Consider the following 144,179-nt stretch of genomic DNA (forward strand, 5'->3'; position numbering starts at 1 on the left):
GGGTCCTCAGGTAGTACTATGTCCAATTTTCTGAGGAACTGCCAGACTGATTTCCAGAGTGATTGTACCAGTTTGCAGTCCCACCAACAATGGAGGAGTGTTCCTCTTTCTCCACATCCTCTCCTGCATCTGCTGTCACCCGAGTTTTTTATCTTAGCCATTTTGACTGGTGTGAGGTGGAATCTCATGGTTGTTTTGATTTGCATTTCCCTGATGACTAAGGGTGGTGAACATTTCTTTAGGTGCTTCTCAGACATTAGGTTTATCAGTTGAGAACTCTTTGTTTAGCTCTGTACCCCACTTTTAAGAGGATTATTTGATTCTCTGAAGTCTAACTTCTTGAGTTCTTTGTATATAGTAGATATTAGCCCTCCAGTTGAACCAGCACCATTTGTTGAAAATGCTGCCTTTTTTCCGTTAGATAGTTTTAGCTCCTTTGTCAAAGATCAAGTGAACAAAGGTGTATGGGTTCATTTCTGGGTCTTCAATTCTATTCCATTGATCTACCTGCCTGTCTCTGTACCAATTCCATGCAGTATTTTTAATCATAATTGCTCTGTAACACAGCTTGAGGTCAGGGATGATAATTCCCCCAGAAGTTCTTTTATTGTTGAGAATTGTTTTGGCTATCCTGTGTTTTATGTTATTTCAAATGAATTTGAAAATTGCTCTTTCTAATTCTATGAAGAATTCAGTTGGAATTTTGATGGGGATTGCATTGAATCTGTAGATTGCTTTCAGCAAGATGGCCAGTTTAGCTATATTAATCATACCAATACATGAGCATGGGAGATCTTTCCATCTTCTGAGATCATCTTCGATTTCTTTCTTCAGAGATTTGAAGTTCTTGTCATACAGATCTTTCACTTGCTTGGTTAGAGTCATACCAAGGTATTCTATATTATTTGTGGCTATTGTGAAGGGTGTCATTTCCCTAATTTCTTTCTGTCTGTTTATCCTTTGAGTAGAGGAAGGCTATTGATTTGTTTGAGTTAATTTTATATCCAGCCACTTTGCTGGAGTTTTTTTTTTTTTTAATCAGCTGTAGGACTTCTCCGGTGGAATTTTTTGGGGTCACTTAAGTACACTATCATATCATCAGCAATAGTAATATTTTGACTTCTTCCTTTCCAATTTGTATCCCTTTGACATCTTTTTGTTGTGTAATTGCTCTGGCTAGGACTTTAATTACTCTATTAAATAGGTAGGGAGAGAGTGGGCAGCCTTGTCTAGTCCCTGATTTTAGTGGAATTGCTTCCAGTTTCTCTCTTTTCAGCTTGATGTTGGCTACTGGTTTGCTGTTTATTGCTTTTACTATGTTTAGGTATGGGCCTTGAATTCCTGATCTTTCCAAGACTTTTATCATGAAGGAGTGTTGAATTTTGTCAAATGCTTTCTTAGTATCTCCTGCAATGATCATGTGTTTTTTGACTTTGAGTTTGTTTATATAGTGGATTATGGTAATGGATTTCTGTATATTGAACCGTCCTTGCATCCCTGGGATGAAACCTTCTTTTTTTTTTTTTTAAACAAATTTATTTTATCTATATTAGTATACTGTAGCTGTTTTCAGACACACCAGAAGAGGGCATCGGATCCCATTACAGATGGTTGTGAGCCACCATGTGGTTGCTGGGAATTGAACTCAGGACCTCTGGAAGAGCAGTCAGTGCTCTTAACCGCTGAGCCATCTCTCCAGCCCGGGATGAAACCTTCTTGATGGTGCTGAATGATCATTTTGATGTATTCTTGGATTTGGTTTTTGAGAATTTTATTGAGTATTTTAACGCTGATATTCATGAGGGACATTGATCTGAAGTTCTCTTTCTTTGTAGGGTCTTTTTGTAGTTTAGGTATAAATGTAATTGTGGCTTCAAAGAACAACTTGGATAGTGTTCCTACTGTTTCTACTTTGTGGAATAGTTTGAAGAGTATTGGCATTAGGTCTTCTTTGAAGGTCTGATAGTATTCTGCACTAAACCCATCTGGTCCTGGGCTGTTTTTGGTTCAGAGACATTTAATGACTGCTTCTATTTCTTTAGTGGTTAAGGGACTGTTTAGATGGTTTATCTGATCCTGATTTAACTTTGGTACCTGATATCTGTCTAGAAAAGTGTCCATTTCATCCAGATGTTCCAGTTTTGTTGAGTATAGGCTTTTGTAATAGGATCAGATAATTTTTTTTAGGTCCCTCAGTTTCTGTTGTTATGTCTCTCTTTTCATTTTTGATTTTGTTAATTTGGATTCTGTCTCTGTGCCCTCTGGTTAGTCTGGCTAAAGGATTATCATGTTGATTTTCTCAAAGAACCAGCTCCTGGTTTTGTTGATTCTTTGTATAGTTCTTTTTGTTTCTACTTGGTTGATTTCAGCTTGGAGTTTGATTATTTCCTGCCTTCTACTCCTCTTGGGTGTGTTTGCTTCTTTTTGTTCTAGAGCTTTCAGGTGTGCTGTCAAGCTGTTAGTGTATGCTCTCTCTAGCTTGGTTTTGGAGGCACTCAGAGCTATGAGTTTTCATCTTAGCACTGCTTTCATTGTATCCCATATGTTTGGGTATGTTGTTTGTACCTTCACTTTCATTAAATTCTAAAAAATCTTTATTTCTTTATTTCTTCCTTGGCCAAGTTATCATTGAGTAGAGCGTTGTTCAGCTTCCATGTATTTGTGGGCTTTCTGTCGCTTTTGTTGTTATTGAAGACCAGCCTTAGTCCATGGTGAGCTGATGGGATGCATGGAATTATTTCAATCTTCTTGTATCTATTGAGGCCTGTTTTGTGACCAATTATATGGTCAATTTTGGGGAAGGTACTATGAGGTGCTGAGAAGAAGGTATATTCTTTTGTTTTAGGACAAAATGTTCTATAGATATCTGTTAAATCCATTTGGTTCATAACTTCTGTTAGTTTCTCTATGTCTCTGTTTAGTGTCTCTTTCCATGATCTGCCCATTGATGAGAGTGAGGTATTGAAGTCTCCCACTATTATTGTGTGAGGCGCTATGTGTGCTTTGAGCTTAAGTAAAGTTTCTTTTATGAATGTGGGTGCCCTTGCATTTGGAGCATAGGTATTCAGAATTGAGAGTACATCTTGGTGGATTTTTCCTTTGATGAAGATCAAGCATCCTTCCTTATCTTTTTTGATAACTTTTGGTTGAAAGTTGATTTTATTCAATGTTAGAATGGCCACTCTAGCTTGTTTCTTGGGACCATTTGCTTGGAAATTTTTTTCCCCAGCCTTTTACTCTTAGGTAGTGTCTGTCTTTGTCACTGAGGTGAGTTTCCTGTATGTAGTAAAATGTTGGGTTCTGTTTCTGTATCTAGTCTGTTAGTCTGTACCTAATTTGTATTGGGGAATTGAGTTCATTGATATTAAGGGATATTAAGGAATAGTGATTGTTGTATCATGTTATTTTTGTTGTTAGAGGTGGAATTATGTTTGTGTGACTATCTTCTTTTGGGTTTGTTTCAAGAAGATTACTTTCTTGCTTTTTCTACTGTATAGTTTCCCTCCTTGTGTTAGAGTTTTCTATCTATCATCATTTGTCGGGCTGGATTTGTGGAAAGATATTGTGTGAATTTGGTTTTGTCATGGAATATCTTGGTTTCTCAATCTATGGTAATTGAGAGTTTCGCTGAATATAGTAGCCTGTGCTGGCATTTGTGTTCTCTTAGTGTCTGTATGACATCTGTCCAGGATCTTCTAGCTTTCATAGTCTCTGTTGAGAAGTCTGGTGTAATTCTGCAGTCAAATGCTCTACCACTGAACTATACCCCCTCTGTCTGGTGTAATTCTGATAGGTCTGCCTTTGTATGTTACTTGACTTTTCCCCTTACTGCTTTTAATATTCTTTGGTTTTTGTATTTGGTGTTTTGACCTTATGTGATGGGAGGAATTTCTTTTCTGGTCCAATCTGTTTTGAGTTTGTATGCTTCTTGTATTTTCATGAGCATCTCTTTCTTTAGGTTAGGGAAGTTTTCTTCTATAATTTTGTTGAAGATATTTACTGGCCCTTTAAGTTGGGAATCTTCACTATCTTCTATACCTTTTATCCTTAGGTTTAGTCTTCTCATTGTGTCCTAGATTTCCTGGATGTTTTGGGTTAGGAGCTTTTTGCATTTTCTTTGGCTATTTTGTCAATGTTTTCTATGGTATCTTCTCCTCTTGAGATTCTCCTCAATCCCTTATATTCTGTTGGTGGCTTACATCTATGACTCCTGATCTCTTTCCTAGGTTTTCTCTCTCCAGAGTTGTCTTCCTTTGTGATTACTTTATTGTTTCCATTTCCATTTTTAGACACTGGATTGTTTTGTTCAATCTGTTCACCTGTTTGGTTGTATTTTCCTGTAATTCTTTAAGGGATTTTTGTGTCTCCTCTTAAAGAGCTTCTACTTATTTACCTCTGTTGTTCTGTATTTCTTTAAGGGAGTTATTTATGTCCTTCTTAAAGTCATCTATTATCATCATGAGATGTGATTTTAAATTCAAATCTTGCTTTTTTTGGTGTGTTAGGATATTTAGTATTTGCTGTGGTGGGAGAACTGGGTTCTGATGCTGTCAAGTAGTCTTGGTTTCTGTTGTTTAGGCTCTTGCGCTTGTCTCTTGCCATCTGGTTATCTCTGACATTAGTTGGTCTTCTGTCTTTGACTGGAGCTTGTCCCTCCTGTGGGCCTGTGAGCCTTTGAACTTGTGGTCTTAGGAGTGAGAGTGCTCCTGGGAGACCATATCTCTCAACCATGTTTTGGTTCTGGAGGGTTGTGAGACAGCCTTAGCTCTGGGTGCAGATGGAGACTGGAAGGGTCCTGTTTAGGTATCCCAGAGGGATCCAAGGCCTATGTGTTCCTGGTGGGTCTCTCTTTGGATTGTCAATGGAGAGAAAGTGGGGTCCCACCTGTGGGCTGTGGGCTTAGGAGGAAAAGTGCTCCTGGCAGACCAGCACTCTGAGGGCAGGTTTTGTGTTTAAGGGCTGTGAGACAGCTCCAACTCTGGGTGCAGATGGAGACTGGTTCCCAGGCCGCCCTCTACAGAAGGAACTTAATGTTACCTTTGGAGGATTTTGCCTCACAATGCTATGTTAGAGCATATTTATTTATTTATTTATTTATTTATTTATTTATTTATTGTTGGTGCAGCAACCTTTATTGATGGTATTCAAGAGAGTAGGGAGGGCTCCCTAAAGCCTTCTATTATTTATTATGGGGATCTGGTTTGGAAATTGAGGGAGATGCTCAGTGTTGGGTGCTGAGTGAGACAGGGACTCCTCAGCAACCAAGGGCCTCTCTCTTGTTCCCAGTGTCCTCGTTGGGGTGAGTGGTCTAGGGTTTCGTATTCCTTGTAGGCCATGAGGTCCACTACTCTTACTGTCACTGTATTCACTGTCATATCATGAAATGAGCTTTACAAAGTTGTCATTGAGAGCATTGCCAGCCCTAGCATCAAAGGTGGAAGAGTGGGAGTTGCTGTTGAAGTGTTGAAGTCGCAGGAGACAACCTGGTCCTCAGTGTAGCTCAGGATGCCCTTTAGTGGGCCCTCAGACACCTGCTTCATGACCTTCTTGATGTCGTCATACTTGGCAAGTTTTTCAAGGCAGCATGTTGGATCCACAACAGATACATTAGGGGTAGGCCATGCCAGTGAGCTGGCCAGAGGGTCAGCTCTGGATGACCTTGCCCACAGCTTTGGCAGCACCAGTGGATGCAGGGATGTTCTGGGCAGTCCCATGGCCATCACGTCACATCTTCCAGAGAGGCCATCCACAGTCTTGTGAGTGACTGTGATGGCATGGACCATGGTCAAGAGCCCTTCTACAATGCCAAAGTTGTCATGGATGACCTTGACCAGGGGAGCTAAGCAGATGGTGGTTCAGGATGTACTGCTGACAATCTTGAGTTGTCATATTTCTCGTGGTTCATACCCATCACAAACATGGGGGCATTGACTGAAGGGGCAGAGATGATAACCTTTTTGGCCCCACCCTTTAAGTGGGCCCTGGCCTTCTCCACGGTGGTAAAGACTCCAGTAGACTCCTCCAGTAGTGGTACTCAGCACCACCGCTGTTAGCGGTGTTAGCTGTTGCTCCTGGAAGATGGTGATGGGCTTCCCGTTGATGACAAGCTTCTGGTCCTCAATCTTGACTGTGCCATTGAATTTGCCATGGGTGGAGTCACACTGGAACACGTAGATCATGTAGTTGATGTCAACGAAAGGGTCGTTGATGGCAACAATCTCCACTTTGCTAATTGCAGAGCAGGAGGCCGCCCTGGTAAATCCGTTCACACCAACTTTCACCATCTTGTCTACCAGACGAGGCTGACACTGCACGAGAAAATGCGGCTGTCTCTGGAACAGGGAGGAGCAGAAAGCCCATTTTTCTTTACCTTATAGTCCCTTATTCATATATTATGGCTTCTGCCCTTGTGTTTTGTGAATTGTGTCTCTGTATCTATCTGTGTTTACTGTGCTTTTTCTTTGGCTTTCTTTTCTTCAGTTTGTGTTGTCCTATTCTGATGTTTGTTTTTATTATTATTCTGTAGATGCCTGCTTTGTTTTCTGGTGGGAGACAGAGAGGGTGTAGATCCAGATGGGAGGGGAGAGAGGAAGAACTCAGAGTTGGGGGAGAGAAACCAGTAATTAGGATATGTTGTATGAAAAGTCTATTTTCAGTAAAAGAAAATGTTGCTTACCTTTTATTACTATTGTTTATTTTTGAGGCATGGTCTTCTGCAGCCTAGGCTGCTCTTGAACTTGGTGTGTAAGAACAGCCTTGAATTTCTGATCCTGTCACTCATACCTCCCAAGTATTGACAGCACGGTGTGTGCAGTCATGCCCTGTAGCATGTGTCCTTGGAACTGAACACAGGGCCTCTTTCATGCCAGGCAAAGACTCTACCTCACCAAGGCAATCTAAGCCCCTTTATTTATTTTAGCACTGCTGGGTTATCTCACCCAGGGCTCTCTGCATACCAGGCAAGCTCTGGACCATCTTCACCAGACCTTAAATATCACACACACATATACCATGCTCACATGGTAATTATCAGAGATGATGGTGAATGGGTTAATCAGTTTGAACTAATTTCACAATATATCTGTATTTCTACATATCACATTCTAAATATCGTTCTTGTTGCTAGAGGTTGAAGATGCTAGACAAGAACGCTCTAGCACTGAGCTAATGTCTCGTTTCTGTCAATTATACCTCTATAAAAGTACAAATTAGTTCCACTACTAGAACACATTTGTTAAAAAAAAATTGAAATACAGGTTTGTGGGACAGCTCAGTGCAGAAAGTGGCTGCCAAGGAGATGGACCACAGTTCAGCCTAGGACCCAAATGACAGGAGAGAACCAACTCTCCAAGTTTATCCTCTGATCTCTACACATGCAGTGATGTATGCATACCTCCCTACCGCATATACACACAAATGTCATAAAAGAAAATGCTGACCAGGCTTAGAATACATATACAGTCCACAGTCAATTTTTAATAATTCCACAAATACATGTTTGTTTGAACACATTTTTGAAGTGCAAAAAAATTTCAGAGTGTTTCATAATCAACATACTTTTATGTTAATGTTGCTGACTGTTACTATTTCATTTTATAGGTGTACAATATGTTCAATTTTAGCCCTTTACTAGCTTTTTGCCACTATGAAGACTATGATGAATTACTGTATTTAACCACACATATATGTAAGCATTAGATCCTTGAAATATTTTTCTTTACTAATTTTTAAAAACAGATTTTGCTGGGCGGTGGTGGCACAGGGTACGCCTTTAATCCTAGCACTTGAGAGGCAGGTGGATATCTTCAATCCAGGCCAGCCTGGTCTACAGAGTGAGTCCAGGATGGTCAGAGTTTCTCTGTCCCACCTCCCCAAATTTTTAATTATGCATATGTGTGTGAGGGTGTTGAATCCCCTGGAATTAGACTTATAGTTGTGAATTGACATATGGGTGCTGGGAATTGAGCCAGTGCTCTTAACCTCTGAGCCATCTGTTCCAGCTCCTTATTAGTTTTTGGAGAAAAGATCACCTAGTAGCCAAGGATGACCTTGAACGCTGGATCCTCCTGCCTACACTTCCCTAAATGCGGGGATTTTGGGCATGAATCACCGCATCAAGATTAAATGGTGCTAGGACTCAAAGCCAGGATTTCACGCACGCTCCCCCAAGCAGTCTACCTAAAGAGCTACAACCACAGTATGTTAAAGGAGATCGTTTTCAGATCTCAATTCTGGTTAAAGATTATTCGACTGGTTCGAACATTTAAACTTATATATGAATATTATCTATTCCAAGAAGTTTGAAATTAGGTCTGGAAAAGAGTTTTATTCAATATAGGTGGGGACGAAATAACGAGCGGGATTAAGATGACAAATATCTTTTGTGCATGGGAGTAGGTGTTTAGATTCTGTAGGATAGGACGAAAGACCTCAGTAGCTTCCATGACAGCCTGAGGCAGGATAAAGAAGCAACAAGAACAACGAACACTTTTCTCTTTGTAGCCCTGGCTGATCTGGAACTCGCTCTGTAGATCAGGCGGCCTTGAACTCAGAGATCTGCTTGCCTTTGCCTCCCCAGTGCTGGGATTAAAGGCGTGCATCACCACGCCTAGTAAACACTTCTGGAGACAAACGTGCATTTTTGTTTGATGTAAAAAACACGCTCTCATTTGTCTTCATCTGTTGCCATTCGTGTTCTCACAGGGCAGCGCGTCTTCTGGCCTAACCTGAAGTTCACAAACGCCGAGATAGACCGAACTCTCTAAGGGGAGCTGACCGATGCAGCGAACACAGAGTTTAATTCTGAGGAGATTTTTCTTCTCAGGCGTCCAACGTCACTTAACGTCACGCTAGTGAGCGAAGGCGGTAGGACGACGAAGGCCAGCCCAGGCCTCTGCTCCACGCCTAACAGTCGCCAGGCAGTCGCGCCGTTCCCAAGCGGGCCTCTCTAGCCGGCGGGAGACAGCGAGCGGAGCCGTTACGGGAGCGCCGAAGAGCCAGCTCGCGTCACACGAAGGAGCGAACGCGCAAACCTCCGCCGACGCGCCTCCTCGAGGCCCCGCCCACTCGCCTTCCACAACCCGCTGGCGGCCCGGAGGAGGCGGAGTCTAGGAGGAACAGGCGCATGCGCCCTCGCAACCCGGCCCTCGAAGGGGGAACTAGCGATCTCGCGAGGGTTGAGAGCGGGTGGCGTAGGTCGCTGTCTGGTTGGTTGGAGAAGATAATCTACTCCGGTAGAGGAGAAGGCGCCGGGAGACCTCTGAGTACCTTTCGCTTTCCTTTCCCTTTCCCTCGGCCCTCCGCCTCCTCACAGTCAGCCCGCCCTCCCTGACCTCCTTGACCCCGCTGGCCCCGCCCACCCTCGTCGACGTGATTCCCGCCGTGAGGTAAACGCCAGTGGAGCGGAGTCCCGCGGAAGAGGAGGACTAGGCGAGCGTCGCGGCTGGGCCGGCTCTGGTCGGTGGCGGAGCCCCTGCGCGTGAGAGCTTCCGGGCGGGTCTCGCTCCTCCGGCGGCCCGGACGCTAGAGCCGCGCAGGCCCAGGCCGCTTTCCTCGGCGCCGCGCCTGCCCGTGGCCGCGGCGGGTGACGCAGCCGGAACATGTCGTCCACGGCTGAGCCTCCGCCGCCCCCGCCTCCCGAGAGCGCGCCTTCCAAGCCCTCGGCGGCGGGCGCCGGCGGGAGCAGCAGCGGCAACAAAGGCGGCCCGGAGGGCGGCGCGGCGCCGGCGGCTCCGAGCGCCACAGGCGCGGGTCCCGCGGACACCGAGATGGAGGTGAGCGCGGCCGGGGCGTGGGGTAGGGAGATGGATGCTCTGCTGGCGCGTCTCCCGCACTTCACCTTTACGTTTTCCCCCTCGGTGTAGCTAGCCTAGCCAGATCGCGGATCGCTCTTACGAAACACATGTTCCTGATTACTGTGGCCGAAGGGACCCGTTTCCTCTATCGCTAGGCTCCCCCAGAACTCGCTCGGGTTCCTCCGATTTAGGTTTTAGTTTGCACTAAACTTTGAGGAGGGCGAGGGAAATGCCCCTCCGGAGTGGGATTCCCGGGGCGAGGGCGACGTTTCCCAGCGTCGCAGCTGAGGACTTGCGCCTCCAGTGCCTCATCCCGTGCTGGCGGGGGCGGCATCAGTCTGTTCTGGGCAGAAACAATGGCGAGAACTGGAGGGCCGAATGCGCAGTGGGGATAAGCGGGGCGCAGCTGCTTCTGTGCAGCGAGGGGAGGCCCCTCCTGGGCCCTGCTCCACTGGGAGGAGAGCGAGCATGACAGCCGCAGCACCTGTCTTGGTTCCCCATCCAATTAGGGGTGTATGCGTGGAAAACTGAATGAATGGGAGCATCGGGGGAGGGTGATGGGCTCCTAGCCCAGTACGTTGCTTCCTTTTGAAGCCATTTGGAGGAATCGCTGTTGAACCACCTTCTCAGGGCTCTAGTGGGCCAGATGATGGTGACAATACTGGAGGAAGCAGGGAAAGGGTGGAAAATGGGGGAGCTGCCAGGCAGGTCTCTTGGATATGCTCCCAGGCTTTGAGTTGCCTGGAAACCAAGTTATTGCTCCCAATTTTTATTCTTGGCCTTGGTCTTGTTTTGAGGTGTTATTATTATTTGAGGTTCCAGTCTGAAGATTCCTGGGAATTTAATCCTCAGATTGGAAGTAATACAATAAAAATGAACCTTAGCATAGAATTTACACTCTAAGGAGATGATGGTGCAGTGTGCTTACTTTTATTGGGCAGCTTGGGTGAAATATTGTTAATCTTCGAAACAACTTTTCCTGGGGAAGGTAGGTGCTGGTGTAGTGCACCAATTTGAAGTGAATGCAATTTCAGTTTAAAAATGTATTTGATGCTCCCCCTATGGTTTTAAATGGTTTTTAGAGTTTCTAGGGTTGTTTAACTTGGATTCTTATATTTCTGTTCCATGAAATAAAGGAATCTGGTGGCTCAGGCCTTTTAATCCCAGAACTTGAGGCAGAGGCAGAGGTATCTCGTGAGTTTGAGGCCAGCCTTGTGTACAGAGCTAATTCCAGGACAGCCAGGGCTACACAGAGAAATCCTGTCTCAAAAAACCAAAACAATAAGAATAAACAAGTAGGAACTATGACATAAACAGAAAAGGAGTGAAGAATAAGATTGAGAAAAAATAGAAACTATTGGTATTTCTATACTGAGAAGACCCAGTTTACTCGTCTGGTTAATGGAAATACCACTTATTTGGGCTTTTCACATTTATGTTCATATTTACATTTTAATTGAAAAACAGCAACTCAAGAATTAAAGAATTTCATTGGGGTTTAAATTCTCCTGGTTATTTTATTCCCTCTTAAGACAGTTACCTTCAGACTGCTTTTCATTGTCTTAACTGAATTTAGAATCAGAACTAGGTTTGAGTTGAGTATGTCTAATGTATTTGAGGACCTTAGGTATGTTTTACAGTTGGAAAAAAAGACTGAATTATAGACGTAACATCTGCAGTTGGAAAACACACATTATTATTGTAAGGTGTACTTTTCCTTGAATGTGTGCTACAAGAATTTTTCTATAAGTTAGAGCTGGAGGTTTTGTCATTTTGCTTGTGGCATTTGAATGTCAAGATGCTTTTTAAGAATAGAATATTATTAACTGGGAGTCAGACTAAGGGTATGCTATGTAAGCTCCTTTTTTGGGTAATGTCCTAGATAGTGGAAATTAGGATCTAATGCTTCCTTCTATGTATACATTTGTATAAAATAACACAGTAGATAGATGGAGTTTTATGATATAAAGAGAACTTTGTTCACATTCATGTTACCTAATTTGTATTTATAATTTTATTTGAAAAGATACAGATTTGCCCGTATGGCTTGTATAAAAAGTAATTTTGTTTTAGGGTGTTATTGATACTAATTTTATCATAGCAGATCTTAATACAGTTTATAATTGGGAAAAGTGATTATCCCCATAGTATTTTATTTTCATCCATATTAAGTTTCATTCCAGGTTATCTGATAGCCAGTAAATATCTAGGGAGTTTGGAGCAAGAGTATATTATTTAGAATGATTTTTTTTTTTGAAAGAAATGAGTGTATGATAGTGAGTAGACAATCCTTAAACAATTTGATGAATTTCCTTTCCTACCAGGAAGTATTTGATGATGGATCACCTGGAAAGCAAAAAGAAATCCAAGAACCTGATCCTACATATGAAGAAAAAATGGTATGTTCTAGACATGTGAATGGTTTTAATGAACTTTTTTCTCAGGATAATTAAATCTACTAAACATCTGTATTTACTTAGATGCTTTTAGAATGTCAACAAAACAGCTTTTTTTTTTTTGTAATTATAGAGTGGTATTCTGTTGACAGAACAATTATCCTTGTATAAGCTGCAACAGAGACAAAACTGAAAACCCAAAAAACTACCAGTCCACATATATAACTAATTTGTGCTATGTATCAGATACAAGAGCCTGTTTTAAATTTCCATGCCACTTTATAATCCCCAGGCTGTTCCAGGCAAGGTTAGTGGCTATTGAAAACACTACAGGACAAGGCTGTCTAAAGACACCTTTGGTAGTGTGGTAACTGTACAGGGCACTGTGCTGTTTAAAAACAAATCTGACACAGCCCTACATTGCAGTTTTTTTCTTTAAAAGGAGTGAGTTGTATATGGGGGCGTTAAATGTTTTATAGACAAGGAAAAAAAACCTTGGAGAACCAACTTCCTCCTCACCCTTTTATCCTCTTCCTCAGCTTCCTCCTTTTTCTTGCTTTTTCAATCTTTACCACCCCCCCCCCCCCTTTTTGGCCTTTAGTTCTGTAGGCAACACTGTCCTTTTCGTACTTTTCCTTCAGCTTGGCAGCCTTTTGTCACAGGGCTGCTTGTCACCTGCTGCAATGTTCCACATCTCTCCTAGTTTCTTTGCAGCAGAGGACCAGCCAGGATGCTCTCATTTGGTTTTTGGGCAATACTCAAAACAGAGTGACAGGAGGAGGCCTCGGGAACTTTGTGTTCCTTGAACTTCATTTTGGTCTCCCCTTTGCATGTGGGTGATGTCAGACTTAGGAGAGTCTTCAAATTTCCCCTTTTCTTTAGCAGCAGACATTGTCATCTGCACTCTCTGAGAACCTGAGGAGCTGACAGAAGCATCCAGGTGCTGCTTCTTGTGCTCTTCCCAAAAGTTTGCACAAAGAATGCATATAGAAGACATTTTGCTTTTTGGCTTCTTACAGTCTCCTTTGCTTGCCCATGTTTAGTTGGTTTTCTTCTGTAAGGCACAGTCGCACAGTATCTGGCTTTTGCTTGCTCTGTGGAGCTCAATGTACTGTAATCTTATATTAATTCTTATAAGTAGAGCAGAGGTATCTAACTGAAATATGTGTAACATGGGGTATTGTTTTCCTATATAAACCTAACAGGTATTTTAGGAAGGCTACATAGTATGATGTAATTACCCACTTGCATTAAAAATACCTTTAAAGATTTTAGCATCGAAAATGATTTAAAAAAAAATTGAGCAAATTGTTGTATGTATGTCTAGTGTTGTTCCTTACTATTTTGAAGGACTGATACGTGCAATTTGGTCTCAGCATTCTTACAGTGTGAGTGGGTCTGTGCTTTTCTTGTGCTGAGGAGCAAACCTTGTGCATATGTTCTACTGCTGAGCCACAGTTCCAGCCTCTCGAATAGATCCTTACTTTATCAAAGGAAGCTTGATACTTTACTGTTTACAGAGCCAGTTTACATCATGTACTTCCCTCAACCTAGGACCTAAAAAGAGCTTTATGTCTAAATTCAGTTAAATGATAATGGCCAACAGTGAATGCTTATTATGGCCCTGTTCTGAGTGCCTTGTACATATCTAAACTCAAGAACATTAAACTCTTAAGAAGTAAAACTGTACAAATTAGTAATATAACTCATAATGTATTCCTTAAAGATATGAACATTGTTTCCATCTTTTGTTCACCACCTAGTTGTTTGGTACAGGATAAGCTTTTTGTTGTTGTTGTTATTTGTTTTGCTCTTTTTTTTTTTTTTTGGTTTTTTTTTTTTTTTTTTTTTTTTTTTGGAAACAGGGTCTTACTATGTAGACTAGGCTGACTTTGAACTCAGTTCTACCAAGTGCCGGGAGTAAAGGAATGTGCCATAGAACTTTTTAAATATTTTTTCAAAATTTGCTTTTTCTTCACCTTCAAATATTAGAGAATACTTAAAAATATATTAAAAAGCTTCAAGCTACTAATGTTATGGTATATGTACAGAATTAGCAATAATATGCAAGCAAAATATGAATTATAAAGATTTTAGTAGGCATTGGAGAAATGGCTCAGTGGTTAAGAGCACTTGTTGATCTTCCAGAGGACCCAGGTTTAATTCCCAGCACCCACATGGCAGCTTACACTGTCTGTAACTCTAGTCACAGGGGATATGAAAACTTCTTCTGACCTCTCCAGGCATGCATGTGGCATACAGACTATCGTCAACTTATTAAATGATAATGCCCATATACTTTTAGTTTTCGAAATATATGAATTCCTTTAAGCATTATTGTACGCATGATGTAGGATATTTTTTGTCATATATCCCTTTGCAATAAATTCTTCCTGCCTATTACCTCTCTCATCTTTAAACCACTAACTAGCACTTCATGTATTCATCTCTGTTCAAACCTGTGCTTGTCTTGGTTATGCTTTGGAAAGTCTCCGATGTTGCATGTTTCAGGAGTTCACTTTGATTCTTGAGTTTGTTGTGTAGGCATGTTGAAACTGATTCTTAAAGTTTGATAAAATGTGTCTTAAATTTTGCAGCAAACTGACCGAGCAAATAGATTTGAGTATTTATTAAAGCAGACAGAGCTGTTCGCACATTTCATTCAGCCTGCTGCTCAGAAGACTCCAACCTCACCCTTGAAGATGAAACCAGGGCGCCCACGGGTAAAAAAGGATGAAAAACAGAATTTGCTTTCGGTTGGAGAGTGAGTAATAGTTTATATTTGATACGTTAAACCAAATGTGCTTTTTAAACTCTATTTTTTTAAGGTTTTAAATCTATTTTCTGTGTTACAGATGAGGCCATCAATGTTTATATATCTAAAAATAGACACAATGACTTAGTTTTATACCATTTGAACTTTGTTGACTGAACTATTTATCTAGTTCCTAAAATAATTTTTGGGAGTTAATCTAATGCATTACTTAGTCACTACACCTGAACCTTTTTTAAGTGCTTACTTCTTAGTTTTTAGTCATAACAATTTGTTTTTCTTCTTGATTTCAAGGCAGGGTTTCTCTGTGTAGCTCTGGCTATCCTGGGACTCGTATTGTAGACCAGGTTGGACCAAGCTCAGAGATCTGCCTGCCTTTTCATTTATTTTATTCATAATTTAGTTAATCACATAAACATATCAGGTTTATATTTACTAGTAATTTCTACTCTTCACTTTTTTAGACTTACTCTGCTTCTTAGTTTTTTGTTTTTTGTTTTTTTTTTAATTTAATTTTATTGATGCATGGGATCTAATTCAGGACTTATGCTCTACCTCTGAGATACTCTGTATCCTTGGCTTAACTTAGATGCCTGTTAAGATTATTGTGATATCATCATTTGGCTACTGTGTTCAAATAAAACTCATTATAAATTGATTTTTGTTTTCATTTTGACAGCTACCGACATCGTAGAACAGAGCAAGAGGAGGATGAAGAGCTATTAACAGAAAGTTCCAAAGCAACCAATGTTTGTACTCGATTTGAAGATTCTCCATCATGTAAGTTAAATTCTTTGAATCATTTGATTTTTTCCAAAGGAGCCTCCTTTGAAAATCCCTTAGTTATTGTTTGAATTTACTTTTCCTATAATTTATATAGAAATTTTTAGTAATCGTGGATAGTTACTGGCTTTGAATAAATATTAAGTGTATTTTTTTAATCTGAGATGTTAATATATTGGTTGGAGTTATATAGCTATAGAGTGCTGATAGCATGTGGATAGCTCTGACTTTGATCCCTAGAGTTGAGAGACAATAGTATGGTACATTTCAGAAGTATATGAAGATGCCATTCAGCTTATTAGGGTTCTAAAATCCATGTAAAATGGAATGACTTTTGCCATACACTTTTCCCAAATTAGGAAATGTTATAAAAGGGGAAAAATCATGAAAAATAATTGCTTTTATTGATGATGGATATTTTTGTGAAATGTATTAGTGCTTTTCTATATGAAAACAGCTTAGTTTTACTTATAAATAATCTTGATTTGTGATAGGGTTATTAGAAGCTTCTATAATCTTCACGGAAGCCTAGTTTTACTGCAACTCCTGTTATTTGATGAGTAATTACTGTGGACAACTAATGGTTTTAGTTGGAGTCCTGCTTAGCTAGACTATTGAACAGTTTACTCACCCACTGGACCACTTTTAACACACACTTTCCTTTCCCCCGGCCTTTTCTTTTCAAATCAAGCTAGAGGCCAGAGCTACATGTATAACAAGCTGGAAAGGAAATTCAGGTTATTTCTGTCTCCAGTTGTAACTCGTGTGCCCAGTCCTGATGAGCTTTTCATTCTTAGGCAGCGATTTATCCCGGGAAGTACAAGTAATGTCTGTGTACTGAAGGACATGGGTCCTTATGTGCCATCTATCAGAGAACGGACTTAAGGAATAGAAAGGGTGGACTTGGAAAGAATTTCTTGTCTTTATTTCCACTCTCAATGGGGAGAAAGGAAAATCTTCAGAGAACTACTATCTGATCTTTATGAAGATGAAACCACTCGGTTAAAAGTGTGCTAACAAAAAAGAGAGGGAAAGAGGCCAGAGATACTCTGAAGACCAATGTGGTTTAACATTGGATTGAGTGATTTCGATGAGTTACTCTGATGCTAGTAGTTAGAGTTCCTCATCTGATAGCTTCACTATCAGTTACTTGTATCAATTACCCCTTCTTCAGTCCAGATTTCATTACCTATTTTTAATGACTTTCACCTTGCAGAAACCCCATAATATATGTATCCTCTAGAAAGGAGAAGTAGACACCTATAGGTTCCAGTTAAACCTCTGAATATCAGATAAAAGACAGCCCTATCTTATATTTCTTGTCCTTAAAATGAGCATTGTGTGTTGTTACTTTTTAGATGTAAAATGGGGTAAACTGAGAGATTATCAGGTCCGAGGATTGAATTGGCTCATCTCTCTGTATGAGAATGGCATCAATGGTATCCTTGCAGATGAGATGGTATGTATTTGCTAATCTCAAAGCTTGAAGATGTTTGTGTTCTTGTTGTTGTAACTTAAGATAGTTTGACTAAATCTGTAGCAGAAGAGAGATGGATAGTTTGGCTTGATTATAACTATTTTTTCCTTAAAGCACTATAATCCACTGTTTTAGTTGCGTAAGTGACGTCTTCACGTGTGAAGAGTTAACCATCTCTGCACTAGAGTAAATTTTAAAATAATGCATTTTGATAACTTTCTTGTTTTTGCAGTATTTGACTGTTTCTTTCCATTTATTAAAAGTCAGCTCACAGGGTTTAGTTTCACAGAACACCGTATCTTCTGTTCATGACTTACTAGTTATTTAGTGAAGACTTTAATCCTTCCAAAAGTAGTGCTTAAACAATTGGTTGGGGTAAGTATGCAGTCAGATATATCTCGCTCCTGCCTCTGATTGGTTACTTGGGGATGTCGCGTTTTCTGAGTCTTGAGGTGATGTTGATACCTTCCTTATAGACTTATGTGACGTAACTGTACACTTACACAGTAGTCAATCTCGTCATAGTTCTAAATGTTCCTAAATATGATGGGTCTATAAGTGTGGAAGGGTGTTTTTAATTGTTTAATTTTTAATTTGACTAGTGCAATTAAATTCTTTAATGTTGAATTATGAATTTTTTAGGGTTTGGGAAAGACTCTGCAAACAATTTCTCTTCTTGGGTACATGAAACACTATAGAAATATTCCTGGTCCTCATATGGTTTTGGTTCCCAAGTCTACATTGCACAACTGGATGAGTGAATTCAAGAGATGGGTGCCAACACTTAGGTCTGTTTGCTTGATAGGAGATAAAGAGCAAAGAGTAAGTATTTATACTATTAATATTTAATGGAATTTAAATTTAGACTTAAGATGAAATAACTGGAGAAGGGATTAAAAAGGATTGTTAGTAATTTATGACTATACACTACTTGTGGTTATTCAAGAATCTTACTGAGAACGCTTTAAAGACTAAAAAGCTAAATGAATTTCTTAATTTTATTTTCAGTTTGTTTCTCCCCTTGGAAGTCATTGTATAAAGTCCTAGATAATTTATTTGGAAATATTAACTTGTTTTTTTTGAATATGTTAAACCATTAGAAATTTGAGGGGCCAGATTTCTAGATTAGGGTACAGTGGTAATAGTCATAGAATAGTAATTGTTAAATATGAGTTGAGTCAATTTAGTAATTTGGTGAGCTGTTATATACAAATATGAGTTAAATTATTGACTTCCGGGCCACATCTTTTTAGGGCAAAGTCATGGCAATAACAACACTATTAAGAATAAAGAACTTAGATTTGGAAGTTGGATATAATCAAGTGTGTTCATTGATTAAATGATTATATTAAATGATTTTACACTTAATTAGTTGAGGTTAGTTTTTTTAAATATTATTTTATATTTATGGGTACTTTGCATGCATGTTGGTTTCCACTGAAGCCAGAAAAGGGAGTCAACACCTCTGGAACTAGAGTTAGGGATGGTTTTGAGCCACTGTGTGGGTGCTGAAAACTGAACCTTAGTCTTCTCTAAGAACAAGTGTTCTTAACCCCCGAGTCATCCTCCAGGAACTGTCTAGAGTTCTTTGCCCCTCAGTAGGTAGATTATGTGGGTTATTTTAAGTTACCAAGTTGCTTTTTTGTTTGAAGAAGTCAGCTACTTCTGCGTTTTAACTTCATATCCTTATCTATAAAATAAGAACAATAACAGTAATGTGTTAATATATCTACAAATCAAAAGAATGAGACCATCTATTGCCAACTGTCAGTCTTCCTTTATCTTACAAACCCTGCTTCCTAAGGATGGCAAGACCTGGTGAACTGTAGAAAGATAGTTTAAAGTTAGGCCATGGAATTTTGTGATTCCCTTCAACCTTTTGAAACTAAGTTAAACTGACTCTGTGGTGATAAGGAAGTAGTTTCAGTGGTGAGATGGTGGTGAGATGGTGGCTTTGATGTTCATTTAATGCCTGCTGTTTATTAGACTCCTTCCTTCCTTGGTTTTGATTACTTAAGTGAATTTAATGTATAATTGACTTGAGTGGTGTAATTTTTTTTTTCTTTATAGGCTGCATTTGTCAGGGATGTTCTATTACCAGGAGAGTGGGATGTATGTGTCACATCTTATGAAATGCTTATTAAAGAGAAGTCTGTGTTCAAAAAATTTAACTGGAGATACTTAGTTATAGATGAAGCTCACAGGATAAAAAATGAAAAATCTAAGGTAATTTGATACTTAATATGAACATTTTTTTGTGTCTGAGTGATTCAAAATGTTCTAATAATGGGCTCTGGTTCTTTCAGTTGTCAGAAATAGTGAGAGAATTCAAGACTACAAACCGACTGTTGCTGACAGGGACGCCTCTTCAGAACAACCTGCACGAGCTCTGGTCCCTGCTAAACTTTTTGTTACCAGATGTGTTTAATTCAGCTGATGTAAGCTCTTTTTGTGGTTAATAATATTTTGGTTAATGCCTATATTTTAATAATAGTGCTGTTTGATATGGCTATTAACTTTTTCATACATATGTAGCTAGCCTATTACTAAACCAGCATAGTATTCTGAAAATTCATTCACTTTTGAGTCTTGGCTTAGCCTTGGCTTTAAAGTCATTTCCAATCAGTTTCTTCATCTGAGTTAGCAAATTCTTCTTTTTGGCAATCAAGACTATTTAATTTTAACCTTAGGGTCTCTAGGTTAAAGTCTTGTTTTTAAGCGTTTTCAAGTATCTTTGTATATTTTATACATTGTGTTTTAACATTCAGAGATGGCCTTCAAGTGTGGAGGGATTTGTTTAACTTTTTGTTTTATTTTCTTTTTGTGTTACTGTGGCAAAATACTTTGACCAAAGCAGCTTAAGGAAGAAGGGTACTAGGGTCAGGTGCTGGCAATAGCTGATCTGGGGACTAAGTCAAGGGTACTAGGGTCAGGTGCTGGCAATAGCTGATCCTACTTTACTCACAGTCAGAAAGCAGACAGTGCGATAAGTGTATCCCACTGCTCAGTTCCCTTCTTTATTCTGAACAATCCATGATTCCCAACCCAGGGAACAGTCACACAACTTAAGACGGGTCTTACAGCACATACTGCAGTCAACATAATCACCTACTGCTGTTTTGGGGGGCCCAGCTCTGGGCTAATAGAATACTAGGATATGACGTTGACAATGAACAGTGAATATCACACCCATCTTTTATTATTGTGTAATAACCCAGTCTTTACCTCTAACAATTATTTACATAGTAGAAATGGTGACATAGTTACCTGTTTGCTGTGTGACAGAAAATAGTTTATGTATTCATAGTCTACAACTACAATTATAGTTGCCAAACTGGAGTTCAGATTTGAATGTCTGTTCCTACATCTAGAGTGGGTGGGAGACCTTTGTAGAGATCCATGTTAGTACATTTATGTAAACAAATTCTCTAAAGGTATTAATTTGGTTTGTTACATTAAGGGTTCTTTTCTTTTTCTTTATCTATTTTTTTGAGACAGAGTTTCTGTGTGTAGCCTTGGCTATCCTGCTCATTCTGCAGACAGGGTTGGCCTCAAACTCAGAGATCTGCCTGCCTCTGCCTTCCGTGTGCTGGGATGAAAGGCCAGCCAAGAGTTATTTTACAAAGAACAAAAATGTGTGTGGAAAAAGCACATTCAGTTTGAAAGTTTTATTAATTCTTTTAAATACTTTGATGTTTTACAGATAGTTTCAAGATTATTTGTTTTTCTTGCTGGGCTAACATTTATTTAATGATATCTGTTAAAACCTTCAGTTATAACAGTGATTGTAAGATGTTTATTTAACATAGCAAAATTCATAATAGATTTTTTCAGGGTACTTGATAAGGAAATTGGCTTTATGCAGTTCTCTAAATAGTAACAAAATGCTTTTTATCTCAAGTTTCACTTAGATTCATGATATGAACATTTCTCTGGAAACCTTGAGTTGTATCTTCTAATTACTTCTGTAACCTAGCTTCCAGACTCTTCACTGTGAGTTTGTGTACTTGTAAAAAATGCTTAGGGAGCCATATGATTCAGCGACTTGTTCTGGAGCGAATAGTAAACCTGAGAGTGGTACTATATTAATTTTAGAAACAATTACTACACTTGAAGTTATAGGGCATTTGTGGTTAATCTTATCCATGACCTTGAGATTTTTTTTGTTTGTTGACCTAGGACTTTGATTCCTGGTTTGATACAAATAATTGCCTTGGGGATCAAAAACTAGTTGAGAGGCTTCATATGGTAAGTATGGGTAGAACATAGTTTTCATAGGAAAGTATTTTCATTACTATTAACAGAAGTATGGTGTAGTATATATATTTGTTTAATGTAATGAAGAAAGTAATCTCTTAGTTTAAAAGGTATAGTGAAAAGGAAAAATAAAACAGTAATTAATGGCAGACTTCTTAAAGCTTAGTTTCACTTAAATTAGCAGGATCTGACAAGTTGATATCTGAAGGGACCAGTTGATACATCTGTTTCTAAATATAGTGAGTGTACATAAAGCCACTAATGCATAGCTTAGTTCTTTCTTAGAAAAGTTCATAGATAAAAGTTGGTAGGTAGATATAAGGACACTCTTGGTTGTCAAGTTCAAGCAAGACACTAACCATGCACTAGAAGTCCTTTCATGACCTAATACTAGGGCTTTTAAACATTTGTTCACAGTTTGACCTGGCTAATATATAGGGGATAGGAGGAGATAGATATTCCCTAACACCTTCTCCTAGATGCCATTTGTGACAGCAAAAATACCTGTAAACATGTTAACTCCAGTTTTAATTTTACTTTTACATAAATATGCTGGAGCCATTTGACTAATTTCACTTCTTTGTTCATTATTTTTACTATAGCTAATAGAATCTCTTCCCAGTTTTCTTTTACATAGCCTAAGACTCAGTCCTATCTATCACCTTTTTTGTTGACCATCTAGGCTGAGGTTAGCCGAGGTATTTAGTGTATTTATTCCATCTTTATGTAGTATAGTCGCTTGAGCATTCCCCCTTTTTCTTAGTGGATCATAAGCACAAAGACCGAGAACATTTATATACTTAATGCAGTGCCTGGCTCTAGTGGATGTCTCTCTTGCTTTCTCCTTTTTGATCTCTTCTGTTGATTTTCCTTTACAGCCCTGACTGGCCTTGTCCTAGGTAATCCTGCCGTAGCCTCCCAACTGCTGGGATTGCAGTGTGAGCCTTTATGCCAGCTTGGTCTTTCTTTTTAGTTCTTGTGGATTGAGACTTTTTGTTACGTATGTCTGAGAATAGTATTAGTCTCCTAGGAATTCAGATAAGTCAAGCATTTAAATATGGTTTAGGTTTTTCTTAATCAGAGGACTGAAATCTTGAAAGGTTAGAATGTTGATAAAATCTTAGTGATGAAAAATGAGGCACAGGAATTGATTCCTTTCTCACTTTCCCCTCATGTCCTTCACTTCATGGCTTTCCTTTAGATGTCTAGGTAAATGTAGGTAAAGCACGATAAAGTGCCTGTGCAGCAGGGTCGAGAGTTTTGGTATCTTTGTTAATTTTTCTCAGAGTAGTGTGAAATGCTCATCAACTTAGGGGAGAAGAGAAATGGTATTCTCTACTTTGTCCTCCTGCCCTTGCATTCTGAAATTCCCACTGTGGTCCTGTGGTGAAAGGGACATAGAGCAGTCGGCCTGGGAGGCGGGTGGCATGCGTCAGCATTACAGAAAGGTGCTTGCCTTGGAGGCTGGTGGCCCAGTTCAGTCCCTCTCTAGGGTGAGAGAATTGGTGGAGCATGGTTGGCTTCTGACTTTCAGCGTGTGTCGTAGCAGATGCTTCAAGCGCGGAGCACAGAGTCACAGTAGTGGTAAACACATTTAAACAGTACTATCTGCTATTCTTAGGAATGGTTTACTAACTACATAGTGCTGCAGAACCACTCCCCTACGTGCAACACAATTCTCTTAATCACTTACACTTTAATAGTTTCAGAGTTTGTGGGCAGTCTGTGAGGTCTTGGCTGACTTTCCCTGGGTTTATCCCGCTGTATGTTAACTGGACAGTTTTAGACGAGAGCCAAGTGGGACTGAAGGTCTTGTCTTTGCAGTGGCTGCTGTTTGGCCTAGGCTAGCTCTGTTCTGTGCTGTAATCAGACAAGAGTTAACGATGGTTTTTCTCAAATTTGTTTTGTGATATAGTCAGTATTTTTATAAGCTAGTAAAACTAGTACAAAGAAGGTATAAAAATTATTATGTTAAAATTTATATTTTATAAAAAGAACTAGTACTTTTTATTTTATTTTATTTTTTTTCTTTTGTTTCGGAGCTGGGGACCGAACCCAGGGCCTTGCGCTTGCTAGGCAAGCGCTCTATCACTGAGCTAAATCCCCAACCCTAGAACTAGTACTTTTTAAAACCTAGATACCAATCACAAACATTGAATAAAAAGGTTATGAGTGGTAATATATAGAAATAATGTGTTGTATAAAATTAAAAATGAGGTGAAACTGATCAGTGTTTAAAAAGGAAGACTATTTCTTACTGTTAGGAAAGAACTGGGAGGGACTCAAGGATTTGTAGGAGTTCTGACCTCATGGGTATGTTAATTTGCTAAAACTGAACTGAACTGGGTTTTTTATAATTGCCATATTGGTGCTTTGTAACGGGTTTAGTCATAAGCTCTTAATGTAGGCTAGCCATATCTTTTTTTTTTTTTTTTTTTTTTTTTGGTTCTTTTTTTTCGGAGCTGGGGACCGAACCCAGGGCCTTGCGCTTCCTAGGTAAGCGCTCTACCACTGAGCTAAATCCCCAGCCCCGGCTAGCCATATCTTAACCAGTGTTGTACAGTATGTATTCAAGTAACTAATTTTTAAACTAGCATGAATTAGCAATGTTGAAAATAGTTTTAAAATGTTCCATTGTTTTCTAATATTTAATGAAAATATAGCAAATATTATATAAATATCACAGAATAAATGATGAGATTGTATTGTTACCCTTCAGTGATGCAATAACAATAAATGGTGTATTTTGAACAGGAAAATATTAAAAATCGCTATTCAAACAAATTGTTTCCGTGTATTTGGTATATAATTTTAAGATTTTGAAATAATATCACTATTGCAGATAAGGTTATCTTTTTTCTTTCCTCTTTTTAAGGTTTTGCGTCCATTCCTTCTTCGTCGAATTAAAGCTGATGTTGAAAAGAGTTTGCCTCCAAAGAAAGAAGTAAAAATCTATGTGGGTCTTAGCAAAATGCAAAGGGAATGGTATGTATTCTGAGACACTTGAAAATACTGTTGTTCCCAGATTTTCATTTTATAGTCTTTTATTTACCTAATTTGTGTCTTAGAATTTCGGTGTACTTGATTAGGCTTAACCGTTGGTGCACTGCCCACTGAAAAGTAGGTGGCAGGAGGCCGTCAGCACACCAGACAGACCACACCAGACAGTGTGGTTTCTGCTGCCCAGGTGTATTCTAGTGGTCAATCTTCCTTCTGTTTATTTTGGACAAGTGATCAAAACTAGAGGTTTAGTTTAATTAACATAGAGCGATATGCTTCTATTTAATTTCACCCAAAGTTCACTCAAAACTGAGTCATAATTTCTATATTTAAAAAGTATAGCATTTCGGTGGCCAGTCATGAAGACATAATGGACATAATTAAGGTCCACGAAACATACAAACAAAAAGTGATGGCTCAGGATATAGTTCATTTGTTAGATTTTTTTTTTTTTTTTTTTTTTTAATCTAAGATGCACAAGACCTGGGTTCATTCATCACCACATAAACTGAGAAATTTTTTTTAGGCTTTTGTACAGACATGAGAAACTTTAAAAATTGTGTTGTACCTCTTTATTCCTAGATCGTTGGAAGCAAATTTTAGGCAATGATTTTTTCAAATTATTCTTAAGTATTTTGTGGTTGGGGTGGGTCAGCGGAAGTGTGCAGTGTTTCGGTCATTAAACAGTTTTTCTTTTTGGTAGGTATACTCGGATATTAATGAAAGACATAGACATACTGAACTCAGCAGGGAAGATGGACAAGATGAGACTGTTGAACATCTTGATGCAGCTGAGGAAGTGCTGTAACCACCCTTATCTCTTTGACGGGGCTGAGCCTGGGCCTCCCTACACCACAGATATGCATCTGGTTACCAACAGCGGCAAGATGGTGGTGTTGGACAAACTGCTCCCTAAATTAAAAGAACAAGGTATCTGCTACTGCCATTAGATTGAAAAGTAATGAAAACTTTAAAAATTCTAGTATAAGAGAGCGAAACATAACACTTTGAAATGTCTATTCTAACAGTTTCTAAAGTTAAAGTGTTAAATGTTTAAAGAACTAAAAATCTCAGCCAAATCCTCTCCCCCTAAATTTAGGCCTTAATTCTCATAGAAGTTGGTAAACGTGCAGAGTACCTACTGTTCAGTTTCATGTGGCTTTCCTAGAAATTTCATCTTTCATAAGATACCAGGAATGCCTTTCCTATATACACATTTCCCAGATACTTTGTTAACAGTAATGTTGTGTTCCTAGAATTTTTCTTTTGTGGTGTTTAAAATATTTACTTAAATATTATTTACATGTACTGAAAGCATTTCTATTTAAAGTATTCTGAATTTTTTTGTATGAGAATGGCTATGTCTGGGTTGTATGTATATAACTATATAGTTCTAGATGAATTGAAATGAAACATCTCATTATAGTAGTAGTTTTGTATATTAAGTAGCTTTTAACAATAAATTTCAGTCCTAAAAAAACAGATTTCTATAGTATCAAAAGTACAGTGAGCTTTCAAATTTCTTTAATTATGTTTCAAGACAAGTTATCTCTGTGTAGTCCTGGCTGTCCTAGAATTCCTTCTAGACTAGGCTGGCCTCAAACTCAGGGATCTACTTGCCTCTGCCTCCCTCTTACCAGAATTAAGGCATGTGGCACCATTGCCAGGCTTAGGTATGAGTTTTGAAGGAAAGAAGGCACAGACATCATCACCAGGTTATAAGACAACATTCAATTGGGGCTGGCTTTCAGTTCAGAGGTTCAGTCCATTATCATCAGGGTAGGAGCATAGCAGCATCCAGGCAGACATGGTGCAGGAGGAGCTGAGAGTTCTACATCTTCATCTGAAGACTGCTAAAGAAGACTTGGCTTCCAGGCAGCTAGGATGAGGCTTACAGAGACACTCTCCCAACAAGGCCACCCTTTCTAAGAGTGCCACTCCCCGAGCCAAGCATATTCAAACCACTGTAGATAGTCAGACCAATAGATGGACCTTGATGATGACAGCCCAAACATCATTATAGTAGTTAGTGAATTGGCTTACTTTTATTTTACTTTTTTTGTAACTTTTTATGGAAATAGCTGAGTAATTAAAGAACTGATTTGGTAGGTAGAAGTGTCAGGACTGTGTGGGTTGTTAAATATTAGTCAAAGTTACATTGTACTCTAATGAAATGGAGACCAGAACATCCTTACACATGTAGGTTCAAGAATGTATGCATCAGGGGTTGGGGATTTAGCTCAGTGGTAGAGCGCTTGCCTAGCAAGCACAAGGCCCTGGGTTCAGTCCCCAGCTCTGAAAAAAAAGAAAAAAGAAAAAAGAAAAAGAAAAAAGAATGGGGCTGGAGAGATGGCTTAGAGGTTAAGAGGACTGACTGCTCTTCCAAAGGTCCTGAGTTTAATTCCCAGCAACCACATGGTGACTCACAACCATCTGTAATGAGATCTGATGCCCTCTTCTGGTGTGTCTCAAAACAGCTACAGTGTAGCAACATGAAATAAATAAATCTTTAAAAAAAAAAAAAGGAATGTATGCATCAGGTTATCAACTTCACTCTTGAGTTAGGTGCGCACCATAATTAGTTATCCTCAAAACAACTTCTGTCATACATTTTACTGAGTGTTCTATAGCTGACTTGTGAGGAAAATGGTAGAATAATCTGGATTACAGCAGATAAGTGAAGGACTTCTGATAGAAGTGAGGCACACATTCATGTTAAAGTGTGTTTCCATAATTAGAATACTGGGGATTTAGTGTCAGGGAGTTTAGGCAATCATTTTAAAGAAAATATCTGCAGTGGTGGAGTACAACTTTTAAATATAAACGAGGTGACAGGCTAATGACTCATTCTCCTGAAGGAGACAGTTTACCTTAGTGTACTAGATACATGATACTCTTTTGTTATAATGGAAGGTAGGTGGAGAATGGCTGGCTTGGGTATTGATGCCATTTTTTTATCCTTTTAACCAAATAAATAATTTGGAACTCGATGGATAATTTGTTAGTCATGCTTTTGTTTAGTCTTAAATTTTTAAATAAAAATTCTGTGTTAGAAATTTCTGATAATGAGCTATTTATGTCCCTCAGGTTCAAGAGTACTAATCTTTAGTCAGATGACAAGGGTATTAGACATTTTGGAAGATTATTGCATGTGGAGAAATTATGAGTACTGCAGGTTGGATGGACAGACACCCCATGATGAGAGACAAGTAAGTACAAAAGGATGGGCAGTTAAAAGTCAGATAAAGCAACTTTATTTTTTATATTCCACTAGTGTGTACCAATTTAATATATGTTTGCATTGTGTTGCATCAGAGTATTTAATTTTTTTAAGAAAAAATTAATGTATTTTTCTTTTAAAATTAGTGTGATCTTTTGCCTGCATGTCTGTACCCTGTATGTGCCTGGTGCCCTAGGAGGCCAGAAGTAGTAATTGGAACCCTGGGGTCTGGAGTAACAGATGGAGATGGGTGCTGGAAGAGCAGCCAGTGCTCTTGCCTACCGATCCATCGCTTTAGATAGGGATTCATATTTCCAGGCTGGTCCGAAAACCGGGCTCTAGGTAAGGTAACTTCCTGAGCTAGTCAAGGTGGTATAAACCTGTAGCCATGGGGGCTGGAGAGACGGCTCAGTGGTTAAGAGCACTGACTGCTCTTCCAGAGGTCCTGAGTTCAAGTCCCAGCAACCACATGGTGGCTCACAACCATCTGTAATGGGATCCATGCCCTCTTCTGGTGTGTCTGAAGACAGCTGCAGTGTACTCATATACATAAAATAAATAAATCTTTAAAAAAAAAAAATCCTGTAGCCACAGCTGTTTGGAACTGCAGGAGGAGCAGGTACTTGAGCCGGCGTGGGCAATGTGAAAAATAATCCTACCCGTGTTAGATATGGTGGAGATTATCTTTAAACCCAGTACTCAGGAGTCAGAAGGAGGTCTACATAGTGAATTTCAGTTCAGCTACGGCTACGTAGTGAGATCATATCTTAAAAAAAATAAAAGAAAAAATCCTATTCCACAGCAAATATAACAAGTTCCTAACACTTACTATTTTATTCCCATAGGACTCCATTAATGCATACAATGAACCAAATAGCACCAAGTTTGTATTTATGCTAAGCACACGTGCTGGTGGTCTGGGCATCAACCTTGCAACTGCTGATGTAGTAATTTTATATGATTCAGATTGGAATCCTCAAGTTGATCTTCAGGCTATGGTAAGAGGTAACAAGTAAATACTGTGTGTGCTTAATAGGTGTCTTAGGCAGGGTACGTTCATTTTATAATCCTGATTTTACCTACTAGAACTTTCTTTTAATTTTAAAAAATTTAGTTGTTTAGAAATTGTGTCAACACATTTCTACCTGGTGTGTAAGTAGAGGTCAGATGACAACTTAGGGGAGTGTGTTTTTTTTCCATCATCTGATTTTTAGGAATTGAACTCAGGTCACCAGGCTTGGACAACAAGTTCTTTACCCACTTAATTATCTCCTCAGCCTACAATTTTCTTTGTTTTTACATACATACATATATATATATATATATATATATATATATATATAATTTTAAACTATTTTTGATAATATCTTAACATCTATATCTTTTACTTTGGTGATGTATACCTCCCATTGTCCCTGGTTAGATTTGTCCTAATATATCTCTCCCTTCTCAACACTCACTCACTCACTTTCTCTCTCTCTCTGAATCCAGTGATTCCAATTATTGCACCTATATATGGGGCCTTCTACTGGAGCAAGAGCAATTTTCCCAATTATATCCCCAAGATTCTCCCTGCCCCAGTAGCAGTTACCTGCCAGTAGTTCTTGGCTAGGGAAGTGGGTCTCAACAGCTGGAGTTTTGACGCTTGATTTTGTGCAGGGAGCCACAGCTGTGCTGTGGGTGATGCCTGCAATAGGGTGATAGCATTCTTCTCCGGCCTCTGGCTCTTAGATTCCTTCTCCCACCTTTTCTTTCACCTTTTGATGGGTTAGAGAACCCTTGAGTGTGGTGGGAGGCTGGTGAAGATGTCCCATTTCAAGTTGAACACTCACTGTCACTTAATAGAATTTTATTTCTTTTCACCTAATAGGTCAGCAAAAAAAATACTTTCAATACTCTGGTGAATGCGAATGTCAGTAAATGAGTATAGTTGTGCTTTAGAGAAAAGGGAAATCGGTTTGTGGGCTGGTAGTTGATCTGCCCTTCGGATGCCTAAAATATATGTTTATTTTGTGAGTTGTCTGGCCATCTGAGGAAGTTAATTTTAAGGCTGAGAAAATTCAGGATCTATAAACTAATGTGGATTGTACAAATTCTGACTGTTGTCTTAGAATATTGAGTTTGTAAGTGCAATTTTGAATTATCTGCACGAGTAACTTTTTCTTAAACTCTTTGTGAGGATAGTTAATAGAAATAATAGAAATTGATAAATTATTAGAAATAGGGTGTTTTTTTTTTTTTAAATTAATGTATGAGTTTATGCATGTATACCCACCTGCCAGAAGAGGGAATCTAATCTTCTAATAGATGGTCATGAACCACCATGTGGTTGCTGGGAACTGAACGCAGGACCTTTGGAAGAGCAGTCAGTGCTCTTTAACCACGAACTGATCTGATCAGCTCCAAAAATAAGGTGTTTTGTTGGAGGAACATGGTTTACCAAAAAATAAATAGAACTAACATTCAAATTAATTTGATTGAGTGTATTTAGCTAGTTGAGTAATATTTAAATATGATTTTTATATCATTTGTGAAGAACACTTTTCACGTTTTTAATTTTCCTAATAAGTGACATTTCATTAATTTGATGGATAAAAAGATTTTGAAACTAAATTCAAGTGAAAGAAATGATTATCAAACTGATATATTACAATTTTGTCTGTTAGATGGTATCATATTTTTTTACTCATGTGGTTGGCTTTGTTGAACAACTATAATTTTCTTTAGGAAGCTTTCCTTGTATTTAATTTGATTAAATCTGGGAATTTAAGAAGTATTTATGTAATATGAATCCATATTATAGGTGTTATATTTAATGAGTATTTTAATTTTGCTTCTCAGTGTACCTGTAAAATGACATGGTAATTTAATTCTGCTAGGACCGAGCACATAGAATTGGACAAACGAAGACTGTTCGAGTGTTCCGCTTTATAACTGATAACACTGTGGAAGAAAGAATAGTAGAACGTGCCGAGATGAAGCTCAGACTGGATTCCATCGTAATTCAACAAGGTGAGACCTAGAACTTGAGATAACTTCTTTTTTTTTTTTTTTTTTTTTGGTTCTTTTTTTCAGAGCTGGGGACCGAACTCAGGGCCTTGCGCTTCCTAGTTGAGATAACTTCTAAGTTGAATTGACAGCAGCATGTTTCAGTCTGATGCTCTAGGGGAGATTTTAAGCACCTGGAGTCCAGCTAACAGTCAAGAAAGAAGATATATATATTCCAGATATTTTAAACTTTTTAATTTTGTCATTAATGTAATGAGTTTTGAGCTTGGATAAGTTGATTTTAGTATTTACTAGCTAGCAGGTTTTCTTCTAACCTGAACTTCAAACTTCACTTAAGTAGAATAAAAAGTGATAGTTTTTAGGAATTAATGGGATACTATATAAAATACATGACATTCAGTATAGCATATATTAAGTTGAGCTGTGGTGATTTATTAGCACCAGGGATACTGAACAAAAATATGTGTTTCCTGTGTGGAACTATTTACTAGGTGACTGTCAGGCGCTGGCACTGTTCTTGCAGTAGAGACTAAAGCAACAAGTAGACCCCAGTGTTACTGTTTTCAAGGAACTTTAGAATTTAGGAGGAGGGGGACTGCACTGAAGCTGTAGGACTAAAGAGGAGTGGTATTTTATTTGGTTCAATTGAAGGGAACTTGTACCAGATCAGCTGTTAGGAAGACACACTTTGTTTATTGTAGTTGTGAAAAAAAATTAGATTGGCTAACTTCCTACCAGTTGAAGGTCTTAATTTATTATGTCAAGTTCCTTTCTGTGTTTAAACTAAATTTTCAAAAGCTTTTGAGTTTTTCATATTAGATATTTAATTTTGTTATTTTTAAAAAATTAATCAGTTAATTAATTGATTGATTAATTGAAATGGTTTCAGCTGATGTAGAATTTGCTAAGTGGACTGGGCTGGCCCTGAACTCGGAGGTTTGCTGCCTCTGCTTTTCAGAATTGGGATTAAAGCACCTGATTTAATTAAAGATCTAATATATGAAGACTTTTGTTTTAGTGTTCTTAGCAGACGCCGATTGGTTAAGATGAACAATAACATCCTTCTGATGGGAAATGCCTTTATGTTTATATGGTTTACATATATATGTCAGAATTTGTGACATTTTCTCTCAGCTTTGATTTTCTTTTTCTTTTTCTTTTTTTTTTTTTTTTTTTGGTTCTTTTTTTCGGAGCTGGGGACCGAACCCAGGGCCTTGCGCTTCCTAGGTAAGCGCTCTACCACTGAGCTAAATCCCCAGCCCCTTGATTTTCTTTTCTTTTTTGTTTTTGTTTGTTTTTGAGATGGTCTCATTGTATAGCTCTGGCTGTCCTGTAACTCACTATATACTTTGGTCTGGCCTTGAACTCACAGAAATACCTGCTTCTGTCTCCTGAGAACTGAGATTAAATGTGTATGTCACTGTACTCAGCAACTTGATTTTCAAATATCTCAAACAAAAAACATTTTATTGAGTCAATAAAGCTTATTACAGTAGGTAATATATAATATGTAAGCTTTAGAAATACTTAACAACTTAGACAGTTGAAAAATACGGCATTAAATTTAACATAGTAGTGAATTTGATCATTTGTAAATAGTAAACAAATGGATAAAATTTCTAATATTTAATTTTTTAAGTTTATAGTAAAATAAAGTCTTAATATAATACAACACAATCTCTCTCTCTCTCTCTCTCTTTTTTTTCCCCAGGGAGGCTTGTAGATCAGAACCTGAACAAAATTGGGAAAGATGAAATGCTTCAAATGATTCGACATGGTGCCACACATGTGTTTGCTTCAAAAGAAAGTGAAATCACTGATGAGGATATTGATGGTATTTTGGAAAGAGGTGCAAAGAAGGTGAGACACTAGTATATGATAGTGTTTTGTAACCAATAGTTTATGAAGAAACCCATGACCTGACTTCTCCATAAACATGAATGCGTGTATGATTTTTTTACTGCAGATAAGAGACTGAGAACAGCCAGCAGCATCTGGAGGAGTCCAGAGCAGAGAAAGTAGACTGATCACGATAGCAGCATGTGTGGCCAGCCTGGGGAAGCAGCAGAGGGTAGAGAAAGCATAGTGAAAACAGCAGGACAAAGGGAAGAATAGTGAAAATAGCCAGGCTGTAAGATAGGAAGGATGAGCAGGGGAAGCCCAAGAGCTACATGGAGTTAGGTATGGGAGGAGAGGAGAAGGGTGAAGATGTCATGGTAACAGGTCTTTATGATATAGGGGAGCTTGGAGGCCAGCATGGGCTTTGCTGTGCAGATAGGTGCCAATACTAGAGAGGCTGCCAGCGGTTAGGGAAGTGACTCCCTTTGGTGGACTTCTGGCTTGACAAGTTTCTGAGGAATACTGGCTTTATCCAGCTGCAAGAATCCTATAGTCAGGTTAATGCAGTTTCTGCATATTTGCACTGCCTTTTGAATTTGAGGAATTTGGAGTTTCCTTCGGACCTAACAGTTTAGACAAAAACTATTTGAGAAAATATTTTCTCTGTGAATCATCAACTTCTTTTTTCTACAAAAACCAAGCTTTCATATACCATAAAGGAGTCTTTTTATTTTTTTTTATTTTTTATTTTTATTTTTGTGTATGGGTGCCTGTCTGTGCATCATGAGTGTGCCTGTTGCCCAATGAGGCCAGAAGAAGGCACTGAATCCCCTGGAACTGGAGTTAGATACAGTTGTGAGCTCCCTTGCGAATTGAACCAGATTGTCTGGAAGAGCGACAAATGTTCTTAACTTTTGAGCCATCTTTCCAGTCCTGTTTTGACTACAGGTCTTAAGATTATTTTACTCTCAATTTAAGAATTTTTTTTTTTCTATGTAGACTGCAGAAATGAATGAAAAGCTCTCCAAGATGGGTGAAAGCTCACTTAGAAACTTTACGATGGATACAGAGTCCAGTGTTTATAACTTTGAAGGAGAAGACTATAGAGAAAAACAAAAGGTAATTACTTCAGAGTGAAGCTTTACTGAACACTTGAATCATGTGTTAGTTGCTCCTTCACTTCTTAGGTTTTCATGGTTCAGTGTTGTGAATGTAATCCCTGAGTTATCTGTTCCCTTGCTTATTTACTTACGGGGGTGGTGGTCTTAACACAGCCCTGGGTGGACTTCCTCAATTTCTATCTGAGACTGGCTTGAATTCTAATTCCCTGCCTCTGGGTCTGTCCTTAGTGCTGCCATTACAGATGTGTGCCTAAGTTAGTTTTGGAGTATTTTTAATTTATATGATAAGGCTCATTGCGTACTATTTCTGAAAGCATTCTTTTTTTTTTTTTTTTTTTTTTTACACTCCGAAAGCATTCTTGTATAGTGTGAGTATCCTTTGGAACATTTCAGAGTAAACTAAATGGCAATAAAAAGGCCATGGGCTATTTTTCTTAGAACTTGAATTGATAATTAAAATGATTCAGTAGATGTATCTGCTACTACAGAGAGAAATTGTCATATGCTGTATAAAAAAATACTTGTCATTTTTTTTTAACATTTAGACAAATACTGACCATAGGTTTTGTTTTTTTTTTTTTTTGTTTTTTGTTTTTCGGAGCTGGGGACCGAACCCAGGGCCTTGCGCTTGCTAGGCAAGCACTCTACCACTGAGCTAAATCCCCAACCCCAGTTTTTTTTTTTTAAAGAAAATTATGTCTAATTTTTCTACTTACTTGGGTTGTAGCATATATTCTGTAGTATTTTATAAATTCTGCTTTGTGTGTTAATGACATAGTATTAAAAATGCCATAGTCCTTACCATTGTAGAGTTTGTAGTTTAGTATTTCATCAATATATTTTTATTTATACGTCAATGTAGATAATTTATTGCTTTGTATAATAAAATTACTGATTGGAACTTTTCCCCATCCTAGATTGCATTCACAGAGTGGATTGAACCACCTAAGAGAGAAAGAAAAGCCAACTATGCTGTAGATGCGTACTTCAGGGAAGCTCTGCGTGTCAGTGAGCCTAAAGCACCCAAGGTACGGTGACAGCATGGACACACTTAAATATGCTACATTCTCTAACACTTTCACAGCAGAGTAAAATTGAGAATTATGTTTGCTATTTTTGAATTGGTTTAAATGTTGATTAATGTCAGTTCATTTCTATTTAAAGGTGAGTTTTCTTTCTTGGAGAATTGGCTTTTATGGTTTAGGAAATGACTTAATGTGAGTGAGAGTTCTGTGTATTTTTGTTTTTTAACGGACAATACTGTTTTTACTTTTCTTTAGGCGCCTCGACCTCCAAAACAACCAAATGTTCAGGATTTCCAGTTCTTTCCTCCACGTTTATTTGAATTACTGGAAAAAGAAATTCTATATTACAGGAAAACTATCGGTTACAAGGTGATTGAAATTCTTCTCTTTGCATTTTCTTCTCAGAAGCACAACGGCAAAGCTACTTACTGACTTTTTTATTTAACTAACTTGAACCTAGTAGGAAATGCTGCTGTTGCCTGCTGTGCTCTAGTATATGAACTTTCTGAGTTTTCACTAAAGAGAAAATTTCATGAGTAATACTTTTTAAAGATGTAATATACTAGAAATTAAGCAATATGGTTAATTTTATGGGTATATTAAAAATGTGTAATGTTAATTTGTCAAGAATGTATGAAGCCTCTTAAAATTAACCAATTGATGGCTTTGAAAAACCTGTGTTAGGTACCTCGGAGTCCTGATCTACCCAATGCAGCACAGGCACAGAAGGAAGAGCAGCTTAAAATCGACGAAGCAGGGCCCCTTAATGACGAGGAGTTAGAGGAAAAAGAGAAGCTTCTGACTCAGGTATAACCTTGATTAACACAAAATTAAGTTATTTTGTAAAGTACTAGAAACAGCTTTAGGTTTGTTGAGTCAAACATAAATGCACATTTCTGTATTCAAAGAGAACAACTGGGCTGACAGTGTGATCTCGTACTGGAATGCTTCCTAGCATGTGTGGTATTCTAGGTCCAATCTGTAGCACTGCAGAGAAGGAAGGGAGCACAATTCAACATGGGGAAGCTTGGACAGATGCTGCTGGATTTGATTTGCATTTCTAGTTGAGGTTGTCGGTATGTACTGGGTATTAGAACTTATTTTCAGTACTGCCAGCTTTCTGTGTCTCTTCCAGGTTATTCTAAATTACAAATTTCTATTTGGTACTTAATTTAAACCATTTAAAAATTTTTACGTGTTCATTGTACTTGGTACTTTGTTACATGAGAAATATTTTGACACCAACTATACATTGGATGTTGAGTACATTCATCCCTAGTCCCCATACTCCACCCTCCCACTCCTCCTCATTGGTTGCCTTTGTTCTTCTGTTCTCTGGCATTGGGGTGTGTGTGTGTGTGTGTGTGTGTGTGTGTGTGTGTGTGTGTGTGTGTGTGTGTGTGTAAATGCCAGCTAGCAGGAAGGAAGCGTTCAGTTGAGTTTCAGCTTGAGTCCTCTATCTGCAACCAAATAGTATGCTGTCCCCAGCAGGAAGGTTTAACATCTATTTCTGATGGGCAGCCAGGAACACTGGCAATAGATTGTGTTGTTTTAGGGTTTCTGGGGCCTTCCTGATCAAGAACTTTTATGAGGGAGGTATCCTACATCTGGCAATGCGGGTTTGTTTGATCCTCATAGCTTTCATAGTCAACCCATGCAGGATGCTGTTAAAAAAAATACACAGTTATATACTCTTGTGTTCCTGTGTGTGGATACTTGTGGGAGTCAATACTTTTTAACCATGTAGATTCTGGGGATTGAACTCAAGTTAACAGTCGTGGCTACAGGTACATGCTGTACCATCTCGCTGGCTCTTTTAAAAGTCATTTTTATGGGCTGTAGGTAGTATATAGATAGTAGGTTTCAATATGACTTCTTAGATCTTTAGTTTTGGTTAACCCTGTCACCTGTTTTCTCCTTTCTTCTGCTCCTTTTCCATTTGATCATTACCACCCTAGTATCTCCTCACTTACTTTATATGTGTTCTGTCCTTTAAGCTTGTTTTTCTTGCATTTTTCTACTTGTTCATTTTTCTGTTACTTTTATTTCCCAACTACTAATAGTGTATCAAAGCTACGAAGAGGGTCATTGAGCTTTTCAGTCAGCATTCCGATTGTCTTTCATTTAGAGTTCGTTGTTAAGGTTTCTAAGAAATTTATAATGTATTGGTAAAAGTGTGTACGTGAAAATGTAACCAAAACTCCAAGGTAAGATAAAGTAAGGATTTTTTTTTCTGTACATCAAATGTGTTTGAAAGTAGCGTTGTTGTCTTAAGTTCTGTGTGCTGTCATTAAATATTTTGCTTATTGCTGTTTAGGGGTTCACTAATTGGAATAAGAGAGATTTTAACCAGTTTATCAAGGCTAATGAAAAGTGGGGTCGCGATGATATTGAGAACATAGCCAGAGAAGTAGAAGGGAAAACTCCAGAAGAAGTCATTGAGTACTCAGGTAATACCTTTACTATATTGTCACTCTTCGAGAGTTGAATAGAAGGTTTCTGGAAGCTTCCTGTTTTATTTATATATAAACCCCCCCGCCCCTTTTACCCATTTATTCTTTTCCAGCTGTGTTCTGGGAAAGATGCAATGAGCTCCAGGACATAGAGAAGATTATGGCTCAGATTGAAAGGGGAGAGGCAAGGATTCAAAGAAGAATAAGTATCAAGAAAGCACTAGATACAAAGGTACTGTGTGCATTAAATACGGGGGCTGTGTAACTCCAGACTTTGATATGATAACTACATTATAAGAAAAGATTTCTAATTTAAAATTTCCTTAATAAAAAAAATTGTTAACTTTTGTTAACATAGTTTCCCTGAGTACTAAATTGATAGCCTGGTTTAAAGAAGACTCCACTTCTTCCTAAGTGTCAGAAAGCTTAGACCTCATTTCTGTAGTCACAACAATGGTGAAAAACTATAAAAGTACTACAGGACAAAGAGCAGGTCAGAGTCTTGAGATAGAAAATTCTGATTTGAAATGGAACATTTATGGTTGGTTATGGGAAGGCTGAAGTAAGCTTGAAGTATGGATTACATAGGACTTGTATTTCATACACTGTGTATAAATTCTAGATTGGACGGTACAAAGCACCCTTTCACCAACTAAGAATATCGTATGGTACTAACAAAGGGAAAAACTACACGGAAGAAGAGGACCGCTTTCTCATTTGTATGCTTCACAAGCTTGGCTTCGACAAGGAAAATGTTTATGATGAGTTACGACAATGCATCCGAAACTCCCCTCAGTTCAGATTTGATTGGTTTCTCAAGTCCAGAACTGCGATGGTGAGTGTCCAAGGTTTGTGTAGTGTGTCAGTTCAGAATAAGTATATTATTCAGTTATTTGTTACCTTGTTAAAAACATCCTTGAAGGAGACTTTAGTTTCAGAAATTAATTTCCTCTAGTGTTCACAGCCACAGCGTGAAAACGTTAGAGGCAATTTGAAGAGCTTGTCTCCTTTAATGTTGTGTGTTTTAACATGGCTTTATATAGTAGGGCTAATTAGGTTCTCAGTGAGGAGAAGTGTTCACCTGAACATGGTGACTTTTTTTTGCAAGTAGGCAGTTGTGTAGATGGCAGTGTTCTTCCCGCATCTGTCTGTCAGGCGGGATGCTGTAGCTGGGTTCTTTAAAGTGGCTGGTTGGCATAGAACAATATTTTCTATACTGATTTGAGACTGGGTTTTGTTTGTAGTTTTAATGTCTGGCTGTTTCTAACAAGAGATGCCCATTTCTAACATCATCAAATTAGAATTCAAGAAAGCTTACCTTTGGATTGTATCTTGCTTTCTGTATTTCAACACCTTTAACAAAAATTGAAAAGTCTTGAGTTTGAAACATACAGCAGTAAGAAAGTGTATGCATTTGAAGTATCTTGTTAATGTACAATGCCGTGGCATTTTCACATTTGATCATTGAAAAATAGCTTTCCTTTTCAGTTGGTAGTAGAACTGTAGTTTTGTGACATCTTTAGAGAAATGTAACTAGCATATGGAACCTGCCCTGAAGATACTTATATATAAGTATATGGTTAGTTGAAAGATTGAGTTGCTATAAACTTTACTGTGTTTCTTTTATATAAGGTACTATTTTTGCATAACATATAAGAAATTATTTCATAATAGTGCTAGTGAGATAGTGTCACATACCACATAAGCCAGATCTGAAAACTGCTTTCTTAGCATGTTAATATTAAGGCATACAAAATAAACATATGTAGGTCTTTATGGTAAATAAGAGGCATAGTTTTTGACCAGGAGTGCAAAGGATTCACTGTGCCAGCAGTGTGTGCTACAGTAAACGTGATAAGACATTGTGCACCACATCCTTCGTGTGTGTACTGTGCCATACTTTTGTTTTGTTTCCTTTTGAGACAAGATTTCTCTGTGTAGCCTTGTCTGTCCTGGAACTTGCTCTATAGACAGGCTGGCTTCAAACTCATAGAGTCGTTTGCTTCTGTCTCCTCAGTGCTGGGATTAAAGGTGTGCTCTACCACCTGGCTTTGCACTATACTTTTTAGAAAGGAAACAAAACTTTGGTTTTTATTGTAAGCATTACTAAGCCATGCATGGATTTTTCTATCAGGTGGTTTAGAATTATTTTACTATGGCTGCTTGCGTAGGAGTTTTACTTACATATAAGAGATTAAAAAAACAAAGACACTTTTTTCCTGTAAATAAACAAAGCAGTGATGCAAATGGATCTTTACCTCATTGCATGTTACCTGCTGACTCTCCGTTACACTTCAGATCTCTTCTGGCGGCCACATAGATTTGTAGAGAGTGGAGGCAGATAAAATACATCGTGGGTGTTAGCCTTCCTGCTTGGATGGGAGTGGGCTTTATAGCTATGTGCATAACGGCCATAAACTAAGATGATGATGCTTTTAAAGAAAATATTTTTTTTTAATCTCTTAAGTTCTGGTTAGTTTTGGTTTTGAATTATGTATGCTAATCTTTAAATATAAGTAGTCCAGAGTTCCTTGGCATAGTTATTAAATGTACGAGATGTTGTGTTAGTACCTACATGATAAACGAAGGAACAGTTTGTGAAGAATATACACTATACTTTTGTTTGCTTATTGGCATATTACCACAGAGCTACACCCCCAGCCGTGTTAGTGCAGCTTAAAAAGAATGAAGTAAAAACATTAAATCCTTGGAGTTTTTGAATCCTCATAGTGTGGTCTGTGAGAAAAAGTGAACTTCCTTTTGTTTTTTAATCTACTATGGATATTTAAGGGATTTTTGTATTTGTTAAAATACATATTTAGATAGAGAAGTCCTATCAGCATGTACTTGGAAAAAACAAGTTTATCATATATATATTTGTAATGCAGGAGCTCCAGAGGAGGTGTAATACCTTAATTACTTTGATTGAAAGGGAAAATATGGAACTAGAAGAAAAGGAGAAGGCAGAGAAAAAGAAAAGAGGACCAAAGCCTTCCGTGAGTACAGATTATGTGAATCATACAGTTTTGGGTGTTTTATGCACAGTAGTGTGTATGTGCATGTGTGTGTGTATTATCCATATATGTATGTGTAGTAATACTCACTGTGTGGGGCGCAGAGGTTGACAATCAGATGCCCCTTTATTTTTTGATTAAAGAGTCACACTGAATTTGCAGCTTGCCATTTTGCTAGGTAGGCTGTTGTAAGCAACTCTTCTTTTCCAGACCCATGCACCATCATTGGGTTTTAGGATTTTACTGGATTTGGGGATCAGAGCTCAGGCCCTTAGACTTGCATGACAAGCAGTTTACCCACCAGCCATTTGTCCCGCAAACCCACCACAACCAACTTTTAAAGTATTTGAACATTGTTTTGTTTTTCCTTTGTAAATAATACATTTGAGTTGCCTTAAAATATAAACTGGGTTTGATACACTAAATATAGAAAACCATGTTACTCTGAGGAGCTAAAAGAAACTCTTCTGATTGCCAAAAGTACTCACTTGTTCTTGAGAATGCTTGAAATTTTAGGAGACTTTTAAGGAGTATTAGAATATTGAACATGGTGGCTTGACAAGTTCTATGGCAGTCTTCTAAGTTTTTTTTTTTTAAAGGTTTATTTATTTTATATATATGAGTACACTGTAGCCGTCTTCAAACACACCAGAAGAGGACATCAGATCCCATTACAGATGGTTGTGAGCCACCATGTGGTTGCTGGAAATTGAACTCAGGACCTCTGGAAGAGCAGTCAGTGCTCTTAACCACTGAGCCATCGCTCCAGCCCCCGTCTTCTAAGCTTTGATTTAAGTTTAGTTTGATTCTAAGTTTGATTCTAAGTTTAGTACTGTGTTAGTTTGAATGTAAATATTTCAGGAGGAAATAGGCATCCTGTTAGTCAGCAGCAGTAAATTATTTGGAGATTTGATAGTAGTTTTGAAAGATTTGTTATGAAGCCCTGCAGAAGAGTCTTAGGCTGTCAGTCATATGCAGTCACTGCTACCATGCTGCATCATGTTTGAGAACTAATTGTTCTGTTTGTTTATAGACACAGAAACGTAAGATGGATGGTGCCCCTGATGGCCGAGGAAGAAAAAAGAAGCTGAAACTATGAATGCGTTTTGTCTTATAATCACTAACTAGTAGTTCTTTAATTTACGGGTCTTCATAAGATGTTCTGTACAGTGCTCAACTGTTACTGTCATTCAGAGACATGAGGTCATCTGCTTACTGAGCTAGAAACATAGTATGTAGTTTCCCTTTTTTAAATGCAACAGCTGTGCTGAAATTTTTTTTATCATTAACAATTGAAGTAATAAAACAGGCTTCATTTATTAATAAATGTTTCATTTGATTTATTTTTCTAATAGTTTCATTTGTGAGGATTGTGGCTTTTTATCAGCTACTTTAACACTTGTATGGCTTAAAAACAAGCAAACAAGTAAAAAAAAAAAATGCAAATAACATTTGATTGGTCCCTTCTACCTGGTTTGTAATTACTTCACATTCTTTGCTGATTTTTTTTTTTTTTTTTTTTTTGGTAGTACTATTGAGTCTCATCTGGAAAGATTGTGTAAATTGCATTCTTGCTTATTATAGAATGGGGGTAAGGCAAGACATATTAATTTTCTGTGCATATTTCTGTTACACTTTCTGTTTCTATGGTTCTGATGTGAATGTGCCCTATTTTGTTGGATGAATGGCCTTTTTTAGTTGTATAGCCAAAGACATTTAGTATTTTCTGGTTCTTTAAGGTAATGTATTATTTTGTAAAAGGAATTTTTTTAAGTATTTGGAAAATATTTTGACAAATGGCCTGCAGCAGCCACAACTTAGAAAGATAATGTCAGAAGTGAGGTGATTTTTTTTTTTAATTTGAATGACCAAGCCAAAATGAGGTGAGAATTTGTCATACTGTTATAATACTAATAGAATGTACCCTCTCAGTTTATAGTATTTTTTGAGTTTTTAGAGTAAATGAAAATTTTATTTTATTATATTTTACAAATAACTTCTAAGTCTTAGTAGCAAGATGGAGTATAATTCCAGTTTTTATTTTCTATGGAATAGACTGGTGAACTGGAGACCTTGAAGCAGGAATACCCAGAGGCCTTTATGTGCTACACATCATTTGTATAAAGTTTTATATGTGCAAATTGGGTACATAAGCAGTTCTCCATTTTTCTAAGGGAATGCAATAAATGTAGCATCGTGAATAAATATAACTTTTATAATCCTTAAAGTGGTCTTTTCTTTCCATTTCTTTGAACTTTTCCCCAATTTTTTTTTTTAAGATTTATTTATTTTATATATGTGAGTACACTGTCGCTGTCTTCAGACACACCAGAAGAGGGCATCAGATCTTATTACAGATGGTTGTGAGCCCCTATGTGGTTGCTGGGAATTGAACTAGGACCTCTGGAAGAGCAGTCAGTGCTCTTAACCACGGAGCCATATCTTTATCCTCCCCTCCCCATTTATTCTTTAAAGGTTTATAACTTCAATCTTTCCCTATAAGGATAGTCAGTTTTTCTTAGATCTCTCTCTGAAACTTAATTTTTGTGTGTACACGAGTCACTAAAAAGACTGCTGTGTGTACTATGACGGTCTGATGTTTTCTTAATGTAGGGTTGCTGGTGTCAGGGACATGCAAACAGTCCAGAAACTAGTAGAGCAATTTGAATTTTCATTATTCAGAGTTAGTTAATATTGATCCTTAGATGTGCCCTCATTTTGGAAGAAATAATCAAAAGCATTTTAAGATTGAAGAAAACTATATAAACAAGGTCACAAAATTGAGTTTGGAAGATGGGAGGAAATTGGGAGGTGCTGTGCGTGAAGGAAGCTGAACTGAGCATGTGTCTGTTAAGACCTGGATATTTAAAAATAGAAGTATAAGGGAAATCTTAAGTGAAAAAAATTAGCATTATGATTTGGCCAGTGCTGGACATTTGTTCTAGAGTCCATTTGCATAGCACTCCATGCTCCTCTAGAAGGAAGGAAAGAGTGCTTTAACCCTGAGCTACCCCTATCTTGAGGAGAGGTTGCTGGTGAGGATGAACTGGGAGCCACACCACAGACGAGCACAGTGGAGGCATTGCACCGAGCTGTTGAGATGTGATGCATAGAGTAGACTTAGGAAAGCAATGCTTCAAGGTATTTTGCTAAAGGAAAAGGAAATCTTAGTGGCTGTAGCAGCAGACTTCCTTACCAGTGAAAGAGTCCGCCTGTCTCCCCACACTGCGGAACCACTGAGCGGTAATGTTTCTAGGTAGCCAGCCAGTGCTTCCAGGCTGGTCCTGAACAAGTGAGCCCTCTGCTTCAGCGTTCTAGCTGTGATCCTGGGTGGAAGACAGTGCATATAATACCTAGACTGAGAAAAAGAAAAGTGGGGTTGCGGATTGTCTCCGTGGTAGAGCGCTTGCCTACCTGTGTTCAGTCATCAGCTCCAGGGGGAAAAAAGAGAAAAAAGTATATTTTTCAGGAAGAATGCTTCATTACTAATTTTTCCCATGTAATTCTCATGTACCTCCCAAGGGCTGAGATTACAGGCATGCTCTAATATACCTAGCCAGTTAGATTACTAAATGTTAGCATTTAACTCGAGTCTAACTACATTAGAACTGTGTTTCTTTAGGACGTGGCACCGGTGGTGTCGGCAGTGGCAGTCTGTGAGGAGAATCACTAGTATGGCAGGTATGCACAGGCTCTGGCGTCAGTGTCCCACAGTCCTAAAAGTAAATCACAGGTTGTGACCCAGAAGTTAACGGGCTACATACAGGCATGTTGAATTTGAGATTATGTCATTTAGAAGGCCTCAGAACATCCATGGGTTAGTGTTTCCCTTCCACTTTAATGGAATAACTGTAACAACTTAAAACAATTAACTTTTCCTGCTCTCAACTTTAATCAGTCGAATGTCTCAGACAGTAAAGGAGGTTGAACATTTGGATAAGTCTGAATAATTAAACGAAGGCTGACGTGCCAGCTAGTTTTTAGCTATCAACTTTGCATAACCTAGACTAACCTGGGAAGAGTCTTAAATTACATTTATTTAATTTGTGTGTGTTTGCGCTTGTGTGTGCGCGCGTGCATGCGTGCCGGTGTATGGACACACATGTGCCACAACACGTGTGGCAGTAATAGGGCGGCTTTTTGGATTCAGCACTGGCCTTTTGCCACATGGGTCTTGAGGATGGAACTCCGGTTGCCAGGCTTTGACCTGGGAATAGAGTCTCAGGAGTCTTCTAGACTCTGAAGCTGGCCTGTGGGGATGTTACTAAGGAGGTTGGGAGGTTGTTTTATTGCTAATTGATGTGGGAAGATCAGCATCATTGTTAGTGGCAGCTGCTAAGTTGGGTCCAAAACTAAAGAAAGCTAGGAAGCAGACAGCGTGGATGCGCTCATATTTTCTGCTCCTGATTGTGGATGTGATAGAAGCTGTTGGAAGGTCCTACCCTGCCTTACCCACAGTAACGGACTGCAACCTGCAATTTGAAGCTAAAATAAATCCCTTTCTCCTCTAAGTTAATGTTGCCTATAATGGAGAGGGTTCCCTTTTAATGCTGTGGGGTTGTGAACCCTCCGTTCACAAAGCCGCCTGTGAAGGAAGTGTGAGGAGACAGTACAACAGACTAACATGGGGAGTATTATTTGAAGTCTCTCCATGAGACAAATGTCTCAACACCCCATTCACTTGAAGCTTAATTCCTCAATTTAAGAGTAAGAGACACAAAGGATTTTCTGAAAGTCACTGAGGATGGACTTCAATCTTCAGCTTTTTCCATTCTCCCTATTGAGGCACAGAGTCTCAGTGTGAAATCCATGCTGGACAGAGTCAGAGCCTAGATGGAGCCTGGCAAGGCCAACAGCTCACAGTTCACAGTGCTCTTCCTAATATTATGGGGTACCGATGCTAGTATTATGACCTATAGAAGATTAGATCAATACTTGCTAAGTGGTTTTAAAAGATTTGGGGGACTGGAGAGATGGTTTAGCCATTAAGAGCAATGACTGCTCTTCCAGAGGTCCTGAGTTCAGTTTCCAACAACAACCACATGGTGGCTCACAGCCATCTGTAATGGGATCTGATGTAAAAATTTTTTTTAAATTGTTTTTGTTTTTTGGTGGTAGAGATGGCTCAACATATAATACTACCCACTCTTCCAGAGGACTCAGGTTTGATTCCCAGCAGCCACATTGTGACTTTGTGACTTCAATTGCAGCAAATCCAAAGCCCTCTTCTGGCCTTGTGGGCACTGCATGCATGTGGAACACAGACATATATGCGGGCAAAACACCCATATTCGTAATAAATAAATAAAAATGAAATATGATTAAAAGATTTTTTTGGGGTGGGAGATGGGTTAGCAGAGCTATGGTTTTTCTGGTGGAATGAAAACTGGAAAAGGCTTTTCTTAGAAACTGCAGGCACATGGTAGGTTTCCCTTGGACTGGGAAACCCGGACTCCAGGACAGCTGCTAAGCTTCGGCTGATGGAAATCATGCCATTACCCATCCAAATCACCTCAGTTAGGAGCCTTCTTACTCGGGGTGTGTCAAGTCGAGATTTAGGTCCCACGTAGGCTTGGAAATCAGTTTACACGTGTCTGATAGAAAACAGATATAGTGGGGCACAGAGATGTGGCTTAGAAATAACTTGGCGTGATGTATGCCTTTAATCTCAGCACTGAAGTGACAGAGACAGGTGCTTCTCTGTGAGTTCGAGACCAGTCTGGTCTGCATAGTGAGTTCCAGGACAGCCAGAGCTATAAAGAACTCTTAAAAAATGAAAAGTAATTTGGGAATTTTGATTTATGTAGCATTACTAAGGTATGGAATGATTAAATGCCAATTTAAAATTAGTTAACTTACTGGGTATTCTGGGAGCCATGCAAATCTTAAAATTTTTTTCCTTGTCTTTTCTGCTGCTCATGGTTTTCTCTTGTTACTGTTTATTGTCCTTTACATGGAAGAGTGGGAAATAGAAGATAGCTAATTGCTTTGATGAAGGCTTGTGGATAGAAGTGAAGTAGTTGGCAAGAAGGAGTTTGGTATTATCTGCAGGTTTCAGCATCAGTTAGTAAACAGAACGCTGGCTGATTTAATTGATGACCATGGGTTTTGTTGGTCTAAAAACAAGTGAAACAAAGTTTCCTTTTTTATTGGCTCAATCCTCTGTATAGATATTTCTGTGTCCATGCAGTCAGACTATTCACAAAACACCATAGGGTAATATTGTTACAGCGGAGTTACTAAGCTCTGGAATGCCGTATCTTTAGTTTGTGTTGGGAAACATCTAGGATACTGTTCCCCAATTCAAGGTCTCATTTAGTCCAAGGGACTACACACACTCCTCTTCACAGTTGGTGGTGCTGTCATCGATGGTAACAGTGGTTTTATTTGGTTCTCCAAGCACTGCACCTGTAGGCATCTGGAGAAGCAATTCAAACATCTCTGGACCCTCAAAGGCAGGCTGTGGGAGGTCATCAAGAATTGTCACTCGGAGTCTCTGCACACTCACTCCCGGGCGAAAGTGCAGATTTTGGCTGACACCAATATAGTCTGTTCCCGCTGGTGTAGGGAGGAGAGAAAAGGCAGTAGTGAGACTGGGTTTTTAATGTAACTCTTGAGGCCATGCTGTCTGTGGTTAGTATTATCAGATTCGTGATTGCAGTGGATTCCCAGAAGGGGCGGGAAATCTATGTAAACAAACGTGTAGTTCCCCATTCCATGCCCACGTACCACCCCTACCAGACAAGGCTGTCACCTTCTGCTGACTTCCACAGAGACTCCACACGTTACATGGAAGAGGCAGCTTCAGTTGGAAATAAAAACTTGCCCTTTAAACTCCGTCTTGAAGGTAACATATTTAATGAGGCTCCATGTCTCTAGTTCAGGCTTGAAAGGTCCCAGTTCACTTTTACTAAGCAGTGGAGTCCTGCCGTTCCCTGCCTTGTCTCACCAGCCATTTTGGCAGACTGGCACACCTGACCATTTAGATTCTTGGGGACTTATTTAAAGGACAGTGACAGTCTTGCTGAAGACGTGTCATTTCAGTCTCTCCATGAGGAAACCAGGCAAAGCTGAGTTGAGACATTCTGTATATTAGAAAGACTAGCTCGGCATCTTGGAAAACAGCAGGGTGACGAGCGTTAAAGGAAAAAGGTGTGGGGCTGGGGGGAGATGCTAAGGGGATGGCTCAGTCAGCAACGCGCTTGCCACTGCAGCCAGGAGAATGCTGTGGAAAGCAAACGAGAATGGTGCACTCATTTCCCCTCCCACTGCTGTGATAAAGTACCCTGAGCAAAGCACCTTAGGCTAGGAAGGTTTCATTTTAGCTCCCAATTCCAGGTTATAGTCCATCATTATAGAGATGTCAAGGAACCAAAACCTAAAAGGATAGACATCCTTGGTGAAGGGCAGAGAGGGAACAAATGCATCCTTGTTTCCCATATCCCTCTCTTCTATAGCCCAAGACCCAAATCCAGGAAATGATGCCTCTCACTTTTAGGCTGTGTCTTCCCACAGCACAACACCTGATGAATCTGGCCTCAGAAAGAAGAGTCAGAAAGGAAGCAGGAGCGATGAGGAAGAAACTTTTACATTGCTAGAAATTAAAGAGGGGCTGGAGAGATGACTTGTCAGTTAAGGACAATGGCTGATCTTTCAGGAGACCTGGGTTCCATTTCAGCAGCCACATACATGCCTGCTCACAATCCTCTTCTACTGCAGTCCCAGAGATCTGATACCCTCTTCTGGTGCCAAGCATGTGGTTCACAGATCTTCATGCAATCAAAACACACATATGTAAAACCATAAAGAAATTACCCTAGATACACAGAACACATGAAACTCAAGAAGGATGACCAAAATGCGAATGCTTCACTCCTTCTTTAAAAGGGGAATAAGAATACCCTTGGCAGGGAATAGGGAGGCAAAGTTTAGAACAGAGACAGAAGGAACACCCATTCAGAGCCTGCCCCACATGTGGCCCATACATATACAGCCACCAAACTAGATAATATGGATGAAGCAAAGAAGTGCAGACTGACAGGAACTGGATGTAGATCTCTCCTGAGAGACATCCAGAATACAGCAAATACAGAGGCGAATGCCAGCAGTAAACCACTGAAGTGAGAACGGGACCCGAGTTGAAGGAATCAGAGAAAGGACTGGAAGAGCTTGAAGGGGCTCGAGACCCCATATGAACAACAATGCTAACCAACCAGGGCTTCCAGGGACTAAGCCACTACCTAAAGACTATACATGGACTGACCCTGGACTCTGACCTCATAGGTAGCAATGAATAGCCTAGTAAGAGCACCAGTGGAAGGGGAAGCCCTTGGTCCTGTCAAGACTGGACCCCCAGTGAACGTGATTGTGGGGGGAGGGCCGTAATGGGGGGGAGGATGGAGAGGGGAAGCCCATATAGAAGGGGAGGGGGATGTTGGCCTGGAAACCGGGAAGGGGAATAACAATCAAAATGTAAATAAGAAATACTCAAGTTAATAAAGAAAAAAAAAAGAGATTAAAACAGACCAGACAACTAAACATAAGTGAGATCTTGAGTTGGGTTACTTGTGATTTGAGGCCCGTTGGCGGATTAGACTGTAGGAATGTGTCAAGTTTGTTTCCTGGTTCGATGCCGGTGTTGTAGCTGTGTGAGAGAATATTTGCTTAGCAATCACATGCTGAGTTTTTAGTGATGATTCTAGATTTACCGGCAACTTTCTCTCGATGGCTGAGGGAAAAAGTGTGTGTGACTTGTGGTACTTTTCTGTCAGTTGGAGATGGTTTCACTGAGGAGCATTAAATAAATGACGGCATTAATAGAAAATACACAACTGTGATGAAAACCTCCAAGCAGGGAGTAAGAGAGAGAGAGGACTTCGCTTCCCGTGCGTCTAAGTCACATTTTGGGTCATTCCTTTATTGCGTATTTGTCAACCTCATGTGGCCTCAGTGCCTTCAACTGCAAATGGACATAGTTACAGCTGCTCTCAAGGTCATTGCGGCCACTGGAGACAATAAGTTATGCAGTCACAGCAGCAAGCTATCTGGCAAGCATTGGGCACTGAGCATATAGAGTGAAGAGTACAGCTGTTTATCTATTTAAAAATATGTATTTAAATATTTATTTAAATAGCTTATTTAAAATTATAAATTTATTTTAAAAATACATATGCAAAATGAGTATTACCGTCTGAGCAGCTTCTATAGAGTACCTGGTCTGAGTCATTGTCTCTGTGTCTCTCCTGTTTAGACATGTGAGTCACCCACCACTCTGAAAACCATGAGTTCTGGTCCCCAAGGTAGTAGGACTTCTATGCAAAGGCTAAACCAGTTTAAATGTCTCCTCCAAATTATAAGCCAAAGGGTCCAGTGAACCAGTTTGCCTGTTCAGTTCTTCATTTCATAGACATATGTAGAGAGCAAGAAATGAACCCGTCTGCAAATTAAAGACAGGTGGACAGGTGAGATGGTTCAGTGGATGGAAACCCTTGATGAATTTGATCCCTGAAACCACAGACAGGTGGAGGGAGAGAAGTGATCCCCCAAAACCGTCCCTGGAGCTTCCTGTGTATACTGTGGCACCGTGTCCTGGCACACACATCTTGCACACGCACACACATATGCACAGGTAATTTTTGGAAATGTAATAGATGAACTAGTCAGGGTCATCATTGCTGATTTCACGTATTTCCTCTGATGTATTTAGTGACTGTTGTAATGTCAGTTTTCCGAGTCTAAGCAAACAGGCACTGATCATTTTCTTGAACTATTTCTGGGAATATCATGATACTATGTTCATATTTCATGCATTTTGCTGTGAGTATGTCTGGTTAGTTACTGCAAATGTTTAGATTGTTACTAGATTCTATTTGTTTGTTTACAGGGATTTTGCTTCAAAAGTTATTTGTTTTACGTATGAGAGTATTATCTGCACGCGGAAAGAGGGCATCAGATCCCATTATAGATGGTTGTGAGCCACTATGTGGTTGCTGGGATTTGAACTCAGGACCTCTGGAAGAGCACTCAGTGCTCTTAACCTCTGAACATCTCTCCAGCCCAAGCTTTTTCTTCTATATCAAAGTATTGCCATGTTTTTTAGATACATAGGCTGCTGGCCCTGAGGTATGCTGGCTGGGGGTGTCCTGGAACACTAAAAGATTCCAGCGGAAATGAGATGTCTATTTCTGTTGGGTCCTACTGTTTTCCCCTTTTTTGAGGCGAAGTTTCTCTGTGTAAAGCCCTGGCTATCCTTGACCTGCTTTGTAGACCTTGCTGATCTCCCAGAGATCTGACTGCCTCTGCTCCCCACCTTCCCCCGCCCCTCAGTGCTGGCATTAAAGATGTGTGCCACCATGCCCTGCATCTGGTTTTACTTTTATGATGAAGCAACCAACAGGCTTGCAGGAGGATGTGGGATTCAGAGTCTTCTACACTGGCTGCCAGGTAGACCTTCATTACCCGAATCAGGAAACACAAAGGAAGAGGGCCCGAGAACAATTACTGAAAGACAACAGAAACGCTGGACTTGGAAGTGAAACTCTTCCTTCAAAGGTGACTTAGAATCTTCCTGAAGTTGGACTTGTCCAGCTACTAAGCAGTTCTTTCACAAGACCTCAGCTATTGCTCCTTAGGAGAGAGTTTTACACGACAGGGTCTCCTACTGCCCCGGAACGTGCTGATTCGGCTACACTGCCTGGCCCCGCGCCCGAGGTCCTCCGAGGTGTTCATTGCCTTGCTTATGCGGGTGCAGGGGACTGAATCCAGGTCCTCAGGCTTGGATGGCGGGCACTTTACTGACTGAGCTGTCGCCCCTCCTTATCCCTTCTCCCGCGCCCACCTCATCTGCCCGCTCCAGCCCACATGTTGTTGCTGAGCACTGTAAGGTCTCGATAAACATCCTGAACTTTGGAAAATTTAATCTGAGTTGAGGAAAAGCATTTCGGTAACAAATCAATCATCTAGGCTGCGGTCTCAGGATGCCTTTGCATAGATAAGCTATATGTATATTCTGATAAAGGGACAGAACCAGAGCCCACCACCAACGACCTGGCATGCTGGCCCATGACAGATCAGCCCCCACCATTAACATGAATAGTGATGATATAGCCTTCCCACGCTGCTCTCACCTTCTGCTGCCTGTTGCTCTGTCCTCCTAGAGCGCAGGACAACAGAAGACGCTAGCGAAAGGTCAGTGCCTCTTCTCCAGATGGCTACCTCCACAGAGCCAGCACTTTCCTCAACGTGGTACTCGGAGTATTCAAAGTGCAGAGCGGGCTCTAGGGAGGTACAAAGGGACAAGCTAAGAAAGGATGCGATGGCCTGCCAGGTGTACTTTCTGTCTTTGCTGGCCCATGTGGGCCTAGACATTTGTCCCACCTGCCACACATGTCAGATCACACAGATCACAGGCCTCCTCCGGCAGGGGGAAAAATACCCAAGAAAACAAAAAACCCAGAACTCAAAGAACCAAGTCAGTGGACAACATGCTGTGACTCTTTGGGTTGGGGCTCCACTTCCTCTTCTGTTTAAGGGCTTCCTGTCAAGTAGTAGGGAACTCAGTCGGTCAAGCGGAATCAGGCTGCCAACTACTGTTTTGGAAATGTAGAGGTGAAATTCATGCTTTGCTTTCTCTTAAGAAACAGTTGAGCCACTGTTCCGAATTTGGGGCCAACTACTGTGTATTTTTTTTCCCGTAGTATTTGTTGACTGCAGGGACAGACGGCAATCTGGAGCTGGGACGGTGGGACTCTTGTTAGCTGAGACGCCAGAAAAGCTCCCCAGCGTGGTGGAAGTGGATTTGAGGAGGGAAGCTCAAGGAGGACAGAGCGGGCACCAGCTTCCAGGAAGCAAACATCTTCTAGAAGGAAGGGAACCTTTGATAAAGAGAATGTTAAGATTGGCCAAGTAAATATACTAGACTCACACTCTGACCTGACAACCCAACTATAGTTTATATGATGGTCAGGTCTGGCGAGTATTGTAGGTGAAGCCCCTCTCCCCACAATTAACTTTTATGGTAGAAGGAGAGAGTCGACTTCTGCAAGTGTCCTCTGAGCTGCACGGGCTGTGACACACACTCCCAACAAAATAGTTGGACGACAGATAGAAAGACAGATAGATACATAGGTAGATAAATAAATGTAATAAAATTGAGTTTTAGGAAGTTTAGCTCCTAACACCAGATATATTCTGTCCTAAACGTGTTTTTTTTAAAAGTCAGGAAGCTTCAGCATGGAGGAATAACCCTGGGGATAGAAAGACAGAAAGCCACAGGTACGGAGTCAAGGAGATGGTTCCCTTGTAAGTATACTCAGCGAGAGCGTGTGTTTTAATCCAAGTGAACAAGTGTCGGGAGAGTAGAAGTCAGACTCATTTTAGTCGAACTTAGAAGTGCGGGTAAACTTTACAGAAGGTTCTGCGTGGCATACTGGCCTCTGACCGCACAGTCCGACTTGAGTCTGGTTTTGTTCTTTTCCTCAGAAGTCACCAGAACCATGCTCCATGGAGTTCCTTGCTCCCCAGTTAGACTCAAGAGCTTGTGCTATGCTCCCCATAGCACGAGTGAGTGACTGGTGATCCTCTCTGAGCTGGGGTGAGCTATTTTGACGACTGGGTGTTCTTCAAGGCTTTGATGAAACATTACTGGGAACTGGGAACCCAGGGTTTCAGCTCTGAAAGCCATGTTGAATTTTCTCAGGAAATTGTGGATTCTGTGAGATGTGCTTCGTGGTTTATAACTGTGGGAATGGTCACTGGAAACTGACAACAGGCAGCATCCAGGGAAGGGTGTCCAGGCCACCTTCTGTTTCTGTACCCAAAATTCCAACCCCACCAACTATATAACGTGCTTTGAGCATATTCTGGCTACTCCCCCTTTTGTACTCAGCCCCCTCCCTTTAGCCCATTTTGTTCCCATAAACAGTTTCTCTCCTAGTTTTATGTCTGTACACATAAAACTTCATGGATCTGCCAGGCAGGTCTTTCTTTTTTTTTTTTTTTTTTTTTTTTTAGTTCTATTTTTCAGAGCTGGGGACCGAACCCAGGGCCTTGCGCTTCCTAGGCAAGCGCTCAGGCAGGTCTTTCTTGACAGACATCTCGTGTTGTTGGTCCTCTCTGGTCTTGGATGGATGCAAAGCCAATTTATCTGTTGTGGAAATGTGGTGGCATCTTAGGAAGCCTGTCACTCTCACATCTGGGCATCTCTTGTTTGCAGTTTCTTGATAAGGTTGAAATGTCACCATTTGAATTGCTCGCCTGTCAATCCCACCTAAACCGGAAACATTAGGGGATGCCCTCTGTTGAGAGTGTCCCAGCCTCCAGGTGGCGCACTTGGACCAGAGCAGCTGGTGCTGGCTCGGCAGCGCCTGTGGAAACCTCCCCACTCTGGATAGACTGGGAAGACAGCACAATCCCAGCAGGGTCCTCTCAGTTTTCTGTTCATAAAAGCAGCCAATAGCTTATGTCCTGGACTAGGGTCTTTCAGGCAGAGCAAGACCAACTCCAGAGAGCTGAAGCAGGGGGATTGAAGTCTATTATTATTATTATTATTATTATTATTATTATTATTATTATCATTATCATTATCATTCACTTCTCACTCTCTCTGCTTCTTTTGATTTTTTCATTTTTCCTCTTCTTCTTTTGCTTCTTCCTCTTCCTCCTTCTCTTCCTTCCCCTTCTCTTCCCCCTTGTCCCCCTTCTCCCCCTCTTCCTACTTCTAGTTTTTTTTTTTTTTTTCGGAGCTGGGGACCGAACCCAGGGCCTTGCGCTTCTTAGGCAAGCCCTCTACCGCTGAGCTAAATCCCCAACCCCTACTTCTAGTTTTTTAAGGCAAGGTTTCTCTGTGTAGCCCTGGCTGTCTTGGAACTCTCTGTAGACCAGGCTGGCCTCAAACCCAGAGATCTGCCTCTGTGTATCACCACTACTGGCTTCTCGTTTTCTTTTTTAACTTACTGATTCTTTGTGAGTTTCACATCATGCACCCCAGTCTTGCTCATCTCCCTGCCCCCTCATATCCACCCTTCGCCTTTGCATCCCCCCAAAATAAAACACACACACACACACACACACACGCACACACCCCAAACCAAAGCATAGGAAACATCTCATGGTGGAAGCTGTAATGTTGTCACAGTGTGTCCCGCAGTGTGTCCCTCTGTCCACACAGCTTCACTTGCGAATGTTCTTTGCAATGAGTCTCTGGTTCGAGATCTCTGGCTTCTGTGACACCATCAATACTGGATCCTCACCGGGGCTCCTCCCAGTTATCCTGATGTTGCCCTGTGCCATGGAGATCCTGCGGGTTTGGAACAGCAGGACTGGCCCTTTCGTGCATCCCAACCATTCTTAGATGATATAGATTTGGCGTGAGTCGATTCAGAGTCCTGGAACTGGGCCTGGGTGGTAGATGAGCTGGTCAGCCTTCCCCTATCCAGACCTGCAGGGTGAGCTCTCCAGCAGCTCTGGCTAGGCCACCAGTGCCGCCATCAGCAGGAGGGGGGCAGCTCTCCTGCTCTCTTACCCTCAGGGTCAGCTCACTCAGGAGGCAGACATAAGCAAGATCAGAAGTTCAGGGCTATCCTTGGCTATCTAGTGAGTTTGAGGCAAACCAGAGCTACACGGGACCCATCTAAAAATTGTACAATTTACATTGTAACTGTGAGAGCAAAGCTGATCACCGCTTAGAGCAGAAGGGGGACTTACCGTCCTCTCTGTCAGCCAGGATGGTTACCCTGGCAGTGGGGAATCGGGCTCCCAGCCGCCCTCCCATGGGCAGGCTCAGGGCAATGCTGAAGGACTCCTCCTCTTCGTAAAGGGAGTCGTTGATAATCAGGACCTGGCAGGTCTTCTCGCGCTCCTCCTTCTCAAAGTGGAGCCTGCTCCTATTATCTTCTGGTCTTGAGATGTAATCAGACAGAGATAGCTCCATGGAAGGAATTGTGCCAGCGGCAGAACCTGCAGGCCAACAGGGAAGGTGAGAAGGAACAATTCCTAGTGGGAATTTCTTCCGGGATCATCCGTGTGTTTATGAATAGCGGTCAGCTGAGTTACATCCCTTTCCATTCATGAGTATTAATATTGCAGTTGTCAGGCTTCCACCTGGACTACTATCTTGACATGGTGCACATCTACTGGTCTTTAAGTAGATGCCAAGTTCGAAGGTATTCCACCCCTACCCCCAATAAAAGGGCAGGCTCACCCGCTGGGCCTAAAATTGAGAATAGGCTCAGCTTAACTGGGATGATAGAAAGGCTTCTGGCTGTTAGATAATAGCCATCCCTCCTCATGTGTTGGAGGAGTGTTCTTGTACTGTGGGGAGCTATGTCTTTGTCCTTCCTTGCCGGTCTAAGGCATCTTCTGATTGGTTAAAATGAAAAGCCTATGGCCTACAGCAAAAGGTGGGATCCTAAGGTGGGACAACTGGCAGAGATAGGAACTCTGGGAAGAAGTCAAAGGCTAGAGATTTGCCACCCAGACTTGGAGGAAGTTGGAGACATGTAGAATAGTATAAATTGGTTAATATAAGTTGTTAGTAGGGAATGATGCCTAGCTATAAGGTCAATGGCATTAATTAATAAATAGAGTCTCCATGTCATTATTCAGGGACTGGGATGAGCATAGAAAAGACCCCTTTGGTTACAGTCAGGAGCTTGTGAAAGAGCCCATTCCCTTACCTCTGACAGGAGGGACATATGACGCTATTAACACATACTGTGGCTGCACTTCAAAGCCCACACTGGCCTCCAGGTTCCCTTGGTCCCTACCCACAAGTACTTGCTGTATATTCTGAAGTCCTTGCTCCCCTCCTCCCATACTAGTCGGTTCTCTTTGTAAGAGCGAGGTCGCCTTGTCCACTGTTGTCAGTGTTCTCTCTCTTACTCTCTATCTCCTGCTATTCTCTCCTTTCTCTCAGACAACCCTGCCCATGTCCGTTCTTTTTCTATTTCTCTCTGCTCTAGACTCTTCCAGATGTCTCTGAATATTTTCTCTTATGCACAATAAAAACCTTTCCTTTAACCATATCACGGAGTGGTCATGTTGGCATTTTCTTTACTAACCCCCCTTGTATCCTATTAGCGTTTGGTTGCTATGTGTTCAAAGGCTGAATTCTGTAGGCTAAGATTTGGTTACCCCAAGATTCTAATGTACACCAGCTTTTGCTATGGAAGCCTTGCCCCCAATTTCCCTTGAATGGTCAATAAAAGTTACTGACAACTTGTAGCTGGGCAGAAGAGAGGTGGGTGGGGCAAAGGTTCCCAGGCTTGTGGTCTCAGGTAGGGACCAGGAGGAGAGAGTCAGGAGAGGAGGAAACAAAGTCATGGCCATGAGGGCTGGCCCAAGGCAGGAGCAGTGCAAACGAAACATGCGGTAAGTAACAGATTGGTGTTCGAGGCCGAGGAGGCTTAGAGAGTTGACGTCTGCCCAGCTCAGGGCTTTAGAGCTTACTGGAGTTTTTGAGGTTTCTGTGTCTTTTATTTGGGTAATAGCTGGTTAAAAAGTGAGTGCTGTTGTTTTAGTTTCCAGCATTAGTTGATAACCACAGACTAGGTAAACCACACGAGAGCACACAGTAGGGCAGGTTGAAGTTGGCTTGTTTAGATTAGGAACTAAATGAGCTGAGGATGTAGGGTGCTACGTCTGGTTTAGCCATCAACAGATGGGAGAATGAGGACCAGGAAATTGTAGCATAATTGCCTTCCCTGCTTTCCTATGTCATAGTGACATAGCATTACATACACGGTCATTCACTCTCTGATTAGCGTTCCCTGTCTGCTGTTGTCATACAGATATGAGATTGCCTGTCAGCTTTCAAACAGTGCAGGATTGATCAGGAGACTTTAGCTGGGATTCAGTGCACTTTGTATATTTGCATGACTTTAGGTTTTTGTTTTTTAATTTTTAAATTGTGTGCATGTGTCTGCGTCTGACCCTTTAGTATGAAACTTTAAACTATGAACACAGTCCGAAGAGAGACTGGGCACCTTATTTGATTCTTCAACTGTGTGCTTTACAGAATACCAGCTTTTTGGTATGACTCACTTTATATAAAAGTTTCATTTTGATACTAAAGGATCTTCAATTAATCCTTCCAATTCAAGATTTTAAGGCTCAAACTTAACATGGATAAAATTGTAAAATCTTAATCTTGTAAAAGCTACTAACTTTTTGTAACTGTTAAAGATAATTAAGACAGACAAATTAATGATACATTATTGAATTCTTTAATGACTCCAGAACTATGCTTGGAATCACGCTATGTACAAATGTAATTCATTTACAGGGACACGCTTTAGCCTTCTGTATATGTTGTCAAGGTTAAGCCTTAAGCCAGTAACTAAAAATAAGTAGTTGGTTTAAAATATGGTACATTTAATAGATTAGATGATGGCACTCAAATCTTCAGGGAGATCTGCTAAAATATCATTTAAGGTGTTTAATTAAAAAGGTTTCCCCTGACAGACAACATACCAGCTTTTGGTAGCAGTAGCTGAGGCTGTCTCTAAAGAGGTTGGGCCCCAACACACTCAATTCACAGTTTGCTTCAAGTATGGTAACGCCGACCACTGGGCAAAGAACTGCTCGACTCCTTGGCCACTACCAGGGCCTGCCCAAAGTGTGGACACTGTTGGTTTAACTGCTCCTCTCTGCCTCACCAAGATAAGTAAGTTTTCCCACCTTCCTCTCTGCATGAAAATCTCTCAGATCTTCTAAGTCTAGCTGCCAAGGGTTGATGCTGCCCAGAGTGCCAGCCGAAGATGTATGCTGTCCTGTGAGACAGTCAAACAGTGACAACCTCTGCCCACAGCAAAGGCATCATGGTCACCGGGGGTGATGATGCTGGGAACAACATACGATGACAGGGACTGCCAACAGTAGGCCGGGATGGAGACATCTCAGTAGCCCGCAGCAGCTCTTTGTAAAATCTGGTTGTTCCCACTTCTCCTACCCTTAGCCCTGGACAACGGCTGTATAGATTTCATTTGTGCGTGACTGCCTTTCAGTTGGCCTTGGTGTGCATAATTATTCTATTATGACTTTTCTACTTCTTTCTCCTTATGCTCTGGTGAACTCTGTGAAACTAGATGTTCCTTGATGTTATGATTCTTAAACAATTGGACATTGAGGCCTAGTGGCACAGCACAGCACAGTCCTAATGGCCCAGGTGCATACCGTGTGCTCTCATCTTGGAAACAATGTAATGACTGCACAATGGTGGCTCCAGATTAATGCTTGACTTGCATAGAAACTTTAAAGAAATTATTAGAAAATGAACTAGAGCCAACATTGGGACCCTAAGAAAGGAAAAAGTTATTGAAGTTAGGAATTAAGTTTTATATAACATTTGAGAGTGATTCTTTGATAAGGAAGTATAGAATACATAAAATTATATACTAGTAAACTAAGTCAAAATACTGGAACTCGTACGAGAGTCAAGGAACAGAAAGCTAGCAGAACCACTGAGTTAAGGGTTAATTTGGTTCTTTCTGGCCACTGCCTGGCCGCTTTGCCCATGTCATTTATCATTAGAGCTTCCCAGGAAAATGCAAGTAGCTGACCTCGGAGCTTTGAGCTCTGAAGTATAATAAGTTAAAACTTAAAGTTTAAATAATGATAACTTTACAATTATTATTTTGGCCACAGGCCTGGGAATAGGGAAGCTTGAAACTTTGGGGAACAATTATAATTCTTAGTTCTTTGTGGGATGTGGTTATTCTTTTGAATTTAATTTGGCAATGATTATATAATGTCTTTTTTCTACCTACTTTTGAATTATCAATAAAATACTGGGGCAAGAGAAAGGCTGGAGAGCATGAGGAGAGAATGTGAAGAGTGAGTGAAGAGAGAATGTGAGGTGTGTATGAAGAGTGTGTGTGAGAATGAAAGGGTAATGAACAGAGGTGTGAACGAGTGTGGGAGTTTGAGAAGAGAAAACCGCAATAAAAAAAAAAAAAGCAGAGTGCACAAGAGAATCCAGAGTGCGTGCAGCCTCAAGCTGAGAGAGAGAGAGAGAGAGAGAGAGAGAGAGAGAGAGAGAGAGAGACTTTAAGCCTTGAAATTGCCTGTCAGTTTGTACCCAAAGAGAAGTCTGTGTATATTTATTATGCGCCTTCCAGATATCCCTGCTTCCAGTTGAGAACCCCAATCCTGTGTCGAGGCTGGACCTGGCATGATCCCAGGGTGGTTGTCCGGGTACTGGGCAAGCCTCCGTTATTTTAAATGATACAGAGGCCATTTGGATTATACTTCCTGCTTAAATGTGTCTGTGTCAGATCTCTGTGGTGGTGCTTATGGTGAGCAGTGACTTTTATCAGTTTAGCAGCAGCAAACCTGCTTTAGCTAGCTCCTCCCTCTGAGGCTGCAGCTATTTCCATTTCATGTGTAAAAATCAGGCCTTCCTTTTCCTAGAGTTACTAGGTCTCCTGCTGGGAACGACAGAATCTCAGACAGGTTTGTCTTGCTGACAGATGAGGCTTCAGACTGGAAAAGAGAAGCTGACAAAATGGGTTTCAATATTAAAATTCCAAGCTTTCAAGTTGCTATTACTAACTAAAAAGTTACCTTTTTTTTTTTACTATTTTTTAATTGGATTTTTTTTATTTACATTTCAAATGTTATTCCATTTTCTGGTTTCCCTGATATAAGCCCCCTATCCCATCCCCCTCCCCTTCTTCCATAACGGTGTTCCCCTCCCCATTCACCTGCCTTCCCCCCTCTTCCCCCCCACATTCCCCTACAATGGGGGTCCAACCTTGGCAGGACCAAGGGCTTCTCCTTCCAATTTTAGTATATGTGCTGCCGAAGCGAGCACGGGCTTCTCCTTCCATTGCTACATATGCAGTTAGAGCCATGGGTCTGTCCATGTACAATCTTTGGGTTGTGGTTTAGTCCCTGGGAGCTCTGGTTGTTGTTCTTATGGGACTGCAAGCCCCTTTAGCTCTTTCAGTCCTTTCTTTAATTCCTCCAATGGGGGTCCCATTCTCAGTTCAGTGGTTTGCTGCTAGGATTTGCCTCTGTATTTGACATGCTCTGGCTGTGTCTCTCAGCTGACATCTATATCTGGTTCCTGTCAGCATGCACTTCTTAGCTTCATCAATCTTATCTAGTCTTGGTGGCTGTATATGTATGGGGCACATGTGAGGCAGGCTCTGAATGGCTGTTCCTTCAGTTTCTGCTCCAAACTTCATCTCCATATCCCCTCCTATGAATATTTTTGTTCCCCCTTTTAGGAAGGAGTGAAGCATCCACATTTTGGTCATCCTTCTTCTTGAGCTTCATGTGGTCTGTGGATTGTATCTTCAGTAATTTGAGCTTTTGGACTAATATCCGCTTATCAGTGAGTGCATATCATGTGTGTTTTTCTGTGATTGGGTTACCTCACTCAGGATGATATTTTCTAGTTCATTCCATTTGCTTATGAATTTCATGAAGTCATTTTTTTAAAAGATTTATTTATTTATTATAGATGAGTACACTGTAGCTGTCTTCAGACATGCCAGCAGAGGGCATCAGATCCCATTACAGATGGTTGTGAGCCACCATGTGGTTGCTGGGATTTGAACTCAGGACCTCTGGAAGAGCAGTCAGTGCTCTTAACTGCTGAGCCATCTCTCCAGCCCCGAAGTCATTGTTTTTGATAGCTGAGTAGTACTCAATTGTGTAGATGTACCACATTTTCTGTATCCATTCCTCTGTTGAAGGGCATCTGGGATATTTCCAGCTTCTGGCTATTATAAATAAGGCTGCTATGAACATAATGGAGCACGTGTCTTTGTTGTATGTTGGAGCGTCATTTGGATATATGCCCAGGAGAGGTATAGCTGGGTCCTCAGGTAGTGGAATGTCCAATTTTCTGAGGAACCTCCAGACTGATTTCCAGAATGGTTGTACCAGTCTGCAATCCCACCAACAATGAAGGAGTGTTCCTCTTTCTACACATCCTCGCCAGCATCTGTTGTCACATGAGTTTTTTATCTTGGTCATTTTACTATGTTTAGGTATGGGCCTTGAATTCCTGATCTTTCCAGTACTTTTATCATGAAGGGGTGTTAAATTTTGTCAAATGCTTTCTTGGCATCTAGTGAAATGATCACGTGGTTTTTTTCTTTGAGTTTGTTTACTTAGTGGATTACATTGATGGATTTTCGTATATCGAACCATCTCTGCATCCCTGTGATGAAGCCTACTTGATCATGATGGATGATTGTTTTGATGTGCTCTTGGATTCGGTTTCTGAGAATTTTATTGAATATTTTTGTGTCGATATTCATAAGGGAAATTGGTCTGAAGTTCTCTTTCTTTGTTGAGTCTTTGTGTGGTTTAGGTATAAGAGTAATTGTGGCTTCATAGAAGGAATTCGGTAGTGCTCCATCTGTTTCTATTTTGTGGAATAGTTTGGACAGTATTGATATTAGGTCTTCTATGAAGGTCTGATAGAATTCTGCCCTAAACCCATCTGGACCTGGGCTCTTTTTGGTTGGGAGACTTTTAATAACTGCTTCTATCTCGTTAGGAGTTATGGGGTCATTTAGATGGTTTATCTGTTCCTGATTTAACTTTGGTACCTGGTATTTGTCCAGAAAATTGTCTATTTTCTCCAGATTTTCCAGTTTCATTGAATATAGGCTTTTGTAGTAGGATCTGATGATTCTTTTTTCTTTTCTTTTCTTTTTTTTTTTTTTTTTTCGGAGCTGGGGACCGAAACCAGGGCCTTGCGCTTGCTAGGCAAGTGCTCTACCACTGAGCTAAATCCCCAACCCCTCTGATGATTCTTTTAATTTCCTCAGGTTCTGTTATGTCTCCTTTTTCATTTCTGATTTTGATAATTTGGATACACTCTCTGTGCCCTCTGGTTAGTCTGGCTAAGGGTTTATCAATCTTGTTGATTTTCTTAAGGAACCAGCTCCTGGTTTTGTTGATTCTTTATTAAGTCATTTTTGTTTCTACTTTGTTGATTTTAGCCCTGAGTTTGATTGTTTCCTGCCTTCTTCTCCTCTTGGGTGTATTTGTTTCTTTCTGTACTAGAGCTTTAAGGTGTGTTGTCAAGCTGCTCATGTATGCTTTCTCCTGTTTCTTTCTTTTTGCAGGTACTCAGAGCTATGAGTGTTCCTCTTAGCACTGCTTTCATGGTGTCCCATAAGTTTGGGTATGTTGTGCCTTCCTTTTCATTAAATTCTAAGAAGTCTTTAATTTCTTTATTTCTTCCTTGACCAAGTTATCATTGAGTAGAGTGTTGTTTAAATTCCATGTATATGTGGGCTTCTGTTTTTTTTTTTTTGTTGTTGTTGTTGCTGTTTTTGTTTTTTGTTATTGAAGACCAGCCTTAGTCTGAGGTTATCCGATAGGATGCATGGGATTATTTCTATCATCCTGTATCTGTTGAGGTTTGTTTTGTGACTGATTATATGGTCAATTTTGAAGGTACCATGAGGTGCTGAGAAGAAGGTGTATCCTTTTGTTTTAGGATTAAATGTTCTATAAATATCCATTAAGTCCATTTGGTTCATAACTTCTGTTAGTTTCTCTATGTCTCTGTTTAATTTCTGTTTCCATGATCTGTACATTGATGAGAGTGGGGTGTTGAAATCTCCTACTATTATTGTGTGAGGTGCAATGTGTGTTTTGAGCTTTAGTAAGGTTTCTTTTACGTATGTAGGTGCCCTTGCATTTGGAGCATAGATATTTAGGATTGAGAGTTCATCTTGGTGAATTTTTCCTTTGATGAATATGAAGTGTCCTTCCTTATCTTTTTTGATGACTTTTGGTTGAAAGTTGATTTTATTCGATATTAGAATGGCCACTCTAGGTTGTTTCTTTGGACCATTTATTTGCTTGGAAATTGTTTTTCAGCCTTTTCCTCTCAGGTAGTATCTGTCTTTGTCACTGAGGTGTATTTCCTGTCTGCAGCAAAATGCTGGGTCCTCTTTATGTATCCAGCCTATTAACCTACGTTTTTTTTTATTGGGGAATTGAGTCCATTGATGTTAAGAAATATTAAGGAAAAGTGATTGTTGCTCCCTGTTATTTTCATTGTTAGAGGTGGAATTATGTTTGCGTGTCTCTCTTCTTTTGGTTTCGTTGCAAGGAGATTACTTTCTTGCTTTTTCTAGGGTGTAGTTTCCCTCCTTGTGTTGGAGTTTTCCATCTATTATCCTGTGTAGGGCTGGATTTGTAGAAAGATAGTGTGTAAATTTGATTTTGTCATGGAATATCTTGGTTTCTCCATCTACGTTAATTGAGAGTTTTGCTGGATATAGTAGCCCGGGCTGGCATTTGTGTTCTCTTAGGGTCTGTATGACATCTGTCCAGGATCTTCTGGCTTTCATAGTCTCTGGTGAGAAGTCTTCTGGCTTTCATAGTCTCTGGTGAGAAGTCTTGTGTAATTCTTATAGGTCTGCCTTTATATGTTACTTGACCTTTTTCCCTTACTGCTTTTAATATTCTTTCTTTGTTTTGTGCATTTGGTGTTTTGACTATTATGTGATGGGAGGAATTTCTTTTCTGGTCCAATCTATTTGGAGTTCTGTGTGCTTCCTGTATGTTTATGGGCATCTCTTTCTTTAGGTTAGGGAAGTTTTCTTCAATAATTTTGTTGAATATATTTACTGGCCCTTTAAGTTGGGGGTCTTCACTTTCTTCTATACCTATTATCCTTAGGTTTGATCTTCTCATTGAGTCCTGGATTTCCTGTATGTTTTGGGTTAGGAGCTTTTTGTGTTTTACATTATCTTTGACAGTTGTGTTAATGTTTTCTATGGTATCTTCTGCCCTTGAAAATTTCTCTTCTATCTCTTGTGTTCTGTTGGTGATGCTTGCGACTATGACTCCTGATCTCTTCTCTAGGTTTTCTATCTCCAGGGTTCTCTCCCTTTGTGCTTTCTTTATTGTTTCTTTTTCCATTTTTAAATCATGGATGGTTTTGTTCAATTCCTTCACCTGTTTGGTTGTGTTTTCCTGTAATTCTTTAAGGAATTTTTCTGTTTCTTCTTTAAGAGCTTCTATTTGGTTACTTGTGCTGTCCTGTATTTCTTTAAGGGGGTTATTTATGTCTTTCTTAAAGTCCTCCATCATCATCATAAAATGTGATTTTATATCTAAATCTTGATTTTCCAGTGTGTTTGGATATCTAGTATTTGCTGGGATAGCTGGGCTCTGATGATGCCAAGTAGTCTTGGCTTCTGTTGCTTAGATTCCTGTGCTTGCCTCTCGCCATCAGGTTGTCTCTGGTGATAGCTTGTCTTGCTGTCTCTGACAGTGGCTTGACCATCCTATCAGCACTCCTGTAGACCTGTTTTCTTTCAGCTGGATCTGGGGACCGAGCTCTGCTCTTAGGTGTGTAGGTACTCCTGGTGACTGGCTTTCAGCTCTCTGTGCAGGCAGAAACCTGAAGGGTCCTGCCCCTGACTGCTCCTAGGTCCCTGGCCCAGGGGGCACAGACGGTACTAGGTGATTTCCTCTTGGGTTGGGAATGTAGGCAGAGAGTAGTCTCCTCTGAGTTCTGAGGGTCCAGCTCTCTCCCCCATGGTATTTGGTTGCAGGGAGCTGTGTAGCCAGTTCAGTTCAGTAAAAAGGTACTTTTTACTATTCCTGTATTTAAAAAGAACTTGTGTTTCAATGACTGCTCTTTGTAGCCTATGTATTTATGTATCTGTGTATCTATGTGTCTAAGTATCTATGACTGGATTTAAGAAAGGGGTTAAACTTACATAAGTAAGGAAAGGATTTAAGTTATGTGAAAATTGAGGCTTTAAAATGATACATGATGTTAAGATTTCAAGCCCAGAGTTTGAACATATTAGTCAATAGGTCTCTGATAAACTATTTATCTAGCCTTGGTAACTGGCTACTGTCATAATCTCTGGCTCAAATTTTTAAATTTCCTTGAATAGTTTTCTATGGACCTAAACATGATTCTAACCACTCTGTCCAATCCATGTACATCCAGACCTGCTTCATCATGTTGACAACTTCATGCTTTATTCTTGCCTTGGCTCTGAGGTACCTGTCACCTCCAGCGGTTTATAGACACTTATTAATTTGGTTTTCTACAAATAAGATCTGAGTACAGAGCACAGATAGTGGTCATTCTAATATCTCTAAAACTTTTATAGGGCTGGGGATTTAGCTCAGTGGTAGAGCGCTTACCTAGGAAGCGCAAGGCCCTGGGTTCCGTCCCCAGCTCCAGAAAAAAAGAACCAAAAAAAAAAAAAATAAAACTTTTATCTCTTCTGTCAACTTAAAAAAATCACATAAGTTTCAGGAAGTCCTGACTTAATTTACCTGTTACAATCCACAACCTAAGCCTTTCCACCTACCAAATATCTCTGAGGTGGTCTCTTTCCTTCTCTTGGTTTTGGGACTTCTTTCCAACTGTTAGGACCTCAGGCCTGAAAGTTTCCCAGTGTAACCCCAGGTTAAAGATTCCCCTGCTAAGCTTGTTAACTTTATCTTCTGTCCCTAGTCTATGTCTGTCCCATATGACAGATATCATGCCGGAATTAACTGTGACCTGCAAACTGCTCCAAACAGGCTGCATCATGGCAGCCCAGGTGGTCCTGCAGACCCACCTGGACTTGTTGAAAGCTGGTGTAGACTGGTCCCAGTTGCTTCTGATGAATGTCCCCTACCATTGTGTGACTCCCTATTTCCTCCTGGCCTTTGACCCATATTCCAGCCCCAAAGACTTCCAAGTTTGGAATTTTAACACTTCCCACTGTCTGGCAATATTACCATGTCCTTTGCTCATTAGATGATGATGGGGTGTTTCTATAGACAACCCTCGGCTATTCTGAATTAATGCTTCTGTGAAATTCCAATGATGGTCTTTCAGTTGGTGTCTACTCTTATTTCTTTGAGATAGAGTAGTATTTCTAGAAATCGGTTTTATTTATTTATTTATTTACTTACTTACTTATTTATTTTTGAGACAGGGTTTCTCTGTGTAGCCCAGGCTGTCCTGAAACTTGTTCTGTAGGTCAGGAAGGCTTGGAACTCACAGAAATCCACATGCCTCTGCCTTCCAAGTGCTGGGATTTAAGACATGTGCCACCACTGCCCAGCTTCATTTTTGGACAGCATTGAGCTGTAGCTCAATGGTAGAGTGTTTACCTATCATATAGATGACCGTAGGTTCAATCCACAGTATTGCCAGAAGACAACAATGAAAGTCAACAGCAAAGACAGATATGGTGTTCACACCTGAATGGGTAACACTTGGGTGCAGGGCAGAGGATCAGGAATTTAAAGCCAGTGGATAAAAGTGCTTACGACTAAACATGGTGGCATGAATTCAATCAGGGACCCATATAAGAAAAGAAGAGAAACAAATCCTACAAGTTGTCCTCTGATCCCTACTCATTTGCTATGGTGTGCGCGTGCTACCAACACACGCACGCACGCACGCACACACACACACACACACACACACACACACAACACACAACACAACACAACAAAATAGAGTAAAAATAAACATTTCAAGACCATCCTGAGCGGTACAATGAGACGCTAAGAAAATGAAAGCATGACGCTGTAACTCAGTGGTAGAGACATTGCCTTCCATGGGCATAGGCCTTGGGTTTGAGCCTGTATATCACAGACTCCACAAACAATAAAACCAAGAAAGTATCAACAATAGTATAGGTTTAGAGTCAAAATTGTGAAAAATAGTTGTAATAGTTTATGATTTAGGCAGAGCACGTCAGAGACTGTAAAATGTCTCAATATATTTGACAGGAAACTTTTGAGAAGTGCGAATATCTCCTGTCACTTTCTTCAGTATGAAGTAGTGGTTATAACTAATGAAAGCCAGTAAACAACATTTCTTCATGGTTCTATTTCAGCTCCTGTTGGTTCTTGCTGTCTGTTTCTGCCCTGACTTCTTGTTCTAGAATATTTGGCCATGCTCTAAACCCTGAGATTGTGTTATTTACTGAAAAGCGTTTTTTCTAGTTGTGGTGTGACTCAGCCCTTATTACACACCTTTATTCCCTCTGGCTGGACCACAGACATGCTCTTAGCACACACCTTTAATCCAAAACAATGAAGGTAAAGTTAGCTGATAGAAGGGAGTACCCTTGTTTGCAAGTGATGTCTAATTGAGTGGCAGACAAAGTGGTGAATCAGAGAAAGATTTGACAGAATAATATATGACCAACTCTCATGAGAATAGAGCAGAAAGGAAAGCTACTTAAGAGGCAGTGCAGGCAGAGAGAAAAGAGAAAGAAGGAGGGAGTTTTACCATGAGAGTTTTACAGAGATAGGTGGAAGAGAGAAAAAGCTAGACACAGGTAAAGACAGAACAAGCCAGAGAATGAGGAGCCATAATATTACATACAATATATTGCCAGAGTTAGTATGAAACCAAGCAGAACAATTTCAGGGTGGGAGGGGGGGGAGAGAGAGAGAGAGAGAGAGAGAGAGAGAGAGAGAGAGAGAGAGGACAGATTGAATCATTCAGCATGGAGGGGAATTTGAGTCAAAACAGCTGAGTTGACCAGCCAGCCAGAGATCAGAAAGGACTAGAAAGGGTGAGCTTACCCAGCAGTAAGCCTCAGAGACTGGAAACATTCTAGGCCTAGATAAGATAGTATGGGGGTTGGAAGCTTCCAGGATTAAGCCTAGGTTATCAGACTGAGGCATTAAGCCTCAGAGATGACAATTACATCAGGCGAATGAAAGATAGCTTATACCCTCTTCTTAAGGATGGCCTATAAGTTGTAATCGGAAACAAACCCTTTCTCCCCAGGTTGTTTGTGGTCTGTGTTTTAGCTCAGCAACAGGAAGGATATTAGAACTCCACGCCTTGTTTAGATGACAGCACTTCACACGGCTCCACCTCTTCCTCAGTTACTCCCATTTCTGTCTTCTCTGCTATGTTCCCTGAGCCTATGCCATATATATCTTATGTAGGGCTTAGCTTTCAATAGTTTTTCTCAGCACTTTAATAGGTTCTGAGTCTCTGCAGTTACCATTGTCCACCCCACCAATATTTTCTATATTGAATATTTATGCCAATACTTATTAGAATTTCTTTTTTGTTTGTTTTTTTAGAACTGGAGCATGCCCTCAGGTCTCAAACAACCCAGCGGGGGCTTGGTTCTAAGTTGCTGTACTGTTGTTGTTGCTGCTGCTGTTGTTGATTTGTTTGTTTTGAGACAGAGTCTCAGGCTGGCCTCCACTAGCCTGCAGTTGAGGATGACCTTGAACTTCTGATTTTCCTGCCTTCGGCTCCTGAGTGCTGGACATTACCGGCTTGTACTAGCATGTCCAGTTTTATGAGCTGCTGGGCATTGGGCCCAGGTGTTTATCAATTGAGCGATAGCCCCGGGCTTATCTGTGATTCTAATTTAATTCAGGAAACTCTTTGGCTAGGTACACAGGATAGCCAAGGACACAGAAAACCATTTATATAAATAAAAAGTTTAATTTTATTAGAGGCAGTTTAAGCTAGAGAGGAAAGCCTGAGATTGGAGAGAGTGGGGAAGTGAGTGGAGGAAAGGTGGATTGAGGGCTTTAATCTCAGGGATTTCTTGCAACTTCTGCTCCCAGTGCTTGGCCAGGGAGGCACTCATTCAGAGATGCTCCATACTACGGCCAAAGCAAGATCAACCAGCTTGGCTTATCTGTGCTGAGAGAAAGCGAGGAAAATCATCCAGCGCCCCAAACAACAACAGAAACAGAAACAGAAACAGAACATCCTGCTCCAACAACAACAACAACGACAACTACTACTACTACTACTACTACTACTACTACTACTACTACTACTACACAACAAGAACAACAACAACAACAACAACTCCTTCAAAGTTCAAAAATAGAAACGACGGTTTTCCATTCAGAAACTGGTATCTCCTAGCAGCAGTTGCACTGCCAGTCCTGCAGGAGGAGCCTGGCCTCTGGTCTGGAACACCTTCCAAGAGCAAACATGGAACCTGAAGAAGCATAGCTGGGAGCGTCAGAGGGGCCTTGAATTGGCACTGGTCCATGGATCAAGTGAAGTCAATCCTCTGTAAGTGAAGTTTCCAGAACTTCCACAGATCAAATACATGATAGAAGATCTTAACTATAAAAAAATCATCACTGCCAAAACAAAGATGAATTTTTAAAATAACAGTGGAAGTGAAGTGTTAAGATGCTGGGAAAAGACAGATAGTCACCCTAGAGCTGATACACAGGCCTTAGTCCACCACAATGGACACACAGACCTTCTGAAGGATCTGCTTTCAGAGAAGAGAAGTCCTCTGAGATGCAGGGCTTCACATCTATACTCTGAAAACAAACCTGCAAACAAGTACATTGACAGCACAGGAAGATGTCAGGAGTGGGGCAAGTCTTCTTTCATCCGGATGTTTAGAACTCACTCAGTACTTACCCACCTCTATCTACCTCTTATCAAGGCACAGATGGAAAAAAAAGCCAATCAGAGAAGTGGGGCCAGGTGGCAGATGCCATCCAGGAAATGCTGTAGTGGACAAGTGAGCTCACTGGAGATGGCCCACCATTTTGCTCATTTGCAATGGGTACACTGTGGTGAGGCACAGCCGGAGAGACTTTGTCCCAGGATTGCTCTTGCTGCTGCTGTGCTTTCTCATGTTTGTCACTGCCGTACTCCTCATTGATTTGGCGTAGTGTGAGTGGACACTGGGAGACTTTTACTGCCTATAGCCTAGTGTGATTACTTCCTGGGTAATAGCCCACTTCATTGGACAAATTTCCTGCAGATCAACATGAAGATGAACTTTCATGAATTAATGCTGTTTAGATGAATTAATGACTGACTTTATAAAATTCCTGATTTGATTCAAATCATTTTAGGAAGAAAGTTAAAAGAGATGGTTTTAGTTGTTTTGCCAGAAAGATGTAATAAATTTAGAATCAAGAATAGAATGAGCACTCTCCTCACAGAATAGTGAGTAAAGCCTGCATTATTAGGAATACAATGAGCTTTTATAAATTGCACTAAGAAGAGAAATAGACTTGGGACAGGGATTTGTGGTCAAGTAAAAACATTCATTCTAGGTTAGGTCCAAGGTTGAAGGCACAGATGAGCACTACGGTAAAGCAAGGCCATGCGAAACTGTTGCTGTGAACTTATAATAAGCTTAGAGAAATGAAACATGCTTTGATTATGGACATTCTTCTGTTAATCCCCCTTTTGTGTAATATTTCATCTGTGAGGATTTTATAAAGAACTTTTGTCTAAGAAGGTAAAAAGACTAAGAGAAGAAATAAAGTGTGGCTGTTGGGGCTCTGCTCCATCTACCAAATATGTGTGTTTTATGTGTATGTATGTGTATGTGCAGTATGCATATATGTCTGTCTGTCTATATATACGTACATACATATGTATGTAGGTATATGTGTATGTATACAAGTATGCATCTGTACTTGTAAAATTGATGAAACTGGTGGTCAGGCCTGGCCAAGTGTGTGTGTGTGTGTGTGTATGCATGATTTTCTATACTTTTCTTTCTCACTGACCTCTTAAGAGCTAAAAGAGTTCAGAGTTTCTTGCTGATCCCAGATAATTGAGTTTTGTTCCATCAGCAGCATTGACCCCTTAAATTGCCTGCTGTTATCAATGGGGATCCTCATAGGCTGCGATTAGCATTGACTTCAATTGCCAACAACATGTGCACTCCCTTTCTCAGTTACCTAGATGTTGGGTTGCCCCTGACAGCCAGGTCCATTATGTTCTAGCATCTTGTTCAACTGGATAAAGTCAATCATTGATAACTTATGACACACTCAGTTACCTAGATGTTGGGTTGCCCCTGACAGCCAGGTCTATTATATTCTAGCATCTTGTTCAACTGGATAAAGTCAATCATTGATAACTTATGACACACTCAGTTTCAGACTGACCGAAACCACAGGGTGACTCAACATTATTCCTGCTCCTCTGGGTTTATGGTCTGCTTTTAATTGACTGTTTTTTCCAAAAAGAGTAGTTTCCTAACAAGAAAGTGACCAATAAATAAGAAAAGATAGATGATATCTACTTTGTGAACAATATTGGGCCAAGAACTATCTAATTAGCAAGTTTTTATATCATTAACACCAAAACATTTTACTGAAGAGCAATAAATGTTAGTTGGGATCACTGTATCTCCCACGGGACATTTGTTAATGTCTGGTGACATTTTGACATTACATCTGGAGCTGGTGGATGCTCCTGGATTCTAACATCTAGAGGCCAAGGATGTTTACAAAATATCTTACAAACAAGAAATTCTCCTTTGACCCTGAGGACCGAGGATTTGACAGTCTACATATCGTTTATCTTGAGCTATTCACAATCAAGCATAATGACAAGGCACTTGAGATGTATTTTAAAGGTTTTCGTGTTTTTGTGTTTGGCTGTCTATTCAGAGATGGACAATCTTGTGGCCTCTCAAGGTAATAGGGAGATGGCTCAGTGTACCCAGCTCTTCCTTTGCAAGCAAGAGGACTTGAGTTGAACCCCCAGTGATCATGCAAAATGATAAGCATGACTTTGCAAGCCTTTAACCCCAGTCCTTGGGGGACAGAGGTCGGTGGATCCTAAGTGCTCACTGGACAGTCAGCCTTGCTGAAAGGTGAGCTTCAGGTTCAGTGAGAGACCAGGAAACACATGGTAAAGGACAGCACCTGATGGCTGGCTTCTGCATGCATTTGCATGATAGACACCTACACATTTGAATACATGAAACATATGAATACAAACATATATACCTATACACAAAAAAAGTTCTATCTTGAAAACACCAGATACAACCAGATGCACACAGAATTTTTAATAACTCTAAGTTTAACTTAGTTTTACTCTTAAAATAAAAAAAACTAAACCTTTGCTATTATCACGAGTGTGTGTGCGTAATATGTACTGTGTGTGGTCACAGCATGTGTGGAGGTCAGAAAACTTTTGGAGTTAGTTCTTTCCTTTTGGGTTCTGGGGTTCAAACTCAGATGGTCAGGCTTGAGTGGCAAGAGATTTTGCCCACTGAGACTCCTCCTTTCCAGCCCTGGGTTTATTCCTTTTTGGGTTTTGAAGGGCAAAAAGAAAATTAGGTGGGCAGAAGCACTCCATGAAGAATGGTCCTCCCTCTCCTCCTCATCTTTCTCCTCCTCTTACTCCTTCCCTTTTTCCTCCTCTTCTTTTTCGAATCTGCTCATTTTGTTTTCCCAAGACAGGGTTTCTCTGTAGCCATTGTTATCCTGGAAATAACCCTGTAGACCAGGTTGGCCTCAAACTCACAGATATCCAACTGCCTCTCCCTCTCCAGTGCTGGGATTAAAGACATGAGCCACCACTACCCAGTGAAGTCCTTCTTTTTTGCTAGCCAATTACAGAGGCATGCACTCAATTCCAAAGAGCCCAGCATGTCTATGAAACCAATAACCATTCAAAGAGGGACCCACAAGGAGCACACAGAGCACAGAAAGTGCAGAGCAGCCTGGGACAGGATCCTTCTGCACCTAGATGCGTCTCCACCTGCATCCTAGAGCTAAGGTTGTCCCACATCCCTCAGCATCCAACTCCCACCAGAAGAGAGCTGGTCTACCAGGAGTGCTCTCACTCCTAAGATCACAGGCTCACAGGCCCACAGGAGGAACAAGTTCCAGTCAGAGACAGCAAGACCAACTAACATCAAAGATAACCAGATGGCAAGAGGCAAGGGCAAGAGCCTAAGCAACAGAAACCAATGCTACTCGGCATCATCAGAACCCAGTTCTCCCACCACAGCAAGTCCTGGATACCCCAACACGCTAGAAAAGCAAGATTTGGATTTAAAATCGCAACTCATGATGGTGATAGAAGACTTTAAGAAGGACATAAATAACTCCCTTAAAGAGATACAAGACCGTACAGGTAAACAGGTAGACGCCCTTAGAGAGGAAACACAAAAATCCCGTAACGAAGTGCAGGAAAAGACAACCAAACAGGGGAAGGAACTGGACAAACCATCCAGGATCTAAGAGTGGAAACAGAAACAGTAAAGAAAGCACGAAAGGAGACAACCCTGGAGATAGAAAACCTAGGAAAGAGATCAGGAGTCATAGATGCAAGAATCACCAACAGAATACAAGAGATAGAAGAGAGAATCTCAGGGGCAGAAGATACCACAGAAAACATTGACATAACGGTCAAAAAATACAAATGCAAAACACTCCTAACCCCCCAAATCCTGGAAATCCAGGACACAACGAGAAGACCAAACCTAAGGATAATAGGTATAGAAGAGAATGAAGACTCCTATCTTAAAGGGCCAGTAAATATCTTAAACAAAATTATGGAAGGAAACTTCCCTAATTTAAAGAAAGAGATGCCTATAAACATACAAGAAACATACAGAACTCTGAATAGATTTGACCAGAAAAGAAATTCCTCCCATCACATAATAGTCAAAACACCAAATGCACAAACAAAGGATATTAAAAGCAGTAAAGGAAAAAGATCAAGTGACATATAAAGGCAGACCTATCAGAATTACACCAGACTTCTCACCAGAGACTATGAAAGCAAGAAGATCCTGGACAGATGTCATACAGACCCTAAGAGAACACAAATGCCAGCCCAGGCTACTATGTCCAGCAAAACTCTCAATTCCCGTAGATGGAGAAACCAAGATATTCCATAACAAAACCAAATTTACACAATATCTTTCTACGAATCCAGCCCTACACAGGATAATAGATGGAAAACTCCAACACAAGGAGGGAAACTACACCCTAGAGAAAGCAAGAAAATTAATCTTGCAACAAACCAAAAAGAAGATACTCACACAAACATAATTCCACCTCTAACAACAAAAATAACAGGAAGCAACAATCACTTTTCCTTAATATCTCTTGACATCAATGGACTCAATCACCCAATAAAAAGTCGTACACTAACAGACTGGATACATAAACAGGATCCAGCATTTTGCTGCATACAGGAAATGCACCTCAGTGACAAAGACAGACAATACCTCAGAGTAAAAGGCTGGGAAAATTTTTTCAAATCAAATGGGTCCAAGAAACAAGTGGGAGTAGCCATTCTAATATCGAATAAAAGTGACTTTCAACCAAAAGTTATCAAAAAAGATAAGGAAGGACCAAAGGAAAAATCTAACTAAGATAAACTCTCAATTCTGAACATCTATGCTCCAAATGCAAGGGCACCCACATTCATAAAAGAAACTTTACTAAAGCTCAAAGCACATATTGTACCACACACAATAATAATAGGACACTTCACTACCCCACTCTCATCACTGGAACGATTATGGAAACAGAAACTAAACAGAGACACAGTGAAACTAACAGAAGTTATGAACAAAATGGATTTAACAGATAGTTATAGAACATTTCGTCCTAAAACAAACAAAATACCTTCTTCTCAGCACCTCATGGTACTTTCTCCGAAATTGACCATATAATTTGGTCACAAAATAGGCCTCAACAATACAAGAAAATCGAAATAATCCCACACATCCTATCAGATCACCATGGACTAAGGTTGGTTTTCAATAAAGACAAAAATGCCAGAAAGTCCACATAAATGTGGAAGCGGAATGAATCTCTTCTCAATGAAAACTTGGTCAAGGAAGAAATAAAGAAATTGAAGACTTTTTAGAATTTAATGAAAATGAAGGCACAACATACCCAAACTTATGGGACACAATGAAAGCAGTGCTAAGAGGAAAAGGCTCTGAGTGCCTCCAAAAAGAAACTAGAGAGAGAACACAGTCGCCTTAAAGCTCTAGAACAAAAAGAAGTAAATATACCCAAGAGGAATAGAAGGCAGGAAGTAAATGCAGGGCTGAAATCAACCAAGTAGAAACAAAAAGAACTGTACAAAGAATCAACAAAACCAGGAGCTGGTTCTTTGAGAAAATCAACAAGATAGATAAACCCTTAACCAGATTAACCAGAGAGCACAGAGACAGAATCCAAATTAACAAAATCAGAAATGAAAAGGGAGACATAACAACAGAAACTGAAGAAATTTTTAAAAACCATCAGATCCTACAACAAAAACCTATACTCAATAAAACTGGAAAGTCTGGATGAAATGTACAAGTTTCTAGGACAGGTACTAAAGTTTAATCAGTATCAGATAAACCATCTAAACAGTTCCATATCCCCTAAAGAAATAGAAGCAGTCATTAAATTCTCCCAACCAACAAAAGCCCAGGACTAAATGGGTTTAGTGCAGAATACTATTAGACCTTCAAAGAAGACCTAATACCAATACTCTTTTTAAAAAAATATTTATTTATTTTACGTAGCTGTCAGACATATGAGAAGGGGGCATCAATCCCATTACAGATGGTTGTGAGCCACCATGTGGTTGCTGGGAATTGAACTCAGGGCCTGTGTAAGAGCAGTCTGTGCTCTTAACTGCTGAGCCATCTCTCCAGCCCACCAATACTCTTCAAACTATTCCACAATGTAGAAACAGAAAGAATGTTACCCAATTTGTTTTTTGAAGCCACAATTATGCTTATACCTAAACCATACAAAGACCCTACAAAGAAAAGAGAACTTCAGACCAATTTCCCTTATGAATATCGATGCAAAACTACTCAAAAAAGTTCTTGTAAACTGAATCCAAGAACGAATTAAAATGATCATTCGCCAGGGATGCAGGGGTGGTTCAATATATGGAAATCTGTCAACATGATCCACTATACAAACAAACGCAAAGAAGAAAACCACATGATCATCTCATTCAATGCTGAGAAATTACTTGACAAAATTCAACACCCCTTCATGATAAAAGTCTTGGAAAGATCATGAATTCAAGGCTAATGCCTAAACATAGTAAAAGCAATATTCAGCAAACCAGTAGCCCACATCAAACTAAATGGAGAGAAGCTTGAAGCAATCCCATTAAAATGAAGGACTAGACAAGGCTGCCCGCTCTCTCCCTACTATAGTACTTGAATTCCTAGCCAGAGCAATAGACAGCAAAAACAGGTCAAAGGGATACAAATTGGAAAGGATGAAGTAAAAAATATCACTATTTGAAGATGATATGATAGTATACTTAAGTGACCCCAAAATTCCACCAGAGACATACTAAACTTGATAAATAACTTCATAAAGTGGCTGGCTATAAAATTAGCTCAAACAAATCAGTAGCCTTCCTCTATTCAAAGGATAAACAGGATGAGAAAGAAATTAAGGAAATGATATACTTCCCAATAGTATAAATAATATAAAATAATTATATAAATACCTTGGCGTGACTCTAACCAAGCAAGTGAAAGATCTGTAATGACAAGAACTTCAAGTCTCTGAAGAAAGAAATTGAAGAAAATCTCAGAAGATGGAGAGACCTCCCATGTTCAGGGATTGGCAGGATTAATATAGTAAAAATGATCATCTTGCCAAAAGCAATCTACAGATTCAATGCAATGTCCTTCAGAATTCCAAGTCAATTTGCAAATTCATTTAGAATAACAAAAAACTCAGGATAGCCCAAAATTATTCGCAACAATAAAAGAACTTCTGGGGGGAATCACCATCCCTGATCTCAAGCTGTATTACAGAGCAATAGTGATAAAAACTATGGGATTGCTACAGAGACAGGAAGATAGACCAGTGGAATAGAATTGAAGACCTAGAAATGAACCCACATAACTACGGTCACTTGATCTTTGACAAAGGAGCTAAAACCATCCAGTGGAAAAAAAGACCATAATGGCCCAGGGAAATGGAGGGTGAAGGAGAGCTTTATCTCCAATACCTCAGATGAGACTGTCAGGAGTTGGTTCCGGTCCCACTCCCCTGGTGCCACAAACTTGGCCGCCCCATCATCAATCGTAGCAAGAATTTATTACCCTGACAGTTATCAGACTTCCCTCCTTGTTTGACCTTATAAGATTCCCCCTCCCCTCCAACAGTCCCTGAATATCCAGATGAAGCATCTTCCAACATCCTTTTCCTGGCCAATGGTACACAGCCACACAAACCTTGTCCTAGAGACCCTGGCCACCTCTCCAGGGGCATAAATGCCCCCTTTCTCCCCAGTATGCCCCAGACTCACCGCTGACAGATCCTACCCGCACCCACCCATGCCCACTAAGCTTCTACCAGTCCAGCCTGGTGTGCAACCGGCTTGGCTACCCTGAGGGGGAGAAGCAAACACCAGCTGGCATTTGATATCATTTTCTGACCTCCATATGCCCATGGGTGCATATAATCTCTCTCTCTCTCTCTCTCTCTCTCTCTCTCTCTCTCTCTCTCTCTCTCACACACACACACACACACACACACACACGTTCATGAACCCCCATACGTAAATAAATACCTACCACACCCCCAACTCCCAGAACACCGGGAGCCCAGATAGCTCAGGAAGCTGAGTCCCAGATCTGCAGTAATCAGGACAAATGGTGAGGACTTGAAACAGAAAGCTCAGTTTCCATACCTTTTAATCCCTTCTCATTTAGGAACAACCATGGTCTCCTAGCCAATCACATAGGACACCCCTTACCTCTCTCAGCCAATCACACAGGACAGCCCTTATTTCAGCTCCAGCTTCCCCACACCCTCATCTGGAGTTAAGCCACACCTGACATCTTCCTCCTCTTCCCACCGCTCAGTTTTCCTGTCCTCCCTGCCTCCGAAACTCTGCCAAATGCCTGAGGCAGACTTCCTTGCTCTAGCCAGAACTAAACAAAAGCCTTTTCTTATTTCCACGTGGATGGTAGGTATTCAATGAACCTAAGGGGTAAGATGTAGGAGAGTTAAATCTTTCTCCCTATACATTTGGAGAAGCCACAAAGAATGGAACCATATCTAGAGGCCAGCGAACTCCAGATCTCTAGGTCGGAGGCTACGTACAGTTTTAAGACTGAATGGAAGAAGAAAGAGAGAGTAGGGTATTTCACAGTGTTGCTTTGAGGACATACAGCCTGATAAAGGTCTTGTGCCTGGCTTATATTTCCCATCAGTTAGTACCAACTCTTTTCAAACGTAGCTAAACACTGAGAGCAGGCGTTCTTGTTCAGTGTCGAGTACATTTATCTCTGCTTGAGCGAGACTAGCTAGCTGGAAGCACTCGGGGAAACCTGAGCAGAGTCTGGCAAGGAGGGAAACTGCAACTAGCTGCTGGAGGCTGAGCCTGGTGACCGGATACCCTGCCCTCCGCCTCTCCCACACCCAGAATCCCCGCAACCATTCTGAGAGTCCTATTGCCATGTGCACCCCTCCCCCCTTCGGATCCCCACGGAGTCTCAGACCTGGACGAGTAGAGCAGATGACTGTGAGCTCCTGGCTAATGTCTCCAGATCTTCTTACAGGGACCAGAAACTCCCCAACAGCCTCTGCCAGTTTGTACTCTGCCTCCGGAATGTAAACTGTTGATTCTAGAAAAGACGAGAAGACATTTCAGCAGGAGTAAAATACCAGGTCCGTGGTATTTTATCACACCTACTCAGAAGCGTGCAGCCATTGGCTCCTATGTTTGCAACAACTAACTGTGCCGCTTATGAGAAGGACAGGAAGTATTTGTTAAGTAAGAAGCAGGAGAATTGAGTTCAGGAGATCCCCTCTCCCGTCCCCCTTCATACCATCTTCAGGATCTACAATTTCAACCGTTGCCATCTCTGGAAACTCCAGTGCAGCCATGTCAGGTTCAGAGAGAACGATCTGGAACGTTTCTGAGGTCTCATACTTGGTGTCGGGTATAAGTCCCACGTTCCATGTGGCTGTAGACTGGCCCGGATTGAACTGGACCCGTGTAGGAGCCTTTCCTTTAAAATCCTTATTTTCTTCGGCAGTGTCTCCTTTGGTTCCAATGCCTAAAGAAAAACCAGAAAACTCAACATAATTCTCAGAGTCTGAAGGAATATTCTTCCCTTCAACATGTTTCTATTGTTGACAAACACAGATAACATAGTTGTTGCTTCTGTTTAGTATCTGGAGAAGATATTTGTGGACACTGTTCCCAGCTACAAGAGTGAGCAGAAGTGAACTGAATCAGGAGGAAAGCAGGAAGGAAGAGAGGGAGGGAGGGAGGGAGGGAGGGAGGGAGGGAGGGAGGGAGGGAGGGAGGGAAGAAGGGAGGGAGGACAAGGTGTAGCTTGGTGCTGGAGCAACAGCTAAGTGTGGGCCAGGCCTCTTGACTTCCACTGCAAAAAGACGATCTGTTGGGAAGCATGGAGGAGGAAGGACAAAAGAAGGATCCCTGTGGGTGGATTTATCTTGTTTGTTTGTTTGTTTTAGCATATATTAACCCATGACCTCTGATTGGTCAAATCCTGAGAGTTCGAAGATGAGTGAGAACTTCCTGCCCCCAGAAAGTTCTCTGTTTAAATAAAACAGAGTGGAACATGAGTCCTGTGGAGGCTTGGGTTGCTTTTCATTGAGGAGTGCTGGAGCTTGGCACACAAAATGTCCTCAATAAATATCACTGAGAGAATGACTATATTATGACAATTCAATTTCTGCTATTCTGAGTATCTTATTCTATCTATCTATCTATCTATCTATCTATCTATCTATCTATCTATCTATCTGCCTGCCTGACTATCTGTGTGTCTGTCTATATCTATCTTCTATTATCTATCTGTCTATGTATGTATGTATGTATGTATGTATGTATGTATGTATGTATCTATCTATCTATCTATCTATCTATCTATCTTTGAGACAGTGTCTTACATAGTTCTGACTGTCCTCCAACTCTCTATGTAACTGAATATGAGTTTGAACGTCTGACCCTCTTGCCTCCATCTCCCAAGTTCTGGCATTATAGGCATGGTTTTATTAGTGCTGTGGATCCCAGCCAGAGCTTCCCACGTGTTAGACAGTTGTCCTTCCAACTGAGCCTCCCCCACATCTGCTTATTGACTTTTGATTGTGATCATTGTAAAAATTGATAATTTCCGGACAGTTAGGTCCCTGATAATTAAAATGGAGAGGTGGCGACTGACTGGAGTTCTTCTGGGAAGTAGGAATTAGTGACTTATGAAAGAAACTCATCAACAGCAATAAAAGCAACAACTGAAAAATATGTAAAATAGCCAGAGTCAGACACAGCAGTCAAGACGCATTGACGAGCCAGAGTGGAACAGGGAGCTGGACTTGGCACTTTTGTTTCTTTCTTCTTGTAGACCATGTGGTCTGCTGCTAGACTCTGTCTGAGTGGTCTTGGGGAGCCAGGAGGGCTTCCAGGAGTGGCAGATTGAGGCACGTTAGAGGTTCCCTTAAGGCAACAAAAGGTGGCTGTAACAGTCATGTCTTAGGGTTCCTGCCAGGGTAGGCCTCTTCTGTGAGTCAGAGGATGGCAAGCGCCGTAAGGATGTTGGTTTAGGTGCAAGGAAAGGCCTCCTGAGTATCTGTCTCACACAGCCAAGTGCTTCTACACACACACACACACACACACACACACACACACACACACACACATTACTTTAAAGCTGGAGTATGGAAATACTTCCTGACATATTAATTCAAACTCATAAGGAGGTCTTGGGTGACAAATTGCAGAAACAAAGTCCTACAAGAGAAAGGAGGCTTATTTCAGCTGAAGGGCTTGGCAGCCATCCCAACCATGTGGTGATGAAAGGACCTAAGGTATGGGTGAGGCTTCCCTGACCTAAGAGGAGCCTGTTCCTAAAACCTCCTGCATAGCTCCTTTCCTTGACTAGCTACTTTTCCCTGCATCATGCTTCCTACCTGCCCTACCCCGCCTTCGCTGGTTTTGTATGTTGGTTGGATTCTAAGCCTGTCTGGAAGGCTCCTAATGATCATTTGTAAAATGAACAACAACCACAAAAATGGCTTCATGTAGTGGTGCATGTCTTTGATCCCAGCACTTGGAGGCAGAGGCAGAAGGATCTCTGTGTGTTTGAGACCAGCCTGACCTACGTAATTAGTTCTAGGATAGCCAGGGCTACACTGTGAGATCCTATCTTGAAACTGGCAATGTAGGAAAAAGAGATGAAAACAATGTACCCTTGTTTGATTCCTTGAGAGATTATACATAAAAAGACAAAAATGACTTCCGAAGGATCTGGTAGCTAACAGTGCTGGGAAAATGTAGTGGGTTCTTAGGACAATTATTATTAATGATGACAACTGGATCCTCTATGTCAGCCCTGCCTATGTGTTTACTCCAAAGAGCTATGTTTTGCTGGTAGGTGTTTGTAAAGTGTAGAAAATTTGACACTGCACATATCCTTAAGCAAGTTATAGTCTCAGCACTGGGTTAAAAAAATTATACACAATCAAGCAATTAAATTTAAAACAGCAATTAAATAGAAAACAGCACTTCAGAAGGATAGCTAGAACTAATGCATTAATATATGACCATATATTATTCTTTTTTAAAAACATTTATTTATTTATTATGTATACGTCATACAGCTTTCTGCCTGCATGTATGCTTGCAGGCCAGAAGAGGGCACCAGACCTGATTATAGATGGTTGTGAGCCACCATGTGTTTGCTGGGAATTGAACTCAGGACCTCTGGAAGAGCAGACAGTGCTCTTAGCCTCTGAGCCATCTCTCCAGCCCCGACCATATATTATTCTACATGCAAAGGCAATTTTAAAAGAAGGTCATTGCAGCTTTCTTCATAGTAGACAGAAACTGGAAAAAAACTGAGATGTATCCCAACCAAAGAATGTACAAAGAAAACCTCCATTTACACGATGGAGTATGGCTCAGTCTTTTTTTTTTTTTCTTTTAAAGGACATTGTGAAATTTGTAGGCAAATGGATGGAACTAGGAAAGATCATCCTGAGTCAGGTAACCCAGACCAAGAAAGACCAATGTGAAATGTACACATTTGTAAGTGGACATTGGCTGCCAAGCAAATGATACTCATGCTACAATTCACAGACCTAGAGAAATTAGGTAAAGAGGAGGGCTCTGGGGGATACATGAGTCTCCCCAGGAAGGAGAAATAGAATAGATTTTACTGATGGACTGGGGGTGGGTGGGGCCAGGATTGAAGGTATCAGGTGGGGTGGGATGGGGATAAAAGGGTGAAAGGAGAGAGTTCAGGGAGACAGCTGGAATTGGGGGGCATTTGGGAGGCAGTGTGGAAACCTAGTGCAGTGGAAACCTTCTGGACTCTATGAGGTGACCCTAGTAAGGAGGTCTAGTCATGGAGGACACCGAGTCTGAACTGGCCTATTTTTTGAAGGCAGGCAAAACTTCCAGTGGTGGCACTGGGTCATAGTCACTTGAGTTGTTGGCTGAGGAGTTCATTTGGAGATCTCCAAACAACCCGGGCTGGTGCTGGGACAGAAAGTCCCTCTCTGAAAACTGACAGCACACCCCCATTGCGGAGGTTAACATCCACACTGCTCGTTGAATGTAGAGAGGTCATCTGGTGCCTGCATGGACCCTTTGCTCCTATCTTCTAGTCTCTTTGGTGAAGGGAGGTAGTCACAGGCTACTGAAAGAGAAACCCAGACACCAACCTAGCAGCAAAACCCTGGACCTACAATCTGTCCTGCCTGCAAGACGTGCTGGGGCAATGGTGGTGAAGAAGTTGTGGGAATGGCCAACCAATGTTTGGTTTAACTTGAGGCCCACACCATAAGAGGGAGCCCATGCCATACACTGACGGGTTAGCTAGCAATTGGAGACTGGGAAGCCCAGAGATCTAGGGCAGAACCAAACATGGCTGGGAGAAATCAATTAAATGACTCCCAATAATTAGATGATTTCTACTGATGTTCTGCTATAATCACAAATCGGTGCCTTGTCTAGTTCTCATCTGAGAGGCTTTTTTCGGCAGCAGATGGGAGCGAGTGCAGAGACCCACAGTCAGACATTATTCCGAGAGTCTTTATCGGGCCCCTCCCTTGGAGATCAGGGAACCCCGTGGAAGTTGGGGCAAAACGACTGTAGGAGCCAGAGAGGATAGAGGACACCAGGAGAGCATGGCTCACTGAATCAATTAAGCAGGTCTCACATGGGCTCACAGAGACTGAAGCAGCAAGCACAGGGCCTGCGTGGGTCTGCGCCAGGTTTTCTGTGTATATGTTATGGCTGTTAGGTGGGCGTTTTTGCGGGACTCCCGACAGTGGAAGCAGATGTGTCCCTGACTTTTTCGCCTGTTCTAGAGACTCTTTTCCTCTTACTGGGTTATCTTGTCCAGCCTCAACGTGAGGGCTTTAGCCTTGTCTTACTGTATCTTGTTTTGTCCTCTTCGGTTGTTGTCTTTTGGAGATCTACTCTTTTCTGAAGAAATAGAGGGAGAATGGATCTGAGGGTATGGGAAGGTTGGGGGGAACTGGGAGTAGTGGAGGGAGAGGAAACTGTGATTAGGATGTATTCTATGAGAGGAGAAATATATTTTCAATAGAGAAAAAGTTGGGCGAGCTGAGGATTGTGGGATGGCTAGGAAATGTCTCAATTTTCCTGGAGCTATTTGAATTATAGAAAAAGGAAAACAATATAATCTGTTAGAACAAGCAAACCACACAGAGAAAACAATCACGGCATATCAGCTGTAGCCTATCCTGTAGTGCACACAACACGGTTTTCCTGTAGCATTTGTAGGTGTTTCCATCAATCCAGCCATTGACTGTCCTCTTGCCTGCTCTCCTGTGGCTGTCCGAAGCTCATACTCCATGTTTCCATGCTGACAGCCAATCCCAAGCTACTTACTAATGACAGATGTGCCTCCAAGGTATCCCCTGCGTGTGAGGGTCACTTCGAAGAATGGGGAGTCTTCATCCACAATGTAGTACTCTTTTTCCAAAGAAATCCAAGCCCACTTCAGATGGAAAGGTTGATTTCTTAACTGGCTTCCTCCTGTAATTGTGAGGGATAAAGAAGACCTGAGTAGAAGTGATGAAGGGCCTTATATATTGTTCTATTCTTTGTAGAGAGGAAAGGTTCCCTGTTTTCTAGAGGAAACATAAAGCCTTAGGGGAAGAATACTACAGATCGTTGGTCACAAATTAGATACTCAATTCATGTCAGCTATTTTCACCAGGGTTTTTATTTATTTAGTCTTAATTTTCATTTGTGTGTGTGTGCATGGTATATGTGATATGTGTATGTCTGTTGTATATGTATGTGTGTATGTGTGTGCAATGTGTGTGTATGCATGTGTGTCTGTAGTGTATGTATATATGTAGGTATGTGTGGTGCATGTGTGTGTGGTGTGTGTTTATGTGAGTATATGGTGTGTGTGAGTGTATCATGTGTGGTACGTGTTTTGTGTGTGTGTGTTGTGTTGTGATGCATGTATGTGTATTTGTGTGTGTGCTTGGGTATGCACGTGTAGGTGAAGGTGCCAGTGGGTGCCAGAAGAAATCAAAACATGTAGAGTTGTAGGCTGTTGTGAGCTTCTCGACTGTCATTGTAATTGTAACTCACAAAACAGGAGAGACCCTACTCTTGCAAGTGGTCCTTTGACCGGCTCACATGTGCTAGGAATGCACTTCAGTGGTACAGAGTAGAAAACGAAGGCAAAGACTTTTAGCTTAAAAACAGATTATAGGGGCTGGAAGATGGCACAGGGGTAAAGAGGACTCAGGATCAACTCCCAGCACCCACATGGCACTCCACAGCTCTCTGTAACCCTAGTCCCAGGGGATCCCACACCCTCCCATAGATACACACTGGCAAAACACCAATACACATAAAATTAAAATAAGTAGAAAATTTACAAACAGGGATTACAAACAAGCAGAGAAAAACTTGAAACTACTCTGACTCCTTAATAGGCAAAATTAAATACCAAATGATAAATTAGCAGCTGCTGTCAAATGTTTAGGACTTTGAATGGGGTGGGGTAGGCATTGTTGACTAGGGTATTAAGATGTTTAATAATTTACACTCAATGTCACATATTTAGGTGTTTGCTGCTGTTGTTTGTTTTGCTTTGCTTTTCAGGATAACATTTCTCTGTGTAGTCTTGGCTGTCCTGGTCTCTGTAGACCAGGCTGGCCCTCAAATTCAGAGATCCACCTCGTTCTTCCTCTGGAATGCTGGGTGGGATTAATGGTATGTGACAACACTGCCCAGTATATATTTATGTTTTCTGAGAGTCTATCACATGTTCAAATAATTTCAATTGTCAACAGCACTTCAAGCCTGCAGCTCGCATCATACTATAACAGTATGTGTTTGAACTCGTTGGCAGTCTTTTATCACGACTTTGGGAATATAACCTAGAGCTAACAGCTGTCGCATAGTGAATATCATTTAGAAAACACTACACATCCCTCATGGGGATGCATTCCTGTGAATTATGGTTTTATAGTCACAGTTACCTGGCCCAAGATTAAAAACGTAACAGTGCCCCCCCCCATCTATAAAGTTAAGCAAAAGGAAGAAATCTGAGATAGACAAGTTTGCAAATTAAGGAAAGATAATCCACATTGCACGTCCTTTGGGCTCCATTTGCTCTCCGCAGTCTTTCCCCAAAGTATGCCTTGTTGGATGAGTTACATCACCTTTTCTCCCAGACAGGATGCTCTTCCTGGGAGCTGTCATTTCTCAGGCTTTGGTTTAATTCATATTTATTCAATTATTACATGGTTCAGCCCGATTCTCCCCTGTCAGTGCTTTAGGGTACTGGGAGGAGAGGAGACCTCCTCACTGTCACCACAGAGCCCGGCATTCTACTCCTGAGAGCTGGCAGACTTATTCCTGTGCCGTTGCATGTTAAGGTTTTCAGAAAAGAAGCAAAAAACTAAGACTAAAGGCTGTCAAAGGCTCGAGATCTCGGTAACTGCTTCTCTAGTAGTAGTGACCCAAGCTGCAGCCCTGGCCGTCCTGGAACTCACAGAGATCCATCTGCCTCTGCCTCTGCAGTGTTGGGATCACAGACCACCATGGCTGCCCTACGTTTTACATAGATGAACCTGGCACATGACCTTGGTGATAAGACTGGAGTCTCAGCAATGTCACTAACTAGAGTCGGCTCTGCAGGGGACTCGCTTCTCGGGACCTCAGTGTCGTGCACCTCATAGGGAGGAAGAGGGATTAAACCTTTTCTGAACTCATTTTCAGGCATCCTCAACATTTTTGTGTCCCATCTCAGTATGTGACACTGTCATTAGCATTTAGAAAAACATTAATTTATGCCCTATTTAGACAATTTATATCACTTAGGGTCAACCCAAGGGAACGTGACAAGGGGAGTGTGAGCTTTACGTTCTCTGGTGGTCCAAGCCTGAGTCGGGAGAGTGAGCTTTCTGGAAGGGAAAGGAACTGTCTGAATTGTGCAGTCCTTTTCCTGACCGCACAGTGTTATTGTGTCTTTCCACTCTCACCGTCTCCTGTGAAAACCCAACTTGTAACAAGCTGGAGTAAGGATGCCAGGAATGGGAGAGCTTGACATTTGGCAAACTAAGTCGCTGTGGTTCTGTGACCAGGTCATAGAGTTAGTAAACAAACTAAAAGCTATGTACAGCCTATCATGGTGTTTGTTCTTTTGTGACACCTCTTACCCCACTTACTGTCTCTGCAGAGAAATGTGCACTTTGTCACATTCACTGTGCAGGGACATAGCCTTGAAAATGTGTGCACTGGGTTAGTGACAATGCTCCCCAGGTCATGGCTCATCTGCTACATGCCACCGTGGTGGCCCCCTCACAACACGCAGATGTCCCCATGTTGATCCCGTTCTTGTTATGGAGCTGATTGCAGGTTCGTGTTGGCGCACAAGCCAGGTCACTGGTGATAAATAGGGCCCCAATGAGTACCTTATGGTGGCTGATGCCTCCTGGAAAACTCTCGTGCAAGTGGATGAAAGTGTAGCGCGGTCACCTCTAATAATGTAACCTCAGTTTGGAGAGGAGAAGGAGAGAAAAGCCATTTCCTTTGTGTAAGCTGGGCACGGAGGTCAGCTGCATGGCACAGGTATCCACATGTCAGGGAGGGAAACTTTAGGGAAAAAGTATAGTAGCCTCAAGTGCCAGGAAAAGGTGCTTAGGTCTGAGCAGCACCCAAAAGAAAAGACAGAAGAGAAGACGTGGGAAATTTTCCACATTTCTGACTCAGGGGTCAGGACTCAGGCAAACACCATTCGGCTCAGCTTGGAATTGTGTGGTGAGGGTGGGGACTGTGGGAAGGAAGGTGTATTACCATTGGCTGATCATTCCTCCCCTCTCTTCTGCATAATGTAAGGTGATTGTGCCTCCCTAAGGTCCCATAGCCAGGCCATTGACCCTGTTCACCTGGAAAGCTGGGACTCCATCTCCACATGAGCCAGATTTCCCATTACATTGACCAGAAGGAGGTTTCCCTCTGTTGAGGCCTGCCTCACCCCGACTCCCGCAGCACAGCTGTGGTAGCCATTTCAGTCCATGCTTGCCAGTGATTTCATATTCCTACTCTAATATGCCTGCCAGTCATTGACACAGAGAAAGAACTTGACTCAGAGCAAGGTCATGCTGATCACAGGTATCCTGTTAAGTTCTGTATGTTAATCTTACCAAATTCCGCAAAGCTTTACATAGGTCACATCAATTCAAGGTCAATATGAACTGTCAAGTCTCAAACGGCTTGAGTCAGAGCTGGCCACTAGACAGTACTTCCTACACCTGCTCATTGTGATTTTTGTATAAGCTGACAGACAGAGCAAGACATTCGGGGTCGTAGTTCAGCCCTGAAATTCCAAGCTATGATCCTGATCAATCAGTCTTAGGGTGTGTGTTCAATAAATTATTCCTGTCTGACTGAAATCACTGTGTAGTTTGTGGGGTGACCCCTGGACCCCAACACCTTAACGGGCAACAGAATCATTTATAGTATTTCTTGCTGGGAAAAGGGTTTCTTTCCATTAATCATTTGTTAATTATGTGATTTTTTCTCACCAAGATTTTCTTAGGTTCCTAGACACTTAGGCTGGCTTTCTGTTGTCATCTTTGGAAATTCATGATTGAAAAATTAACTTTAAGTTGATTAAATTTAAAATTAAATTTATTAACTAAGTTAAATTTTATTTAAATTAGATTTAATTAGTTAAGTTAATCTGTAGTGACAAATGAGGGCATGTCTTGCTTTATAAAGGTGGAGCTGGACAGTGCCATGCTTGATTCTTTCCTTGTTGAAAAGGTGCCACTCTCTGATTCATCTTTGCTTGGGTTTCTGAGCTCATTAAATTATTAAAGAGATATTTCTAAAGCATGCACAACCAGAATGACTAGAACATATTGATTAATGTTATTGAACAAACTGGGTATGGCGTGTTTATGTGTTATCTCTTTTAAAATAGAAACTGCTTTTTCCTAATAATTGGAATGCATATAAATAAGAAAGTATAAAAAAGTAAAAAGCAATAAAAGAATTTATGATACATTATTGCCATTATAAACTAATTTTACTATCCCTGTATATACTGTAGAAAATTTCCTCTTCTTCAACATGCACACTGACAACACAGACACACACACACACACACACACACACACACACACACACACACTCTACCTTCTCACATACACGAACATACCACATACTCCATTCCCTTCCTCTCCATCACCTAATACTACAATCCCACACAGACATACATCATACACATATGTACTCCTCCTACACCTATCCCCACACATATCTGTACAAACCCATGCCCTCCCACATATACACAAAGAAACACCTCACACACACACAGACACATACCACAGAGACCGTACTCTGACTCCTTGACATTGCTCCACACCACACACATACAAGCACACATACAGGACACAGACACACACTACAAATCCCATGTCCCTTTTATAGACACACACATACACCACACACAGAGAAACACACACACACACACACACTCGTAATTTTCTTTGTGTCTTTACACACTGTTTGCTACTTGGCTATCTTTATTTAATGGAACATTGATAATCTCTTTCCACATTTATAACTGTAGATTCATTATGATATCATGGATCCATGGAATGTTTTATATATAGTCTTATTAAAGCTGTACTTTCCTCGATTTGGCAAGGAGCCAGAGAAACATAAGAAATATTTTATCTCACCACTGTGTTGCTCCCAGGGATTATAATTGAAATATAGCCTTTTGTGGCTACCCTCTCTTGAACCTCTTCCATGCCCCCAGCCAAATGGATAGCTTCTTTCTCTTTATTATTTTTAACACATGCACACACACACACACACACACACACACACACACACATGCACGCACGCACGCACGCACACGCACACACACACACCTCCACAAGTATAATGACATAGGAAGAAGACAAATGAATGTGCCTAACAGTGTGTTTAGTTGACATGGTTCAGAATTTGCTCCACCAGGGGTTTTCTTTTATTTTCTTTCCTCCTTTCTTTCTTTCTTTCTTTCTTTCTTTCTTTCTTTCTTTCTTTCTTTCTTTCTTCCTTCCTTCCTTCCTTCCTTCCTTCTTTCCTTTCTCTCTCTCTCTCTCTCTCTCTCTCTCTCTCTCTCTCTCTTTCTTGTCAAAGCAAATGGATTCATTTACATTTTGGCCAAAGTGTGACGAGCATCTAGTTTCCTCCCCACCATGCCTGTAGGCATCTCATAATTTATAGAAAGTCAGGAGACAAGGCTAGAGCACACACAATTTAACTATGAGATAGACCAATGGGTCCTATTGCAGGAACAAGGAGATCTGGGTCCTAAGTTTTCTCTGAGAAAGGGTTTTTGTTGTTGTTTTGTCTGTTTTAATTTACATCCAGATAGAGAAACACGAGATCTTAAAGACACACCATTTTGAAAGAGAAAATAACATTGTTGAGTATAAGATTCTCACCTGTTATAGGCTTGATAACTGCCCATCTATGAAGGCAACATTTTTCATGGGTCCTTTGCTGGGTACAGAAGTTAAGTGTCCTGTTGCAGAGTTCTTTTGTTTGGCTCTTAGCAGACTCCATCTTCAGCAACTGTGTACACAGTCTTCAAAATCAAACTTGACTGAATGGCTAGATAGGTTGTATGGTGAAATGAGACTAGGCTGATTTCTGTTCTGTCACGAATAATTACCTTTTGTCCTCCTTCCTCTATTGGCCTTCTACTTCCTCCTCTTCCTCCTCTTCCTCTTCACTATTTCCAACTTCTCGGTCTGTGTTTGAATCACTGTCTCCTTCATCAAGGATTTCATTTTTAATAGCCTTGTACTTCTCTTCATTCTCCATAAAACTAGGACCCGTCTTGAAAACATTAAGAACATCTTCTGGACTGTAGTCATCCTCCAAGGAGAGCATATGTGTAAAGTGACCACCCTCTTCCAATAAATCAAGTCCTTCCAGAATAACAGATTGGTCCTTGAATCTGTCCTTCAGCAAGCATCACTTCAATCATGTACTGAACTCTTGTGTTGATCTCCGAGTCATGAAGAATGTTTCCCCGGCATCAAAGATTGCACGGATTCTCCTTGGTGACACGGGCTAATTTGAGACCACACTCCTTGAGGAAGCCAAGAGCTACTTCAACACTGTCATCTGTTGGTCTCTCTAGGAGCAAAGTGAGCATCTCCAGGCACAGAACTTCATGTGCCACATTCTGGTTAATAAGATGTGCCACAAATTTTGAAGCAGTCAGACAACGTTGCTTATCATTCCTTTGATGTCCTTTCTAAAAATTAAGAATTAGTCTCCAGTCTGTGGGAATTTTGAGTCACCAGGGGCTTTCTTGGCAATCTTACATATAATGAAACTTACCACAATATTAAAAAGCAGACGGAGGGCTGGGGAACACAGCTCAGTGGTAAAGTGTTTGCCTAGCATAAGGCTCTGTGGTGGTTTGAACAAGAATGACCCCGTAGGCTCTGAGATTTGAATGCTTGGTCAACCAGGGAGTGGCACTATTTGAAAGGATTAAGAAGTGTGACTTTGTTGGAGGAAGTGTGTTACTGGGGGTGGACTTCAAGGTTTCAAACACTCATGCCAAGTCCAGAGTCTCTCTGTCTTCCTGCTATCAAAGGATCTAAATGTAGACCATGAGTTACTTTTCCAGCCATATCTGCCTGTGTGCAGCCATGCTCCCCACCACCGACTAAGCCTCTAAACTGTAAGTAAGCTCCAGTTACATGTTCTCTTTTATAAGAGTGGCTGTGGTCCATCCAAAGAAACTGGGTAATAAGGAGGTCGCAAGGGAGGATGCGTGAATCTCACTCAGAAGGGGAAATTAAACAGTCATTGCAGGTGGATGGAGAAAGGGAACTGGGTAGGAAGGAGGTCAGGAGGGGAATGGGGATGGCAGGCAATCAGGTGGGAGGTGGGCAAGAGAGGTCTGGGAGTGAGACTAGAAATCAGTGCAGGGGCTGGGGATTCTCTGGGGACTAGCTGGAGGCCTGGGATGGGAGAGGATACCGGGAGTCTATGGGGTGACCCTAGCTGAGATTCCTACCAGAGTGGGGAATATAGAGAATGAAGTGGCCACCTCCTGTAGGCAGGCAGGACTTCTAGATGAGGAAGGGGGACATCAATCCACCCACAAAACCCTTAACCCAAAACTTGTCTACAAGATACACAGGGATAAAGATGGATCAGAGACTGAGGGAACAGCCAACCAATGACTGGCCCAACCTGAGAACCCATCCCATGGGAGAGAGCCAACCCCTGATGCTATTAATGATTCTCTGCTATGCTTGCAGACAGGAGCCTAGCATAACTGTCTTCTGAGAGGTTTCATCCAGCAGGGATGAAGGCAAATGCAGACCCACGGATAAACATCAGACGGAGCCCAGGGAGTCTTGTGGGAGAGTGACGGAAGAGTGAGTAAGCCGGAGGGGTCAAGGGCACCACAAGAAGACCCACAGAGTCAACTAACCTGAGACTATAGGGCACTCACAGAGCCTGGGCCACCAACCAGGGAGCATGCAGGGGCTGGACTTAAGCCCCCTACACATTTGTAGCAAATGCTCAAGCTTGATTTCCCTAACAAGTGGAGCATGGGTTGTCTTGGTGTCTGTTCCCTGCCGTTGGCTCTCCTTCGCCTTAGCTGGACTGTCTGGTTGGGCCTCAATGGGAGAGGATTTGACTAGTCCTTCTGGGATTAGATGTCCCAGGATGGGGTGGTACCCAAGGGGGGGCTCCATTTCTCTGGGGAGAAGGGGAGGGGGTAATGGGAGGAGGGATTTGTAAGAGTGGGGCTGGGAAGAGAGGAGAAAGGGGGTCTGTTATCAGGATGCAAAGTGAATAATAATAATAATAATAATAATAATAATAATAATAATAATAATAATAAAAGCATGGCTGAGGTCATGGTGTCTCTTCACAGCAATAGAACACTAAGACAGACATTAAGTTCAGTTCTCAGAAACAAACAGAAACATTTTCTCCTCTTATCCTGGGGTTGGAGAGATGACTCAGAGGGTTGCACAGAGCACCTGGTGTACCAAGACCTGGGTTTGGTTCCAAGCACCCACATCTGGCGGCTCCCAACTATCTGTACGCTCAATTCAGGGAGCTGAGGCTCTCCTCCTGCCTCTTTAGGTACCTGCATGCATGCGGTTCACATCTATGAGATAGGCACATATACACAATATACACATAAATAAACCTTTCATTAAAAAGGAGACTGACAGCTTACACTGAAAGCACCTGACTTTAAATGCTTCAAACTGTAGAAATCATCGGAACATGGAACCTGGTCTTATTGTCAAGGTTTGCCTTTATGTAGCTGGTTTTGCAGTGCACAAGTATTGCTGTATTTATAAACGTCTGAGAGGAAGAGACTCTTACACTCAGGGGCAACTGATGGTACGCAAAGGGCCAACCAGTGTGTTTGATGTCTGTTACTTCACTGAGCTGTAGCAGAGCAAAAGGCACCGAGGATTGTGAAGCTGAGAACAGAATGGGCAGTGTCATCAGGGAACAGCTCAGCCCTCCATGCTGAAGCCTACAGGGCACCCATGCCTCCTCCTAGTCCTGAGCCCACTTTAACAAGGAAGAGAAGCTGGGCGGAGTTACAGAGGTCAGAGTGAATACTGCGCGCACGCGGTACCCAGTTGAGCAGCCTGCTGCAGCTTAAAGCTGATCTTGTGTAATCAAGTCAGTTAATTGTAGATTTTGAGGACTAAATTGTTAAATTTATTTTCCCGTTAGAGGAAGAAAAACATACAGACTTCGGTCTCTGCACAAATAATTGCAAAGACAGGTTTAATGCATGTGCTGTGCCTTCGGCATCCTTCTGAGGGCTGTGCCTGTGTTGATTTCCTTTATGTTTGTGGCTGGCACAGGACGCTCTCACGGCTGTCTACATTGCCCGGAGCATGTGAGTGTATCACAGAGCAAGGAGCAGAGCAAGTGGGGCTTCGCTGCTGAGTATTCTGGATGGTGCTCTGGACCGACCACAAAGGTCCATGTCAGTGAGAGGTGGCAGAGGCCACTTCTGGCTGTGTAGATAGGTAACCCCTGGCGCTGAGAGGAATCAGGGATTGCGTATACCCCTATAGATCTCCATAAGGACATTCACCTTGACCAAAACTTCAGTTCTGGACTATCTGAACCTTCTCCACTTCTAACCACCAGGATTGTTGGGTAAGCAGGAATGTTGCAGAACCACTGCGTTTGTGGTGATTAGTTATCTGTTTGTGGTTATTAGGTATCTGTAGCGTAACACTGTGTTATGTTCATAAACATGTGTGTTCATGCTAAGACAACAAGCAGGTCCCAAAGCTCAGCTCATCAAAAAATATCTCACATATTTCTACAGAATTGAGCCAGGACTTGGAAGTGTCAGAGGCTATGAACTGGAAGTTTTCATGGTCCCAGCCTTGCGGTTTTCATAAGATTACAGCTTTGTGGACATCTTGCCAGTGTTTTCACCCTTAAGACTGCCTACTTCACCAGAGACGTATGTCTCATCCACAGTTCTGCAGGGATGCCCTCCTCTGAGTGAATTCAGCACTGTATTTTCATACCACCACCACCACCACCACCACCACCATCACCACCACCGTCACCACCACCATCACCACCATCACCATCACCACCACCACCACCACTACCACCATCACCATCACCACCACCACCACCACCACCACCACCACCACCACCACCACCACCATCACCACCACCATTACCACCACCATCACCATCACCACCACCACCATCACCACCACCACCACCACCACCACCACCACCACCACCACCACCATCACCACCACCATCATCATCCTGGAGCCAGGCAGGCAAACAGTTAGACATGAGGACAGACAAAGCACCTGCAGATCATGGGTCTCGGCAGCAGTGTTTCCTGATGCCCTCTCATGGCTAAGCATCTTAGAAGCTGCAGTTAGGTTGTTCTGCTAAACCAGAAACGAAACTACCAGCTGCCACCCTTGTACACTAGTAAGGGGCTACATCTCCAGAAGACCCCAGCACTATGACATCATTCACTCTGTCATTTTCAACCCATGCTGTGTGTGTGTCTGTGTGTGTGTGTGTGTGTGTGTGTGTGTCTGTCTGTCTGTCTCTCTCTCTCTCTCTCTCTCTCTGTGTGTGTGTGTGTGTGTGTGTGTGTGTGTGTGTGTGTGTGTGTGTGTTTACAGAGGCAGGAGAGGTGGGCTCCCTAAAGCTGGAGCTTCAGGCAGTCATGAGCTGCCTTCTGGGAGCTGAGCTCAGGTCTTCTGTAAGACCAATATGCACTTTTAACCACTGAAACCTTCCTCTAGCTAAAAGTGGGAATATTATAAAGAGAAAAAAGATTAAAGTGGATCTTGTGGAGACAGAGACTAATGTTTTTTGAAACTACTGAATAAGCAGTGTTTAAAGGAAACCCTTCATTTGCAGTTAGAATCACCAATAGACACCAATCTTAGCGCTACTTGGTACTCAGCAGGCAGTGGGAAAACTTATTGAAAATAAAGAGGATGCATAAATACATTCTAGCTTATGGCTACTGTGGTGGTTTGAATAGCTATGGCTTCCACAGACTCACAGGTTTGAATGCTTGGCCTATGGGGGTAGCTTTATTAGAAGTATGGCCTTGTTGGAGGAAGTGTGTCACTGTGGGGGTGAGCTTTGAAGTCCTATATGCTCAAAATATGTTGAGTGACAGTGTCTTTCTGCTTTCTGGAGATGAAGATGTAGAACTCTCAGCTTGTCCTCCAGCACCATGTCTGCCTGGATGCTGCCATGCTTCCTGCCATGATGATAATGGACTAAACCTCTGAACTGTAAGCCAGCCCCAATTAAATGTTTTCCTTTATGAACTGCCTTGGTAATGGTGTCTCTTCACAGAAATGAAACTCAACCTAAGATAGCTATGCATAGATGTTTTAAGCTCTAACTGTGAAAAATACATCCCTGATGTTTCTATGTCTGCATTAGATTGTTCTGGTAGCTTTACTTTGTAAGGTGCTTCTTTGTTGGCATGGGAAGGGCGTCCTTGAGCTGTTCTCTGACTTCTTTTCGTGGCCACAGCTTCCTGGATCTCTGGCGCTTCAGAGTCTTAGTTTTGGAACTGGAGTTTCGATGTTTTCTCACTGACTTACTATGACTCCAATTTTGGATAAATTCTTCAACCCCAGTATCTTCATCTTAAGACAATGTTGTGCCATTTTTTGTGGATCTTACAGGAAGAGCTACAAGTCTTAACTCATACACATACTGCCTGGTTCATAAGAAACACTCAAATAGTACTGCTTTAAAAAACAACAAAACAAAACAAAACCCCCCCTCCACCAGAATCAGTACAGAATTATCTTGCTTCTGTTGTTGCCTATAAACCACGTTGCCAGAAACAAAGGACATCACCTTTTCAGAAATAAAAAGAGAAATACTGACTATCCAGTGTCCATGTGCTATGTTCTTTTATGAATTTGTTTAAAAAGTATACATTCATCTTTTTAACAACTGCGGTTCTTGAGAACTTGGGAAAAGGAGGAAAGACTTGTTTTCACATTTAGGGAGATGAGCGATCAGTGAGCCCACAGCACAGTAGCCTCATCAGAGGAGGCAGGAGACTGGGCATCAGCTCCATGCCAAGCGCTTTCTGTGTGATCTCAACCAGCTGAGTTAGATATGAAAACATCTTTATGTCACCGGCTGAAGGAGAACAGGGCCAAAACCCCTTGTTCAAGGTTGCCTGGGGTGAGTTCACCCTCCAGCTTCTCATACAAGACGACTTTGGAATAAATTGGTTCTTGAATGATGACCTATGATTTGGGCAGAGACATGTCACTTGCTGGGAGTGAGTAATGACCTCTACTGAGAGGGGTTATTGAGTGGCAAGCAGCACATGGACCTAATTTCCGGTCTAATCCTAAGAAACTTCAAAATGGCCTCTCTGCTGACCCCAGGATTATCCTGTCCCTTGCTGTGAGAAGTAAATACCTTCTGTTAACTGTTAACTTCCTGTTTTGAGACTTCGAAGACATGACAGATAGATTCAGGTGCAGCAGAAACCCGCAGGCAGCTTTTTAATAAGTTTTCTTCAATGTCAGTAAATCCATTTTCTTCTCCATTTAAGAAGATTAAAATTCCAGCAATTACAGTTCTCACCCATCCAAGAAAATGTAAGGAGATTACACTGGGGTGGGGATGGGGCGTGGAGCTGTCTAACCCAATGCAAAACATATGCTCCGCCACTGCACCCCATCAACCCCCGAGAAAATTAAATTCCATTGTTAGAAAGCCACAATACTCACTCTGGAGCTGAAAATGCTGACCAGCTAGAAAAGGGGACATTCCGTGTAGTGTCAGTATGATAGACACCATTACCTGGGGTCTCAGGATCTCCTAAAGTTAGGATCGGCTATTAGGGTTGTTATCCATATCAGAAAGTCAGTTACTGCATCTTCTATTGCAGTCATCAAACCCCTGATCACTTTCTCCTCTTAAAAACTGGCTTTTAAAAACTCTCAACCATTCTCTTTTTGTGTTGAATGCCAGCACTTCCTTGAGAAGATTGAGGAATAAAAAGTTTACTGAAGGGGCTGGAGAGACGGCTCAGCGGTTAAGAGCACTGACTGCTCTTCCAGAGGTCCTGAGTTCAAATCCCAGCAACCACATGGTGGCTCACAACCATCTGTAAAGAGATCCGACGCCCTCTTCTGGTGTATCTGAAGACAGCTACAGTGTACTTATATATAATAAATGAATAAATTTTTAAAAAAAAGTTTACTGAATAGAAACGTTCGTTTGTCAAGAAGCACCGAACATAGGAACACAGCGAAAGCAAATTCATTCGCTGTCATAGTGTGCCAAGTTACTGCTGGTGATGACAAGGGTAGACACTGTTGGCAGCTGTGTACTGACGCTTACTCACTGTGGTGCGTTCTAGGGCTTTGCTCGACTTACCACTGGTTCCAACAGAGAAGTAGAAGGTATCTCTTGTCGCGCTGCCGTGGTCCTTGTTCAGGATGTAGTAGATCTGCATCTCATCAATGTCGGCTTTAAACAAGAAGACACTACACTGTATTAAGCATGTGCACAGCAGGAAAGGGGTGTTGGCAACTCGTGTTTCATATGGTGTGGGAATGAAACACAACTTTAAAAATCGGTGAAGTACTTTAAGCTTTCATTTACACTTATTTATTTAATGTGTGGGTGTTATGGTACACAAATGGAGGTCCCAGGACAGCTTGCAGAAGTCTGTTTTCCCTTCCCACCATGTGGGTGCTGAGGACTGAACTCAGGTCATTCGTCTTGGCTGCAAGCATCATTACCTACTGAGCCACCGTGTTGGCCAACAGACCTGTCTTTCAAAGTTAGAAAGGCAAACATAAAAGAACATTTTAAAGTGCTGCTGTTAGCATGTGCTTTGCGGTACACACCCAGCGAGCCATGCTGGCTATACATGTTCTATAGCATCCAGACACTCTGTGAAGAGCCAGGCCACATGATCTTAAGTTTCTGTATGAGCAGAGAGCTTGCCTTAATGACTGGTGTCTGTCAACTCTTTGTCAAAATTAGTTTAAATAGCAGCTAATGTTGAGAACTAATCTTGAGAGCAAAGAAAATGAAAGCAAAGCTACTGGATTTTTTTCTTATTGTCTACAACCCTTGGCTTAAACAACTTGTTCCTTAGATCTGTGGTTGTTTTTTATATTAGTAATCATTAGTATTTTAATGACGATTTGCTGTTAGGTAGAATTTATTTAGACAAACACATTTTTATAGAACCATATATGATTTCACCATTTTTTAAAAGCAATCCAAAAACCTAGCCAGATGAGGTTTTAAACACGGCGATGATTTGAATGAGAATACCCCTCCACTCATAGGCTCATATATTTGAATGTTTGGTCTGCAGTTGGTGGAAGTGTTTGTGAAGGGCTAGGAGGTGTGGCCTCCTTGGAGCAGGTGTGTCTCTAGGGGTGGGCTTTGAGATTTCAGAAGCTCGTGCCAGGCCCAGTTGGCTCTCTCTTTATGTTGTGCTTGTGGATCAGATGTAAGCTCTTAGCTATGGCTCCAGCATCATGCCTCCCTGCTGGTTGCCCTACTCCCTTACAAACAAACTCACCCTCTAAGATTGCAAGCCTCAATAAACTCTTCTATCAGTTGTCTTGGTGGTCATGGTGTCTCTTCACTGCAATAGAAAAGTAGCCAAGACAAACCCTCTCCATGAATGTTACTCTGCGACGACAGTCAGGCTCATGTGTGTTGATGGTGGAGCACTTCATGCATCTCTTATCTCTTTATATCTCCTGGGCAAAACTACCTAAAGAAATATAAAGAGTGGCCCAGGGACCTCTGGTGCCACACAACCTGGAAAAGCAGGGAACTTCTTTCTAGTTCAGCACTGGTATTAACTCCAAATTTAAAAGAAAAATGATTTTAAAATACAGTCCTTTGTACACTTAGGCTGACTTAGTTCTATGCGTTTTTAATAAGTATTTTTCCTACATTGAGATGGGAATTTACAGTGTAGTCCATTCTGGCCTGATATTTGTTACAGACTGGCATCGAACTTGCAATCCCACTACCTCAGCCTCCCGAATGCTGGAACTGCAGGGGTGAACTTTCAGCTTCGGAAGTTACTTTGAATAGTACATTAAAATAGATGACATAATTACTTATATCTCAAATCTAGATGACAATTATCTTAAAAATCTAGACTCTACTAAGAAACTATGACAATTGACATTCCTGACTTCAAAACATGTTATTAAAATAAACATAACCAGATACACCAAAAGCTAAGGTGTAATTACAAGGTTCATTGGTTTTCTGTTAAGTGGCTCTTCTAATGAATAGTTGAAAAAGGACAAGTTCTTTTAATGAGGATTTTTATATTATACTATGTTCCTTTTTTCTTTTCTTTAAAAAAAAATTAGAGTCAGAACCATTTTACAGAGATCTGAGAGCTCTAACCCACTGAGGAAGATAGACCATAGAGGCACTAGGGAAAAAAGATCTGACTGACCTTGTGTGAAGGTGTGCGTGCTCTCATCTCCAAGGCCAGCATTGACAATGTAGCCATGCTCTGGTCCACTGGTCACTTTATAGGTTAGGAGTCTGTGGGGAGCATCCTGATGGGTCGCTTGTAAATACTTGCTGGTAATGAGGAAACCCACGTGTCCAGTGTGAAGGATCGTCAAGGCCCTGGCTCCCCTGTTGATAGTAATCTGTGGGAGCCTGTCGATAAGGGGGCTTATCTGGATCTGCACCATCTGAGGCACATGTGTCTCCAGGGCAGTGTCTGGGAAGACATAGAAGCCTGCGTGGATGCCATCTGTCACGGTGAAGGAGAAACTGTCTTTGGTTGTCTCACTGCCATCGTGACGATAGAGAATCACATTCTCTGTCAGGTCCTTCTTGGTGAAAGTGGTCACAGGATGGCTACCATTATACAAAATCCTGCCATGGATGGGCACCTGTGTGATGGTAAAAAGAATAAAATCAGCTGGAGTGTCCTCATCCTCCACTGTCAACTGAGAAGGAGTGACCACTATGCTGTCCCCTCTTTGCAGGACTAGTGTTTGGATGGTCAAGGTAGGTTTCTTGTTGTCTTGATCTGTGACGAACAGCCTGAAGACTCTGGACACAGAGCTGTGTCCCCCAGTCACTCTAAGCTCAAAGTGATCCATCTTCCTTTCATCTTTTGAAATACAGACATAGGATATCTTGTTGCTGGCCAGGTGAAGCTGCGTAAAAGAAGCTATGGGTTCCCCGGGCTGGTCAGAGCTTTCCAAGTGGCCTGTCCTAGGAGCTCGTTTGATGCAGTACTGAAGTTGTTCACCAGGGCTGTGGATGGCACTGGTGTTAAACAGTTCAGTGGTGAGGGTCACTCTGCTACCTTCTGTCAAGGTGACCCTTTTGCTGACTACCTCAGGGATGATACTGTTTGAGTTGCTAATGGTGATATAGAAATAGTGGTCCCTCAAAGGGTTAACCCCATCAGTCACATCAAATTTGAGAAGGTCAACAGCTTCTCCCTGGCCTGTGTGGGTATAACAGATAAGGTCTCTGTCAATTTCATCCTGGGTGAAGTTCATTCCCACGGTGAGGTTGCTCCTCACGTCTCCTCCTGGCTTCTTCAGTCGTTGCAGAAGCCCCTGCTGAAGCTCAGAGTGGAGAACAAAACTGAGACTCTTGTTATCTGAGTCAGGATCTGTGGCTTTGAGCATGCGATTTGTGATGATCTCCGAGTGTCCAGTTTCTACTTCCAGCCCATCATTGATGGCCAACTGGGGAGCCTCATCATCCACCAAAATGACAACAACGGGCACCTTTTTGTGAGCGCTGTGCCTGCCGTCACTCAGCCAGACCTCAAAGCTGTCCTCCGTGCTCTGTGAGTCATCGTGTTCATAGACAATGGAAGAGGGCTCTTGGATCTCCTGCAAGGTAAAGCTGTGGATGGGCTTGCTGCCTGTGGCCAGCTGCTGTAGGATCCGTCCGTGCTGGGGCAGGACCGTGAGTCGGAAGTGCAGCTTCTCTGGTGGGAAGTCAGCATCTACCCCATTGAGCAGTGAGGTGTCTATGACCCGGCTCATCCCCTCTAATACCACAAACTCCTGGGTGAAAAGTTCAGGCTGCTCATCATTGGTGGGCAAGATGGTTAGAGGGAGGAGGACATTCGGGGAGAAGTTGACGCCGTCGGAGCAATAGAAGGTGAAGTGATCTGTTCCTGGTTCTACTCCCTTGTGGATACTCTGTACGTAATTGATACGCCCCACTCGGACGTCCTTGATGAAGAAGGCACTGATGGGGCTGCCAGCCTGTGACACTTCTGAACCAGGAGCTGGTGCCAAGTTTTCCAGGTAGCCAGAGGATGTCTGCGCAGTCAGTGTGCAAAGGATTTCATCTTCGGAAGTGTCCACGTCTTCAATGTTGACATGTTGTGGGGTCAAGGGGTTCTTCTCACCTTCATATACAACGAAGGGCTCTCCTACCGAGACCTTGGGGGCCGTGTTGTCCACGGGCAGCACTGTCACTTCCACCAGCACCCTCTCTGGTGTGTTGTCTCCCACGGTCGGGTGACGGGCATCTGTGGAGAGGATGAAGCTGAAAACGTCGCACACCCCTCGGAAGCCGATTTCACCTCCAGTGTGAGCATAGCTTACTGCCCCACCAAGGAGGTCCTCCTGGGTGACTCGTTCTGCTGGCAAACCATTCACCAGAATGATGCCCAGTTTAGGCTTGTCCTCCACAATGAAGGATAGCATCAGATCCTTTCCGCCATGGGTAACACCCACAGTGACCTCAGAAGCTGCATTTTCAAGCACATCTAGAGAAATAGCCAGTACTCGAGTATCTGTGAAAGAGACCCCGGGACTTCTTTTAGCCACAGTGGGCAGCACGGAAACCTGGACAGTGATGGGTATGTGGTGTACTCCATCACTTACCTCTAGGTAGATGACGTCACTGGTAGTCTGGTCTCTGCTGTGCTGGTAAGAGATATTCCCATTGACAACATCGGCTAGCATAAACGATTCACCTGGAACCATATACTTTTTAAAGTACTGCAAGTGTCCGTGCTGGGGACCCCAAACTAAAACGAAGAAAAGTTGATCAACATTGGTGTCAGGGTCTGAAACATTGAGTTCGCCTCTGCCAAGAATAAAGCTATGTCCCTCTAAGACAGCAAAGCCTCTAGTGATGACTTTTGGTGGCTGACTGTTCAAAGGCTGCAGGAATAGTGTGAATGTCCCAGGTACACTGCTACCTGCAATGTCTTCTACCTTGTAGGTGAATTGTACAACTCGAGGTACGATACCTAGATTCCTCGGTGGGGGCCGATAAGCAATTTTTTGATGATTGACCTGGGCTTGGGTAAAATGAACGATGGGTCTATTTGGTGAATCGGTGAGCACGATTTCTCCAGCCGGCACTTGGTGGTTGCTGTCCATATCTGTTGGTCCTGTCAGGAGAGTATACGACAGGTTCTGGTCATCTGAGTTCTGGCCAATGTACTGGAGGAATTTCTTCTGGAAGGGAGTGAGCTGGTATCCTTGCACAGTCATTTCTAGGGTAGTTTCTGGAGATAGCTGAGGACTCTGCTTCTCTGCTGGCTGGATGCTGATGGTCAGGAGGTGCTGGTTGGAGAGATTTGGTGGGTCATGGTCATCCTGCACACGGAAAGCCAGACGGGCCACTGTCGATGGGCTGTGTGGTCCTAGGTAGAAGAAGAAAAGTCTCCCCTCCGTTATATCTCTCTGTAGCCACTCAGTCACTGCCTTCTCATAAAGGCCCTCCTTTTCCACATAGTACCAGTCACTGCGCAGAAGGGACGAAGGGGCTTCAGCCTGCCTCAGCAGCATCTTGCCTGTGTACTGGTTTGAGCTGTAGAAACCGGGGGTCAGAGCCTCACCCCTCTTTTTCTCTTTTCCTTCCGGGTGTTGGTCTTCCAGCACAAAGAGGATAGCTGAGTCCTCGGAGTCGATATCGGTGGCACATAAGACAAAGGGGGATATCGGGATGGCTTGCCCTTCAGTCACTGAGAGCCCCGTGTTGGTGGTGAGTACTGGTGCCTCATCGTCTACAGGCACTATGGTGATGGGGAAGAGGAAGTCCACCTGGTGGTGCCCATCCTCCATCTCGAGGATGACGTTGTCACTGTAAGAGTCACTGCCGTCGTGCTGGTACACCACTCGCCCTGCACTTAGGTCTGCTGGTGTGAAACACTTGCACTCAACTGGTGCCCCACGCACCACCAGCTGCCCGTGTTGCAAACCTCTGACTGCAGCAATTCTTATTTCTTTGGAATTATCACTGACCTGAAAGTTTTGGGCATCGGACAAGGGCCTTGCCTGGCCTTCATAAACGGCAAGTCCTGCACTGTAGCGAGCTGCTGGAGCCAGAGCATTCAAAGACTTCACCACCACCATGAAGACAAAAGGCTCAGAGGTGTCACCATCCTCATCCTCCACTTGCAGTACCAGCTGAAAGATGAGGTCCCCTTCTGAGCTCCCTGTTGGGGGTCGATAGGCAATTTTCAGCTCTCTCAACTCTTTCTGGGTAAAGAAAGAGACTGGAAGGCCCAGAGGGTCATCTGTGTTCACCACAGAACCCTGTCGACCATGGTGTCCGGGTGGAGCCTCAGGGGCATTGAGAATTTTGAAGACTAGGTCGTCAGGGTCTGACTCGCCGTCTTCTGCAGCCAGCGCATCAGGGGTCAGGGCTGTCAGTAGGAACTGTTCAACTTCCACCATCATTGGAGCCGCGAAACTGGGTCTCGGCGCTGTGCTCCTGGCTCCCTTCTGGAGTCTGACCTGAAGCTGGCAGTACTCCTGGGCCAGCACCTTTGCTGACCTAGTATCTCGAGACTCTGGCCCTAGCAGCTCCACCAGCATGGGCACATAGTCCCTGGTGGGTGAGGATGGCGTGGCAGTATGCTGGTAGCGCACCCCAGCCTGGATAAAAGTCTCACAGTCCGCCATATGGCCCCTGGAGAGAGGGGTCCCAGCGGCATCCACCAAGTGCCCATACTTGGGGAGTGGTCCGCCAGGGTGAGGAAGCAAAGTGAGCCTGCACCTGCTGCTGGAGGTGAAGTTTAGCACTCTCCGGTCAATGGCCTGGCTGCAGCCTAGCAGTCTGAACACTTTCAACGGCCTGTTGCACGTTACCAACTGAAGCTTGGGGAAGACTACGTTCACTTGCAGAGTAAAGGGCAGCACCAGCGTGGAATTCCCTGCCTCGTAGCGCAGCTGCAGCTGTATCCGGGTTCTTGTGGCGGTGGGCGAGCCGAAGTGAATGTATTTGACCTGGCGGGCCCCGAAATCACAGGGAAATTGGCGCGGGGAGAGCGCTCCTTGGAGCCGTGGGATGTCCAGCACTGTCACCTCGCACTGGTCGCCTGGCTGCACTTGAATCATCAGATCCCGCAGTGGGTCGAGCCAAACCGAGCGGCCCTGTGGCACTTGGAACCCAGGGTTGGTGATCAGAATACCGGGGTTCTGGTGACTGCCACCATCGAGCGCTCCCCAAGGAGGCAGATAGAGCTCCCCGTGGGACACGTTTTCATTGAGGGGTACCTGTTCTCTCAGTGCACCACAAGTCAGAAGCAGGCAGGCGAGAGCCACTAGCAGCTGCGGGGACATCCCAGAAAGGTTCAGAGAATGCCCAGCCATGGTCCGATGGAATTCTGAGTTAATATACCTGGAGGATGCCCAGTCCAATGGAAGCGGTGTTCCTCTGCGGAAGGGATCCTCTGTTTGGATCCCGCCAGAGCTACGGCTGCAGCAGGTACCAACAAGGGAAGGGCTCTCTCCGTTTTCTGCATTCCGAGTCTCCACCTATGCTGGTGTCAGTGACCACTCAGATGTTCCCTAGCGCATCATCGCATCCACACCTAGTGAGCATGCAGGCGCTCGCTCCCCCTCCCCTTCCCAGTGTCTTTATCCCAGTTACCTTGAAATGTCACAGCCTTGGGTTGCTTGCCTCCAACTGTCTTCTCTGGATACCCTTTCCCCTGGGATCCACAAAAGGATTGTCCCTCAGGGCTGGGAAAGCGGAGCGTGACCGCGCCTGGATGAGAGTTCTGTGCGTGGGAGATACCGCTGGCACGGTTCACCCAGGAGGAATAGTGTCTCTAATAGAGTGCAGAGCCAGAGTCTCTCTTACCCTGACAGGGGTGCTTTTTCTCGCAACCCTGGCGGTTTCTTTTCAGGTTCTTTTTTTTTTTTTTTTTTTTTTTGAGAGATGAGGGAACAGGATCCGCCCTCTCCCTCCTTCCCTCCGTGTGTGTGTGTGTGTGTGTGTGTGTGTGTGTGTGTGTGTGTGTGTGTGTTGGGGGGGCGGGGACGGGGACGGGGAGGGGAGGGCAGCTTCAAGGTTTCAGAGTGAGGAAGCAGTAGTTTCCAGGCTGGCGAACTTGAATAGCTTGTAATCTGTTCCCATTGAATAATGGGTCTCACCTAAAGCGATTGGGTGTGCAGGTCAGCTTCCTGTGGCTTTCTTAGAACATAGTTTCCATACCCGGTCAACTCTAGACACGGCTGTTTCCTTTCGTTCCTGTTACTTTCTAGTTAGAAAATATACAGTAGCCAGGGGTGAGGACGGGGGGGGGGGGGGGGGGAGCACTGCCTAAGAAAACCCACAAATAAATCTCCATGAGTCAGTCCTCACAGGCTTGGAAGCAGGTTTTCAAATGACCCCGTTTCCTCTCTGTGAGGGAAGTGAGTGTCAGGTCCGGACTTGTCTTAATTTCTTAGGGACTGGAAGAATCCAGTCAGTCACTGTGCATGATAATCCAATTCACCTGGTTCCCTTTTCCAGGTCAGGAACTTTTTAGTGACTGAAAATAGATGCATGCAACTCTTGATTAAAAAACATGGCTTCAACTGGGTAATATAAATCTGGGGTTTGTCATCCATAAATTAATCTTTTGATCTTTTTGCAATGTTGAAGATGGTTTGTTCACTTTAGCAGCAGCAGCAGCAACAGCAGCAGCCACTGCTGCCGCCACAGCCAGCACCATGCCACTGTTTTCAAACCAAGAATACCTTATGAACCTGAAAGTGTTAATCTCTCTAAACAGCCAACCTGTGAAGTGCGGTGGTGTTTGTGGTCCACTAGAGTTGAACCCTACTCCACCTCATCAGCACAGATCTGTTCATATAGCAAAATTTTAAGAGGTGGTACATTTTAAATAATGCACGTTTAAGCCTAAATAAGCCACATTAACTAGCACAGCCAGAAAAATGCTCTTTTAAACATGCATTTTAAAAATTTAAGCACAGCTATAGTTCCATTATGCAAGAGTGAAGCGTTCTATTCCAGAAAGTTGCTACCCGCCGTATGTAAAGAATGACCATCATAATCAAATGTTTAAAAGGGTTCTTGTTTGGAGGCAGCGTCTCAATGCTGGCCTCGAATCTGTGATTTCCAGCCTCAGCCTGTGAGTGTTGGTGCTCTAAGCATGCATCATTTTGTCTGATAGAACAGAACTTTGTTTTTAAGTCTAGGTATATTAAATTTGATCAATTGGGCATTTAAGATGAGTTGTTTGGTTCCTGTCTAAGCATTCCTTCCTCTAAGACAATCTTTTGCACACATTCTTTCTCTATTACAGAAGTGGAGATGGAGAGCTCAGATGCCAATTATTAATAAGTTGATGGTTTCTCTCTCTGACCTTCTCTGCTCAGCATTCGCCTTTCTTATCACTTTATATCTGGAAGTGTCCCCCACATCTTACCAGCTTATTTCTCCGATCCCTGACTTGCTCTCTCCTTAGGGCACTAGTCTGGCATTAGACACAGAGACCAAGTTCTTGCTATGGTCATCAGTGGTCTTTATGATTGATGTGGTCACACCTTTCTACTTTCCCTCCTCTCTTCCGGCCACATGACTCTGCCAGCAGTGTCACTAAATTTCATATGCATGCCCATAGCTGTCAATTGGAGTCTGTCTTCCCGGGTAGTCTTAAAGCTCTATGCCAGCAGGGAGAGTGTGGCAGTCACTACAGATGCCTAAGAGCAGAGGAAAGGAAGCAACTGTGAAGTAGTAATGATAGGTCATGAAGCTTAGGCATTCACCAGAAGCCAGTGCAACAGGTATAACTTTCCTCCTTTCCCAGAATGCACCAGTTCATTGAAAACTTCTGTCAGCTGTGCTTAGACCTCCCAGACTTGTTTTCTACCCAAGTCTTTGTTACCATTAAACCTTTGTTTCCTCAGAGTAATTTCTTTTATCTCTGTATTTCATCACCTTGAGTTTATCCTTTGAGCCTGAGCTGCATCTCGAATCTATCATTAAGTGGGACAGAAACAGAACAAGATTATAAGGCATATTCTCTGACCATACTTTATAAGCATTTTCTTAATTATTGTGGTGTGAGGGCCCGCCCACTGTGGGTGGTGCTGTCCTAGAGCAGGTACATGGTCCCTGATTATATAAGAAAGCGAACCAAGCAAACCATGATGAGCAAGCCAGGAAGCAGCATTCCTGATTTCATTTCTGACTCAGACTCTTGTCCAGAGTTTCTGCTCTGCTTGAGTCCCTACCTTGGCTTCTCTTGGTGATGAACTGGAGCATGTGAGCCAAATTGGTTTGGTCAGTGCGTTATCCCAGTGTAGACCCCTAACTAGGACAACACTAGGGAAGAGGAGTGTATCACACTGAAACAGAAACAGTCTACTGGATCCTCTTCTTTGACTGGACATTGAACTCACTGTGTTCTTCTAGGTTCTCCCAGTAGGGAGGCAGCTCTGTACTCATGCCCTTGGTGGGCACATGATGATATTCTGAGGCAGTTTGATGAATGATGATTTGCTCGTTTCTAGTTCCCAAACTATGTTTGATATTGATTCCTATTTGGATGATTAGGTGGGAAGCCAACTCTAGAAGTTTCTTCATACACAGTAATTTATCAGTTTGTTATTAGGTTCACTCCAGACACAGTGGCAAGGGAAATTATCAATGGTGGGTTGGCATGGAGTTATGCTTATTTTTATCAGGATTAATTTCCATGGAGCCAAATTATTAAGCAACTCCAGCCTGACTTATTGAAGACCCTTAGTCAAAGCTAACCATATTTTATTTGATTAGGACTAAAAATGAGATGGATTTTTTCCTATATAAATGACTGGGATGATGGTGGGAAGATTGTCATATATAGTCACATGTGCAAAGAAACTGCCAAGAAGTTATGTTTGAAATATTCCTAGAGCAGCGTGATGGTGAATTCCATGTGTCCACTTGACTGCATCATGGATTCCCTGGTCGGACATTATTTCTGGATGGGACTGGCGTGGGAATGAGTAGACTTGGTAGGGGAATCCTTTCCCCAGTGTGTCAGGGTGTCATCTCATCCGCTGACGACCTGAAGAGAATGAAAACACAAAGAGGAAGCCACCCTGCCCCATCGGCTTGCTGGTTTGAGCTGAGGCACCTCTTCTTTGCAGCTCTGGCTGTTCCTCCTTCACCGTTCTTCACACGGAGGCTAAACACCAGCTCTCTTGGACCCCTCGCTTGCACAAGGCAGACTATTCAGCTCCCATGATGCAGGGGCCAATGCCTTGTGATAAACCATTTCTTTGGAGAGCAGTGATTACTATATATGGGGAATTAATTAATTTGTTTTAAGTACATTTCAAATACATTTAATAAACCTAGATAAAGTTTACTAAGCAGTTCAGTTTAATAAGAAAACTGAGTTATTTGTTAAAAATTAATGTATAATTGGCATTTCAAAGGCATTTTTAAGAGGCTGATGAATAGCAGCATGAAGATTGCATGAAATTTGTATGTGGATATTGGCGTGCGCTTGTTCTCAGTGAGGACGGGTTCTACTAGGTTTGTCCAGGGTCGCTCCTCTGCTCACTAGGCAGGGCCTGCCGGACTCTGAACACATGGGACACGCTTCATTGTCTCAGGCTCCCTAAGCAGAGGCGTGGGAACTTTGAGATCACTTTTTTTCCCCCCGGAGCTGGGGACCGAACCCAGGGCCTTGCGCTTGCTAGGCAAGCGCTCTACCACTGAGCTAAATCCCCAACCCCGAGATCACTTTTTAAATATGGCTTAGGAAAGAAACTCATTTTCAAGTTGAAACTAAATGGCATTTGGAATTTGAAGAGCCAGGAAGATGAACATGTGTTATAGGTCTGTGTTTGGAAAATTGGAAGTAGCATTAAATTCAGTTCTTTACAGGGCTAGATAGGTAATGTAAGCCATGGTAGCAGGGAATGAAGGAACGCGACGTCTCAGACTTTACTAGGTGAGCATAAAGTGTACGCTTTGCACCTAAGGCATGATTTCTGTACATGTGGGTTGAATGTTGTGTCATAGTAAGCCTTTTGTCTTCTAAAAGATATTTTGGAAGAGGATGCGTATCTGAGGACTATATACCCTCCCAGGTTGATGACACTATGGGCTAGGGGAAAAAGCTTTCATATACATTTTATTTCATATCTAATGAAAATCATAAATTATCTTTAGTATAAAGCTGTGTGTATCGCAAAGTAGGGAAGGCAGAGAAGCACTTAGTCCTGTCATTGATGAGGTGTGATGCTGCAGGAATGCCGTGGTGTGGGATAAGCTCTGGATGATGTGGATTCATCCTAAGTGTTACATGCAGGTTGTCTGTCTACGACAATACCCGCTGAGTGCCGTATTACTCTATTGTAGGGGATTGTGGGGAAAATGGTAGGGCATTTTAGGGAAAGCTAAGAGGGAGGAAGGGAAATAGATGCATATATAAAGGATCAGAAGCAATGGAAAGGAAGAACAAGTTCACGGGGAGAGAGAGGATGAAGGACCCGGAACAGAGCAGCCAGAGGGAGGAGTTCAGCAAGTGGTACAGGGGTCCTGGGCCTGGACTTCCAGGCTGTCTGACGTCCATTGCCTCCTTGCTCCCTGATTCCATTTAAAATCTTCTGCTTGTTACCTAGGGCCAAATACTTAGTAGGTGCTTATAAGTGCTTTTACTTATTTTTTTAAAGTAAATAATTCTAAGTGTGTCTCCTGTATACATTGTATGTAATTATGCTGTCATACTGGACATAATTATCTGCTGTTTTATTTGTAGATCTTATATTTTCTGGAGGAATAGGGTTTTCAATTTGAGGATTTTGCCTATTTAAAAATTCTTTCTTTCCCCTACATTTTATTTATTTGGTGTGTGTATGTGTGCATGCCTGTGTATGTGTGTGTGTATATGTGTGTATTTTGTGTGTACATATGTATGCATGTGTGTATGTGTGTATGTATGTGTATACATGTATGTATTATTATGCATGTGCATGTATGTGTATGTATATATGTGTATGCATGTGCGTGTATATATATGTGTATGCATATATATGTATATGTGTATGTATGTGTGTGTGTATACATATAAGCACAAGCACTGAAGTGCTATAGTGCTCTTGTCGTGGTCAGAAGATAACTTGCTGGAGTCAGTTCTCTCCTTCCTCAAGTGGTGCAGGGTGTGGAGGGCCTGAGGATCAAACTGAGGTCTTCAGGCTTGGAGGCATGCGCCCTTACCCACTGGTCTTCACTATGCTATTTAGAATGATCTAGATGGCTTTTGTGTCAACTGGAAATTGTGAGTTTTGGCAATCCCAAACAGCTGCGGTGGGAGTGGAGCGAGCCCTCCAGTTGTTGTCATTGCCCGTTACTGCCACCAGAGCAGCTGGTTTCTAGTTACGTGACCTGCTTATTCAAACTGTCTGTTGAAGCAGGTCATGAATAGCCACTTTGGTCTTCTCAGTGCATACATTGTTTTCAATTCTATTTTTCTTGATATCTTGTTATCAAGGTGTTTACAGAGCTCAGTCCCGTTGCTTTTGCATGCACACTTTAAACTATCAGCTGTGAATTAAGATGCAGTCGGCAGTCGCATAGTGATTTGAATTTGCGAGCTAGGTTTGTAAACAGAAAGAATTGAATGGCATTCTCAGGCTTGGCAGAGCTAGAGAGCTTCCTAGCACATAAAAATTCCCAGGGGACCCACAATACACACTGGTGAGCAGTTGCAGAAATGAGTTTGATGAAATAATCTGGTTTGGGAGTACAAATATTTTTGTTGTCTTAGAAGTTTGACTACAACCTTCTCTCAACTGTGATATAACCAATGACATGTCAGGAATATTTCATGTCTGGCAGGGTTAGATCCCCTTGAAAGGAGAGCTTTGTACTATTACCAGGATTTTCATCCATGCCTGTGGGTTTACACTGTGTTCCCAGCTATGAAAAGCCCTGCTGTCCTGCAGCTTCAAGCAAAGCCCAGTCTACCCACCCACATGTACCCATGTCCCCCGTTGTCACCAACAGCAGGCACGGGGGATTGGATTCCATCCTTCGATATTGAGGATGTCTGTGCTTCCAGATTAAGTCATTTTATACAACTATTGAAAAGCAGCTCTCCTGCTATTCTTGTCTCATTGGAAATGCCTGGAAATTTCCTGAAATGCCTAGGAAAGCTGTAAAGACATAGCTCTCATCTATAACCATATTTCTGCCTGAGTCGGAATTCCTATGTCTGTGACATCAACGTAGACTGAAGAAGGAAGCTGGATTCTGAGCAGGTGCGATGTGCTGCAACTTAAATGCTAACGGACTGAGGCTCCTGTAGCTGTCCTTGGTGAGGCTTGCTATTCCTGCTGATGACCATGGAAGAGATCTGGTCATATGAGGGCCTGGACTCTGTGGTAGCCATGATCCCATGGGAAAGAGTCATACTTGTGCCCAAACTCGAGACTGCAAGCGTCTTGCCACAGTGGTGAGTGCTGGGATTACCAGCATGTGCCACCAGGCCCAGATGAATGCATTTAAGAGGCCTGGGTTTGCAGAAATATGTAGTGAATTAATTAAATATGTAGTGTATTATAATTAATAGATTATAAGGAATTTTAATGTAATCTAAAATAAAACAAGTCTCCCTATTGGATTTTAAATGTTACTACTAGGAATGGAGGATCCAAGCATTCATACTGTAACAGTGAATCTACATTCTAAGAGACACGATTTACAAAATTCGACGAAGTTCCTTTTTTTATGTTTAATCTGCAGAAGAGACTTTCTGGTGACTGCCAAGCCCATTCTCCACCCCTGGGCATTCCACTGACCAATTTGCCCAACTTTCTTGGTAGTGAGATGTGAACACGTGACTTGGCTCATGGAGTGGAAATGATCCACCATTTCCTCAGGGGAAGTCACAGAGACCACTCACATGTGATGTCCCACACTCTCAGAGACCCCTCACATGTGATGTCCCATGTTCTCACAGAGACACTTCACATGTGATGTCCCATGTTCTCACAGAGACCCTTCACATGTGATGTCCCACACTCTCAGAGACCCCTCACATGTGATGTCCCATGTTCTCACAGAGACCCTTCACATGTGATGTCCCATGCTCTATTGCACTTTTAGGTAGTTGGAATGGATATGATCTCACAAGGGCCTTGGAAACCTGGCATAGACGAGTTGAGCCTGTGTCTGAAAGGAATGTGCCTGGCATTGCACAGAGCAAAGCTCTGAAGTCAGAAATGTTCAGGCTAGACAGCTTCAGGTTTACTCATCTCTGTAGAACTGACGGAAGCTGAGTCTAACCTAATCAGGCCCTTCTGCGGCCATGACATCTTGCTTTCTTGTTTTGACACAGCCAGTAGTCAGTCTTTTCCTGAGAATTAGCCTGGTTACCCTTCCCGTCCTCCCCCTAACCTTGTGAAGGGGAGGACAAAGTCCAGGGCAAGCGAATGTTAGTGAAAGATGATCCAGAAGGTCACACGGCCTCTTAGACTCAGCTGGTGACAAAGTCGTGGGCTGAGGACAAGAGATGGAGATCAACCAAGAGACGAGACGATGCTGGAACTTTCCACGCAAAATGAATAGTAGCCAGAATCACAGTGGAAGTCAGGTACAGAGTGGGCAGAGATTCAAGGGAGGTGTGGGAGTAACATCAGTTCAAGGGACAACCTTTGTAAGACCAAGGATTCCAAATGGCTAGATTTCTTTTGCACAAAGCTTGCCAACCTCCTGAGCTGGCTGATGGAATGCTACATTTTCAGTCGTTCCTCCCCCAGGGCCACTGAAATGCTTCTCCATATTCTCCTCTCCCAGTGTAAGGAGTGTGATAACATACCATCCACTAGGTTCCTCAGAGTGAGTCGAGTGCTGCATAGGAAGGTAAACAGCACTAAACATTGTGGGTGTGCTCTTATATTTTCCCATCGCTTTTATTTATTACCTCTTGGACAAAGCCAGGCATGGGCTTCTGAAACCTTAGCCCACCCTGACTGACACACTTCTTCCAACAAGGCCAAGGCTTCTAATCCTGGCTAAACAGTCCGCCAACGTGGGATCAGACGTTCAAATGCATGAGCTTATGGGGCCATTCTCATTCAAACTACCACACACCTTCTGATTATTTATGTTTGTGTTGAGATAAATACTACTTCCAGCCTTCATCAGAGAGGCTCTCTACACTGAAAGGTGTCGAGTGTAGAGTCACATGACTGCTCAAGGGTCTGAAAATGAGTGACAGTTACTCAATAGCCATAAACAAAGCATTTCTACTACCTCCTCTAAGACTTGGGACATTGGGAAAGAGGGGTTGAACAGAGTGTAAGGGCCAACAAGAAGGTAGGAAGAAGGGCTATGTAATACCACAATCCCGGCGTGATCAGCCATTTCAGTCACGAGCACAATGTAATCACTCGTGCCTACTGAATCAGCACAAGAATGGGCCCTTCAAAGGCAGCCATGTATGGGGGCTGGCTTCAGAGGCCTGCCCTCAACTATTGAACTAGTGGCCACTGACAGATTCCAGGAAATGGAGAGTCACTGCCAGCAGTCGTGGAGCCACTGGTGACCCAACTAGGCTCCAAAAGCATGGGTACACGGAAGAACCTGGTTAAACCCATTGGGTCTTCAAACAGAACTCAACAAAACCACATAAATATGCAAAAGGGGTTTGTTGAGTGGAGAAAGGGATTGATAGAGGTGGGACAGAAGCCAGGGAGGGTGTGGCGACAATGATCAGAATGCTGGCAACATGTATCCAGGTATAAAAAGGCTGAAGATCAATAATTATACAGATAGAAGGGATATTATTGAGTTGTCAAAAATAGTCTATATTCTTAGTGTGTTGCATATTTCTCTTTACTTTTCTGTTAAAGTTGGTCAGAGTAGCCATCCTAGGAAGACCATCTTTTTATTAGTTTAATAGCCTTAAGAATGATTTACCTTGGGAAAATATTTTATACCTAAAAATGTAATATAAGAGAGGTGGGAAGTGTAAGTTGGAGAAAAACTTGGCTACCTTCTAAGATAAATTGGCTTAATGTTTTTTTTAGTAATTCTAATACATACATACATACATACATACATACATACATACATACACACACACACATACACACACACACACACACACACACACACACACACACACACACACGTATATTTGGGTTGCTTGTAATGCCCTTCAAAGCTCTATGAGGGCAATTTCTCTGAGTCATTCTCAAATAGGGACAGTTTTTCCTTGTAGGAGACATTTCTGGCTGTCACACTGGAAGGGGTGGGGCCGTAGCCTGCTGGGACTTTGTGGTGAATCAGTACTCCGCAATGCCCAGCAGGGCTTCCTGTGGTGAAGATGACTCTAGTTCAAATGTCAGTAGTGCTGCGGTGGAGAAACCCTGGTTTAGAAAACAGAGTAGATGAAAAAAAGAATCTATCCACATTTCTGAACATCCTTTGTTCCCTTTCAATTCTGCCATGAGGCCATTACCGGAATTCCCAAAGCACAAGAGTGAAGGGAGGAATGAGGGCAGTTCTGCTCCCTTTCATGCTGAATGGTATTTCAGAAAGAAATTTTGCTTGGCCTCTCTTCCTGAAGAATCTTTGTCAACTAGGAAGGAACAGAGTCGATGTGACAACCCAGGGACAGGCTGCCTATCGGAGCTGTCGCTAGTGATCTGTAAGCTGTTGTTGCCGAGGTACCTGCTCAACGGCTGCTGGAATCTAAAAAGAAGGGGACTGGAGAGATGGCTCAGAGATTAAGAGCACGTACTGTCATTCAGGAGCACGCTATTGTGATTCCCAGAGCCCCTGTCATGTAGAACACAACCACATGAAACTCTGGCTTCAAGGGGGATCCAACACACCTTTGGTCCTAATGGGCACCCATACTCATGTGCACATACCTGCACATAGACATGTACCCATGCAAATGATTGAAAATAGTGAACATAAAGGTAAAATAAAAATAAGTCTCTTATGGTCTTTACCCAGAAGAAGCCAAGGTCTACCTTTGCTGGAAAGAGTCCCCTCATCCCAAGACTCTAGGAAGAAGTTACGCTCTAAGCAAAGCCTGAAAACCAGCATAGGATTGTACACTCTGAAGTCATCGGTGTTTGTGGGTCACAGGTGTACAGTAGGTGAGAATAGATTTAGGGGGTGTCTTTCGGGTTTTCAGCTGTTATTTATGCTCAGGGTTGGGATAAACATTCCGGTGACCACCTCTCTCATGATGGTGCTGGTCGATTCTACCATGAGAGAATGCAGATGCTGATGTTTGAGAAGAGTAGGAGTCTGCCAACAGGGCTGCCTCAACAGCTCCCGGACCTGCTCTCACCCGTTATTCACCTCTCGTCTTCCCAGAAAGCCATTTACTATCCCTCAACCATGTTCACCCACAAAAGCAGTTTCTTTGGGGTTAGGGAGATATCTCAGTGGTTGAGAGCACTTCCTGCTCTTACAGAGGATCTGAATTCAGTTCCCGGCACTGATGTCAGAGATGGCCCACGACTGTCTGTAACTTCATCTCTGCGGGGGATCTGATGACCTTTTCTGGTCTCCATGGACACTGCATTCATGTTCACAAACCTATACATAAACACACGCTTATAGATGAGATTAAAAAAAAACAAATAAACAAAGAAAACCAATTTCAGGCCTGTCTTATTGCGCTCTCTCTCTCTCTCTCTCTCTCTCTCTCTCTCTCTCTCTCTCTCTCTCTCTCTCTTCAGTTCATGGCACAACCCTGTTGAGCTGACAGCATGTATTGTGTTGTTTTCTTCATTGTTTATTTTTTGGTTATTTTAAAAATTTAACTTTCATTTTTAACATTATGCCATAACTGTTTTTGCATGCATGTATATCTGTGAGCCCCTGTGTGGCTGGTGCCTGTGGAGCCCAGAAGAGGGTGTTGGGTTATTCAGAACGAGAGTAGCAGAAAGCTGTGAGCCTCCATGTGGGTGTTAAAAATCAAACCTGGGACCTCTGGAAGAGCCACTGCTCCCAACCACTGAGCTATCTCTCAAGGCCATGGTGTTTTGTTACAGCAACAAAATCTCTACCTAAGCCACCCTGGAAAGAAGAACTCATTTTGACTTTATAATAACTCGAAGACATGGATTCTACCTGTATTCTATTTTTTTCAGATGAGTAAGCCTAAAATAAGAAATATGTGGGCTGGAGAGATGGCTCAGAGGTTAGGAGTACCAACTGCTCTTCCTGAGGTCCTGAGTTCAAATCCCAGCAACCACATGGTGGCTCACAGCCATCTGTAATGGGATCTGATGCCCTCTTCTGGTGTGTCTGAAGACAGCTACAGCGTACTCATATACAATAAATAAAATCTTAAAAAAATTAAAAAAAAAAGAAATATGTAAGTTTCCCTCAGGTTGAATGAGCAGCGAGTAGCAGAGTCAGGTTTAGCATAAGCCACCCCACTGTGGTATCAGCCTTTGCCTGTGTTCATGCTGCTGTGGTTTGTGGGACAGAACTTACTCAGATCAGGTGATAATAAAGATTGGTTGGTTGGATGAAATGGTCCCATGTAACTTCAGGCTTTTCTACTCATGCCTCAGTTACCAAATACTGACTCTGAGACGATTATTTATAAATGAATGCCTAGGCCACAGGCTTAGGATCGTTTCTCAAGTAGCTCAAAAACTTATAGAATATTCTGTGTGTCACATGGCTGGTTACCTCTCCTCAGTTCCACATATCTGTCTCCTCAGAGTCACCCTGATATATTTGGCCATGCCAACTGACTCTCAGAGTTCATTTCTCTTTATGGAAAATCCTTCCTTCTGTTTCTTGCCTTTTGCTGATAGGCCATCAGGTTTTTATTGACAGATGATCTTCCACACAGTGAACAAGAGATTCCCTCTACAGCCCTGAGCACATGGAAACAAAGGGTGGGCATCTCCCCAGCTGTTCGGACCAAGCATTTCACTTCTGGACAATCAATTATATAGACAGCAACTTGCTCTTTGGAGAATGTGAATATAACCTCAGTATGTAGGCCAAGCAATTAATTTTCTGTATAAAGGGAAACAATTTAATATTGGTCAACAGAGTAGTTCTACTCTCCAGGAAACCAACTCAAGTCTCCGAGAAACAAGTTCAACAAGACTGAATCAAGGAGTGCCAGTTAGTTCATATTGTATATCACCAACATTCATTAATTCAACCAATATTTATTATAGACCACAGAGTTCAATAGTAATTTTGTTGATGTTCAGTGATCAAATACAGCTCTCTATTGGAAGCACAATATGAAAATTAAGTTTTAAAAGAATAAATATAACATGTGTAAAATTTTCTGAGGAGGCTGCTGAGCCCTCATGAAGAACTCTAGTTCTGACTGGGCACAAGAGGAAAAGTCTCTGAGCATTCCTACACATGGCTTAGGGAGCGGAAGATGCTCACTTCAGAAAGAAAGAGCAGCCTGTGTAAAGGGATGCACCTTTCCTAAGCCGGCCAGGTCAACTGGATATTAAAAACACTCTTGTTCATTTGAGACAAGGTTTCACCGTGTTTCTCGGGACCACTTTGCACTCAAGATCTTCCTGCCTCTGCTGGGCTTGCAGGCTCATGACACCATGCCAAGCTAAATGTTAAAGCTGTAACCTTGTTTTCTGTAACTCGAATTGAGCATGTGTGTGACTGTGTCTGTGCACAGCATGTGCAAACTGACATCCTTCCCCTCAGTGTCTACCAGAGAACTCTGCACACACATCTGAGGTCAATTCATAAAAACTCGGTTCTTCTGGATCCCAAAGACAGCTCTTATTGAAATGACAAGGACAGTACATTATTTATCTCTAGTGTCACTACTCAACCAAGTGCTGCTGAGGTATCAGGAATATAATTGGAGGTGCCACATGCATGAGTCAATATGGCAAATTTGGGGATGACTACAGATCCGAATTACCATACCGTAACAACGCAGTAAAATATTAACAATGAAATGGAAATATTAAATTCAAGCAGATCCAAAGAAAGTCTCTGAACCATGAAGAGAAGATGCCCATGTTGGGTAGAGCTTCAAGTTTAAAGAGAAGCTTCAAGGGCAGTCTACAGACACAGTGACAATGGAAGTGATGATCGTGACACTCGTTACACTCAGAGAGCAATGTACTAGAGCCATATCAGGGAATCAGAGTTCCTCTGAGGCAGTGTTTCTGACAGGCTGTGAAAAGCCATGGAGTCATTAAAAATGTGGAGAAATTAAATCATTTATACACCCACTGTTAAGGATCAATGATGGTAACATTTGTTTTAGATTTAAGACAGTAGTCAGCGTAGAAAGCTCCTTGGTTTGATGTGCAGCCCTTCTTCCTGTCAGGAGAAAGCAGTATCTGCACGCTGGTTTATATCTCTGATGATGTGAAACCTTGGCCCTCCGTGTATTGCATTCAAAGCTGCAGCAGACTTTTGTGCTTTCAGCTTTCAGGCAAATCAATTTAGCGTCTTCCCACTAAGTCTTTTTCCTGTTTGCTTTCAGACAATGCTTTACTCTGTGGCCCTGGTTGGCCTGGAAGTCACTGGGCTTGAACTCACACAGATCTGCCTGCCTTTGCCTCACCTGTATTGGGATTTAAGGCAGCTGACACTATGCCTGGCCATTTTTCTCATCTTGAAAATTAATTTCATATAGTATTATAAGTAGATTCTGTATGTTTTTGATGCAAGTTATAATTTAACATATAGTCTATGAAATGCATGCTTTCTCCAACCTCAGTTTCTGAGGTATGCATTCTATTTTCCAAGAGGCAAATATAATTTGTTATGTAATTTCTAGGGAAAATTGATGTACTTTAACATTGTCTGAATTTCATTTTTTTCTCAGTATGAACAAGGTGGAATATTCTCATCGGTCATTTGCTATTCTGTTCTGTTAACTGTCTTTTTAAAAATCCTGTTGGATTTTTTGGCATTTTCCCTTCGGGTATTAGGAACTCTTAAAGCAACTGGATATAACTTTGTTTTCTGAGCTGCTTTTCTGTGTCCTTACCTTTTCATCGTTTTGTCTTTATTGCCTTTCTTCTGAAGATTAATTTGGGGTGTATCTGTACACACTCTCTGTGAGAGTGTAGGCTCAGATGCATGCATGCTCCTGTGCACCCACACAGAGGACAGAAGGGGAAACAGGCACCTCCTTCCTTCTCTCTCCACCGATCTCTTTGAGGAAAGGTCTTTCCTGGAAGTGGGCTCGCTCCCACTTTCTCAGCGAGTCTGGAAGCCAGCAAGTCACAGTGGTCCTTCTGCTTTGTGTCTCTCAGAGCTGGGCTTACAGACATTTGTGGGGTCACTGGGCTTACTATATGGGTACTGGGATTTGAACTGTGATCCCCATGACTGCGGGTCACTCTCAACCCCTGATGGTAGAAGACCACGTCTGTCAGGCTAAGCCTCCCTGTACACTTGGAGATCCATTTGGGCCTGTGCTTCTTTCAGTTTTTCCTGCGTCTGCGTCACCATTTCATGCATGCTGCTCTTTTATCTACAGCATCTTTATAGACCATGTTAATATCTAGAAGTATGACAACCCGTTATAATTTAAGTTGTTCCTTCTTGTTTATAGTTCACATGAATTTCATAATTACTTTGCTCGCATCCCCAGTGAATCATGTTGCTGTTTCCTGTTGATTACGTTCAGCTCCTAAACCGAGTTTAAGGCTGCTGCATAGCCCAGGCTAGCCTTGAATGTTCAGGCTTTCTGCTTCAGCCTCCTGAGTGCTAGGGTTGTAGGCATATGTGGTATAATAACTATTACTGAATACACAGTATCTTTATATTGTATCCTTTAACATTAGTTTTGCATGTTAATGCCCCCAATCCCCAGTGGCATGTTGACTTAATAGTTGAGAATTTTCTTAGGTAAATCTTTTAAACGTTCCAGTTGTATAATGGTGATTTCGACACAATCTTAATTTTTCTCTCCATCTTTTTTTGCTGATCACATTTTACTCACTGTGTTGGTTTCATGAATATTAGTGATGGCAGAGCTCCTTGTCTTGTTCCTAATTTTAGTTGGGTGGTGTGATGCCTAATCTTGGCTGTCAACTTGATAGACCTAAGAAGAGGGTACATCAACTGAAAAATTCTTTCAACAGTTTGGCTCATTGCCTGATGTCTGTGGGGACACTCTCTTGATTCATAATTGATGCAGGATTGCCCAGAACACCGTGACAGTACTGTCCCTAGGCAAGTGGGTCTGACCTATATAAGAAATGGAGAATGTGAGTCTGGGAACAAGGTTCTAAGCAATGATCCTCCATGGTTTTGCTTCAAGCTCCTACCTCGAGTTCATATGGTGTTGTTGCTGGTGATGAACTGTAAAGTGTAAGAAATAAGTCTCGACTTCCTCACGCTATGTTTGGTCACACTGTTTGCTGCTGAGACAGAGAAACAGCTGAGACGAGATCCTTCCAGTTGTTTTCCTACTCTCAGTAGGCTCACTGACGTTGCAATGCCCATTTCAGCCATTTAAAAACCTATATATTTTTGCTTTTTAAAAAGGGCACTATTATTGAATTTATCAAGTCATTCTCTAGTGTCCTGAGATAATGATGAGATTTTTTTTTTGGAGCAGCTACAGTACTATGATAAATTATTCCATTTACTGGAAAGAGTTTTCCGGTAAATTCTGGGTGACTTGGTAATATTTTAAGATTTTTGTCTCAAAAGGTAAGTATGGTATTTATTTTTATTATGTCATCTATTGCTGAGACGCCATGCCCTTCAGAAACAGGGCCTGGAGACCTCTGAGATGGAATCGCCCCGAGTTCCTGCTCCCTGAAGGTAAAATGCAAGCTTCCAAGGGAGGGAGGTAACCAACAGTCCTACCCAGCTATGACCTCCATGGTTTAAACTACGTCAACAACCAGCGTGATGTGATAACCCTAAGGGCGCAGCTGTGGCACTGGGCATAACTTTGGCAATAACCAACAGCTATCTAGTTGGGCTCTAGTTGAGCCACTCAAGAGGGAAACCATGACTTGTACCTGAAACCTTGATAACCACCCAGTGGCAGTGAAGTCATGGATCTTGGAGAAGACCTTACAACCATCACTTTACTACTGCATGTTAATTATTCCTAACTACATGCTAAAGATCTGCCCTTCAATCCACAGGTAAAGGTGGTCTTCACCCCTCATTGTAGAAACTTCTTTTTGCAATAGAGACCACTACAGAAAACCACAACCAATCAAAATGCCAAGTTGTAGAGCTCAGTCTCAATATACATTTGCGTGCGCGCTCTCTCATGCGCGCGCACACCACACACACACACACACACACACACACACACACTGTCTCTCTCTCTCTCTCTCTCTCTCTCTCTCTCTCTCTCTCTTGCTCTCTCTCATGGAAAATACTCCCATTTTGGAAGAGGAGGAAGAAAAATTTTAAGAGTCAGAGTAGGATCAGGGAGTTTGCTGTATGATTGTGTCTCCTAGTAATTTCAGAAGCTGCACCCATAAAGTCGTTACACGACTGTCCTACTGTGAACTGAAGAAGATGGCACCAAGGCACATGCAAAACTGGACGGGGAAAAGCCCAGAGGGTTCAACCCTACAAAGAATGAAACACAACCCAGGAAAGCGCGGAGTGGGAGGGGCGGCCTTCTCGTTTGCACGTTTTCTAACTCCCATCTTTTTCTTAAATTCATCTTCCTCTTCTAAACATTCAAGTTTAAAGCCTAGCTCATTTCTTTTTATTACTTCTCTATTCACATGACTATTTAAGTTTAAGGGCTTCCGTTTTCAGTAAGGCTTTACTTGCCGAAAGTGTAATAGCTACCACTTGTTATGTGCGTGAGTGTCTTAGGAACGGTTCTAGCCTTTTTCAACACCAGCAAGAAGTAAGAAGATTTATTATCACTGCCAGTTGTCAACCAAGATGCTCTTAGGAAACAGCCCAAACAGGAGCAAAGAAAGCTTCTTTCTCAAGTGGGTCAGGAAGGGTCTCTGGGAACACAGGAAGTGGATGTGTGCTGCGATGCAGTCAGCTCTTCCTGTCGAAGGTTGAAGCTGCCATTAGTCCCTTGGTGTAGGGAGGCTGGTTTAAGACAGAGATTTGCTATGTAGCCTTGGCTTGCCTTGTAACCCACTGTATAGCTCAGACTGGTCTTGACTTTGATTATCTTCCTGTCTCTGCCTGCCCCTGAGTGCTGAGATTACAGGCGTGTGCCCCAGTGCCCAGGTTCAAGTTTGGTTTACACATATCCACACACGCACACATCATCTTTCCGCTGGCTTGTAAAGCGACTTTGTCTTTGTTAAATTATAAGTTATTATCAACCAAAGATATATTTTCTGCATGACTCACCTTTGACAAGACACAGAAACAGTGCAGGGAGGAAAGTCAGGCAACCTTGGGAGTAAGCAGGTACCATATGGAGCTCCACATCGTGCTCTGGGAAACCATGTTTTTCCCTGTATCACCTTATAACCAAGCAAGACTATTGGCTTCCTGCTCCAGGGTCTTCATTCAGCTCATGGACAAGTGTACAAGAGAGACCATGATGGTGACTTCAGTACCAGTCATAAAAGGGCATGTACTTCTGCAGGTTTACTCCTTCTCAAACTAAGGTATGTTTCTTAAAACCAGCAGAGCGACATCTTCCCAGACAGGAGTGCCCAGCTTGTTGGCTTTTCTGGACTCAGAATTGTCTTGAGCTCATGGATTGAAAGAGCATATATGTATTTATTTTGAAAGCCATCGTGCTATAACCCTGTCGTTTACAACACGCATGCTCAAGAGCTGTGCAATCGAGTTTCAGTAGCAATGGTAAAAATAATCTCATGTTTTAAAGAAGTTTCTGATCTTGTGTTTAGCTGCGATCATAGATACCCTGGACTTTATGTGGTTAGCAGTGTGGGTTGAACACTCTTGTACTGGATGATCTATCCATCCTTTTTCTTTTAGGGCCTTTGAGTTCACCAGAGTGCTCACAGCTGAATGCATTAGAAGTTAGGGAGACAATTTAGATTCGCCTGATCAGAGAAAACAAGGCTTTCAGAGACAGAGAGACAGAGACAGAGAGACAGAGACAGAGAGACAGAGAGACAGAGACAGAGAGACAGAGAGACAGAGAGACAGAGAGACAGAGACAGAGACAGAGACAGAGAGACAGAGAGAGACAGAGACAGAAACAGAGACAGAGAGGCAGAGAGAAACACAGAGAGACAGTCAGAGAGAGACAGAGAGACAGACAGAGACAGACAGATTGAGACACAGAGAGAGAGAGAGACAGAGAGACAGGGAGAGACAGAGAGACACAGAGAGGAACAGGGAGGCAGACAAAGACAGAGAGAGACAGAGAGTCAGAGATAGAGACAGAGACAGACAGAGACAGAGAGAGACAGAGTCAGAAAGAGACAGAGACAGAGAGACAGGGAGAGACAGAGAGACACAGAGAGAAACAGAGGAACAGACAGAGAGACAGAGAGAGAAAGACAGAAATTTTTTATTGACTTCCAGTGGCTTATCCCCTCTTCCTGTGAGACTTGGTAGTACCATCCCACCCCAAGTTCTGAGCTCCAGGAGCATCCATGCATGTTTCCTTCATCTTTAATTCAGTTCAGCAAGTCATGCCCCTGACAACTGGACAGATCCTTGGCTATTAAGTAACAATGGCGTCAAACAACCTTAGTGTAGACACACACACAACCGGTGCCCAGGTCATCTGCATCTGTGGCTCAAAATAACACACTAATGTCTGCCCTATATTCCTAGGGCACACAGTTCATGATCAGAGCTGAAAGCAGGGATAATGGATGCTAAATTACGTGTGGGGGCGGATTTGTATAATCATAGAATTACTGTGCTAGAAGGAGAAGCTGACAGTAATCAGGCCACCTTCATTCCTTCACCTTCCTGTTTCTTGTTTCTAAGCACTGTACCACACGCTTAGAGAAGGAGTGTCAATTGTTGTTAAAGTGTTTGCATTTATTTATTTACATATTTATTTAATGCATATGAGTACACTGCAGTTATTGTAGCTGTCTTCAGACACACCAGAAGAGGGCATCAGATCCCATTACAGATGGTTGTGAGTCACCGTGTGGTTGCTGGAAATTGAACTCAGGACCTCTGGAAGAGCAGTCAGTGCTCTTAACCTCTGAGCCATCTCGCCAGCCCTGGGTTTAAATTTAACACAGCATTTGCCACCTTTTTGCTTTTCAAAGCTCCTTAACAGCATTTATTATTATTTTTAAGTGTTGAATCTCCACGTAGACCAGAAGTTTCAATTCTCCCCTCCCTGTTTGTTTTCAATCATTAAAAAAAGATTGTTATCATGGTGCATGCGTGTGTGTGTGTGTGTGTGTGTGTGTGTGTGTGTGTGTGTGTGTGTATGTGCGCACATGTGCACACTGTGGTTCATGTATAGAGGCTGTGGGTCTGTTCTCTCCTTTTATAATGTGCCAGGAGAAATATTCATTCAAAGTAAATCAGAGCTGAAAACCAGGTCCTCATCACTGGTAATTTGAGATGTACAAACCGGGTAGTCTTGAACATTCTAAAACTGAGAAGCCATTGGACATTCTTATTCTTTACTAAGCAGTTCAATACGATATAAAATGTTCAAAAGTTGAAGATATTTCACTATTTTTGAAGCTGTTTCAGGTTGATAGAAAAAGTAAGAGGAAGGAACAAGGTTCACAGCTCTCTCCTTGTGTCACCAGAGGCGTGTCATTCCAAATGATGCACCCATCCACCCACCCGCATCGCTACCCTCGAATATCACGGTGTACACCCAGGCTTGTCTCCACAGCATCCCAGCAGCATGTGGTGTAGTAAAAACAGAGGGTGAGAGAGGAGAGCACACATTTCAGAAAAGGAGCCATCAGCTACTCATAAGCCACCAGCCACTCATGCTCACACGCAGAGCATTTCTTGTAAATGCTGTCACAAAACTTGTTCAAACAGTGTGCTTCTGTCAAACTTTTCAAATCATGACCCCACCCAAATGAAAAAACTTTCAGTGTAAAAAATTGTTCAAGAATCCAATTTATTTTGTAATGCATTTTATTTAGTTTATTGTTCAAGCAATGCAAACTCAAATAAAGAAATTGAAAACAGTTATTGCATTGAAAGAGCAAGCTTCAACGACTAGGAAATATTGGTTTAAATAATGCACTGACCAAAGATGTTCAAGCCCAGGTTAACACTATGATCACAGAAGTGGCGTATGACAGGGAGAAGATGTGGAAAGGGAGGAGGGGTCGGTATAACAGTTTCTTTAAAAAAGAGACAAGAATTGGCGAGATGGCTCTGAGTTCAATCTCTGTATCCTACATAAACATAGAAGGAAAAACACAAAGCTTTTCACACACACACACACACACACACACACACACACACACACACACACACTTTGGATAAGGTTCATTATACAAAGAATGAGGTTTTGCAATATTAAGATAATTTCGGGGTTGGGGATTTAGCTCAGTGGTAGAGCGCTTGCCTAGCAAGCGCAAGGCCCTGGGTTCGGTCCCCAGCTCCGAAAAAAAGAAAGAAAAGAAAAGATAATTTTGCATTCGCTGACTGATCCTGAGACCATCCCAAGGCCCAAGAAGCCTAATGTTTGGTGCTTCCACACAGAAGTTCAGGTCGATAAAAGTCTAAGTAAATGATAAAGGCCTGTAGTGACCCACTTCCAGTCCTTATGCAGTTCCACATCGCTGTGAGAAACACTGAGAATTTCTGATTTTTTTTTTTTTTTTGAAGATGCACTTAGCTTAGTCCTAGAGAGCCTTGATGCCCCAGGGAAGGGGGGAGGCCTGGTGCAGGGGAGAGCACCCTCTCAGAGTCAAGTGGGAGGAGGAATGGGATGAGGAACTGTGTTGGGGAGCAATGACTGGAGTGTAAATAAGCAAAACAGTTCAGATTAAAAATAGAGCTGAAAGCAGTATAGTTACAAACTAGGTAATATATAACGTTAAACTTCTTTTTTTTGTGCTCAACCAAAAATCTCTCTTCTTTGAGTTTCTTGAAACCTTTGACCTGACACTGGCATGCAAAACTGCTTAGAAAGTACAAATTCTTTCTTTTACATTGTGCTCCACAGCAATTGAAGCTGCTTAAAGATAACGATCATGATTCAATGGGAAACTGTCTTCTATTTGAAGTTGTGGTAAAAGACTTATGCTTGCATAGTGACTTAACGGTTTCAACATTTTACTACATTCTCTCTTTTTTTTTCTGAGTATTTCTTATTTAAAACGGAAGAGCTTCATAAACTGAAGTATTCAGAAAGGAGCTACAACTGTGCTAAATGTCCCACAAGGCTGTTCGTTTGTGACGTGCTGGCATATGATAGGTTGAGAGCCAAAATTATCGTGGCTTATCTTTGGACCTCTAAAAAGCCATTGGCTGTTTATGTAACAAACTTTGCTACTCTTAGCCACATACTTTTCAAATGTACACATAAACCCAACATTCTACCCACCCCCACAGGCTACGAATGTCATCAGGCAACACCTGAGACCTATAGCAAAGAGTCCCCTGCTTCATTACCCTGTCCATTTACTATCTCCACCAAATGCACTTTTTAAGGTGTCCTGATTTAGGATCAACTTTGTTGTATTTCTATAAAAAGTTCATAAAGCTATTGTCACGCTGAAAAGTGTTTGGAGGTAATCTAAATTTGTGTTCCTGGACCTTAACCATTCATATTTGTCTTCAAAATAAATTATCTCTTATCTCCTTTAATGTGTAAGTTCTGATTTTGTCAATATTTGAGCATTTCCCTGTAGGCAACTTCCTTGTAGGAAAAGGAAGGCAAAATATAGCTGGATTGAAGGATTCTTTCCCAAAGCCCAACCTAAAACGTGTTTGTTTTTATTTTATGTGCTTGTGTGAGTGCTTGCATGCATGTGTGCACACCATGTATATGAACATGGAAGCCAGAATAGGACATCAGATCTGAAACTAGAGTTACATGCAGCTAAGAACACTCTCATGGGGGAGCTAGGCACACAACACAGGTCCACTGTGAGAACAGCAAGTGTTCTTAACTGCTGAGCCATTTCTCCAGCCTTTGCCTGTTTTTATTGCTAAATAGTGTTCCCCTGTATGAATGTGCTATATTGTGTTTAGCCATTCATCTGTTGAAGAGAATCTTGACTGATTCTAGTTTTTGGTTAATTCTAATGATGGGAGCAGGGTCTAGACAATAACAAAACCCCAAGAGCTAGTAATCAGTACATGAAGAAGCCTGGTAAAGCACGAGGCCTCTTTGAAAGCTCTGGGTAAAGGCTCACTGAAAGGCAGAAAACCATTGGAGACCCAGAGACTGAGAAAACAAACACTCTGACCATTTTCTTTTCCCTCCTCCCAACTGACTCCTGCCTATCTGTCTTAGGGTTTTTTTTGCTGGGAAGAGACACTAAGACCAAGGCAACTCTTATGAAGAAAAACATTTAAGTGGAGCTGGCTTACAGTTCAGAGGTTTAGTCCATTCCCATCATGGTGGGAAGCATGATGTCATGCAGGCTGACAGGGTCCTGGAGAGCTCAAAGTTCTACATCTGGATCAGCAGGGCTCAGGAAGAGGCAACCACAAAGACCTGGCTTAAGCTTCTGAAACCTCAAAGCCTGCCCCCAGAGACACACTTTCTCCAACAACACCACACCTACTCCAACAGGGCCACACCTCCTAATAGTGCCACTCCCTATTAGCCTATTGGGGCCATTATTTTTCAAACCACCACATTATATTAGCTGCATTTTGTTGCTGTGGTAAGGCACCATGGCCAACGCAACTTAGAGAAGACAGAGTTTGTTGGGTTTACGATTTCAGACGGTGAACCCATGATCATCACGGCAGGGAAGATGGCAGGCATTATGCAAGTAGGTGTAGAATTATAACAGAAGCTCAGAGCTTGCATCTGATCCACAAGAAGTAGGAAGCTAGGTGGGAATGGCCTGGGCCTTTTAATCATCAAAGCTCACTTCCAGTGATAGGGCCACACCTCCTCCAACAATGCCTCACCTCCTCCAACAAGGCCACACCTCCTCCAACAAGGCCACACCTCCTCCAACAATGCCTCATATCCCAATCCTTCCCAAACTGACTGGGCAACAATAATTCAAATGTATACTCCTATGAGGACCATTCTCATTCAAACCACCACAACGTCTATGCCTTCGTGTGGCTTCACACTGCTCAAGCTATTGCAGAAAAAGTTCATGCATGTATGAACCCAGGGTAGGGTGATACTTGGTGGGGAGCACCCTCTCAGAGGCAAAGGGGAGGAGGCATGAGAGGAAAAACTCTGTGTGGAGGGACCAGGAAGGGGCAACATTTGGAATTTAAATAAATAAAATAATCAATCAAAAATAATACAAGATCCACATGGGGTGGAGGATACCAGGAGACAAGTCTCTTTAGATCAACTGAGCAAAGCTCATATCAATTAACAGAGGCTAAAGCAGCAAGCCCGGGGCCTACAGGGGTCTGTACTAGGACCTCTATGTAGATATTATGGCTTTTAGGTTAATATTTTATGGGATTTCTGAATGTGTGAATGAGTGGGTGTCTGATTCTTGTGACTTCTCTTATGCTTCTTTCCTACTGTTAATTATTAGTCCTTTTTTGTGTGTATTTTCAAAACTGGTATCATTAGACTGAAGAGAAGGAAAAGGTGAAGGCTCCTGAAAGACTTCTTCTGGACACATAATTACATCTAAACTCTGATTGTTATGCCCCTAAGAACTCACTGTTTGCTTCAGCATTATTTCTACATGTATATGTACATACATGTATGTACATGTGTATATGTAAAATATATTAATTTTATGCATTTTAGTGAACATTAAGGCCTTTCATTGGCAGTTATTATTAACACATATACATCCTAAGGTAATTTGAAAATAAGGCTGTATATAGCACAGTGGATCAGACAAATATTTGAGATACAATATCTTTTGTTGCTGAATGAGAAAAATAAACATGTTTATTAATTTGTGTTTTCCTCAAAAAAAATCTGCTTCTAAAAATGTGATACAGGATTATTGTTTCAAATATGTGTTTACTCAACTATGTCATTATATTTTTATGAAAATCAAATGTTTGTAGATTGCTTCAAAAAATACCTGCTCCGGTTTTTCTCCCAATAGTGGCATCCCATTTTCTCTCTCTCTCTCTCTCTCTCTCTCTCTCTCTCTCTCTCTCCCTCCCTCCTTCCTTCTTTCCTTTCTTCCTGAGATTTCTTTGTGGGGCATGAAGTTGCACACATTTAATCCCAGCATGGGGAAGGGGGTGGGATGGGGAGGCAGAGACAGGTGGACCTCTAAGAACAAGGCCAGCCTGGACTACAGTGTGAGAATCATGAAAATCCAGGACTTACATAGAGAAACCTTGTCTTGAAAACCAAAACCAACCAACCTACCAACCAACCAAACAAAAACAAACAAACAAATAAAACCCAGACCCAAACCTAAAACCAACCACAAACATCCATTTATTTTTATTTTATGTGCATGGCTGGGTTGTGTGTTGCCTGCATGTCTGTCTATGTACCATGGGTCTTCAGTACAGAGGAAGCCAGAAGAGAGTCTCAGATCCCCTGGAGCTGGAGTTACAAGTGGTCATGAACCACCATGTGGGTGCTGGGAACCACATCTCTGGCAGAGCAACCAGTGGTCTTAACTGCTGAGCCATTTCTCTGGCCCCCTGTAGATTCCTTAACTAATCAGGGCAAATTCCTGAGTTCTTTTTGTGAAGCAATTCAGGAAGCAGCAGAAACCCCTCAGTCCTTCAACCCTCCCCTTTAATCAAAATATTCGGAAATTTAGGCCACCAGACAGGCTGGTCCTGAGGATGCAGTGACTCATTGTTTGCTAAATCAGCTGACACTTGAGTATTTAGTGGTCTGACCCCTCAGTGAATTTGCCATCTCCAGCACTCCTTTTCTGGAAGCTGTCACTCCTTGTCATTCCTGACCCGTCCTTGTTTTCCACGGCTCTGGAGCCAGATTGTCTGGCTTCGAGTCTTGGCACTGTTATTATGAGATATTCGACCTTGAGTAACTCATCAAGCTTCCTTGGGATCTGGTCTTCTCATAGTAAAATGGGCGTAAAATAGAACCTGTAATAGAGCAGGGGTGAGGCCACATGTGTGAACAATTGACCTCCCTGTATCACAGGCAGAGGAAACTGGCTTCTTGTAAAACAAAAGCCCTATTTGAATTGTCTGCCAATTTTCTTTCTCCTTCTTTTTTTTTTTTTTTTTTTTTTTTTGGTTCTTTTTTTTCAGAGCTGGGGACCGAACCCAGGGCCTTGCGCTTCCTAGGCAAGCGCTCTACCACTGCGCTCAATCCCCAACCCCGTCTGCCAATTTTCTTAAGACGCCCATCGAACAATTCTGTGAACGTATCAACAATGTTGGATGGAAGAGGTTGGTATAGTTAACCCTTCCAAAGCCAAGCACTCAGGGTTACTTTGCTTGCCACTGGAACCGTTCACATCTCAACCCAAGCCATAACTTGCTGTAAAAACCTTCTCTGGCCAAAGTTGAGGACAACACCAACCTCTGACTACCATTTACTCACTTGCTGTGAACAAGTTGATGTTTTCCATGTGTTCCTAGACTTGTTCAATGATCACTTTAGTAAATTGTACAGTGTTCATTATTTACAAGGTAACTCTGCTCAGTCACAGCCATTTCCATCCCCTTCTTTCCTAGGTCCGACTGACAGTCGGCCTTCTGTCTCCATATGTGAACCCATTTAGGACAGCTCATGTAATATGTAGTTTTTGTTAGTGCCTTTATTTACTGTGTAAAATATTTCCAATGTTTATCCATAATGTAGCCTATTCCTTTATAAAATCAAATCTTATTTTATTAACTATTTTGCTCACACACACCAATGCAGGAAAGTGGGTGTTATGGAGTGTGTGTGAGATCTGAGGACAACTATGGTGCCAGCCATTGCTTTCCACTTTGACAGTGTCTCTGCTGTTCTCTGCCATGCACACCAGGTCCAGGAGCTTCTGGGTATCCTCCAGCCTCTGCCCCTGGTGTCCCTGCGGTAGCACCAGGGGTCACAGATGCTCAAATGACCGCTTGTGTCTTTTACATGGGATCCAGGGATTTGAACTCGGGCTTTTATGTGCAGAGCCGTTGCCCCAGCACCCTCCTCATTTATTTTGGAACAATAGTTCAATATATTGATTTGTCACTGTTGCTCATCTATCCATCAATTAATATGCCACAGATTGTCTATTATGAGGAATACTTTTAGGTTTTGCTTTTTTCCCCCCAAGACAATATTTCTCTGTGTAACAGCCCTGGCTGTTCTGGAATTCACTGTCCTCAAACTCAGAGCTCTGCCTGCCTCTGCTTTCTGAGTGCTGGGATAAGGTTGTGTGCCACTGCTGCTTGCCAAAGGCTGTGTATTTTTGAGTCTCTCTTGAATATATATATATATATATATATATATATATATATATATATATATATATTTTATCTAGGTCACATGCTAACCCTATCATTTCCAAACTGATTTCCCAAGAGGATGCGAGATTACAGAAGCATTTCTCTTTTCATATCTTGCCAGTGCATTCTCCCTGTCTTTTGATTATAGTTGTTCTAGTGAGTGTGAAATAGCATTTTCTGCTATTTTGATTTGCATTTTCCTGATGCTATTGGACATCTTTTATGTCCTTTCTGGACACTTGCAATTCATCTTTGGAGAAATGCCTCTGTGTTTGTCTATTGGGTTATTTATTTATTTTATTGAATTATCATTATAATGGCTTCAATTTTATTTTTATTCTTGAGGCTGGAAACAAATATTAGGAGTCCGTATTTCTTGTTTGAGCTTCATGATTGCCCCAGAGCGTCCACAGTTTCACAGACTCCTCAAGTCTGCTTGTCATTCTGAATTATCTCAGTGAAAGCCCCTGCTGTCCGCACTGGAGCCGGAATGCCATCTTTATATAAAGGTTTGCTTTTCCTTTATATTCAACCACAGACCACTGGTTGCCATTTCCACCTCTTTTTTTTTTTTTTTTTTTTGGTTCTTTTTTTCGGAGCTGGGGACCGAACCCAGGGCTTTGCGCTTCCTAGGCAAGCGCTCTACCACTGAGCTAAATCCCCAGCCCGCCATTTCCACCTCTTAAAGCAAAATTTCCATCTCAGCTGCCAGCCTTGTCTGGACCCACATCTCTGCATCGCCTGGGTTTCGCTAACCTGCTCTTCACAGACCCTGAGAAGGGATTTCCTCTGTGTTTGGAAATGGATGTGTGTATGAATGTGCTCACGTGCTTTACGTTACATTCCCTTGAGGACAGAATTCAGAGTCATGGGTGCTGTGTGGGTTAACATTTAAGAATGAGAGTCAATAATACGGTCGGATGTGTAGGACCAGCTCTGAGTCTGCGATCATCTCTGTGGGGCGATGGGCATGGCCATACTTTAAGTAGATGGGAGACTCTGAAGACTCCTTAATACGTAACCAGCGGAGAAGACAGCAGCCGAAAGATCTGATGACTGAAAAGACCCCATTGATGCACAAGTGCGTGTTAATGGGGTTTTGAATATATACAGGGAGAGTTGTGATGCACCGTGAAAGGTCCTAAAGCGTCCAGTTCAAACACTGCAAGAAAGCTCTGGGTAGATGAGGAATTCATCCTTGTATTAAGGATAAAAGGGCAGAGTAAATTACAGAACCAGTCGGAATTACAATCAGATGAAATTTTAGTTTAAAATAAATCGAAGAAAAGCTCACTGCTTTTTGCCAAAAATATCATTACCTCTACGTACACGGAGAGTTGGTAATTTTAAAGTCTGATAATCATGAAGGGATCTCGCTGTCAAGTGTATGCCTTCAGCTCCAGATTTTCAGAGTGTCCACGAGGCTTCTGAGGTCCATCTATGAATATACGCTAAGGAGCCCAGATCTACAGAGTTCAGAGGATGCGGGGTCAGAAAAGGCGTAAAACACTGCTGTGTGCATTTCATTGGTGGGCTAGCCTTACCCACTCTAAAGGGCTATTTAAAAATTACAAATGGATCGTGTTTAGGCAGCAAAAGTAATTAAGCAAATAATATATTCAGTAAGGCAGCTATAATTTGCACATACATGTCATCTCAGAATTCAAGATGAGACAGGAGAATCACAAGTTCAAAACCTTCACATAGCACAGACATGTTACAGAGCCGAGCAAAGAGAACTAGAAGACTAATAGTAGAATAGTAGAATTTCTATTCTGCACTAAGAATTTAAATTATAATGGAGTTATGAAGACTATTTAAAATGTAATACCCCCTCATGTACCCCAAGAGCCTATTGAAACTTTTACATGGAAGATTATTTTGAATATGTTTTATTTACTCTGACAATTTCACATGTAGATACAATGTCACACAATCACATTTACTACTCCTAATTTAACTTTCCCACTCCCTCAGAAACCCAGAACGTCCCCCTCCCACCTTTATGTCCTCTCTGCTTTTGTTTTTAAAACCCACTTCATCCAACGAGAGCTGCCTGCTGGAATGTTGACTGGTCTCTTTGGCTTGATCTTGTGCAGGTAACTGCAATGGTTCTGAATATGCTTTGCCCAAGGGAAGTGGCACTATTAGACCTTGTTGGGTTGGGTGTGGCCTTGTTGGGTTGGGTGTGGCCTTGTTGGAGTGGGTGTGGCCTTGTTGGGTTGGGTGTGGCCTTGTTGGGTTGGGTGTGGCCTTGTTGGGTTGGGTGTGGCCTTGTTGGGTTGGGTGTGGCCTTGTTGGGGGAAGTGTGTCCCTGTGTAGACGGGCTTTGAGATCTTCTAGTGCTCAAGCTCTGTCCAGTGCAGAAAGTGAGCCCCCTCTTTTTAGCCAGTGGACCACAGCCTCTTCCTGGCTGCCTCTGGTCAAGATGTGCAACTCTGGCACCTCCTGCACCATGTCTGCTTCCCACATGATGATAAAGGATTGAGCTTTTAAAACTGTAAAACATCCCCATTTAAATGTTGTTGTTGCTGCTGTTGTTGTTTTGTTTTCTTTTTTAATAAGAGTTGCCTTGGTCATGGTCTCTTCACAGCAATGGGACCCTAACTAAGACAGTAACCATATCTGCTATGAGTTTGAGTCTAACCACTGTACCACGTCCAGAAGACAGCGTTTCATGCACTCCTCCTGGCCTTTGGCTCTTACGTTGTCCCCATCCTTTCTTCCTTGGTGCTCCCTGAGCCTTGGACAGTGTGTGGGAGGTGGGCAGGCAGGATCAGGGATGTGTAGGTGCCCCACTTTGGGCTGAATACTCAGCAGGCCCTTGCTCTCTATACTGTGACCAGTTATGAGTCTGTGCGTTGGCTTCTGCTCACCTTCTCTGGCCAGGGCTGAGAGCAGCACAGATCTTCGGGTGTAAACAGAAATATTTAGGAGGCAGTTGCACACCGCACCCATTTAGCCCAAAACACTAGCTCGTTCCTTGCTGAGCCTCTGATCCCCAGACGCAGACTTTGACCAAATTCATAGCACTGTTTATGAATTCCTTCTCACGAAAGATTTTTAAATAACCCAGACAGAGATGCAGTCGTCTGTGCCTTGAGACTTGATTTCAAGGTTTTAGAGTGCTCGAGCTTCCTTGGTTCACTTCTTTCTTAAATATTATTTCAAAATGAGAATCGATCATGACGGAAAAGGCGAGACATACTCCTATGGGCCTTTTTTTTACAGGCTTTCAAAATTGAACAATAGCCTGATTTACTCTCAGAAGAGAGAGATATGGTTCATGATCTGCCTGGGCCGACTAAGTACCACGAATAAAAGATGTTGTTGAGAAGCAGCAAGACACCAGTCATTAGTTTTGCCATGGCGGGGTTAAATCACGTCCTCGAGTGCTGCCAACTGTTCTAAGTTTGATGTCACTAAGGACACGCCATTAATTTGTCAAACTGCTTTGTCTGAGGCGGGTGAAAAATGATTGTATTATTCTCCTGGCTTGCAAGAGGAGCCAAGAAAGAACAAACGTCTCTTTTGCTCCCATTAACTTGGATGAAGACGGATGCTGAGGAAGGGACACTGGCAACCCTTGAGTCCCAGAGACACGACTTGTTGAACTGAACATAGGATGTATCTGTGCACCTGTTAGTCGGCTTCCTGCTGTTGTACCTACCCCAGGGACCGACTTACAGAGAGCAGTTTCTTTGCCTGATAGTTTCAGGGTTTTCCAGGCTATGCTTTTAGCTGCCGGTGGCTGTGATGGTGAAAACCCACTTCGTGGTCAAGAAGGAGAAGAGTAATGGGCACACCAACGGCCCATTCAGGGTGTGACCCCAATGGCCCTACTTCCCACAGATTCCATTTTACTCTCCATATGTAGCTGAGCCCCACTTCTTGTTTCCAAATTCCTGTGCCCCTCCTGAGGTGATGGTACTTAGAGGCAGGGCCTTTGGGAAGTGACTAGATTATGAGGTTTTTGTCTTTATAAAGGAGACCATGGAAATCTCTCCCTTTGCACAGTGTGAGGCAGTAGTGAGAAGGTATCACTCGTAAATTAGGTAACAGACTGATGCCTTAAGGTCTAATGAAGGCACTACGATTTGGGACTTCTCCATCCCCAGACGTCTGAAATTTAGTTTCTATCCTGTGTATGCTACAGAGTCTCTGATATTTTGTTAAAATGACTCTGTGTTATTTTCTTTTCTTTGTGTTGTGACAAAATACCCTTCACAGAAACTTAAGGAAAGGGAGGTTTATTTTGGCACACCGTCAGCGGTACTCAGAGTACACATGGTGGAGAAGGTGCAGCAGGGAGAGTGTGCTGGAGCTGGCTGCATGTGGCCTGTCACCAAGAAACAAAGGGGAGTGCTGGTGCTCAGGGAACTTTGCAGATTTATTGCTTTTTATCCACTCTGGCGCCTCAGAGTGGGTCTGTAAAATGACAAGTTTTCAATCTATGAATAGAATTCGATAGGTGACTATACTACAAGCCCTTTCCTTTAAGACACACGCTTTTCTGGGTATTCTAAAACTCCTGGAAGAGTGGCCATGCCACTCTTTAGAACATATGCTATGCACATGGGAAAATGAAATGCAGAATGCACACACATAGTTTTCTTACTTCACTGTTTTGGATAAATAATGCTTATAATTATAAAATATCTTAAATTATAAAAGACAAATCTTTGATGATGATATTTAAAATAAAACCATTTGAAAAGCTTTTCTCCAGGGAACAACATTGTGTCTGTGTAAAAAGTCATGGACACACATGTGTACACGCACACACACATGTATTCACATAGGCAAACATTTCACAGCCTTATGTCTGTATAAAAAGTCATGGACACACATACGTGCATGCATACACACACATGTATACATATATACATATAGGCAAACACTTCACAAATATATCAACAGTTCAGTTCAGTAGTGTTGGAATAGCAAACATGAATCAGCAGTGATGGCATGACCTAGCAGAGACAGCCAGGCCTTAGCCGAATCAGCACGGGTCAGCAGGAAGGACTAGGATCACCAGCGACACCAGGAGAAGGTCTTTGCTGTGCCTTTCTCATAAAGTGAAGATCAGTGAAGACACAAGGCCAAGGAGCGTTGCAAAGCCAGCTATGCAAGGAAGCCAACCCTCCATCACTGTTCATTGAGTCCTATTTATACTTCCCCTAAATGTCATGTGCACTCCACAGGTCTCGCCTCATCTGTTCTAGCAAAACTCCATGTGAGTCTGTATCAGCTGACATTAGCCAATCAGCCCAAGTCCGTGGAGGAGCCACCAGCATGCCACCAGAAGGTTTTCAATGTGTTTCTCTCTATAAAGTCCCAGCAAATGATGACCAATAAACAACGGTAAGGCTTACTGATACCTTCCAGTGTCACCCACTGTCTGTTGGGTCCTTCTTCACATCACACATCCTTTCACGTGTTTGCTTTGGCGGAACATCCTTTCACTTGTGTCCACTTCAGGAAAACACTCCTTCACATGTTCGCCCCAGCAAAACACCATCCCACACAACTGACTTTCCAAAGGGCCCTCAAGTTTCCACTTCACCCATCTGTTGGAATCCACCATCTTTTCGTTTTCTTTTGTCTTTAGCTCATTTATTTGAGATGGGGTTACCTATGCCTAGGCTGACTTTGAACCTGTGATCTGGCTGTCCAGCCTCTTCAATGCTGGCATTGCAAGCATCTTTCACCATACCCTGCTCTGTCATTCCTTTAATGATCAAGCTAAACTATATGGGTTCTATCTGACACGACCACACTTATCCCAATGCTCGTCTCAATATTTCTAAGGTCAGCTGGGAGTGCTGTATCCCACTCTTTGAAAGCCACCGTGGGCTCTCTCAGTCACTTTTCCACTTACTAGAGTCCCTGTCTACATCAGTGTCCAGATCACTGCTCTGCTACATGTTTCTTGAGGCATAGTTTGAAGAACTGAATTTTCATTCTTTCCACTTCACCTTTCTCCTCCTCTTCTTCTCTTTTCCCTCTCCTTCTCCTTTTTCCTCTTCCAATTCCTCTTCTTCCCCTTCCTTCTCCCCTCCCTCCCCCTCTCCCCCCTCCTTTACTTTCCCAAGACTCCAAGCTCCTGTTTTTTAACCTTCAATCTTTCCAAAGAAAAGCTAAGGTTTGCAAAAGCTAAGCATTAAAAAAAGGAAAAACACCAACCAACTTTCCATCTTGGGAGGTCAGCTCCTTTACGAAGCAGGGGAGTAAATCCATTTATTGATGTTTTCCTACAAAACTCTTCTCTTTCTTAAATGAAAATCAACCCTCTCTGGTGTCCAGATTAATTGTATAGCTTTATGAAGTGGTTTTTAAAATACAATATTTCATTCCATTTACTCAGATAATTGCCTGTCAGGGTGACAAAGGCTGCCAGAATGGCAGGTGCTGAGCAAAGACTATTAGAGTTGGAACAGGGAGGCCCCTGGTCATGGTAGGCAGTGGACATGGGTGGCCTTTTGGGTGACGTGGTGTGAATATCTGTCAGACTAACAGATCTGCGATTTGACAGGTGTGAAGAAGAGAGAGAAAGGAAAAAAGGAGCATACATAGTGACTAGACTTCTGTGTGCTGTCCTCAGAGATGCTCATGTGAGTGAAAATCTAAATGCCTGGTAACCAGACAGGGGAAAGAATCAGTTCATTCAGAGGGAGAAGGAACTTGGGCTGGAGTTTTCACTGGAAAAATGGGCACACTGGAAGAAGACTGGCCCTAAAGAGAATGACAGATTGGTGCTGGAAATAAGAGGAATGCTAGAGGAACGAAGGAGGAGGAGGAGGCCAGGATTCATGAGGGCTACAGACTGTGGCCTAGCATCAGGACAAAGCTAGGAGAGTCAAATTTCATTCGAGGGATTTCCACCAATCATGCCACAGCGTGTTTCAGAGCCGTGCTCTGAAGCTGTTCACCTGTCAGCAGATGAGCCATGTCTTTGTGGAGTTTCTGGATACTGATAGCCAAGCATCAGTGTGGAGTGATTGCTACTGTGTCTGCCACCTCTCTTCACTAGAGGCTCTCTCCATGAGGAGCTCTCCTAGCCGGCTTAGTCCCAGTTCTTTACCCCATCCCTCCACAAGGAACATAATTGTTGTTGTAAAAATATAAAAATAAAGATGTAAGTCTTTTATCCCACTAGGCCCACTCCTCGGTGTCCCAAGATGTCTGCTAGATTTCTTGGCGGAAACACAGCCCAGCCGCACACTTTCTTACACTCAAACCCTCACATAAAAGAACACACAACACAATAATCTTAGATCCAATTGGTAAAATATAACTGCCCACTTAAACATACAAAGCCTGGTACTAGCCATCCCTTGAGAACATTAATAACAACCTGTAAATACACAGAGCAGAATGTTAACATCACCTGCCATCTTGTCCTGCCACGGCTTCTCCGCCCCTCTCTCCCTCCTGTCTCTTCCTCTCTCCCCTAGTCTCCTCCTCTTCCTTCAAACTTCTCTCCCACCCATCTTTCCTTCTCCTCCAATGACAGGCCTCTTTCTATCCTGTACTTGCCTCACCTGTGACATCATCCTACATTTCACCCTTTTTGTCTAATTAAAAAAAAACCTTTTCTCTCAAATATAAGCTGAGCACAACTACTATCATTTTGTAATTAAGAGCATAAAATATATTTAACACCCAGTCCAACACTATATCAGTTAAACAGAACATTTAGTTATCCATTCCAGCTTAAGGAAGGCTCAAAATCTGTATTATATCTTGGCTAGCTTGTATACTACCTGATAACTATCCAATAAAATATGTATATTTAGAGTTAAACAGCCTGATAGGCTATGAGACTATAATGTCTTCAACCCCGTCAGAAATCTGGGAATGACCAAATATCTATATACATAGGAAGCCTAACACGGCTTCCAGAACTGAGAGGTTGTAGAGACAAATCTCCACTAGCACAGTCCCCTGTTAGCAATATGTGAGCACAAGTCTTCAGCCTTCTGGCCCAAAATCAACTGACAGACTCTAGAAATGCAGATTTTGAAGGGCTGATCACCCTGTCTTGGCAGAGTTTATCAGTCAACTATTCTGCATAATTTGTCCTTTTCTGGACAGTATTAGTCTGCAGATGAAACAGGCAGTTTTGTCCAGTGGCTGCCCAGCCACAAAGTATCACCTCACCTGGAGGTCGAGATGTTCACATTCTTCATTAAATCCACCGAAGGGCAACTGTTAGGAGCAGATATGTCTCAACAAAAGATAAATAACTTTAAATCTCAAAATTTTGTGGATTTCTGACGTTTTTGAAAACCACCTATCTATATAAGACAATCTGGACTGTTGTCTTTATATCTTAATAATATCTTGAAAGTTCTCGGGGTTGGGGATTTAGCTCAGTGGTAGAGCGCTTGCCTAGGAAGCACAAGGCCCTGGGTTCGGTCCCCAGCTCCAAAAAAAAAAAAATAATATCTTGAAAGTTCTCTCACAAACTCAGAGCCATGACTTTGTTATTTGAATCTTAACTCACAGGTGTAATCAACTCAGAAGTTTGTAATGACAACAATAGAAGGACTGACTCTAAACCTTGTAAACTTTTTTGACAAAAAAATTCTATACCAAAACAAAGATACGATTTAAGCTTAGTTACCAAATGAGATTATGACTGTACAATTCAATCTAGCTAATTCCTCCCTGTGAGAACAGACTAGTCAGAAATCCAACAAACAAACAGACAGACAGACAAACAAACAAACAGACAGACAAACAGAGTACCATTGGAGACTTGTTAAACATATGATGCCAGCTTTGGAGGCATACCCTCTAAATCTCAGCACTCAAAGAACTGAGATGGGTGGATCACAAATTGATGCCAACCTGGGCTCTGGGAGAGCCTGTCTTAACAATGGAAAACAGACAATGCCTGACAGTGACTATTTGATCAGACCCCTCTAATGTCTGACCATCTTTTAAAGAAAGCAGCCAATAATGGGCGGTGTGGTCACTCTCCACCTTTGACCTTACCTTCAAATCTTCTCAACACTCATTTTTACTCATTACCCTTAATGTCGGACCTCAGGTGCTTTGCACATTTATGGTCCTTCTTCCCTGGACTGCCCCTTTCCTACCTGAGGGAACCAACCCTTTGCTAGAGATGTCTTCTCTTATCAACCTAGATTTAATTTCAGCCAAGAACCAAGAGTCCTTTCCTCCCCTCTCTGCTTTATGTTTCCCTCTTGTATGTGTGAAGATCTAACACAGCATATGGTGTCTGTTTCACTAGATGTAAGCTCCAGGAAAGCCCTTTCATGTCTACCTGCTTTACTTCTAGGTCCTTGGGGTCTATGTCAATCCTTCAAGTAAAATAGAATCAAAGTAAATATGTGTACATTAAACAAATTAATATATTGGTTACTGCTCCTTGCCTCAAGAAAGGAGGCCTGCTGATGTTGGGTATTTGATTTTTCTAAGGTCATTTGATGAGCAGGGAGTGGGATAGAGGGATAGTGGGTGTAGAAGATGGCATCTAGGAAGAATCAAGAGTAATTTAGGAGTTGGAGGAGGGAGAGGTTGGAGGTCTTAGAAGCTCAGTTCCTGTGAAGTCAAAGTAAACAGGATTGAATGGGTTCAGGCCCGACAAAGTCCCCACTTCAACTCGTTATTTTCTTGCAAATTCCAGACTTCTCTTTAAAATGTCACTGGATTATGAAGAGCTGCTCTCTGGATTACATAGAGCCTCATTCTGTTGACTACCTGGTGTACCAAGCAAGCCAAGCAGACGGATCACAGGCAGACCTGAGCAAGCCAGATGCTGTGATAAAATCACCTACACCTTGCTTGTGAGAGGTCTGGGGCACACTTCTTTCCTGGAGCCAAGGGAGGCATTTGTGTGGGAGATGTTTTCTGAAATTGTGGTGCAGGAAAACTCTTTCCTAAATTAACATTCTGAACTACCTTAGTTATTTTTATCCCTTTCTCTTTCTTTTCTGAAAACAGACCTTGAGAATGGACACAGACTTGGTTGCCAGTCGTTGCAAAAAGAAAAAAAGTGTGGCCTAAAACTACGGCATCTGCTGAAAGTGAGAATTGTTCAGGCAGGCATCTCAAGGAAATTTCCTCCTAAGACTGAGTGTTTGATTTAAAAATGAAAACAAACTCACAGTGGCAGACATGATTTGAGCTGTCTGGGTATAAATGACGAAGTAACCCACATGCCCTTGTGTTCACTTCCTCCAGGCATATAAGAAGCAGGGGGTGGTGGCCCTGGGAAGCTCGGTGCTTGTTCTCTGAAGAGAGTCGGGGACACCTAATGAGACAATGTGCCACTTTCTCAATCCACACGGTCTGTAGGACGTGTTCAATGCTTTCATTTCCTGGAAGATGAGGAAAATGAGGTGGAATTGCTGCCTGAGGCTCGAGGTTCCTTTTACCTCAGCAAAAGAACGAAACCCAATTCTTTCTAGAGCCACGAAAGAGGAAACTGAGTTTATGCTCTCACCAAAAACTGTAAGGTACATTTGTTTCAGAACTCAGTAGAAACTATGGGAAGGGCCATGGGGAGAGGCAAGGAAGAAGATTGTCCTATGGTGGAAGCAGAGATTCACGACCTTCGAGAGTGATCACATGACTGTTTCAAGGCATTTTCTGGAAGGTCAACCTCAAAGGTCGTTTAGAACTTCAGATCCTGGCAGGAGACATGCTATTGTCAGGAGTTCTGATACACATGGTAAACACTCAGCCTTGGGTGGAAAAGGTTCTCTACACATGTATATACATATAGAACCAATAATCCCAGCAATTTATGATATGTGTTCATATTTTGTTAAAATTCTGCAAAGAGCCATTCTTTTACACACATGGCTTAATGAGACCCACAATCTACTTATGAACAGGGCATTTATTATTTATCTTTTGGAACAGAGGGAGCTGTTCTATGGTGTTAGGGCTCCACCGTACTGGAGCTAAGTCACTTGACAGTGGTCATCCTCTCACTGGCCTGTCAGGCATCTTATCCACCCACCCACCCACCCACCCTTGATCCAGTTCTTCTCATGTGGGGAGTCATTTAAAATTTTGGGTGCCAGCTATAACTAGTTACCTGTAGAACTAATTTAAGGCAATATCCTTTTCTATTCTTATTCTAGCTTCCAAATAACTGACACAAAGACTTATCAACTTTATTAAATAGTCTTAAGTGCTATGACTGGGAAGATACTCATTGATTCCAACCCTCTATGTTAGCTGCTTTTCAGTCACAGGTCCCATGTTACTTGCTATCTCAATACTGCCTTGGTTTGCACTGCTCCATGTATGTCCTCATGCAAATCCCCTGGTGACCTGCTCATTCTGACTCCTGGACACCTGCCTCATGGTCTCCTTATTATCTTCTTTTCTCCCACCTTGGGACCTTCCTGTAAGATTAAAAGTCCTGCCTTCTCTGCCCAGTCATAGGCTGATCAGATCTTTATTAACCTATAAGAGATGATGGAAAACAATTTTTCCACAACATTGAGTTTGGAGATGCTTAAGAATGCCAGTGTTCAGACTGCAGCTAGATCTCTGGGCATAGAAATCAGCATCTGAACACACAAACCATCCCCCAACATCTCCCCTTTTCAGTTCAACAAAAGTCTCTTCCTCTTATATTAATAAGCTATAAACAATAAGAATAATTGCGATAACTATCAGATAAGAATTACATTCATGATGTCCAGTCCATTTATATTGGGCAATTTTGGAGAAAGCACTCTATTATTATCCTATCTAGGTGAGTTGAGTTCTTTACTATAACCATTGAATTTATCAACCTAAAACTTGAATTTATCAACCTAAAACATCTTCTTAGACCTGAAAACATTTTCTTAAATCCTAGGGGTTGGGGATTTAGCTCAGCGGTAGAGCGCTTGCCTAGGGAGCGCAAGGCCCTGGGTTCGGTCCCCAGCTCCGAAAAAAAAAAAAATCCTAAACAACTTAAGCTTACATGTGAGACTATAACTATCTAGTCTTCAACCCCATCAGAGACCTGAGAAGGAATAATGTTACCTGAGTGTGCAGGACGTTTAGGCAAGCAGCTTCCAAAACCATGGAAATGACAGAGACAGATGGCTGCTTGGACAGTCACCAAAAATTTCTCTGTGTCACCGGAGCGTCATCTTCAGCCTCCCGGTCCCCGTATCTGATAGACTATTTATTCTGTGAAGTAGCAATCATGCTGCTTACCCTGTTTTGGCAAAGCCCAGTAGTCTACTTCCCTGTGTCTCCCATGTCCAGTTTGGACAGCATTCTGTCATTAATTGGGACAGAGGCCGTTTCTTGCCCAGTGGCTAGTTTGCCACTTTTGAAGCGAGCTCCACATGGAGGTTCTTTGATGTTCATTGTCTTCTTTGAAGTAGAATGGGGATGCTGCCAGGAACAGACCTGTCTCACTGTCAAGAAAGCCTTTTATTAATAAAACAGCTTTAAATGCCATATTCTGTAGATCTCTGAGGTTTTGAAAGACCATCTATCTATCTATCTATCTATCTATCTATCTATCTATCTATCTATCTATCTATTTCTATCCATCCATCTATCTATCTAT

General features: G+C 42.0%; 2 protein-coding genes across 4 annotated transcripts; one reads left to right on the forward strand and one right to left on the reverse strand.

The window, feature by feature from the left end:
* The first annotated feature begins 5,892 nt into the window (after positions 1-5,892).
* Smarca5 (SWI/SNF related, matrix associated, actin dependent regulator of chromatin, subfamily a, member 5) lies at positions 5,893-42,395 on the forward strand. Of its 3 annotated transcripts, NM_001107419.1 has the most exons (24): positions 9,723-9,773; positions 12,119-12,193; positions 14,788-14,954; positions 15,643-15,743; positions 17,105-17,205; positions 17,866-18,045; positions 19,294-19,449; positions 19,530-19,661; positions 21,403-21,471; positions 24,356-24,465; positions 25,184-25,410; positions 27,568-27,689; positions 28,546-28,698; positions 30,580-30,712; positions 32,421-32,569; positions 33,548-33,667; positions 34,587-34,697; positions 34,950-35,063; positions 35,379-35,501; positions 37,012-37,144; positions 37,261-37,379; positions 37,770-37,982; positions 40,036-40,143; positions 41,195-42,395. In NM_001107419.1, the coding sequence occupies exons 1-24, from the start codon at positions 9,768-9,770 to the stop codon at positions 41,258-41,260; spliced, it is 2,988 nt and encodes a 995-aa protein (NP_001100889.1). In that variant the 5' UTR covers positions 9,723-9,767; the 3' UTR covers positions 41,261-42,395. The 3 variants fall into 3 exon arrangements, with proteins under 3 accessions (XP_063134090.1, XP_063134091.1, NP_001100889.1); XM_063278020.1 differs by having other exon boundaries at positions 5,893-9,773; positions 40,036-42,388; XM_063278021.1 differs by lacking the exons at positions 32,421-32,569; positions 33,548-33,667; positions 34,587-34,697; ... (5 more) ...; positions 40,036-40,143; positions 41,195-42,395 and having other exon boundaries at positions 5,893-9,773; positions 30,542-30,580.
* Positions 42,396-46,269: 3,874 nt separating this feature from the next.
* On the reverse strand, positions 46,270-104,565 carry Frem3 (FRAS1 related extracellular matrix 3). The gene is made up of 8 exons (NM_001191699.1): positions 99,420-104,565; positions 97,352-97,444; positions 83,771-83,917; positions 78,711-78,941; positions 78,381-78,506; positions 54,865-55,116; positions 51,288-51,437; positions 46,270-46,719 (listed from the first exon to the last, which is right to left on the reverse strand). The coding sequence occupies exons 1-8, from the start codon at positions 104,563-104,565 to the stop codon at positions 46,490-46,492; spliced, it is 6,375 nt and encodes a 2,124-aa protein (NP_001178628.1). The 3' UTR covers positions 46,270-46,489.
* Positions 104,566-144,179: the final 39,614 nt, after the last annotated feature.

Source organism: Rattus norvegicus, chromosome 19 (genome assembly GCF_036323735.1).
Source record: "Rattus norvegicus strain BN/NHsdMcwi chromosome 19, GRCr8, whole genome shotgun sequence".
NCBI lineage: Eukaryota > Metazoa > Chordata > Mammalia > Rodentia > Muridae > Rattus > Rattus norvegicus.

Coding starts and splice junctions, on each gene's coding strand:
- Smarca5 (XM_063278020.1), top strand. CDS start 9,600: ATGTCGTCCACGGCTGAGCCTCCGCCGCCCCCGCCTCCCGAGAGCGCG. Junction 19,662..21,402: donor ATGTGTTTAATTCAGCTGAT/GTAAGCTCTTTT, acceptor TTGTTGACCTAG/GACTTTGATTCCTGGTTTGA. Junction 33,668..34,586: donor ACTATAGAGAAAAACAAAAG/GTAATTACTTCA, acceptor TCCCCATCCTAG/ATTGCATTCACAGAGTGGAT.
- Frem3 (NM_001191699.1), bottom strand. CDS start 104,565: ATGGCTGGGCATTCTCTGAACCTTTCTGGGATGTCCCCGCAGCTGCTA. Junction 97,445..99,419: donor CACGCACACCTTCACACAAG/GTCAGTCAGATC, acceptor TCTTGTTTAAAG/CCGACATTGATGAGATGCAG. Junction 78,507..78,710: donor AATTGTAGATCCTGAAGATG/GTATGAAGGGGG, acceptor CGTCTTTTCTAG/AATCAACAGTTTACATTCCG.